General features: G+C 42.9%; 2 protein-coding genes across 3 annotated transcripts; both read right to left on the bottom strand.

The window, feature by feature from the left end:
- Positions 1–1,433: 1,433 nt before the first annotated feature.
- Positions 1,434–40,699, bottom strand: NAT10 (N-acetyltransferase 10). 2 transcript variants are annotated; one of them, XR_005724226.1, is made up of 29 exons: positions 40,524–40,653; positions 37,873–37,995; positions 37,440–37,531; positions 33,904–34,075; positions 32,430–32,552; positions 30,712–30,773; positions 29,200–29,314; positions 28,996–29,103; positions 26,081–26,214; positions 23,995–24,088; positions 23,759–23,857; positions 20,111–20,247; positions 17,576–17,700; positions 16,993–17,143; positions 16,617–16,713; positions 15,625–15,741; positions 14,667–14,768; positions 14,488–14,562; positions 13,812–13,928; positions 12,831–12,964; positions 12,631–12,679; positions 9,704–9,800; positions 9,508–9,618; positions 8,412–8,584; positions 7,778–8,131; positions 7,369–7,467; positions 6,909–6,982; positions 5,882–5,965; positions 1,434–2,270 (listed from the first exon to the last, which is right to left on the bottom strand). XR_005724226.1 is itself a non-coding variant. In XM_040258981.1 (29 exons), the coding sequence occupies exons 2-29, from the start codon at positions 37,978–37,980 to the stop codon at positions 2,159–2,161; spliced, it is 3,081 nt and encodes a 1,026-aa protein (XP_040114915.1). In that variant the 5' UTR covers positions 37,981–37,995; positions 40,524–40,699; the 3' UTR covers positions 1,434–2,158. The 2 variants fall into 2 exon arrangements, 1 of the variants encoding a protein (XP_040114915.1); XM_040258981.1 differs by having other exon boundaries at positions 7,778–7,897; positions 40,524–40,699.
- Positions 40,700–45,491: 4,792 nt separating this feature from the next.
- CAPRIN1 (cell cycle associated protein 1) lies at positions 45,492–79,989 on the bottom strand. The gene is made up of 19 exons (XM_040258983.1): positions 79,791–79,989; positions 79,016–79,225; positions 65,966–66,028; positions 65,655–65,741; positions 63,110–63,348; positions 62,948–63,030; positions 60,278–60,415; positions 59,006–59,058; positions 58,842–58,928; positions 57,627–57,782; positions 57,396–57,504; positions 55,528–55,589; positions 54,950–55,060; positions 54,601–54,750; positions 53,328–53,478; positions 49,271–49,465; positions 48,683–48,786; positions 48,233–48,296; positions 45,492–46,707 (listed from the first exon to the last, which is right to left on the bottom strand). The coding sequence occupies exons 2-19, from the start codon at positions 79,223–79,225 to the stop codon at positions 46,643–46,645; spliced, it is 2,127 nt and encodes a 708-aa protein (XP_040114917.1). The 5' UTR covers positions 79,791–79,989; the 3' UTR covers positions 45,492–46,642.
- Positions 79,990–111,467: the final 31,478 nt, after the last annotated feature.

Raw genomic sequence — 111,467 nt, 5'->3', positions numbered from 1 at the left:
GGACAGGCTTTGACACTAGAGGTGCTGAGCAAGACCAGGCCAACCTGGGTCCTGCACCTGTAAGATGATGTGGCTGGAGAGGTTTTAACACACCAGCCAGCTCAGATCATTTGGGCTGTGACTGCATTTTAGCCACTCTCTTTAAGAAAACCCTCTTTGATGGGCTTCCCTTGTAGCTCAGTGGTAAAGAATCCACCCGCCAACACTGAAGACGTGGGTTCAATCTCTGATCTGGGAAGATCCCACATGCTGCGAAGCAACTAAGCCCGTGTATCACAACTACTGAATCTGTGCTCTTCTAGAGCCCAGGAGACTAAAGCTCACATGCCTAGAGCCTGAGCTCCACACCAAGAGAAGCCACTGCAATGAGAAGCCCTTGTACCACAACTAGAGGAAAGCACTCACAGCAAAGACCCAGCACAGTCAAATAATTTAAAAAAAAATTCTAAAAGGCAGGCTCAGGCACTCACCCGAGAAAAATGGATCAAAAAAATTATTTTCGTCTCATTGAACTTTCCTGTAGACTTAATGGGGGGAAGGCGTGGTGGTCCCAGGCACAGGCGGTCAGAATCTGCTCTCCTCCCTATGGCCATCTGTCCTGGGAGCTGTACATTTAATCCTCTTTGCTCCAGAAGCTCCTCTTCCTTCCCTGTCCACAGACTAGACTTCTAGGAACCAGATAACCTACCAGGGCTAAGGAAAGGATCTATTTGGATTCACAGAAGACAGTCCTTTTAGAGTCTATGAAAAACCAAGGAAGAACAGTAACCAAGGCCACCACAGAAATTCTTTAGATAAAAATAAGAAAAAATACAGAAGCTGAAATCTGACTCAGGGAGCTTGGAAAGATCACCAGCAACTCAACATGCAGAGGCGAGGAGACAGGTAGATCAGAACCAGAGCACGACGGAGCCAGCTTCCACTCTGAACTCTCCCTGCACTTGTGACATGAATAGGGAACGACTGCACAGATCCAGCAGAGGGGAAGTTCTGTGGTGCTCCAGCGGTTAGGACTCCAAGCTTCCACTGCAGAGGGCCCGGGTTCAATCCCTGGTCAAGGATGGCAGGGTCCAGGTTTCAATAACAATGGTATCAGACTTAGGACTGGAAAATAGATACCAAACATTCCACAGAACACATGAAGCCACCACACTCCTGTCCACAAGAGACGGAGGGAACCAAACGATCTGACAGGAGTTAGGGATGAAGAGAGGCCCAGCTGGCTGGCTTCCAGGTGCCGCACCAAGTCCTATGGAATGGCCACAGGAAGCATGGGTCAGCACGGTCAATTCCCCCACGGGCTCCCAGCTTGGTAAGCCCCAGCCACCCTGAGCCTTGATGCCGGCACCCTCCCAAGTGCACCTGCAGCCAAGATCCACCAGAATGGGCAAAGTCAACTCCCATCTAGGTGCAGTCGACGAGCACACAGGCCACTGGTCTTTCTAGGATGTTATTTATTAAAAATAGATTCTCTATCTCCCCTCATCCCTGCTAGCAAAAGGGTCTTTCCCAACATTTTTTTTCCCAAATGGATGAAATAACAGGTATTGGGGACTCAGATATCATATCATTCCCTAAGTTGAGAAGTCAAGCTTTTCTGGGTCACTGCTGGGGGAGGAAAGGGTCGGAACATGGCAGCGTGGGTCCCAGGGCTTAAACGTGGCTGACACGGCCATACAGCTGGACTAGAGCTCCTGGGACTCCAGGCTTCAGGGAGCCTGGGCAAGTTCATGACGACAGGCCTTGATGCTTCCCCCGCCGCCTCCCGGGTCTCCAGACAGCCGTGTACTAGATGCTCGAAAAGAGACGAGAGCCAGCACGGCTTCAACACGTGCAAGAAGGAATGGAGAAAGCTGGGCCCAAAGCAAGATATGAACGTATGGGAAAGGCAGGCCTGGACTGGGCAGGGAGAGACGGCAATAACGGTGTGCCAACCATCGCGTTCTAAGCAGACCCCCTCGGAAGCGACACTGCCCTAAGCCATGGTCAGCTCATAGACTGAATACTGGCCTGCTTCTGGGTTTCCTGGGGATCCTGTTGCTTTTAATAGTCCAGTCAGCTGCCACTCAGTCCCGCCAGAGTCAGTCCCGCCAGAGTCAGTCCTGCAAGTCAGGGTATTTCCTTACGAGTCAGCCTCCGACGCCCAAGTGTCTCTCCACTATTTCTTCCGCTTCAGTTTCATATCTTTTTTGTTCTTCATATCTCTGTTTTTCTTCAATTTTTTGTTCTGTTTGGGTTCTTGTTTGGCCTCCAGCTTCCTTTTCTTGTCACTGGAAAAGAAAAAACAAGAGTCAAAAGAAAAACACGCTGGATCTGTTACCTCTTTCAGACTGCTCTGTCTCAAAAAGGGTTTCCGTCATCTGAAACTTGATGTAAGAATGTGCAATTACACAGACGTGTTCTCTGTAGGCCTAAGGGGCGCTGTGCTGGGGGCTGAGGACACAACGTACCAACCCCGTTCCCAACCTGACCAAGCTTCGACTGTGGAGGAAAAAAACCTACACCTCAACTCTTTAAATCTGTACATTTCCCCTCTTAAAACTTAAAAATCCAAGGCATCACAAGAAAAATTCATTTCTATCAATTACCACTGAGGATTACCCTGGAAACCAGACACATTATCCCAGTGACCATGAGGATAGTCCCCAATATAATACAAAGCATGAAATTCCCAGAAAAACCGTACAGTACTTTTTGATGTGCTGTTATCTTTCCTAAGTGAGAAGAAAACCTAAAGGAATAGGGACACACTTCAGCTGGCCACTGGTCCCTCACTGACAGATTAACAGGAGAATAGCTCAGAAACGGCCACCTTCCTTCCAGCTTACAGGTTACAAATTTCTCTCCAGTCTCATTCTGCCCTGGAAACAAACATCTCCTTAGAAGGAGATGGTGAACAATTCTGTCCAGAGACCATTAACATCACCTGAATGAAATGACTGCTAATAAAACAAAGAAAAGATGCCTCAAATGCATACATAATGACAGTCAGTGTTTTCACCTCCAAAAGCACAAGCTCTGACGTTAACACTGAACCGTGGACGCATGAATAGCCACACAGGCTAGGTAGTAATACAGGAGGCTCCTCCAGGCGGTGGCAGCAACCCAAAGGCAGGAGCGGCGGAGCGCGGGACGAGGCTGCCACACACCGTGCACTCCAAAGCCACCACGGTCAAGGCGGTGGCCACCATCAGCCCTGGGCCACGCCTGCTTTTTCGTCCAAACCAGAAATTAGAACACACTGACAGTGGGCTTTTGTGCCATGACAGAAACCATCATGAAAACAAGGCCAGGGCTGATGGGGGAAACCCCCAGGCTGCACAGTGACTTATGGAGATGGCAGAAGAGGCTGTCCTGGTTTCGGGGGTCTATGGCTCCTAGAGTCACAAGGTGTCCTCTTTTCAAATAAGCTCTTCAGGGAACCCTGTTGATGGCAATGCCAACAACTCACCCTCTCCACGAACCCCCAAGCCAACCCTGGAAGCCTCATCTCCAGAGGCCCAGGGCAGGGGAGGCCTCACTGTGTTCCCCAGGGAAACTCCAGTGAAGGTTCCGACCCATGGAACTATTGCCATCCTCAAACACGTGGCTCTGCAGAGAAGTAGCAAGGGTTTATCAAAAAGCAGTCCAAGGAGTTCTAGAGCTCCCCAAGATCCCTCCAGGTGGACCCCAAAGTCAAAACTATTTTCAAAACAATCCTAATACATAATCTGCCTTTTCCACTTTCATTCTCTCCCAACTATTCTATTTTCCAGAGGCTACAAACCATAAGATAGCATAGCAGATTGAAGGCAGAAGCAGACGAGAGAATCCAGCTGCTTTCTAGTTTCCCAAATATTAAAGAGATTTGGAAAAACATAAATGTAAAACATTCCCACTTTTCTCACTGAAATTTTTATGAAAAGGTTATTAAAAATTTTTTTTTAAACCCATGAGTCCATGACTGTTAATTTTGAATAAGAAAACTTTTTTTTTTAAACTTCTCAGTATTTCATTTCTAAAATGGGAAATACTGATAGATACAACCAACATGCACAAAAGCCATTTGGGGTCCACAACCCAAAATGTTGAGAACCACTGGCTTAGAGGAAGGAAATTACAGCAGGTAAAACTATGGGCTTTACAGTGGACAGACCTGGTCCTGATTCTGGCTCTGTCTCTTATTGGTTATATGCTTCTTGGGAAGTCACTTAACATCTGAGAGCCTTGGTTATTACTTCATCTTTAAAACACTGATATAACCATAAAACTCCTAGAAGAGAACATGGGCAAAACACTTTGACAAATATCATACCGATGTTTTCATAGGTCAGTCTCCCAAACAGAAATAAAAACAAAAATAAATAAATGGGATCTAATCACACTTACAAGCTTTCACACAGCAAAGGAAACCATAAACAAAAAGAAACCTACAGAATGGCAGAAAACATTTGCAAATGATGCAATCAACCAGGGCTTGATTTCCATTTCCAAAATATACAAACAGTTCCTACAGCTCAACAACAACAAAAAAAAGTGCAGAAGACCTAGAGACCTTTCTCCAAAGAAGACATACAAATGGCCAACAGACACATGAAAGTATGCCCAACACTGCCAAGTGTTAGAGAAATGCAAATCAAAAGCACAGAGGTACTACCTCATGCTGATCAGAAGGGCCATCACTAAAAAGTCTACAATTAACAAATGCCAGAGCGAATGTGGAGAAGAGAAAACCCTCCTACACTGTTGGGAATGTGAGTTAGTGCAATCAATATGGAAAAGAGAGGATGAGATGATTGGATGGCATCACGGACTCAATGGACATGAATCTGAGCAAACTCTGCCAGGTGATGAAAGACGGGGAAGGCTGGAGTGCTGCAGTCCATGGGGTCACAGAGAGACGGACTGAACAACAATGGAAACCAGCATGGAGGTTTCTCAGCAGATTAAGAATTACCCTATGATCCAGCAATCCCACTCCTGGGTATATATCTAGACAAAACTATAATTCAAAAATATATATGCACCCCTATGTATACAGCAGCACTGCTCACAACAGCCAAGACATGGAAGCAGCCTAAATGCTCACTGAGAGATGAATGGAGAAAGAAAATGTGGTGCGTATATACAATGAAGTAATACTCAGCCATAGAGAGAATGGAATAATGCTGTTTGCAGCAACATGGGTGCAACCAGAGATCATACTAAGTGAAATAAGCAGAAGAACGACAAATACCATATGATACCACTGATATCTGGAACCTAAAATGCGACACAAACGAACTGCTCTATGAAACCGTCACAGAAACAGAGACCAGACCAGTGGTTGCCAAAGGGGAGGGAGGCAGGAGAGGGGTGGAGTGGGAGCCTGGGATTAGCAGATGCGAACGGGTATATACAGAATGGATAAGTAAGGTCCTACTATACAGCACAGGGAACTACATTCAAGATCCTGTGACAAACCATAATGGAAAAAAATACAAAAAACTATATGTATAACTGAGTCATTTCACTGTGGTACAGCAATACTATAAGTCAATTACACTACACTGTAAGTTAATTATACTTCAATAAAAAAAAAAGCAGTGATATAAGAACAAAGCCACCTCTGTTGTTCTGAGCATGAAGGGAAAGCTGCATTAAAGCCCCCAGGAAGTGCTTAGCAGCAACTCCAAGGCTGTTCAAGCCCAGCTCCCTGACATGTCTAGGAATATGAGGGACGCAGAGATCCAAGCCTCTAACTGTTCAGTAGGAAATACGATACAAAAGGAGCAACCCTCAAAGGAGAGAACAGTGACTCCTCAAAGCACCTGCGCCAGCCTCCTTTCCCAAGTGAAAGCTACTAGGGAAGCAGAGAGAAGGCCACAAGGCCTCCCCTGCCTGGTGGATGCCGGGCCCTCACCTTTTCAGGCTGACGATCGAGGCATTCTGCCCGGCTTTGTTCAAAACTTCATTCCATTCTTCATCGTCCCCACGGATTACATATCTATAAAAATAAAAGGAAATATCAAAGCCCGCTCCAAGGAAGAGAAAACAGCTTAAAAGAAAGTAAGAGGGTGGTGACATTCCCATCACACACATCCTGCCACGAAAGCCAGGCTGAGATATGCCAGTGTCTGTACATAAGAGAGCAGGGGACGGGAACATCACGGGAGCAAGCAGGGGTCACGGGCACAGAAGGCAGCCACCCGACTTCTCCCACCCGACTCACCAACCACCCAAGAAAAGCCTCCTGTCACCCCCACCATCTCCCTGCTCGCCGCACCTCCACAGCCCACAAGCCCCTGGACCGCGCCCTGCCCCCCGCCCCCCACCTCTGAGATCTAGCAGTCCTGGCCAGTCAAGGGTCTGATGCTGCAAAGCCAAGGGCAAAGCTCAATACCCTGCTCTCGGACCTCCAGGCTGCCTCCATCTGATGTCCAACCACTATCCCTAATGACTCGGCAACAGGACTATGGGTCAAAAAGGCTCAGAGGTCACCAAATTCTGGAGCATTATTCATAATCTATGGGGCAGGCACCACCATTGTAGCTGAAGCTCGAAAAGGGCTGTAACTTCCAGGGCACAGAAGGTTGGAGAGCAAGGGAATTTTGTTGGAATGTTGGCCATAGAACCCTTTCTTCAAATTCACATCAAAAGCCAAGTATTAAAAAGTAGCCACTGAAAGTGGGTGCTTATGGATCAGCAGCCACCTCCCCTGAGGGGCCTGGGACACAATACCATTTGTAAGTCATGACTTACAAAGTGGCAGAGCAGATCTGGGGAAAACAAATCTTTCAAAATTATGCAAATAGTGAATGGGGAGGTTTTTAGCTATTAGTGCTTCTAAGAACAATCCCATGAAACACAGCTTTTGGGGCACCCAGGATGTGAATTAGAAGACATGAACAGAGTCTCTGTGCTTCCCGCGAGCCGCCGAGGGGCCTTACTGAGAGAGGTCCATGTCCTTCAGCTTCCCCACTTCTTTCCTGTGTTTCTCCTGAAACTCCTTGGCCGCTTCGTCCTGTGGTCAGAGTCAAGCAGGGGGCAAATCAGACAGAGCTGAGTGGGAGGAACACCATCACGACCACCAGCAGACCTCTCCTTCACCACGTTCACCACCTCCCACACCTGCAGAGGAAGCTCTATCCCACACCTGCAGAGGAAGCTCTTACTAAAGTGTACACGATGTTAAAACATGCCTTCTGAAAAATCTAAAAGGACAAACAAGTATTGCAACAGAAGCTGCCTGACGGCCGGCTCTCACACACACTCAGCGGGAGGCCTCGTCCAGGGCAGGGAGCACACACAAAGGCAGGGAAACTTGGGGAGTGCGCTCCTCACACCCCTAGGACCCCAGCGCTGAGGGCCCTCCCTCCAGGGCAGAGAGAAGAGGTTCGGTGTTTGTACCAGGTCGTCGCTCAGCGTCTTCATTGTGGGCTCCATAACCACATCCTTCACGGCCACCATCTGCTCCTCGATGGCCTTCTCCTGCACTTCATTGAACAGCTACAAAAGAGCAAGGCCGAGAAGCAGAAGATGAAGGAGCAGCCGAGACCCAACCACTCGTTACTCATCCATTTAGCGCACACTCCGTGTCGTTTAGGAGTCCACACACTCGTGGGGAAGCAGGAAAACAGAGTGGAGACAAGGTATACTCCAATCGGGGTGCCTCTGGGAGAGAATGTTACAGCTGAAGCCCCCCATTTCTGTGTGTGTGTGTGTGAGAGAGAGATCTGAGGCAATCAGAACCAAATGTTAACATTTCTGCATCTTTGGGCAGAAAATGGGCCAAAACCCTGCCCTCGTCTGAGGTTACCTTCACAACCTTGCGGATGATCCGGTTGAAAAGTCCCATCAATTGGCCCGAGGGCAGCTCGATCTCCTTTTCCAGCTGGTCCACGGACTTGTGCTGCAGGCCGATCCCCAAGAGAAGAGCCTGGGGGACAGGAAATCTGTTGGAGTGGCTGCCAGAACAGGCTTTTATCCGTTAAAATGGCACCGAGAACCAGAGTTACTCTCTCTCGGTCAAAACGTCGACTGGCACTACTAGGAAATCTTCCTGCTCATCCACCAGGAAGCACGCCTTCCTCCTGCAGTCCCCAGACCAACTTCTTATCCCAGCAAACAGCCGCTTTACAGCTGTGTTACAGTACAGGGTGCTCTTGGACCTCTGATAAGCAGAGAAAGAAGCGAGGCACACGGTGGGGTAGAAGAATGTGGATTCAGACAGCGGCTCTTCTGCTGTTTTGCTGGGTGCATGGCCTGACTAGAGAGCCCAAGGGTCCCCTACCTGCAAAAGGGGACCCCTACTCCCTCATCAGAACCATGAAAAAGTAAATGCTATCAGAACCACGAAGAACTAAATGCCCAAAGTTATGTCATAGCAGCCGACCAACTCCCAGCACATAAACTGCTCCACAAAGCCAGCACACGAGCAGCAGGTAACCTACCGACTGGGCCGCAGACAGGGCCAGGTCCCCCAGCTGGTTCAGGAAATACAGCCGGGAGATGGCCGGGATCATGTCCATGATGAGGTGATAGTCAACCATGTTCCGTGAATACATCTCCAGCCTCTTCAGATCGTAGGGGAGGAAGAGTGCTTCCAGCTCCTCCCGGCGTAGGGCTGGACGTGCGACAGAGCCAGACGGGTCAGAGCAGCCCGACACCCTTGCTGGAATTCCCACGTGGCACGCACAAGGGTCCCCGGGTGGCACCCAGCAGCTGTTCCTCCACCAGTCTTCAGCCAGAGCAGGGGAGGACCACCCGAAAGAGCCTGCCCACCCATACAACACCCCACCTCAGGCAGCCCTGACCTCCTCATGCAGAGGGGAGGCGGCTCGGGCTGTGTGACGGGGGTGGGTGGTGTGTGACCCTCGTGTTGGCACGGGACTCTGAGCATCAGTGCCCTGGGGTTAGAGGACCCCAGCATTTTCCCCACTTCGTCACTTCTCTTCAGGACCCAGCTTCGCAGGCAGCACACAGGCTCCCACCCCCAGCTCCAGAAACAGATTTTTCCACCCAAATATAATTGATCCCAAGAGAGAGACACATTCACATAACCACCAACAGCGGGGAAAAATCCCCACAGCTGTTAGTACTAATGATCCTTTACACCTTTTTTATATTTTAAGTATTCAAACAGAATCTGTGTGCCCAAAGCATTTCTATGTGTTGGCTACAGAAGGTTGGCAGCAGGTTCTTATTACAATTTCATGAATGAGAAAATGGAGCCTCAGAATTGAGCTAGTTGCCCTAGCTCAAGGGATTTAGAACAGGTTCCAGAACTGACTAGCTGCAGGCCTTACATATGTCTCTGAAGCCAAGTCACACACGCCTCTAGTCCTGTCGTGGGGATGATAGGCACAGTGCGTGACAGAGGCGCAGTGATGGGGCAGGGACTGCTGAGCGGAGGCGGCGGCGGGGGATATAGGCCTGCAACTGGTCCCTCCACGCCTAGTCTAGCCCGCCTCCTGGACCACACGCCCACCTCCCATACGTTCCGCACGACCGAGCCCCGCCAGCCCTCAGGCCGCCTGGCCAGCTCACCCGGCTGCACAGGTTTCCCGATGTTTCTGTTCTGGAGGATGTTCAGGGCCAGGGGAGGAGAGAAGGTGCTGAACTGGTAAGACAGCAGGGCTAGGAACCGCCTTCGGAAATCTGCGGGTCCAACCAGACGGAGTCAGAGGTCTGCAGGGCCCGGGGCCCGTCACCTGGCTGCCCCCCAGGTCCACTCCCCACTCACCTTTCCAAAAGGCGGAGAGCCAGGCGCCCTGGTCTGCCTCCTCCTCGTCCATCAGTGTCTTCAGCATGATGCACGAGTGTTCTCCAGTCAGGTCGTTCTGGGGAACACAGATCCCTGACTGGCACGAAGGCCCCTTTAGGAAGCCCCCGTCAACGTGCACGGGCAAGCACACTCTACGGACCCTTGCTTCCTCCCCAGAGGGAGGGGCGGCCTCGCCCTCATTCTCGCAGGGCCCACTGCCTACATGACAGCTTCCAGAGGCTACTCTGTCCCAGTGGCCCCCGCAATGGAGCAAAGCTGCTTGAACCTTCGGAGCACACCTTCTGCTGTGAGCCGTTGCTCACACCTTCTGCTGTGAGCCCTTGCTCACACCAGGTCAGACTATGAGCCAAGAGGCATTACAGCTTAAACACCACATGACCCAATCAACATGTTTTGGGCGCTCACAGCAAAGGCTCCATGGCCAGCAAAGAGCATGGCGAGGGCTCTCATGCTGGCAACAGGCTTACAAGGGCAGGCTCCTTTAGGTTCCAGAACAGTGACCACAGGTTTTAAGATTTTTTACTACACAACAACCACACAGCCCAACACCATAAAAATAACAGATTTCAACTGAAGGGCATTCAAGTAACAAAATGCCACCACCAAGTCACAAGCAAGCAGTGCACAGTATCAGAACACGGGGACACACCACGGTCTGTGCTGAACGCACTGGCTCCAGTGTGCTCCCTGCAGTCGATGGCCAAGGCTACACCCCAGACTCGACCAGCCTCGCTGATGAGGACCCAGCACCCCCACTGCCACCCCTGCCCCGTGGAGGCAGCCACACACCCAGTGGTCCTCACCAGTCCAGCTCTGAACTCTCAAATGGGCATCTCCCTTGGATACTGACCTTGAGCTTTCCAAAACCACACCTCCGACACTCCCTCTGAGGTGCTGCTCTCCTCTCCAGCAAAACAGAGCGATCAGGAGAACGTCACCCTCCCGGCACGACCTCCACCAGCCACCCGACACCCTCTGTGCCCACACTCTTCACCGCCCTCCAGTTGTAGGGGATGCGCTGGCCCCCTCTCCTGCCCTCCGGCCTCTTCCGGGCCTGCAGACCTGTCACCAGCCCCCCTCACCTGTGTCTGCATGAGCTCTGCAGGGCCACACACTGCAGCCAAGCAGCATGTTCTGGAATCTCCAGGCTGACGAGCCCACCCCAGCTCCAATCCCCCTCCAGCGACCTATTCCTCTGGCCCCTCTGCCTCATGTAGGAACCACCTATTCAGTCTATCTCCTCACCTCCTTCTCTTCTCCCGTCAGGGTAACCCCTCCACAGAAGCCTCCTTCACTCCAATCACCAGTGCCAGAGTCCAATGGTCAACTGTCCTCAACTTATTCATTCTCTTGAGGGCAATGACTTCCCTTCTTTAAACCACAAACCCTACCCTTCTCCTATAGATCACAGCTCTTCCTCCTCAGCCCCCTACCTTGATGTATTTTCCAACTCATTCCTCTAAATGCTGGAATGTCCAAGGACTCACCTTCTTTATTCTCAGCCCCTACTTTCAACAGCTTTAAAAACTTAAGTATTTACTGAACACACACTATACACAGCAGATGCTATTAAGTGCTGGGGTTACAGCTGTGAAGAAAACAGACACTGACCCCCTCCAAAATCCTTTACCCAGGAGTATATTCTATTAAGAACACACTGATGACTCTCAAATCTGTCTCCAGGTCCAGCCTCTTCTTTGAATTCCAGATTCCTGTGGTCAACTGCCTATTCCCTATGTCCACTTGGAGGTCTTATTAGACCCCAAAACAGTTCTCACTTCCACCTCCAAACCTGGTGCTCCCCATTGAGTCTTATCTCAACAAACAGCACTTCCAACACCCAGTCTCTCAAGCCAAAAAAAAAAAAAAAAAGCACTGCCCTCAAGCCTTCTGTTCACTCATCTTCCACAGCTCCACCTTCGACTCTACTCAGTTCCTTCCAAACACCCCTGGCATCTGGCCCCTTCTCTCCCCTCACTGCATCCCCAAGCCACGCCACCCGTCTCATCCGCTCATCTCCCCGCCTCGACTGCGGTCCACTGTCCACACGGCAGCCCCGAACCTTCCCTCTAACCCCTCCCTCCACCAGAACAGGGAGCTGCCCTACCATGAACCTCCACCCTTTTCAAGGGTCCTCCAGCCACACCGGCCTTGTATCTCCTTCAAATCACCAATGTCCTTTCCACCTCAGGTCCTCACATTTGCTGTGCCCTCTGCTTGGAAGCGCTCTTCTCTGCAGGCAGGGCTGTCACACGGCTGGCCCACTCTGACCGTTCAGGCTGCAGTGTGAAAGGTCACCCCAGAAGCCTGGCCACTCACCACACCATCGCCACCTGAGCATTTCTTGTTTGCTCACTATGTTATTTCCACTCATCAGAAAACAAGCTTTCCTGGCTTATCTTACTCACCGCCTGATTCACCACAGGCGCTAAATATTTTTTCTAATAACCTGACTCACTAGCTCTCCCACCTTCTACTTTATTCTCTACGGCTCTGTTAACCACACAATCACATCCCTCCTTCAGATACCAACTTGCCTCAAGCACTGCTAAAACCACTTTCCTTCCTGTTTTTTCAAAAAGTACTTATAAAAAGTACGTACTCGAGAAGGCCCCCAGTGACAGGATTCCAGAACCAGGGGGACAAGTCCACATGCACCTCTGCCATCTCAGTCAAGCACAAAGCCGCTCAACTGCGTGGGGCGGAGATGGGGGCAGGAACGAGTGTGACCACGTGGCCTCTCAGTGAGGCCGGCTGCCCCGGGGGCCATCAGAGCCAACCTCCTGGCAGCACAGGGACGCCTGCTCAGAGTGGAGCCAGAGGAACCAGGGCTCTGCAGGGACACTCCTGCCGCCAGCCCCTTCTTTGCCACACGCCTCACTCACCGGGGTCTGTCGCAGATAAACAGGAACAAACCCAGCTCGTTTCCAGAACCTGCAAAGACACAGAGCAGGTCGCCACGTGTGCCTTCTGGGAGCGGCTGGCATGGGCCACGGGGAGTCTCCGATGGCCATCGCCCCAAGACAGATAGACACAGCCCAGAGAACGTGAGCTCTCAGGACACCAGGGCCCAGAGGATACTTACTTGAGGAGCCTGGGGGTCAGGCCATAGGACACCCCCAGGTAGTCCAGGCGTTCAGCAGGCCTCTCATTCAGCTTGAGAAGTAAGGGAGGCAGGTCCTTCCGGGAAGTGACGACTTCTTCCAACAAGCTGACGGCCTGGTGGACGCCGGGGGAGGGCAGTTCCATCCAGCAGAGGAGGAGGAAAGTTAGTGACATGCCCAAGCACCCCAGCCACACCAGGCTCTGGACAAACACACCAAAAACTGGGGCAGGTTTCTATCTTTGTTCCCATGGTTTTAAAAATGAAAACACACCGCTAAGCCCAGTGATCATTCCCAAGAATCCCAAACCCCTACACGAGCCTGGAATCACACTCCTCAGAACCCAGAATTCAGGAAATAGCCACATGTTTAGAAACGCCAAACACGTGTACAAAGAGACAGAGGCAGGGTTCTCAAGATGGGCTGAAGATGCAGGTCTGCCACCACATGGTCCCAGGGTCTCGGGAAGTGACACAGCTCTGAGCCTGACCTTAAATATAAGCCCTCCCCACCTCCAGAACAGGCACGTTGTGAAAAATCAAATTAACCCGCGTGAAAAGCCGCCCCAGTTCCTAGTGTTATATCCAGAAAGACAAAGCTTCCCTGGGTCTGGCTTCAGTACTGAGGGGAAGAGACTGCAGAGCGAGGGCTTCAAGCTCAAAGGAGCATCAGCGTCACCTGGGAGCTTGTGAAGACACAGATTACTGGGCCCCACCCTAAAGCCTCAATTCAGGGACTGACAGACTTAACACGTCTCCAGATGAGGCTAATGATGCTGATCCAAGGGCCTCGGTTTAAGTGCTAGCTAGAGAGAGAGAAGCATCTCCAAAACCAGAGAGGAGCTCAGCTGCTGCGGCCCAGTGTAGCCCAGACCACGAGACTGCTCTTGAGGACAATCCCAAAGACCTAGAGAGAAACCTGGTCTCTGCCAGGAACTGGGAGCGCAGCCAGAAGACGCTTACCTCACTGCTGACGGTGTGAATCTCCCGCGACGTCTCCAGGACCTTCTCCTCAAGACAAGGGAACCTGCCCTCATAGTACATCTGGAGCAGCTGCAGGGCTCGGCTGCCATAGCCCATCTGTGAGCACACGAGGGAAACGGGCGAGGGGAGCAGAGATGTCCTCAGCATCTAAGCACTTCTGCACCCCTGTACCACTTCTAGAAAGCCTCACTCTGGGTCACCCTGCCCTTGGCAAAGAGAACCAATGAAATCCCCCAACAAGGTCAAAGCAGAGACCCTCAAGCCCTCATGTAGCAAGACCCTTACTCTTGCACCATCTAGCCCGGCCATCTGCCACCCGAGTGGGAGGCCGGCCAACCATGCTTCTTGGTCCATGGCTCAGCCAGCTCCAAACTGATGACTCTCCAGCTAACTCCTCAGTGGAGACTTCAAGACAGGCAGTCATGACTGTAAGATCTGGTTCCCCAGCCCCCTGTCCTCACAAAGGGAAGAGCAACCATATACAACCATCCTGACTGCCCACCCAGCCCCGGGCAAACCACCCCCAGCACCTGGGTCTACTACTCCTTGACCAGCTTCCTATTTAAACAACCAATGCACCTGGCCTAATGACGGCCAGCAACACACCTGCAACTAATGATAGCACGCCAGGTTTGAAGGCATGAGGACACGTTACCCCTTGATAGTCCGGGTGAACAGCAATGCGAACCACCCTTCCACCTGAGAGACCGCCAAAGTCTGGGTCTTGGAACTGTGAGGGAGGCACAAGCCAGTTACTTAGCAACAAAAGACAGCCTCCAACATCGCCAGCATCCCCCACCACCACCCCGAGACACCCCAAGGAAAGCACTTCACCTGTTCTGACACTGTCCATGGAATCAGGTCACCTGAAGCCTTCTTGCCCCGAGACAGGCTGTTCAAGATGGACTGGTGTGAAATCTCCCCCTCAAGGCACACCTGTGGGGAAAGCAAGACGGTGCAGAGAGAGAGGCGGCTCCAGGTAGAGCCCCCACCCACAGAACCTCACCAGCGCCCTGCCCTGGCTCTGACCAGGCCAGTTGTTTCCACTCCCGCTCACACTTAACCCTGTAACCAACTCATCTGTTTCTAAAGGAAGTTTCATTACTATGTCCCATGGGCATCCTGACACCGTCACCTAAGGAGGCAGAATACTGATATCCCCCTGGCCCAGAAAGCAAAACCACACTAGACGAGGGTCTCCACACACGGTGTACACGTGAGCTCATTGATTAAGACTCGGGTGGGTCATATGGCTCTGTACAGAACTGTGCAAATTCACAATGACTCATGGGTAAACACAGTTAAACACGGTATGTGCACGTAATGAAATACAATTGTAACCCTTAAAAATTATGAAAATTATGAATATTTGACATGTTGGAAAAAATGATTGCCAAATACTATGATCCCACGTCTGTGAATAAGAAAAATGATAAAGAAATTCATAAATACATGCCAGGCACTAAAAACATGTTTCCAATCTGCCATTTAATTTTACAAGTACCATGGACTGCTTTTGAAATAAAAAGGAAAACAAAGTTCTGTTTCAGGACCTGTAAGTCAAAATATGCAAAGCCAGTTCTGCCTTTCAGCCATCCATGAACAGTGAAGCTTTGGGTGTGTGTTAGGGTGGTGGTTTCCTTTGCACCCTAACTGCCTGTCTGGATACACCCAGTCACTTGGCTCCAGCTCAGGAATCAACAGCTTCTGCACTCCCGTTACTGAGCCACAAATCCTTGACTGCCTAAGCGGTTCCCAAATCGATGGCACAAGGACACCTCAGCTTCTGTACCTGGATGACGGCAAGCACTTCTGGAAGGGCATTCTGGGTGGGGGGCACAGGAGGCAGGAGGCAGAAGAGATGGTGAGCAGGGGCGTCAGAAAGCATCTGAAGGTCGTTGGGAGAGTTCTGTGGAGCACAAACACGGTCAATGAGAACCACTCCTCATCCCGTCCTTATTCGAGCGGCTACTCCAGAATCACGACTGGAGTACTGCCTTCCGCAAAGCCAAGTGAAGTGCTGAATCCCAGGAAAGCACGTGCCAGCATCTCGGCTGGGCAGCCTGACACTCTCCATAAGGGCCTCAGTGGGACAAGCCTCTTGTGTTCCCTGTCACCTCACCACGAACGCTGAGGCTGCAGAGCGGGGGCGGAGAACTACTTAGTTAGCACTACACACCTCACGGCTGGGAAGTGAAGCTCCTCCTGATAAGAGGCCACTATTTTAGGAAAACCTCTCAGGGCTTCTAACACCAACCCTTCAGCCTTCTATTAAAGGCTATTATTCATAAAAATGCTACCTAGACACACACAAAGTGTCCTTTCCAATGTTATCTTTTTTTAAGACTTCCAAATATTCTAAATTCTCATTCACCAATCCCTAAAAATAGCCGGGGGTGTAAAGCTGGTCCCAGGTCACAGAGCACCCCCCAGATTACAACTGCTATGTCATCTCAGCCCATCCATTCAGCCAACTGGCAAGAAATATAAGTACCCCTTTTAAAATGGGCAAAACTTACCACCCTCTCCAGCCACGACACACGGAGCTACATGCAGAAATCCCATGCTCCGTATACAAAGCTGGAGCAAAAGACAAGCCTGAACAATGGGAAATGCAACCCTGAAGTAGAACCCCTGGCCCCTGCCAACATCAGGACATTCTAGTCCCAGTGGAATGGTCACCTGAGCCACTGGGTAACAAAAGATGCAAAAAGTCAAGTAAAAAGGCACTGCCAAGAGCTGGATTTCACTGCTCAAGTCCATTTGAGGGCTGGTTTCAGTTACCTTGTAATGAGAAGCCACGTAGAGAGCCATAAGCCGTTGGAGGAAAACCTCGGAGGCCTTATGGTAGCAAAAGAGGGTATCTCTATTAACATAGTAGCTGGATTTGAGGTTAAGCAACCAAACCTATCAAAGAGAGCCCAGAACAAGACATGCTACTTCCAAGGACAACCTGGATACGTGGGTTCCCTCAGCCTGGGAAGAGCAGGCCCTGGTTCTAAGCGGAAACATATCAGGGAAGGAAGAGAAGGCAAATCGAGAACATTCCACCTTCTCTTCCCAGAGCAGCAGCCTATGAGGCAAAGGGCCAGAACCCTCAGTTTAACTCTCCCATCATCCCCTCTCCCTTTCACAGGACAAATGGAACCCAGGAGGATACAGCTCACAGGCTTCAGGCAAGGGGCAGCCAGAGACAATCCGAGTGATGTTGAGGCAATCCAGGCACAGCAGGTCGTTCAGCCACTTCTCCACGGCATCCCCAGGGGCGTATCGGATCGACTCCTGCAGGGAAACCTCATGCAGGGTTCGCACTGTTCAAAATACACGCAAGACTAAATACATTTTGTCCAGGAGATCAAGGCAAATGTTCTACTTTATCTCTGTCACATGGTACCCACATAAATATGGCTCAAGAATTTAAACTGAGTGGTTTTAAATTGTTCCGGTGGATGTTCACCTTGTCTGGACACCAATCCCCAAAGGTCTCACTACATCAAGGCAACCAATGCCCCGAGATGGTGACAAACAGGAATCCAGTCACCAGAAGGCCCAGGTCAGCCTCCCATCTGGTCACTAGTTTGTCGTTCTTCAGAGAAAAGCAACTTCATCTCCTGGGGACTCAGCCTCTCTGCCTGATCATCAGAAGGTCTGCTATCACCCATAGTGTCACGAGGGGAAGGGTCCAGGAAAAGTGTGAAGTGACTTGCTGTGCACCGCAGGCCCATCCAGAGCTCTGGGGGTACCTGATGCCAGCCTGGCCGTCGCCGTGGTCTTGTTCTCAGCAGTGGTGCTGACCTGGCTCTGGGCACTCTGTTGGCGGAGCTGCTGAATTAGCTTGAGGGACAGGGACCGGCCAGTGCCCTCATAGCTAGGAGAAAAAGCAAAGGCAGTTATGCTCGAGGTGCCAAATCACCTCTCCAGGAGGGGATCGACCTGATGAAACCCCAGACTCCTGCTTGCTGAGAACAGCCCTTCACCTCTGAACTTCCAGCAGGGCATGTGCATGCTCAAAGGAAGCTGGGCTGCATGGTGGCTCAGCTCTGAGCCATCTAGGCCTGGGCTCAAGTCCTGGCATGTCCGTTTAGTACCTCTGGGCCAGGAACTCAACTTCTCTCCCCTTTTGAGGATTAGTATACACAGCTCACAGGGCTGTACTATGAACTAAAAAACAACAACCAAAGAGATGACATGAACAAAGCCTTTAGTATAACGGAACCGGAACAAAGATGAATCGTCGATTAACGAGAAGTTGCATGGTTGAAAGATGAACTGAGAGCATTTCCAGTTTGGAAAAATCAAGATTAAACAAATCCACCATCTAAGTAATTTTTTTCATGACTACTTTCCCTTGAAAGAGGACATAAACTAGAAAATTTTTCTAGTTTTCAATTAGAAAAATGAACAGAGGACCTGAATAGATACTTCTCCAAAGAAGATATACTATGGCCAAAAAGCACATGAGAGGATGCCCCACACGGGACATGCAGATGAAGATCACTTGAGACACCATTTCTTGCTCACTAGGACGGCTATAGTCAAAAACGACATGGAAATGTTAGCAAAGACATGGAACCCTTACACACTGCTGCTGGGAATGTAAAATGGTATTGTTGCTTTGGAAAACAATCTGGCAGTTCTTCAGTTAGAAAGTTACCATTTGACCCACTAGTGTGACTTCTAGGTATACCCGCAAGAGAACAGAAAACATGTCTACACAAAAACATGAATGTTCACAGCAGCACTGGACTAGCCGAAAGAGAAATAAATGATTGTCAACAGACAAATGGAAAGACAAGATGTGCATAAACACACACCGGAGTATTATTTGGCCAAGAAAAGGAATGAAGTACTGATATATGCTACATGGAAGAACCTTGCAAACATTATGGTTAGTGAAAGAAGCCAGTCACAAAAGACCACATATTCAAAGATTCCACTTATATCAAGAGTCAGACTAGGCAAATCCATACATACAGAAAGCTGAGTAGTGATTCCCTAGAACTGAGGAAAAGGAAGGAATTGGAGGATGATAATTAAAGGGTATGGGGATTCTTTCCGGGAAAATGAAAATGTTCTAAATTGTCGTGATGGCTGCACAATTCTATGAATATAATGAGTATATTGTATAGTGGGTGAATAATATCTCAATAAAGATGTTACCAGAAAAAGTAAAATCCATCTTATTTAACTATTTTCAGTGTAAGTAAAGCAGTCAAATAATAAATCTAAAATAAGGAACTATTTCTTCAAAATGTGACTTCCATATAGAAATCAACAATGAAGGCAAGTACACATTGACCTGGGCAGATTTCACAGTATATTCTTTTTTTTTTTTTTTTTCTGGCCACACTACGTAGTTTGTGGGATCTTGGCTCCTTGACCAGGGATCAAACCCAGGCCACCAGCAGAGGAAGTTCAGATTCCTAACCACTGAACCACCAAGGAATTCCCAGTATATTTTTACATGAAAAAGCAAATGCAAAACATTATGGAAACTATGTTTATGTTCTTATTCAAAATGAAAAAATAAAATAAATATACACCAAAATTCTAACAAGCTATCTCTAGAGAGTCAGATCGCTGGATTTTTTTTTTTGCTTACCTTCCCTTTCTTACTTTTCCACAGCAAACAACTAAATATTTCAAAATTTTGAAAAAGCTCTTGAGTCTGCTTTCTTATGATAATTACACAGTTACTTTAATACTACATTTTCACATAATTCTAGGGGATAAGACATTGGTGCGTGTGTGTGGTAAGTCGCTTTGGTCATGTCCGACTCTTTGTGTCCCTATGGACTGCAGCCCACCAGGCTCCTCTGTCCATGGGATTCTCCAGACAAGAATACTAGAGTGGGTTGCCATGCCCTCCTCCAGGGAATCTTCCCAACCCAGGGATCGAACCTAAGTCTCTTATATCTCCTGCACTGGCAGGAGGGTTCTTTACCACTAGCGGCACCTGGGAAGCCCAAGACATTGGTACTGCCATTTATGTGCTCCCTAGAACCTGGTCAGACCTAGACAGGAGACATTCATCAACTGGGTAATGAAACTCCTCAGTCTGGTGTTGCCTGTTCTGGTGGACTACAGCTCACACCAGAGGGAGCTGTAGTTTACTATGAAAGGGTAAAGTAGAAGGCCAATGAGAGAGTGAAGCGGGCCCAAAGACTCAAACTTTAGGAATCAGCCCTATCCACCCAGGCCCACGTCACGTTCACTAAATCCCACCCAACTGGCTACACCCTGTAAAGGGGGCAACGGGTCCTGACCCCGGTGCTCACCCATTGATGGTGGATGCCATGAAAACAAGGTAGGGGCCCAGAAGACTCTTCACCAGGGGAAGGGGGATGGCAGCAGCTTCATCAATCACAACGAGCTCAGCCTGGCCCAGTTTCACAGCATCTGCAGGATGTATGTACTGCAGGAAGGGAAAATGCACATTGTTAGCTTGGCCGCCTGATACCATGGCTGCAATCGCTGGTGAGTCACCATAAAGGCCCTCTCCTTCCCCTCTCCCCCGTCCTCTGTCTTCTTTCTCTCATTCTTCCTTCCCTGGTAGGACAAAGCAGGGACAGCTTAGAGTCAGACGTCTGGGGCCTAACAGTTCAACCACTGACTGTGCGGCCCTTCCTCGCAAAGCCTCAGATTCCTCACCAGAAAATGGAGGAAATACTGATGGCTGCTTGAGAAAAAAATTAGGTAAATTAGGTAAAATTAAGTAAGTCTGCACCAATGCTCTGCCTAGGACCTGGCGAGTAACAGGTGATGCCTCCATTTCCTTTCTCTCCCCTTTCTCATGCTTCCCCCAGCCTCACTCTGATCTGTGGGCCAGAGGCAATTTTGGCCCCAGAGATGGCTGAAGCGGAAGACTTCAGGTTTCCCAGGCATCTCCGACACGCCGCGTACTGTGTGCCCTGCTGTGACACCATCACTACTAAGCCCCATTCTTCCTGCACTGGTGGGGACACTTCTAAGACTCACAGTCTTCCTAGTGCTCACACATTTGTATTATTAGCCTGTCACAAATTCGCCACGAACTTGGCTCCCTTACGCGCATCAACAACCTCTTTAGTTCCTACAGGGGTTCCTGCTTCTTTCAAGTTTGCAAAAGACCATGAAGAGGCATTTTACAGGAGAGGAAACCTGAAGAGCCACTTAACATCAACAACAGTATTCAACCTCACTAGTAATTAGCACAATGACACCACCTTTATGGCAGAAAGTGAAGAGGAGCTAAAAAGCCTCTTGATGAAAGTGAAAGAGGAGAGTGAAAAAGTTGGCTTAAAGCTCAACATTCAGAAAACGAAGATCATGGCATCTGGTCCCATCACTTCATGGGAAATAGATGGGGAAACAGTAGAAACAGTGTCAGACTTTATTTTTGGGGGCTCCAAAATCACTGCAGATGGTGACTGCAGCCATGAAATTAAAAGACGCTTACTCCTTGGAAGAAAAGTTATGAGCAACCTAGATAGTATATTCAAAAGCAGAGACATTACTTTGCCGACTAAGGTCCGTCTAGTCAAGGCTACGGTTTTTCCTGTGGTCATGTATGGATGTGAGAGTTGGACTGTGAAGAAGGATGGATGTGAGAGTTGGACTGTGAAGAAGGCTGAGCGCCGAAGAATTGATGCGTTTGAACTGTGGTGTTGGAGAAGACTCTTGAGGGTCCCTTGGACGGCAAGGAGATCCAACCAGTCCATTCTGAAGGAGATCAACCCTGGGATTTCTTTGGAAGGAATGATGCTAAAGCTGAAGCTCCAGTACTTTGGCCACCTCATGTGAAGAGTTGACTCATTGGAAAAGACTCTGATGCGGGGAGGAATTGGGGGCAGATGGAGAAGGGGACGACCAAGGATGAGATGACTGGATGGCATCATGGACTCGATGGACGTTGAGTCTGAGTCAACTCCGGGAGATGGTGATGGACAGGGAGGCCTGGCGTGCTGCGATTCATGGGGTTGCAGAGAGTCGGACACGACTGAGCGACTGAACTGAACTGAAGACAACAAGGAGATCCCACTTCCTATGCATGCGGACAAAATTTAATTAGCAGTAAAATACCACTGTTTGTGAGGACATGGGGAAACAAGAACTCAAGAAAGTGCTGGGGTGAAGGTAATTCCGCACAAACACTTAAAAGGAGAATTTGGCAAAATCCGAGAAAGATGGAAATCTATGCATATTCTAAAACCCAACAATTCCAATTCTAGACACATATAAACTGTAATGTACTCACACAGTGCTTAAAAATCAGATCTCAAGCTTCAATCTGGACAAACCCGAAAACAAATGTTGAGTGAAAAAAAGGCAAGCTGAAAAAGAACAAGTACGGTATGCTACCATTTATGGATACACAATTATGTAGGGAAATATAAACAATGAATTGAAAGGAGATATACAATCTCAGAGTTGTCTAAATGGAGCGACAGAAGAGCACGGATGGGGAAGGGAACAAGAGGGACTTCCACATTGAGCTTTTAGATCTTTGAAACAAAAATATAAATGGCTTTTAAGATGTGAAACAAACACAGCAAGCAGCAAAATGCCAGCATTTCTTAGGCTTGAGTGCTGGGCACCTCAGTATTATGTTACATTGGTCTCTGTGCTTTTCTGTAGTTTGAAGTATTTCATTACAAGTAAGATTTTGTAACTATTTTGCAAGAAGTTGAGGGATCAGAGGCAGAGACCCCACTCATTTCCAACAGTAGGATACACGCCCTCAATGGGGCCCCATGTCTTGGATTTTTACAGAGAAGAGCTAAACGAGCACCTCATAAAAGCAGCAGACCCTGGAGAGGCGGAGCTGACTTTAGACCTAATATTCTTCTATATCTCAATTTCCAACAAGAAGAGGCCTAAAGGGACATAACTGTAGCCTCATAAAGTCAGGTCACCTCTTCTGCACTTCAACTCCAGCCTGGAGACAAAACGACTCTGGTAATATGAGAGGATCTCTGAAGACAGACCCCAGGAGCAGCGAGGGCTGAGCCAGGCATTTCAGAGAAAGGCTTCCCTTCTTTGGTTTGTGTATTTCTCTTAAGTTTCCACAGATCTCTGTATACTCACTGCCTGCAGCCTGCCCCTCACCCCAACATTAGCCTTTCCTCCTCGAAGCTGAGAGAACCAGACCAAAGTAGGAAGAAATTACAGAAAGAACAGTCTAAAGACTCAGTAAGAAAAAAAATTACAGTCCTTGAGGGAAAAGGCATGAGCACTTAACATTATTCATAGCCTAGATCTTTGATGAAAGGTATACCTCCTTGACAGACATATACACAAAGGTCAAGGGTGTAACCTGCCACGTTTACCTGGCCCACTTCCCACCCCAGCCCAGCTCCAAAAAATACTCAATAGACCTAATCCATTAGGAGCCCATGGGGCCCCATCCCTTCTGCAAGCCTGTCGTGATTTAACAAAATTGTAGCCTTTGGACAAGTACAGACCATTCAGGCTTACAAAGCACAGGAGATTTATAGAGCTTTCGGGGAAACACTGTTTAAAAAGGAAAGTAGGCCACTGGCTAAACCACAAAGATTCAGAGTACATCTCACAAAGACCTTTTCTTCTTTCAAATGCTAAGGTTATTGTTCTAGCTATAGATGCATCATTTCAAAACCTGCTGTAACTAAGCAGAACTAGAAATGATGTCAGAGAAAATGATTCCATTTCTCTTAGTTGATTAGCATACTCAGTTTTCAAGGGACAAAACTACAACTTTTCAATCTGGCGTACATACATTTGTTAGTTTGCTTGAATGTTTTTCTTTGAGGCTGAAAATATGGAACAGGTTTACCGTAAAGCAACAACACTGTCTAAAAGATACGCAATTACACATCACATGAAACAGCTATAAAAGGAGACATCTCAGAACATTTATACACAGCAGGACGCTGGCCCCACGTGGCAGGATTTGGAACAAGCCTCACCTGAATGGTCTGCCTGTGTTCCCGGAACACGTTCACTCTAATCACTGCTTTGTTAAATTCAGGATTTAGAGACTGAATGATCTCGTAATCCAGATGCTCCTGACGGGGAAAGAGCCAAACCAATACCAAACATCAGAAACAAGCTTTCAAAACGAAAAAAAGTTTGCATTCTACAGACTTCACCTGTATTTATACTCAGCATGGAATCAAAATAAGCTCTTATCCTAACTTCCTACCTGATACTGCAGAGCATCAAATCCTTTAAACACAAATTCAAACAGAGTGTGGAGGTTATCCGGGCTCGGGGAGGTAACAAAGATATTGGAGTACCTGTTAAACAAAAGGAGGATTTTTTTTTTGCTTTGAAATAATTAGGAAATTGAAGAAATGTTAAGAGAATTTAAAAAAAGAAAATATTTTTGTTTGCCCCTGTTACACAGGTGATAACAAGAGACAGTGGTGGGGGATAAAAAAAATCAGGACACACATTTTGAGGAGGAAAAGTAAAACAGCTCCAGGCCTGAGGGTATTTTTGCTCCCAAACTAATGAAAACAAGTTGCCAATTTGAAGGGAGCATGCCCCAGCAATTAGCTACCAGAATCCATGAAAGTACACTACTGAGGGCACAAGGCTTTCAAACTGTGGTCCTAGAAAAGACTCCTGAGAGTCCCCTGGACTGCAAGGAGATCCAACCCGTCAGTCCTAAAGGAAATCAACCCTGAATATGCATGAGAGGGACTGATGCTGAAGCTCCAATATTTTGGCCACCTGATGCGAAGAGCTGACTCACTGGAAGAGACCCTGATGTTGGGAAAGATTGAAGGTGAAAGGAAAAAGAGGGTGGCAGAGGATGAGATGGTTAGAGAGAATCACCGACTCAATGCACATGAATTTGAGCAAACTCCAGGAGACAGGGGAGGACAGAGGAGTCTGGTGTGCTGCAGTCCATGAGGTGGCATACAACTTAGTGAGTCAGACACAACTTAGCGACTAAACAAGAGGGTGCTCTGGGGACCGCTCCCTCAGTGTCAGAGATGGCACACGGCTCCCCAGTCCTGTACCCCTGGCCCAGAGAGGGTTTCATTCTCATCACTAGCTATGCTGAGATGTTTTCAAATCATGAAGCCAAAGTGCTCCATTGTGAGCAGGCAAAGGCCACAGTGAGCCCCTGAGGGATCCTTGTTCGGTATAAGGGATACTAAAGGCAGAGGGCCAGGTGGTACCACTAGAGCAGCCAGAGTAACAAAGTCAGGAGCTGCGTTCAGTCCCAGCACAACCAGCACTGACTTGGGGGGACCCTGGGTGAGTCACTGAAACTCTCTGAGCCTGGGTTTATCATCTATGAAACACTAGCGTTGCTCTCAGGAGCACCAAGGAAGATCATGCATATAGGACACGGTAAATCCTACAGTCCAATATTTGTACCTGCAAAACTGTAAGCACATGCTCTCCTGGCAGCTGCATAAATCTTCTGTCCAGGACAAAAGAATGGCAAGTGATATCCCACTCAAAGGCAGCTCCTCAATGCAAACAAGATTTTCTATTGATCAAATCATTAAAATGACAAACCTGCATTTTTCTTGGTCAGCAAAGCTGGTCATACACAGGCTCATTTCTTGAGAGCTTTGAAGTTCCTCACCACCATTACTTTGCTCTTGTGTGTTTGTTCAACTCTACATAGTTATCACAAAGGCCCTGGTATCTGTGTGCCAGGACACACATACGTGTACCTTTGGGATCCGGGGATAACAGCATTGCTCTTTCTAGCTGTTGCTGTTTAGTCACTAAGTTGACGCTGGGAAGGACTGAGGGAAAGATTGAGGGCAGGAGGAGAAGGGGATGGAGACAGAGGATGAAATGGTTGGATGGCATCATCAACCCAATGGACATGAGTGTGAGCAAGCTCTGGGAGGTTGTGAAGGACAGGGAAGCCTGGCGTGCTGCAGTCCATGGGGTCGCAAAGAGCTGGACACAACGTAGCGACTGAACAAATCACTAAGTTGTGTCCAACTCTTTTGTGACCCCATGGACTGTAGCCCGCCAGGCTCCTCCGGGATTTCGCAGGCAAGAACACTAGAGTGGGTTGTCATTTCCTTCTCCAGGGGCTCTTCCCAACCCAGGGATTGAACCCGCTACTCCCGCCCTGGCAAGTGGATTCTTTACCACTGAGCTCCCAGGGACACCTGCTCTCTCTAGACAGGTGCCCAAGATCTAGAGAAATCACTCAGGAGCTCGCTTAAACCGGAAGCAGCCCCCCGACCCCTCGCCCTGCACACGGCTCCCGCAGAGCTCAGGGTGCCTGAAGCCCGGGATGCCCTTACCCGAAAGCCACCGCCCCGGCAATAGCCAGTCCCAGGGCTGCAGACTTCCCCCTTCCTCGGGCAGCCGTGAGCGCAACAGTACTCCTCAGGGTCTTTTCCGAGATCCCCTCAATGAATTTCAAGACAGCTTTGGCCTGTGGAAAGAGAAACATACTGGGTGAGCTGTGAGAAAGGCCGAGGTCCAGCCACATACTACCATCACCACAAAGCCAGGCTGATGCTGAGGCTAAACTGGAGTTGGGGGGAGCAGGGGACAGGGGCCGCTCTCACCAACCAGCACCTAGACTCCTACTCCCGTGATCATCTCCTCTCAGTCTCCAGGCTTTGAACACCAACCAGATGCTGACAACCCCCCAAGTTCACATCTCCATCCAGACCTCTTCCCCCAACACCAGACCCTTCCACACACCCAACTGCACCCTCTACGTCTACTACCCGTCTCACGCTCAACACCTAATGTCTCCCCAGTCCTCCTCCACCTACCATCTTCCCCAGCTCAGCTAGTGCCCAACTGTTCAGGCCAAAAATCGCCTCCATTTTCTCCTCATGCCCGATTCATCAACAAACCCTGTCCTTCATAACAGGAAAATTCTACATTCCGAAGCCACCACTGCGTCCTGCCACCATTTTTACAGATACAGCAGTGGGCATTATCTCCAGGATAAATTTCCAGAAGAGCTGCTGAGTTAGAGGACGTGTGCATTAAAATGGGTGTCATGCCAAGTGATAGAAGCCCCACCCATGTACGAAAGGCCTTCTTCTCTGCAGCCTTGCTGTCTTGCTGTATAATCCTGCCAACTGTCTCACTGTTCACACTGTGCACTGAACCTGCGGTAGGCAAGGCGTGAGCAGGGAAGCTGGATGAAAACTCAAGGAGTCACAGGAACTGTAGATATGTTTATTCTCTTCTGACTGGCACAGCAGCTGTAGCAGCAGACCCGCTGCGCTCTCCTCTCATGGTTGACCCAGTGGACACAGCCATAAGACAGCCATAAGACAGCCATAATGCAGACGCAACGGAGTGGCAAAGGCTTTTCAGGGGGAGCTTATGTATGCTGCTGCTGCTAAGTCGCGTCAGTCATGTCTGACTCTGTGCGACCCCATAGACAGCAGCCCACCAGGCTCCCCCGTCCCTGGGATTCTCCAGGCAAGAACACTGGAGTGGGTTGCCATTTCCTTCTCCAATGCATCAATATAAAAAGTCAGACTGAAGTCGCTCAGTCGTGTCCGGCTCTTAGCGAACCCATGGACTGTAGCCTACCAGGCTCCTCCGCCCATGGGATTTTCCAGGCAAGAGTAGTGGAGTGGGTTGCCATTGCGTTTTCCGAGCTTATGTATATTTACAGAGCAAAAGTGGCCTGTGGCCAAGCGGATACACCGTGACGCGCATGTGCAGTGCTGTGAGTGAGCTCAGCTGTTACATAACCATGTATTTACAAAACATGGGGCGAGAGCGAGAGGCTGTGGAACAAGAGGGTCTGATGACCACCATCTTGGCTAATCTGCTCTGTCCCCACACTTGCCAACACTGGGTACTGCTAAACTTGTAAGTCTTGACCAACCTGAAATGGGAACTTAGGATCATTGTTTCAATTTGTGTTACTTCAGTTATGAGAGAAAGTAGGCACCTTTTTCAAATCAATATAATTACTGGCTATATTTTGTTTGTAAATTACTGTGCTTTTTTGGACTGGTTTTTCATTTATTTTAGAATATTATTTTAGAGTACATTTTTTTAGTCCAAATTTCACACCCTTTTATTATGTTCATGGATTTTTCCATGTACATTTTATCAGAGGGTTTCACTTCTCTCCTCTAGAGCAAACAAGAAAAGGATATGATACAGGGTTCAGCAAAGGCCAGGTTAAGGTGAGTAGGACCTGGATCCGCTCTGAGTGTTTCCAGCTGGAGAGACTTGAGCTTCCTCAAGGCCCTCCCCTTCCTCCTGCCTGGGCCTAAGTGTCACTGCCCAGCCGTGAACGTAGAAGGTGCCCATGGGGAGACATGAAGAGTAGCACGGAGGGCAGGGGCGCCAGGAGGAGGGAGGGGCTCTGCCAGTCGTGGTCACTTCTGCCCTCTCTCCATCCTCTCTCTCACTCCCCCTCTCTGATGATAAAGAAGGTACCAGGAAGTAGTTGAAAAGCAACCTGGAGCCTGCAGCCTGGGCCGCAGAGAGCACTGCGTAGCTGGTGATTCTATTTCCAGAAAGAAAAGGGAAACCAGCCTGTTGGGATTTAGCCCCGAGTGGGCGGCGTCACCGCAGCTGTTTTCCATCATGAGGGAAGAGCCCAGTGCTGACAGGCCTGTGCTGCTTGTCTGCTCAGGCTGGATCAGAACTCTGAACACACCTGACAGCTTGCAGGTCTCTGGGCCACGTCTATTCAGCTCCCATCACCACCAAGAACCACTGGAGAAGCCAGGTTTACCAGCCGTGGTCACTTGCGGGAGCACAGAAATGCATCCTAGAAGCTCCCTCCCAGAGACCAGGTGGACCGGGTACCCTCATCACAGGGCCCTCCTCAGCATTCACACTGGAGCAGGGCTGAGTACTAGGTGCCTCCAGCTCTCCTCACTTAACAAGGCATAAGCAAAAACCTTATGTCATCAAAACTCAGTGAGAATGAAAGGACGCAGGTCCATCAGCCTGTGCTGGAGGACCATCTCCTCCATTAAACATAACCCATCTCCTCCCGACCCCAGCTCCCTGAACAACAGCTACAAACAAGGCGGGGGAGGCGGGGGTAATCCCAGACTTCTATGCTATGCTGCGTGTCCAAGTGTGAACAACAGAAAAGGCCCCTGCCCCACAGAGCAGCCAAGCCTCATCCTAACTTGGCTTCTGTTGTTCTCTGCTTGCTGTCTTTTTCCTCTGTGTGGATCAGACAGGGATGGGGGTGTTCCAAACACATGCTCACTTGGTCGAGGGTCTTGCAGCAGTCCACCAACACACCCACAGGCTGGGTGTCTTGCAAGCTCTCCTTCAGCTCCTTCAGCTCCAGATCAGAGGGACCGAGACTCTCATCCTATCAGAGAGGAGGAGGAGAAGGTTCACCATGGCCATCAGAGGGTCAGCCCAGGAAACACAGCCTCCCCCAGGTTCCCGGACCCTGACAGCTCACCGGCGTCTGGGGAGGCAGGGCCTCAATGCTGGCAGCATGGGAGGAGATGGGCAGGATGTTGAGCTGGTCATCGATGACGAGACACTTCTTACACGAGGCCAGAGAAAGAATAAACCTGAGGAGCAAAACCACCGTCATGAGGTGCTGGGAGCAACGTCCACATAAGGAAGGGCTTTTAGGAAAATTATCCAGCCCACGTCTCTACAGCATCATCTGTAGAACAGGGCTGGATGATTCCCGCCTCCCTTACAAGGCACCTGAATATGCTTTGCAGAGGAGACCAGTTACGGGGAGCTCTTTTAGAGACTGATTATGAGTGCTCTTTCTGTGCAGAGCCCCTCCGCTCCGGGTCCCCTGGCCCTTCCCACATCCTCGCAGGTTCACCCTTTAGTACTAGGTTTCTCCTTCAGCTGGGAACCCCAAAGCCACCCCACATATTCTCACCAACCACAGAGACAAACACACACACACGAATGGACACCCTTCTGCCATGGGGAGGGAAAAATAAAGAAAAGGGTGGAGAGGACAGCTCCCTTTAGCTATAGTGCACAAACATTTCTGCGTGTAGAAAAACATGTGTTTGGCTGTAAAATCCAAGCTTGTCCCACAGCTGCAAGAAAATGGCCTCCCGCACTACTTTCACGGGCTTCACTCGCATCCACCGGGTGACTTCCAGACCCGCACCTTCTACTGAGCAGCTTCAGAGGGATTGAAACCAGGCCCCACAATTCCCCCAGGCCAATTCCTAAACTGCAGTAGTTCTGACGCTGTGGACCAGATCATTTTTCTTAGGGGGTGGCAGTGGTGCTTTTTGGCCCCTTTTCAGCTTTTTAGCATTATCATTGACCTGTACCTTCCAATATCCCCCTCCCCGCCCCACCCAGCCAGGTCCTGACTATCCAAGTGTCTCCAGATACTGCCAAGTCTCTCCAAGGGCAAGACTGCTTAGGTTGAGAACCACTGCTCTAGGCCATGGCTTCTTCCTTCTTAAAGCTGTCAAAAGCTGCTAACTGGTATTCCCTAAACGGGGCTCTGGGTCAAATAAACTGGGGTCCCTTGTGCTGTGAGACTTTTCAGAGGCTACAACAGGCTCACATGATTCTTCAGAAAGCAAAAACTATATCAGTCACTTCCTAGACATAGTGGGCCAGAAAACCCTTCTGTTATAAGATCCCTCTTAAACACCAGTGTTCTGTGAAACACATCTGGGGAAACAGGGATCCGGATAGATTACCCCTCTGACAGCTGCGCAGGCGAAGAGCCAGAGCGGACAGTGACTTGGTGAGGACCAGAAGCAAGGCAGAATCCAGGCCCCAGCCTTCCACTCACTCTACCGCTTCCAGTGAGCTGCACGACTACCACTGTGATTGGGGACCTCAGCGTCTGGGGCTCCTGCACCACCTTCCCTCAGACAGAGCATGGCTTTCAGCTGTGTCCAAGACAAAAACGCGCCCCCCACCCCCAACCCCCGTGGCTCCCACAGGTGAGGAAGTGGAAAATGCTCGGACCGACCTCTCGTTAAATCTTCCCACCACATCCTGATGGGCCTCTGTCCTGTATCTTGAATGCACATCCTAAAAGAGACAACGTCCATTAGTAGAGGCTAATGGCACTGAGGCTCGGCGTCCAGATGTGAAGAAGTTTCAGCAAGCAGCCCTGGGATAAAAGAGGCACCAGCAATGCTGCTAGAATCGAAATCTACCCCTACCTAACCTGCTGTGCTAGCCTGGCTGAATGCGATTTGCTGGAGCTGGAATCAGATGCTAACTGCAGTGTTTCTCATCACAACAAACATCCCTTCGCTTCATCTTTAGCTTTTCCCACATTTTATCTAGCATCTCAAAATATATTCGCTTGCTCAACAAAATGCACATGCCAACACCAGACATGAGGGGTACACACTGGAGTTTGGTAAAGCATGACCCCTACTCTCATGAAGCTTATCATCAAATGGGTGGATGGAGACAAGTAGATATTTTGGCAAATGCCATGAATGAAAAACAGGGTGTAGTGACAGCTAATGGGGTGGCGTGGGAAGGGGGACTACTTGCACAGGGTAGTGAGGGAAGGCCCTCTGAGGTGGTAAGCAGGCGGCCAAGTAAGAGCAGGGGGAGAATAGAGAGACACCTTTGTTCACAGATATTTTAAGGAGGGCTTACTAAAGGCCAGGCACTCTTCCAGGAGCGAGGAATATATCAGGGAGGAAAACTGAGTCCCTGCTCCCATGAAGTCTGGAGACTAGCACAGGAAGCCAGATGATAAGCAAGTAATGTCTGACTTTAGAGGTCTGTAACATGCTTTGAAGCCAAATAAAACAGGCTGAGGAGTGATGGGAGAAACACATATTCTACAGGGGGTGAGAGAGAGGGCCACGCTGAGGAGGTGGTATCTGGGCAGGGACTGGACTGCAGTGAGGAAGTGAGCCAGCAGACGTTCCCGTGAGAAGAGCCAGTGGGAAGGCCCTCAGGTGAGAGTGTGCTGAGGGGAGAGGGCACAGCTGAGGACCTCTGAGGAGGCCAGAGGGGCTGGGGTGAGGAGAAGTGCTGGTCGGGGGAGGCGACAAGAAGCGGGCTCCAGATCTGAGGAAAGCCCATTTCACCAGCTCACGAAATCCCGAGGCCAGTCCTAACAGTTCCAGAGCAGGTGGCCGTGGACACGATTCAAAACCTGCCGCGCAGAACACAACACCCACGTGGCAGAGCCAATGAGTCACAGACCAGCTGTGCATCCTGGGGGGCATCTTCCTCACTTACAGCCAGGTCCACAACTTGGGCAGAAAATATCCCCCCCACCCCGCCCCCACCACTTGGAGTCAAGTTTCTGCCAACCCGGGAGTGGGATGGCAGTGTTCCTTCATCACCTACTAGGGAGAGCACAGGAGGACGTCAGGACATGGTCCCCTTTGCGCAGTACACAACTGCAGGCCCTGGCGTGGCTCTCTGTGGAATACTACTTCAGAAATTTAACGACAGAATAGCTGCATCCTATCTGCATCTCGCTGGTGTAGTATTTGTAAATGCCTGAGAGCAAAGGCACAATTCACTTTCCCCAGCAGGGCCAGACAGACATCTCTGCGGTCACTTTTTCCTTAGTTGCAATTAAAGAGCTCCCAGCCCAGAGATGATGCTGACTGTCCACTGGAGTTGCTCAGTAAGAATTCTTAAAAGAAAGTCGAAAAACACAGATTAACTTGAACCCCCACAATCAAGTTTAAAAAAACAGGGACTTACCATGGTCATTGTGTACAACTGCTTGAGTGAGTTCATGGTCCGCAGGAGGATAACCACCAACCCACCACCTTCCACTGTTTCTATGGTCCTGGCCAGCAAGTTTGGAGTCAAAGCTTCAAAATCCTGGAAGAAGGAGACCTTAGAACTAGCTCATGATGCAAAGAACACGGTGGGGAAGCTTAATCAGGAGGCAAAGAGAGCTTTAAAGTACAAACTCAAGATGATACCCCCTACCAACTCACCAGGACCCCCATACACACACACAGTCCTTATTTAGGACTTATTTAGAACAGGTGTATCTGGTTTTATATGTCAAAGTGTTTCCCATCATCCCTGATAAAATCTTATTTGGAAAGAAGTTCTCCAGTCCTCAGTGATTCTCACCTGAATTTCAGAAATATCTCACATTCATTTTCTGCTCTGTTCATAGGCAGAAACTGACAAAACTCTACTGTACCACATGGGGGAGCCACTGCCTAAAGGAGCCATCATCACTGCATCTGGTAACTGGTGAGCAGGAACAACTCCCTAGCAGTCAGTGATGGGGTGAGAACAGGCAAAACGCTCTCCTCAGCCTCCAAGGTGGGATGTAACCCAGCAATGCATGGACAACCCACTGGACTGCAGAAAGAAAAAACCAGAACTTCTATTCAGAATTTCCCATCCCATTTCTTAATTTATATTTTATAAGGTATGTTTTATAATATGTGTAATTATAGCAGTGCATGCATATAATAAATACATGATGAAACAGTGGGAACCTGAGCTTAAATGTGGAGATTTGTGCTTAAATGTTTTCTTTCGGGGGCAGGAGAGGGGGGTGATCGATGAAATCACAGGTGTCAAAGAATCAAAGAATAAAACAAAGACCACCAGAGCTCAAAACAAAAATGTGAAACAATCTATGAACTTGCCAGGCAAGAGAAAATACATGCCAGTGAAGAAACTCACCAGATAGTTTTCTGCCGGGGGGGGGGCGGGAGTGGAGTGAGGGGACTTTAAGAATTAGAAGGTTGATTGTGGGGGCTAGTTATTCAGTCAAGCACTTTGGACAGGATGTAAGAGTGCTCAGGTCTGTACCCAGTGAGTTAAAACAAGTCCTACTACTGTCTGGTCTTCAGTTAGTTCTAATAAAACAAAAGCCTTCAGTTGGTTCTAACAAGGTCTTGGGTTCTAGGGTCATGCAAAGTTCCGTGTTCTATCAAGCTGGTTAGACCCAGGTATGACGGAGCATCACTACCAGTCTGGGTATCTCTGGACAAGTGCTGCTTTAGATAGAAAATGTTCTTTTCGTGGTGGTGAGTTATCAAGTTCCTTGGGAAAATGGCCAAGTCTTCCACTGATAAAGTCTGGGGCAAGGGGAATACGCACACATCTTCTCTCCTCCCTGTACACCTGTTCTCGTGGGTACCCAGGCAGCCCGAGCACCCCTCAGTGCTGTGCCCCCAGCTGTGGGCTGGGGGAAGTCACCCACCTGGAGAACGCACATGCCAAACGTGTTGCCCAGGATCTTGTGGGTCTCGTTGTAGTAGCAGTAGCGAATGTTGGTGGCAGCTACGAAGAGTTCAAAGGGGTCATCTTGCTTTATGTTCAGCGTCCCATTCTTTATTTTTTTCTGCAGCTGTCGCATTCTTTTCTTCCGATGACTGTAATCACCCCATCCCACCCCCAATCCCAAGAGAGCCAGTTAACTGGAGAGGCTAGAGTTGGGAGAAGGGAATAGACTCAACAATCACCCACTTAAGACTTTCAGAGCTAGAAGGGAATTTGGAAATTGTAGGGCTAATTCCCTTGCTTTAAAGCTAGAAAAACAAAACAAAACTGGAGAAGCATTAGAAGAGAAGGGCTTCAGAGGAAGATAGTATAAGTCTGTTTGTGAACCCTGCCATTTTGATACTTCACTTAACAAGAACGGTAATGGGAGTCCCTAAACCCCACATTTAGCCAGATCTTGAAACTAAACCCTGGTGGGCTCATTATCTCAGTCTCAAGCCAGTGCTTCAATTTCATGGCACTCCTTCCCAGAGAACCTGGGAGAGGCATCATGATGGTGGGTTACTTTATTCATTTTTCCTAAATGAATTCATCCACTTCCTTCCCAGATGGTTAGATCAAGTCCTCAAGGGCAGTTCTAATCTAAGAAAACACCGACAGAGGATACACAGGTTAGAATGGAATCTGGACATCTCACAGACATCCCTGAACTTCTCTCTTCTTCTGCTGCTGCTGCTAAGTCGCTTCAGTCGTGTCTGACTCTGTGCAACCCCATAGATGGCAGCCCACCAGGCTCCCCCATCCCTGGGATTCTCCAGGCAAGAACACTGGAGTGGGTTGCCATTTCCTTCTCCAATGCATGAAAGTGAAAAGTGAAAGTGAAGTCTCTCAGTCGTGTCTGACTCTTAGCAGCCCCATGGACTGCAGCCTACCAGGCTCCTCTGTCCATGGGATTTTCCAGGCAAGAGTACAGGAGTGGGGTGCCATCACCTTCTCCGCTCTCTTGTCCTAAACATCTCTGAATACCCAAGTGCCAGTTAACTTCTTTAAGACTTTTTCTGCTGTGGACCGTTTTTAAAGTCTTTACTGAATCGGTTACAATACCGCTTCTGTTTTACATTTTGGTTTTTTTTTTGGCCTCCAGGCACATGGGATCCTAGCTCCTGGACCACAGGCTGTGAACCCACAGCCCTTGCACTAGAAGACAAAGTCTTAACCACTGGACCGCCAGGGAAGTCCCAACTCTTTCTTTCAGAGAAAACAGAGAACAAGAACACTCCAGAACCAAGGGGTACAGCAGACCAAAATTTTATCACAGTTTTCTAACTGAAGAGTAGGGCCAAGGCCTTCCCTCTGGGCCTCCAGTTCCTCTGCCTGCGACTTAGCACCAGCTTTAACCTGATGATCTGCCACATCTAGACAGGGCTGGGAGAGCTTCAGGAGGCACAGGAGGGATCTTTTTAAAAGTGAGATCAGGGGGGTTAAGGTGAAAGGCAAATCTGCCCAGAATACCCTGATTTGCCATTCTGACATTTACCAAGCGTACAGCAGTGAGAATCAGAGCACCAGAAACTTATAATTCTGCTGAGAGGCAACAGGCCTTATTCTCGATCTGTATTAAAAATGCTTACCTGCCCAATTATGAAAGAATATACCAATTATAGTTAAAAATACATACTGCATATACAGCTAAATGCTAACAATGCCTAAGTATTGAAAATATGGTGCTTTTTATTTTCACCTTTGTGATTTTTCTGTATTTTTCATATTCTTACAATAAAGCTTTTGTAATGTTTTTAAAGGCAAAATTATGTAATTCAAAATCTAGTTTCTTTTAAGCAGAATCAAGTCTCTTAAAGACCAAAGGATAAGAACTAATCAAATTTAGCCCTTGGTACTCAAGTAAAATTAAAATGTTAGGGCCTGTTAACAATACACTCAACAAATAGTAACTGAGCACCTAGTAAAACATGGGAGATCCTTTGAAAATATGAAAATATAAAGATAAGCAGGAGAGGCCTCCTCGCTAAATGAATTTACTTACCAGTGGGCAAGTGATCACATCTTGAGGGAGAGAGAAGGTAAGATGCCAAGCACTGTACAAAGAGACAAGGGCTAAAGAGGGCAGTGGGGCCACGCGCTAAGTCTGAGGGCCTTAGGAAAAGCTTCCTGCAGGCCCTGAACAAAGGGGAGCACCCGAGGGGAGCAACTCAGCAGGTGAGTACAGAGAGGTGAAGTGGCACCCCAAGTGGAGGAGGGAGCAGGGGGATTCACCGGAGCAGAGAGCAGCCGGGGCTGGAGACGCACCCTCGGAGTTCATCCCAGAGACAAATTTTACATCTGGGGACAATGGAGGGGGAAGAGGCCCAAGGACAGAACCACACAGGTGAACGGGTTGTGGGGCGAGATGAGATCAGAGAGAGGGAAGCACTTAGGACGGTGGTCGGAGTAAAAGGAGAACGTTTCTGAGGTGGCGCTATAGTGGGACATCTGCCAAGGATCAGCACCCCGCACCCCAAACTCCTCCCCACATACGGGCGTAGGTAGAGCTGCCAGGCTCCTCCCAGGTGGCCCACCCCATTGCCTCTGGCCCAGGGCTGGATATCTTTCCAGAAGAATATGGCAGAAAGATGGATTTCTGTGTTGTTGAACCCAAACCACGTAAACCTCAAGGGCGATTTCTGCAATGGGGACCACAGAAGGAGAGAGCTGTCCTGAGGTGGGAAAGAACAGCAGACACGAGGGATGACACAGAGAAGAGGGACAGAGCAAGGACCAGGGTGTCAGCACTGCGGCTGTGCACCACCCCCAAGGCAGAGCTGAAATCTCACCCCCATAGGCTTCAGGAGCTAACCCGAATGCTGCTGACCCTTGAGAAACCTGGGGGTTAACCTATGTCTAACTTAGAGTCGGCCCCTCTATAACCATAGCTCCTCTGTATCAGAGAATTCAATCAACCACAGAGTACTGTAGAGCTTACTACTGAAACACATCCACATATAAGTGGAGTCCTGCAGTTCAAACCCACACTGTTCAAGGGTCAACTGTACTTCAATAGATCCCATTTGTGCCTAAGTATGTTTGTATTAGAGGTCTCATATTTACTATAAGAAGTCTTAAGTTCAACAATTAAAAAAAAAAAGAACCAGCCAATTGTCAGACAGCACACTAGTAGAAGAGCTCTGAAAAGAAGAGAAAAGCTGCCGCATTAGGCATCAGGTGGAAGCAGCATTAGTAGATGAGCTCGATCAGCTGAGAAAACTAGGAAGAAAAATGACATGCAGAAAGCAAGGAACTGGCCTGGGAACATAAAAAAGCATGAAAAGATTTTGAAATTTATTGTCAGGAATGAAGAATGAACATCAGTTCTATTATTTTCTCTACTGGGAAGTGTCCTCAGAGACAGCACCTTTACTAACAATCCCTTAAAACCTAGGTCAAAGAATCATTTCCTGGCATTTAACTAAGAAGCAGGGATGGGAAATGGGATGGGACACTCAAAGGGGCACGACTTACCTGCTAAAGCCCAGCTCTTTCTTATAGCACCATAGCACCGAAGGCCGAGCTTTCACAGTTGCTTTGGACAACATGTGATGGAGTATGACTACCTGCCAAAGAAAAAAGCCACAGAATCTTAGGGACAAAAGAGACCTCTGGGATGGCCAGGCCCAAGACTACAAGGCAAGCAGCGCCCAGGTTGGGACTAGAAACCAGATCACATACACTTACTCTTGTGCTCAGTATCAAAAGCTGTTAACCTATCTGCTAATAACTCTAAACACTGAGTTTTCATCAATTTCAAGAAATAAAGGAATGTTCCCACTAGGCATTTCACTTAAAGAAAACCAAAGAGACCTTAATGTCATTATGTGTAAAACCCCAGATGGTCCGTAACACGCTGACTCTCTGGAACAGGACACAAAGTCAGGAAGCATTTACCAGGTCTTACCTGATCCTTCCCTCGATCTCCAACCACAACAAAAAGAGACCTTTGCCGCTCAGCTACCCCATTCTCAATGAGAATCCGGATTCGGTTATCCACTTTCTTTCGATGCATGGTGAAAAATTATCACTAAAACAGAAGGAAAGGAAACATGACTGGACATGAACATCCAGGTTCTGGGTGAAAACCATTAGCTGGCTGCCTCCTATGGGACAGGAGCTGAACTACGCACATTTATTAAGTATTATTTTTTTAACCCTCAAACAGCTCCCTAGGGAAGACATCAGCCTCATTTTTTATATGAGGAAACTTAGGCTTGTAACTGTGAACATGTAACCTGACTCTATCACAGCATGACTGAGGCTCAGAAAAAAAAGAGATGAAGGAAGAAAAATTCGGGAAACAGAACTTCTAAAAATACCTCAAGAAATGTATAGATTAAAAGAACTGTGTGACTTTGCTATGTATCCTTTGTACATTTTCATGCTTTTAATCTTAATCACAATGCTAAGGACATCTTGATAACATTGTTTTGAAATAGCTGTTTTGATAGTCTTAATAATAAGCCATTTAAGATTTAGCTTAAAAACATTACCAGATAGTTGACCCAGGGTATGTCCCCTTGGGGTTCCCTGATAGCTCATTAGGTAAAGAATCCTCCTGCAATGCAGGAGACCCCGGTTCGATTCCTGGGTCAAGAAGATCTGCTGGAGAAAGGTTAGGCTACCCACTCGAGTATTCTTGGGCTTCCCTTGTGGCTCAGCTGGTAAAGAATCCACCTGCAATGCAGGAAACTTGAGTTTGATCCCTGGGTTGGGAAGATCCCCTGGAGAAGGGAAAGGCTACCCACTCCAGTATTCTGATCTAGAGAATTCCATGGACAGTGTAGTCCATGGGGTGGCAAAGAGTTGGACACAACCAAGCAACTTTCACTTCACTTAGGCTTGAAAGGTGAAGAAAATGTTCCCATAGGCATGGAAAGCTATAATTTACACCCATCTGGAGGAGTTTTTTAAAAATCAATGAACAATGTTAGAAACAATGTTAAAAAAAAAAAAAAAGAAGAATTAAAACCTATGATATAAACATGGGAAAATAAGGAAGTTTTCAAAAATGTTTGTTCAAAATCACTTTCAAGATTTATCTAAGGATATGGATATAGATGCTTATTAGAGGATAACACAGCAAGATATGTATATCTATATACATTATATACACATTTAAAAAAACTGAAATGTAGTTATTAATGGACAGTGAGATAATGGATGATTCTTATTTTGTTCTTTTGTTTGGGGGAATTTTTTTTTTTTCTAATTCACATATATTACTAACAAGATCAGAAGAAGAAATCAATGAATATTACTATGATGGAATGTGTACAATTGCTTCCTCAAGGGAAGGAAAACTATCCCTAAGCCTGTACAAAGAGATTTCAAGTTATTGTGATTACATATGCTAGAACATTGCATCATTATCGTAACAGATACATCAAAAAACACCAGAAATATCAATTATGTTTCTACAACTAAAAATAGAAATGACATGTTACTTAGACTCTCCAGTATTAGCTGCATTCTACACACAAAGCTCATTAACTGAAACTTAACCCTGTACTGTCTTCCTAAACTCTCAATCCAAACATGGATTTTAGCAGTTCTTTCTTACTGTAAAACACTACATCACAACCAATGGCTCTTATTTTATAAAGAAAGGACCCATTATAAATACTCAAATACCACCAAGGAAGAAAAATGATGGGAGACATGATTCACATTCAGGTGCCCTCCTGATTTCAAAGTCTGAACTGTTTCCAGTTCACCAACAAGCTTGTGAGCTCAGTTGCCAACCACACAAAAAAACCCACCACATCAACCAACAGCCAATTATTGCTTTTTGTTCTAGTTACTGTGGGAGTCCCTGAAGTAGTACCAAATAAAGTCCTGGCTTCAAAGAGTTTTCATTTTCCTTAGAGAAAATATTTAAGAGAAGGAAATGAGGGATAATCTGCCTAAAAGCAGATAAAATTAGATGTAAAACTAATTGTTACAGACAGGTCAAAGTCTGAGACTACTGTGGGCTGCAGTTGCCAAGGAAGGCTTAATGGATAAGGAAGGCCTTGATGGCAGAGGAAGATAGTTATTTTTCAGTATTCATCTATCAGTCAAACAAATATCATATTATCTATGCGCCAGGCATCATTCTAGGTGCACTGGTAAACAAAATAAAGTCCTGAGTGTTCCTGCTGAATAAGGAGTATAAACGAATGAGCATAGTGATGTAGCTACCAGCTTGGGAGGATCTGGATGAAATGAGATTGTCTCTGTTCAATGCCAGGTGCTGCCATCAGGAACTGTGGACAAGCTCCGCGGAAACCGGAAGTGTTGTCACTCACCCACTCAACCTATCCCACTCCACCCCAACTAGAGCCCCTTGAGGAAAGCGATCAAGTCACGCAACCCGCAAGAGCGCTTAGAAGCAGAGGGTCCTGTCATCTAAGAGCACCCAGATGAGGCGGCAGTCCTGATGGAGCGGCAGTCGGCATGTGTCGGGCACCAGCACTAATGCAAAGCCTTCGTCCTGGAGCCAGTCTCATCGGGCCCAAAAAGGACCCCGACGCCGACCTCGGCACCCGCCCCCAGCCATCCCGTGAAGGATACCTGCGCCCCGAGCCCGGTGGACTCCAGCCAGCAGCAAAGCGGAAGCACGTGGGGACTCCGAACCTTTGCGGAAGAGGCGGGCGCAGCCTAGCGGGTGCCTGGCCCCCAGCTCTCACAGATCGCCCCTCCGCGACGCGCGTCTCGCTCGCAGGCTTGAAGGCGGGGCGTGCGCCGGCGCACTAAGGGAGCGGCGATGGCGAGAGGGGACCTTTTCAACCCGGTCGCTGAGTGATGACGTCAAAGCCCGCGAGGCGGAGCTGTAGCAACCGCGGCTGTACGGTTTAAGTCTCTGCGGGCTGTAGCAGTGATGGTGGGTGTCGTTTGCCTCCTCAGGTCAGAATTAAGATACCGCGGCTACGGAGGGCAGAATAAGTAGATGGTCGCACCCGCATGGCCTGTCACTACGTGGGGCTAGCTCGGGTCCCAGACAGGCCCAGGTTTTGAGTATTAGCCTGGTTATGCGAGATGACTGGCTCCCAAGATGTGCGCGTAATTTTGAGTCCTCTTAAATAACGTCCTAATGTGACAAATTAGGGAAACTCAATCAGCAGACCTTTCTCGTTCAGCTCACTTGACCCTCCTCATCCTCAGTCATGACCTCGTAGATTTTTGTCTGGGATTCCGTTTTCTACCCACTATTATTAGGCCTGTACCCGCTGTCAAATGCTGGAGTTCTTAGGAAAACCAGCTCTGGGGTTCTGCTGTTTGGTTACTTCCCTCTACCCCACCCCCAAGCGAACTGTCAAGCAGTTGACTTAAAAGGCCATAGTCATGAATTTGGGGGTCAGAACGTTGAATTAAACATTCTGCTCAACTTTTCTCTGATGCCTGTATCAGCCAAACTAATTTCCCTTTCTACCTTAAACTCCTTCGTCAAATCAAAATGTAATTCTGTAGTTACAAACCTAATGTAATCAGCACCACCCATGAGGTCCAACAACCATAATTTCATAATTCCCTCAACAAAATGTAAATATACTAGACAAGATAGTGATCAAAATTTTCCTATCCCTCTTGAAGTTTAACAGTCTAGATAAGAAAAAGGTGTTCAGAAAAAAGTATCCAGTGAGTAAAAACTAACGCACATAGAAGACATGGAAGGACTGTGAAATGGTGACCTGGAGCAGACCTTAATTTAAGAATGAGCCTTAACATTCTTTTTAACAGTTGAGTGGAAAGCTTTCCACACATGAAGTTTCCAGGACGGTGAAAGTCTCAGCAAAGCATTCCGTGTGGCCAGAGTACAGTAAGCAAGAGAGAAAATGGTAGGAAATTAGGCCTGACACATTAGGCACATGGGCCAGATTTAGGATTCTAGGTGTGGCATGGTTTCTAGGGAAACTACTGGAGTCTGAATAACAGAAGTGACAAAACCTGATTTGCCCTCTAAGGCTCAATCTGACTGCTATGCAAGAAAACAATACTACAGGAGAGCAAGAGTAGAAACAGAACCATCATAAGCTACTGTGCTGCTGTTACCTGTTCTGATAGTGGTGGTGGTCACAAGTGCTCACTGACTTAGGATATATTTTTAAGGTAGAATCATATGCATTTGCTTAAGGACTACAGACACAAGGTATGAAAGGAAACCAATATCAAGGTATTTGCCCTGAGCAACTGGATATACGTTCATGAACAGATAAATCTGAAATACTCAAAGCATTCAAAATCAAGACATGAAGTTTGGGTGTGTTTGAGGGAGTTTGGGACCTAGAAATACTTCTGAGTGACTAGAATGATGACTGTAGTCAGTAATGGGATTGTTTAAGATCAACTAGGGAAGAATGTTAGCTAGGGATGAAGTCTGCAACCAAGTCCTCGAAAACTCAGTAAAGGATACTGAGCAGTGGCCAGTTAGACAGAAATGTGTAGAACCCATTCACACCACCATGCACTTTATGTTGTAATCATTTGAACACGGGCTACAGCAAGTCATCTCTTGCACCGTATTTTGCTCTCAACACTGTCATTTTTGTTTTTGCCACTGGACTGCCAGGAAATCCCCTGCCTTGAGTGTTATTAAATGGCAATTTTATTAGGTGACCCACCATCCTCTCCTCCCCCAATCCCAACCGCTATACACACAGCTTAAAACTTACCAGTTTCCAACTCCCGAGACAAAACTTACCATGGAATAGAACTACAAAGCTGTTCTTAGTAGTCCTTACCTGTTGCTTCAGCCTCTCTAGCTCTATAAAACCTATACTTCACTCTAGCCAGTTTCTCAGTCACTGGAGATTGGATTTGGACATACAGTTCTCTCCTGTTCTTTACCAGTTTACTACTCATCCTTCAGGTCTTAACTATTTACATCAAAAATGTCTTTCCTGATCATTCTGACTAGGTCATATCCTATCACAGCCTTAGTATCCATCATCAACCATGTTGCTGCATCATGGCTTTTGCTGTATTTTAGTATCATCACATCTTTGATTAGACTGATGAGGGCAGGAACCAGTGATTCTGTCACCACGGAATGCTTAGTGCTTGGAATGGTGACCTGGCAAAGAGGGCCCAAATTTGCTGAATGAAGCTTTTGTGTACTGACTTAATACAGTGACTCCCTAATCTAAATACAATACTAACAGAAAGCCAGTACTAAAATAACAGTAAAAACTGCCTTCACTGAATCAGGTTATCTTTCACTACTTACATACTCAAGGAGCCAGTCTTCTGCATGAGACTGCATTAGGCTTCAGGACCGCTGTTTAATGTATTAAGATCCCAACTGAGAAGAATTGTAGTAGTCTAACAAGGTGAGGCTAACAAATTTAAGGTTTTTTCTTTTCTTCTCACAAGTAGCACTTCTTCACTTAGAGCTTTGCTCAGTGGTATAAACAACTAAAGCAAACTTCACTCAAGGACAATTAAGGTATCAGGTTTTAATATGATTTAATCTAATGTAATTTAAAACATTCACTAGTCTTTTCCAGTATTTCTGTAGAATTCAAAATGGGAAAGGGTATAGAATGAGCCTTAATAAATTATTTTCATATTCCTGAGGGTTTTCCCTCCCCCCATTAACTCTTTAGAAGGGATAATAAGTTTAAGAGCAATACTGATTTTTTTAATATAACTTACAGTCAATAAAACTTCAACAAATGGGATGAGATTCAGAAACTTAAAAGATGAAATGATGGGTTTTAACTTTGTGCTTACCTGTATCCCATTCCCCCTAAGATATATTATTGAAAATATAATGAACAATACAAATTTCCTAAGACACTTAGGAGGTGAATATTAACTACTTTCTACATTTTATGAACTGGTTGTTAACAGAACATCTGTTAACCTTCTGAGAATAAATACACATTCTCAAGTCTCTAAGTGACGTCTCCCCCATCACGGAGTCATACATGTACATAGGAGGTTAAAGAACAGCAGAAGCTAGCTGATTAAAAATACTTAATGGATTTTGTTTTAATATGAAGATAACGATGATCAGAAAACCTCTTTCAATAATATTCTTTAGAGATATTAAGATCTGAAAATAAAGTTGCCCTAGCCAAGGTAATCAATGACACTGTACCTTAAAGCTTTAAAACATAAGTCTCATTATCCATATGAGATGATTGATACTGTGCATTTAAATGAAAGTACTTTATATATGGCATGTTGCTATACCAAGCCACAGTGCCACATGTGACAACCATCTCTTTTCAACTCTGCTAGAATATGCATTTGCCCACGCAAGGCCTCCTGCAGGGAGGACAAGCATCAAGCATCCACGAATTATACAGAACACTTAGTACCAAGACTCAGATCTTAATGGGACTTTTTAAAAAGTTCTCTGCCCCATAGAGAGGCGCTCCTTTAAAAAATATAGTCTGAATTGAGGCATAAGTTTTAGATTTAGACTACAATGGTAGAATGCCCAAAAAAAGGTATAATATCTGAAAAAGAACAAACGATTCTTTTAAAAACATACATAAGAAATAATCAAACTACTAATACCTTTACACATTCATGACATCTGCACTAACGCATAGAAGTTTGAAACCTAGAAAGCATTTCTTCTCCATCCCATCTCTGAACTGATTCATAGAGATCACTGTATAAAGAACTTATTTCAATTCTGATTTTAAATGTCATGAAATTATTTTCTACACAGATAGCAAAGTTAGTTTTATATATAGAAAGATTGTAAGCACACATCATCTAGGGATTACCCAGTAAACCACAAATATTTTATCTATCCGCCTAAAATAAAGCAAACATATGGTTGTGGTACATCCCAGGCAGATGTCATTTAAAGCACACAAGGGGAGGTGCTAGCAGAAGAAATACTTATTTGCAAAAGTAAACAGATAACCCTTCCAATATGATGTACCACAACCACACATGAGAAAAGTCAAGAACTTTTATTTTAAAATAAACATTGAAGATTCCCCCCTTCCCCACCACCCTACAAAACTTTGAATGTGGAATGTTCAATAGCCTATCCATTTTAGAAGGTTACAAAACCAGCAAAAACTCCAGTTGTCTAATGATGAATGTTTGAGAATAGTTTTATGGGTTTAAGTAGCTGAGCACCTACTGGAAAAAGTCCTTAGCTAAAGGCTGAAAACTAAATTCAATTTCTGCACAGAAAATACCATTAACTTAGTAGCCTTTGCTTAGTATAAGGTGGGATTAATTCCCCATGAAGTCAAAGTGGGATACAACAAGCAGCTTTAAGTTCACAGGCACACACAACTAGTGCTCCAACTGCTGGCACAAATTTCAGCATCGCACATAAGTTACTAAACTGCCCATCGTCATCAGACGTGGGACTCTCCCCATACATCTATGGGAGGGAATCACCACTTTGAATATAAATACCTCCATGTGAAACAGATAATTCAGTTAGGGTTAGACAAAAGATAAGTGCAAGTACTGTAGAAATAGCTGCTGGAAATAACCATAAAATTTGTAACACTAAACTGCACGGGGTGAACCACATAAGCTGCTAACTGTTGAACACCAGTGTTTCAAGATACAACTTTTATAAACATGTTTTATTTTGTTTGCTTATACCATCAGAAGTGAAACTATTGACTGTCATTTCCCTAAAATAGGGAAATCAATCTAAAACACATACTGGTGCTTTTCAAAAGATAGCAATTTAAAAGGGTGGCAGCAGCAGGCATTTGATGTCTTTTTCTTTTAAAAACTTTCAGGCTGCAGGAAAAACATGTAACCAAGAGTGTTATGATTATCCATTAGATTTTCATCAGTACCTGTACCAATTTAGGTGACAATACAGCAAGATCCAAGGATTAGTGACAGACAATGTACGTCATAAGGAATGATATATACTACCAATCCTTACAAAAGTCATTGTCAAAGAAACTGTTAAGTGTTTGAAAGGTATCTAAATATTTCACATTAAGTACAGAAGCGGCCATCCAGATTATATCCCTTAATTGTTGCATATTTTTCAAAAAGTGCCAATCAAAGCCTAATTTTGCATTTTGGCTTTGTCTTATACAGTATCAGCTGTTAAAAAGCAATTTACATGTGTCTTAAACCACAGTCGTCTGGCCAGAGGATAAATAGTGCCGTGTCAAAGCCTAAGGCTGGTACCCAGCCTTGTATGTGTGATTAAGGGCCCATGCATAATTTGGTATGCATCTAAATGTTCAGTGCTCCAATTTAAGTGGAAAAGGTGTAAAATGCAGTTGTTCTGCCAAACCACACTCCACTCCTTCCATCTTCCTTTCAAGGGAAATATTTTAGTTTTGTCAGTTACCATTGAATGACTCTAGGGCTGATTTGTAGATTTTATCCAATGTCAGAAGTCAATCTTGCTTTATCCAAGCCACTTCAAATAACTATGGAGATATCACCCCATTAAAGTATATTATGTTTTACTCCTAAGCAAGGGTGAGGAATCTGAGTATCATGTGCAAGGCTCAAGATGACGCTTAGGACAGAACATGCAGAGTAAAAATAGTTTCCTTCCATATCCAGGTAATATAAAGCTGACAATTGTAATCCTGTCTTTATGGGATGAAAACAGTCCCTTTACAATAAGTTTCCTGAAAGGGAGAACAAATAGATAATAACTCTTCTGGTAACATATTATGGTACACTGGCCAGTGTGTTTTTGGCGATTAAACATAATCCTGTGAATCAGATTAATTCACTTGCTGAGTGTTCATTTGCGGCATCCCTCTGTTGGGTCTTGGGGGCCCTCCACGACCTAGAAGACAAAAATGGCATTTGGTTTTTCTTTCAAATATTATTTGTTTTGCCTTCAAGCAGATTTTCATCTGAAGTCAAGAAGCATGTGGGCAGCTTGTCACATTATTAGGTTTAAGAGGTCAATTCTTCAGTGTTCAAGTTTCACCTGTCCTGTAAGTTGCCATGCGCAAATTTGCTCATGTTCTCTAGTTAAAAGAAGAGTAGAGCTAATGGAGTATTCCACCAGTACTCATTCATTCATTCATTCAACAAGTATTTATTGAGTGCCTACTATGTGCCAGGCACTGTCATCAGGCGTTGGAAATAGATACAGCAGTGAAGACAGACAAAGTACCTGCTCTCGTGGAGCTTACATTCTAGTATACACGCTAGCTTACATTTCAGGTAACATCATACTATCAAAATTAATAAAAGCACCAGAATGAAAAACAGACCTTATTACCTAAACTGTTATAAAGAAACTACATAACATTCAAAATTGTATAATGACTTGTAACAGATAAAGTAACTTTTTACATGCTGTTGAAACAGATTTTTAGCTACCATTCAACTCAACTTTCATTGAATATGCTACAAGGTGAGAAAGAACATAACCCACATTCACATGCAAATATCCTTTGATACTTCAAGTCAGTAATTCCCAAGTGATCCATAATTTTAAAAAAAAAATGCACCTTTTTTGCTGGCCAGTTTCTACTAGCATTGAAATTAAAGAATTTTGTAATTCCTCCTTAATATACATTTGTATACATATTATGGCCAATATCTAGAGGAAATCAATTCAACTTCCCTCAAATCAGAGAACCATTTAGAACTTCAGATCACATGAAATGCTACCTCTAATTGTTACACAGATTGACTTACTACCCAAATAGGAAGTAGTTTTCCTATATTAAGAGACAAAACAAAAAACTCTTAAAACCTGTAATTTTTAAGTATAGTTCTGCAAGTTGGTTATGAATTTGGAGGCTTTGTTTAAAAGTCAGAAATAATGACATTTATAACACTAATAGTGGTCCAAAAGTCATTGAAATTTCAATTTTCTATCACTTCTAAATGGTTCTCTAAATGTCACTATGGCTTATCCGGCCATTAAAGGGTTTCTGGCCCTAAAATATAATAAGCATGTTTCAAAAATGAAAAAGGAATAATAAATTTATATAAATGTTCAATCTCATTCCAAAAATGTCTTACAAAAATGTTTCAGTAAGTACTTCCTAAAAACATTTAGCAGGTTTTAGGACCTGAAAAATAATTTGCAGTTGGAAAAACACTTTCTAAGGAGGAGAAATGTTCTAGTTTTCAAGACAGTTTATATAGTAACAGGGATAATCATTCAAAAAATTAAATTTGGGTTCAAGATAAGTTTTAGAAACAGAGCATTTCATTTAATCCCTAGCAACAACTCTGGAAATGATAAATGTATTCCTAACATGTAACCTACATGCAGACTATGAACAGCTCTTCCAAGGCCAGAACAGAAGCTCCACTTAGGAGCTAGGATCACCACCACAAAATATTACCTCGTGGGGCTCCCCGTGGTCCACTCTGCCCAGAGCCTCGCTTGAAATTCTGCTGATATCCATCCTAAAAGACAAGCTAGTTAGTACTGAGGAAAAGGTAATTTTTAATGCTTACTCTATTCTTACAGTCTTTCATAGCATACAAAATTCTTTGTTATTCTTTTAGACATTTAAACATAGCCTTGCTATAAGATATTCTGTAATAGTACTTCTCTTATTTTTAAGATCAACGAGATACACTTCTTTGCTCATAAAAATCATTGTGTTTATCAAACTCTATTATATTGAGAGCTAAGAAAAGCAAAAGTCATCATTCTCCACAAAGAAGTATCTTGTACAGAGGTTCAAAATTAGCCCCAAATTACTTACTCTAGATCGTCAAGCAACTACATTAGTCCCTTTCATTGTGGTACTTAGGTCAGGTTTATATTTTTAAACAATTTCACCTACCCTCTGATAGCCAGAGTAGTCCCGGGGAGCACTGAACTGAGATTGTGTATAACCACTGTTTGGAGTGTTAGTAGAGAATGAAGGGCGGTAACCATCATATCCTCCTAAAATTTAGGACAAGAAGAAAAAACAATTTTTGTTGTTGTTATCTTCTTAAAAGAGTTTTTACCTTCTCACTACTGACCAAGGAAGAACTGAAAAACTGTTAAGCCATGCTAGTTATTCAACCTAATTTCTAATTTCCTACCCTGATCTAATTTGTCTCTATTGCCTTCGAAGATGCAGCAGTTACCCATCCTCGCACATAAACACACAAAAAACAACAAATCTCCATAAGGTCTCGTAATTTATAGAAAGCACTATCCTTTACAGGACAGTGGTAGATATGGGTTTAATACATACAAAATACTCAGTCCCAATTCTGCCAACTTAAATAATTCTTATCAACACATACCAAAAAAAAGTTTACACTGTACATAAGAAGCTAATGCAGAGATATAATTTTTTCATAAAAAACATGACATATTTCTATATACTGTGCAAATCAGAAAAGAATATGAACTTTCTTTTGGGGGTTTTTGTCTTTACCTCTGAATCCATTAGCAGGTCCTCTGTATCCATTCATCAAGCCTCTAGCACCACGGGAACCTCCACGAGACACACCACGACTGTTGTAATAGGGCTGACTGCTACGTGGAAATCCAGTGTTCTGCTGAGGAGGCTGCTGGTGGTTACCAGTCACTTGATGGGGCTGGTCCTGAGAACCATGATAAGTGCCAACCACTATAACAGAAAGAAAAAAATACATATATACATGTATACACACACACAGCTCATTACAATTTGCCTGATTTCCTATACGCCTTCTCGCTTAAGAAATTTCTTACAGTGTCCTCAAAGTTTAATTCTGTCCTTAAATTTTCATATTAATAACAGAGAAAACTACACATTAATGAAATCCCCATCTTGCTCCTACCCCTGTACTAAGCTAAGAGAATGAAATTCTCCAACAATAATTCCAAACCTCTGAGAGCACACATTGTGTGAAAGCACACCTATCCTTCTAAATGACTTGAAAGGCTGTATTATTTACACATCTTCTGAAAGGCACCTCTATATAGCACAAATGACCTACAATAATCAAAAGACTTTATATACTGAAATACTTAGATTCTGTACCATTTAATTACTTCTTTTCATTACAATAAAGCTCCTATTGCTAGTTTTCTTATTCCTCTAAATTTCCCTTGATATTTGTTAAAACATACAAAAACATACCTTCCCCTAGCTAAGCAGCTATAGCTAGAATACTCAATTACAAAGATAAATCAGCAGAGGCCTTCAACATATACCCTGTCATACTTGAGTACATTTCAAGTATTTTCAATGCACAGCCAATTTATAAAAGAATTAAATAGTACTCATACTGGCACTTAACCCCCTGAAGTGAAGGTTCTACTATTGGAAGTATGGAAGTATTCTAATATGAAAGGTTGTCCATGCTATTATACCTTGGATCCCTCCTCCTTCCACAATGGGGAGAAGCCTAAAATCTAGAAACCTTCAAAAATAAAATAGCAAGGTACATTCCTGGTATTACCCCAATGTTCATAATTCACAGGAGAGAAAAAACAAGGCTAACAGTAACTTTGGGAGATAAGGAAGGTATAGACCAAAGGAAGGGCCATACTCAAGGAAGAAAAAGTCAGCAGCCTCCAGTCAGCCCAAATGTTGTATGTTTGGGCAGAGAAACAAGGTAGTGTGAGTCTTGAAAATTTATCTGACCTACTTTGTATCTTCAAGAAATCAATGTTTATAAGTTCTCAGAATGCTATTTTGCAATGAAAAAACTAGAGAATGCCTAGGAAGAAAAGGTTCTTTTTTGAACTATGTAATGGACCAAATACACCTAAGCACAATGTGATCTTTCAAATTATCTTTTACTACATTCTCAAAACATAGCTATAAAGCAAATATCATACCAGTAAATTTTTCTATCTATAAAGATTCACTCAGGAAATTCCCTAGCAATCCAGTGGTTAGGACACGGGTTTGATCCCTAGTAGGGGAACTAAGATCCTGCCATACCAAATGGTGTGGCCAAAAAAAAAAAAATTTTTTTTTTAAGTAAAAAGATTCATTCATATGCAAGTAGAAAATGGTCAGAAGAAGTGAATTTTCGACTTTGTCAGCAAGAACTTTATTATCCTTGGTCAAATCTCACTGCAAGAAACTCAAAGCAGAACAATTAAAGTGTGATCTTTATTTTAAAGATCCTAGTTAAATGCACATAAAGCATAAGCATGCACTTTCAGTCCATAAAAAAAAAAGTCATATATCCTTGCAAGATCTTTTTTTAATGTCACTGTTGATGAGATACTAATTCAAAACTTCTGAAATGATGGGGGACTTTCCTGGTGGTCCAGTGGCTAAAATGCCACACTCCAAATGTTGGGGGCCAGGGTTCGCCCCCTGGGAACTGGATCCAACATGTTGCCACTAAAGATCCACATGACACAGCTAAGACCTGGTGTGGCCAAATAAATATTAAAAAAAAAAAAAAAAAAAAAAAAACTTCTAAAACGATGGGATACACTGACTTAATCAACAAATATCATTTAACGCCCTCAACATGCCAAGCCAGGTCCTAGACACAAGGGATGAGAGAGTTTCTGACACACAACCCTTGCCCATAAGGAAGTTTTAACAGTAGGAAATAATAAGTGAATAAAATACACATATAAGTAAAAACATCTATATTATTTCAGGTAACAAGAGATTAAGGAAAACACCGAGTAGGGTAAGTAAATGACTAAAGTAAGCATATTATATCTGGACAAGGCGATGAAGGGAGGTCTCTGTGAGGTGGTATCTGAGCACAGGCTTAAAAGTCACAAAGCAAGCTATGCAAACAGTGGAATAAAGTTTCAGGCAAAAAGAAAACAAAGCATAAAGGACTTTTTCTTTACATTAAAGAAAGAAGAGAATTTGTGTCTGTGGCTGTTTGGGCACGTAACGAAGAAAATAGGACATACAACAGGATCAAGGTAGGGGCCTAGATCATGGATCTCGTATAAGGTAAAGACTGGGTTTCTTTTCTAAATATAATTGAAAGTCACTGGGAGGCTCTGAACAGGAAGAGAGACATCTGATTTACATTTTAAAATCACTCTAGCTACTGTGTGGAAAACAGACTGGGCTAACATAAGAGTCAAGGGAGAGAGTTGCAATATTCTAGATAAGAGTTGATGGCAGCCTAGATTGCAGTGGTAGTGTGGATGTATTTGAGCAAAGCATATGGGCTGATTTATTTTGTACTGAAAATATCTGTAACTGTTTTGAAGTTAATTTTCATTGATAACATATTGTGACAAAGTAAAAAAAGATTATCTAGCATCAATGCTTCATAGTCAATTAGTGAAGTTGAGTAGAATATAAGATAGATTGAACTCAACTGGCACAAAAGGCAAAACTAACCAAATCAAATGATAAATCAAATTGATAGATTTATCAATATGATAAATCACATATTGATAATTCTCACAATATTTCAAACTGTTTCATTATTAGATAAGTTATGGTGATCTGCAGTCAGCAATCTTTGATGTTACAACTCAAGTGAGGTCTTGGAGGATGGTTAGCATTTTGGGGCAATAAAGTATTTTTTAATTAAGGCATGTACACTGTTTTTTAGGCATGATGCTATTACTGCACACTTAATAGACTATAGTATAGTGTTAAGAGAATTTTTATATGTACTAGGAAACCAAAACATTCATATGACTCACTTTATTGAGGTATTTGCTTTATTGCAGTGGTCTGGAACCAAACCTGCAATCTCCTCAAGGAATGCCTTTACGTGACACTGAATAATTAAAGGAGCCTGAGAATGAGAAGTCCAATTTTATCATTCAGAAGCATAGACTGCATAACTGCCAAATTTCTATCAGACTATGGTTGATTCAAACTCTACTGATTAGTGATGCTAACTACCACAGGGATATGTAAGAAAAATTATTGTTGACCCAAGTCTGTCAAGAAATCAGAAGAGTCATTCACATCAGTCAGGTTTACTAGTTTGTTGTGGGATTCAAATTAAATCTCTAATTATTTGAATTAAATAAGCAAAGACCTAAAAATATATATATATTTATGTCTTACAAATATAAGAAACCTACTATTGTCAGAGATATGGTTACTGGCCAAATTATGACCTTAATTGCTGGCAAGGACTTTGTTTTACCTAGTCTACTAAATGTACCCTTACCATGCCTTTACTGCTTAACTTTGTATAACTGACTTGCTGCCAGATATCATGCTACCAGGCTTCAATTAATTAGCAATTAAAACCAAAGTTGATCCTAATTCAAATAACAAGTTTAATTCCACTAAAATCACCAATGACATAGGCTATTATGAAAACTCACTGACCAAAGGAAAATGGGCATATGGTCCCCAAAACCTGCACATAATTCACATACAGCGAATATGGACTTGATTGTACTCAGAATCAGCAGTGAAAAATTAATTTGTTTTGGACTACTACCAAAATAAAAACTCTTGGTCACTGCCACTCTAAAGTCCAAACTCGCCTAACAATGTCAATCACTGCAGTGGAAAGCAAGAAGCCGACTGGTTTTCCTACCTGTTTGAAGCTGTTCTTGCTGAAGCTCTGTTTGTTCTACTTGGTGAGACTGACTGGAAAAGCTCTGGTTATAACTGGCCTGGTACTGATTTTGCTGTTTTAAAGTTTCTGGTTCATTAACAGGAGGAACTGGGGCATTCATATTGAACACCTATAAGTAAATAAAGTAAATGATTAGTTCTTCCCTTTATGCTAATCATTTTCCTACTTTTAACATGGCAGATCTCAATGCTGGTCTTAACTGAGATGTAAACAATAAGCATCACAAAAGTCTCAAGACATTTATTTCTCTCTCTGTCTCATACACACACACACACACACACACACACGAGTTTCTCAGTTAATGCACTTCAGTGTTGGAAAATACACATACAAGTCATAGAGCACTTTTTAGCAGAGTATAAACAAGGATTAAAAATCTGAGAAGACACAGGATTAGAATCCTTGGAAATGCTATTATAAATGAGAAATCTTAAAAGATGCAAACCCCTGATATACTATCATTAGATAAATTAAATCTATGAACTTTAAGTTGAATATTTCATTTTATTTTAATTGAAAATTAGTATTTTAAGCATTTAACTATGAATTTTCCTGTGAGCACTGTTTTAGCTATATTCCATTGATCACGGTATTTTCGTTATCATTATTTTCTAGAAATCCTGTGATTTAGAGATGCTCACTGAAGAACCAAAGTGTAGTATCATAACATCTATTACTCTGGGATATAATTCAGTAAATTAAAAGATTCAGTAAATATGACAAAGTGTAAACAATTAATCTCCAGGTAATGATCTGTGTTGTGTGTATGCTCCACCGTGTCCGACTCTTTGGGACCCCATGAACTGTAGCCCACCAGGCTCCTATCCATGGGATTTTCCAAGCAAGAATACTGGAGTGATTTGCCATTTCCTTCTTCAGAGGATCTTTCTGACCCAGGGACCGAACCCACACATCTTCTGTATTGGGGGAAGATTCTTTACCACTGTGCCACAAGGGAAGACCTATGATATATATCAGTCTACTTTTTTCAAATTTAAAATTCTGTTACTTTAAAGGGTGAAACTACAAAACAAGATGTAGGCACATAACTCCAAAGATTCAAGTTTATCTCTGTGAACAGAAAAAAATGAGCTTTATGTTCAATTAAACATAATCTAAAGTTACAGTAGATACAGACTCAAGCACAAAGTTTTTGTGACTTTTTGCTGAGATTCTACCATGAAGATAGTACACACCAGGCACTTAATGTCAACTGACTTAATCTGCTTACCGTTTGCATGGATTGGAATGGAGCTGCATTTACATTGATTCCACTGCTATGTAAAGGTTTGCTTGTCCCAGCCTGGAACACTTGAGGCTGAGAAGCAGCAGGAAGGGATGATGATGCTGTAGTCTGGTCTGTATTTAAAGAGATCGTTGCCTAAACACAAAGTGAATAGATGCACTTTAGTGGTAAACTAAGACCCATACATATGTTAATGAACTCAACTATCTTATGAAACAAAAATAATACAGTGAATGAGTTAGGTCCAAAACAAAGAGATACTGTATTAACAGTTATTTGCCTCCACCAATTCAAGTGCCTCATCAAGTTTATATGACCTAGTAACACAACTTGCCTGAATCTGGTCAATCGGTTCCTTTTGTGGTCGTTGCTCAGTAGCATGAGAAGGTTGGTACAAGGGTTGAGATGCTGTATATCCCTCACTTGTGGATGAAACCAAAGGAACCTAACAAAGAAGTAAAGAAATCAAAGATTCATTCTGTTATAAACCAACTTCATTACATAAAGGGCTAAGAAACAGATATTCATGTTAAAGAGACTATAAAACCTAACAACTGGAAAAATACATATATTATTAAGGTCAAAGTTAATAAACCCAAGCCCAGTTACGAAGTTCCCTATAAATGTAGATAATATCTACACTAAATTTTAAAGTTATGAAATCTAAACTGTCATCTCAAATTCTCAGTTTGAAATTTTAACACTTCATTATAATTAAAAACCACAAGGATTAACAAATTGTTTTTATTAGTTCATTAAAGGAAAATAAAGGTAAACATGGAAATAAAAGTTGATAGCTACTCATGCCAGACTTGACAATGATCAAACTCACACCTGGTTTTCATAAGCTAGCTAAGAAAGAGACCAAAGAACTGATTAAAAACAAAAACTGCAAAAATATTTCAGTCTTACCTGTGTAGCTTCTGGCTGTACAGAAACTTGATTAGGTTGAGCAAGTCTAGATTCAGAATGAACTGTAAAATTGACCAAAAAAATACTGTCATACAAAATCAAATTTCTTCAGAGATGTATAAATATCTTTTAGTCTCTAAAGTCAATTTTCTATAGCCAAATCCTAAATAAACTATTTAGCAATTAGGAAAGTAAATGGGGAAGTACAGGAAGGATTTTAGCTTTCAAGTGAGCATTAATCAACTGCCACATGCCTTTCACTTTTTTTTGCAGTGTTTGTCAAACAATACTAACAAATAGGTGTGGAGCAGAATAAGAATCAGTCCTAGAATTATCCCTGAAAAAGAGCTTTTTAAAGCAGTTAACTACAAACGAGCACAGTCAAAACTTTGAGATAGATAATATCCAGAAATATTGTAACTATCAATTTTTGTTATAATTGCAAATGCTTCCACTGGAAAAAATAAAAAGTTATCTTTAAAAAGCCTATATTCAATTCAGTGTGCATGTTATTGTCAACTTTCATCATTCTTCCACTACTGTTCCAAATCATGGTTAAACAGATAATCAAAAATACAGTATCTTTTGTTAGTCATTTGGAAATCATCCATTTTCATTGGAGAGTCTAGTTGACTTACCATCACTTGAAAATCTAAATAGCTTTACAGGTTACATCAGTGGTGCATGTGTTGACTGGCGTAGCTAAGAAAACTATGTATTTTCTTCCTCTGGTAGAGCTCAAAAAGTGAACACTGATAACTTTGTGAGTCCCTGATCTGTTTTCTAACTCTTAGTAAAGAGATATGAGCTCCCTTTCCTTTAAAAAATCCTAACTTACCATATTAAGTATGTTTATTAAACATAGTTTAATAGTTCCTTTACCAGCAACTCCTTTTATAACATTTAAGATCAACATTAAATGTATTACTTCATATCGTTTCACGTTTATGCCCTTAATGCTGACATGTTGTAGGAAAAAAACAAGATTCAAAATTACTAATGGTCTTTAAAAGATGCTCCACTTAACCCAATACAAAAGCACCAACCCTATTTATTGTGCTGCCATTTCAAATAATGGTTTAAGACTAGTGAGAAATTGAAACTTCAGCTGTCTTCTAGTCCATCTCTTCCACTTTTCTCTTAAGTATTTCCTTACCCCTTCACTACTCCATCTCATTTGTAAGTAATAAGATGTTGAGAAATCCTAAAAAGCTGCAATCATCCTTCAGAGAAAGACACCCATCTTTTAAAAAAGTAATTTGGTCTTTCCTTTTTCCAAATATAGATAACGTTTTTTTTGTCGCGCAGCATGTGGGATCCTAGTTCCCTCACCAGGGATCAAACCCACACCCATTGTATTGGGTACATAGAGTCTTAACCACTAGACCACCAGGGAAGTCCATTCCTAGGTTAATTTTGAAATATAAAAAGCCAAGCAAAATTTCATCGTACCAAAAAAAAAAAAAAAAACCAACCAGGCATAACACATCTATAGTTGTACAAGTCAGGATGTGGCTGCTATAGGGGAAGGGAAGAGGCTGTGACTAGTGACTACAAGGGAACACAAGTAGGCTTTTGGGGTATTAGTAATGTTCCACTTCTGGGTGCTGGTGAGTTCAAGTTTGCATGTACGTTTCTGTATGTCCCTATGCCAATAAAGTTAGCAAAAAAAAAAAATCCACCACTAATAACGATGGAACTACATTTATGGTTCACATTATTGGAAAAAAGAGTTAAATTTCTTACCAAATTAAAAGATACAAGATCTGAAAGTAATCATTAAAAATAAAAAGATTAATTTTCACGAACTTTACATAACCTAAAAACACTGGTTCTGTATTTCTCACATAAACATGATCACTACCAACCTGGAGGGCAAACCAGCTGGGGTATGTCCATGTTCTGTGCTGGATTCATCGGCTGTGCAGATACAATGGCAGGATCAAGTGTCTGGTTTTCAAAATCCAGCATTGAATCCTAGGATATAATGCAATTCATATTTAGGTAGGATATAATGTATAAAGTTTAGGCAGGATACAATGTAATTAAGTTAATGTAAACACTTAACCCATCTGTCATAGTGTTTGCCTAGTACCTACCTGTATGAAATTATAGGGCCCCTGCATTTGTGCCATAAGGTCCTGTACTCGCTGTCTTCTCACGAGGGGATCGGCTTGAGCCACTGGGGTCAAAGAGTGGGGTTCTGGTACTGAAGGAGATGCAGCCTGAGGTTGCTGCTGGAGTGAATTTACCACCTAAAGCAGAAGAGGACAGGTTGGTAGAATGACAGAGCTCCATCCATCACCATCATGACTGGTCCCCAAATTACACATACCATGTACACTATAAACAGAGTAACAGATTTGAATGTAGTCAACATGACCAAATTAAGCCAAAGTTAACATTCTGATCAATGCTCTCACTTCTACAGTGTTCCCAATTCCACAGGGTTGCCACATATTAATAGCATTTCAGGTTTACCTTGTAAACAGCTTAAAAAAAAAAAAAAAATACTGTGTCTACATCCTAAAACCAAGTATTTTACTTAAACTGTTAAGCCTTCTACAGTAAGTAAACCTATACACCTATATATAAATAAATATATATCTCAGTACCTGATATATACTAAGCATTCAAGAAAATGTTAGCTATTATTATCATTAAACTTAAGTTCCTATCATTTCACTCTCCACCAGTACCATAGGATCAAGCTCTATCACACCTTGTCTAAATAGCTACAGAAGCCAAATTTCACTCTACCTATCATCTTCCTAATTAATTTCTCCTAATTATTGTTTTAAGTAATTCCCTGCTCTGCTAAGAAATCTCACTAATTGTTATCACTACAAATTTACATATTTCTCTGCCTGGCTGTTAAGCCTAGGCAAGTCACCACCTTAGTTCCTTTACTCAATACTGAGCTAACCGAACTTGGTAATCAACAGCATCAGGGTAAAGGAAGAGTCTGAGATGACACCTCAATGTATCCCCCGTCAGGTAGTTTTTCCGAAGGCTATCCATGCAGGAGACCAGATTTTCATGGCGCAACCTGATTAACAGGTGTACTTAATAGATTGAGCATGTAAACTACACAGATATTTGTATATTTTCTTATAATTGGAACAGCAAAGCGGTGATTATATTAAATATCAACAGAAACAAATCACCTTTTAAACAGTCTTATATAATGAGTTTGTTATTATAATAAATGTACTTATAATGCAAAATACTTAAAAATCTAAATTTGTTCTTAGGAGAGATAAAAAAAGTACTAATTAAAGACAAAAGACAACCTTGTAACCGACAACTCTTACCTCAACTGTTTCAACTGTCCAGTCATCTACCTGCTCCTTTTCACCACTGCTGAACTGTGTTTCTGCCATAAATTGTCTATTTACATACTGCAAAGCAAAGTAAATGTTTGAGACCTCTGTTTGAAAGACAGAAAGAAAAAGCTAGCATAAAATAAAAATCATACCTCTGTTGATTCAACTTCATTTTGTTCAGTGTATTCTTCCACTGGCTCAGGTTCTAAAAGGTTAAAAAATGATACAAAAGAGTGAAAAATATATTTTTAAAAGTTAACAATTCATTTAAATCCAGTTCCCCATCATATAGTCTGAATTTACAAAGTTATAGTTAAAAGTAAGTTTCTGTATTTTATTACTCTTACAATAGTAGAAAACATTTTTTTTAACCATGTATTCCAGGCTTATTTCAGTTTCAACAGTAATTATTCTGGATCAAATATGATGCCAATAAACCAGCATCCTAGTCTCCACACTAATCTACTTGGTAAAAGTTGGGGGGGGCGGGGGAGAGACTACTTGGGAATTTTCTGGCAGTCCAGTGGTTAGGACTCAGTGCTTTCACTGCCAGGGCCCAGGTTCAATCCCTGCTCAGGGAACCAAGATCTTGCAAGCCCCTTTCCCCACCCCACCCCCCCAAAAAAACCCCGACTTAAATCGCTTTATATGGATCTGCAACCGTAAATTCCACCAATCTGCAGTGTTCCTATCTAGTTTCAACCTAATAGCTAACACTTGTATGAAATGCTTACCATCATATACATATTACTTCCTAAATGAAGAACCTGAGGTACAGAAGTTCAATAAGTTGCCCAAGTTTTACACAGCTACGTGTTGTAGCCAAGATTTTACCCAGGCAATCTGATTCTAGAATCCATGCTTTTACTCATCACAAAACTAATACTCCTTAGATAATGCTTCCAACAGTACTCAAAATTTTATTCATCAACTTATCATAAAAGTCCTCACAGTAACTGTTTACCTACATATTAGTGATACACTAGGTGCTAGAATAGATCTCTGGTGCCTGAGAAATTTATAGTTGTAACTCTCCATCATAGAAAACAACAACAAAACCTCATACCATTCTCCTCAAATACTGGCATGGTAATAAGCCAAAATAAATGAGCACACATCAGTCAAAATCTATTTGAAAAGCCATATATACAATAGTGGCCCCCTTATCCATATTCCAACCGAGCAATAATGCAGCAAGAGAAAGACATTTCTAACAGGGATAAAGATCAATAAGATAAATAACTGATATTTAATACCTCTGGGAATTACTCTTAATGTGTTTTGTCAATATTTGGTCATGCTACAAGTTTCTCTAAAAATCTAAGTGTACAAATGTAACTAAATAAATGTCTAGCTTGAACCTGTGGAAAAGGAAAGTAAAACCAAGACTCTAAACTAAAGTTCACAGTCACCTGAGTACTCACCAGCTTCAGCTACCTGGTCTTCAACTGTAGGTGCTGAGGCTGCCTCCTCTTCCTCACATAGACCATTCTGGTGGTTGTGGGTGCTGTCAAAGTAGTTTGACTGGAAAACACGCTCAACAATTTCCTTTAGAGCTTTATCTAAAAAAACATTATAATTATAATCTTAGACTATCTGACTTAAAAGATTAAACATTCTATAAGATATAGTAGTAAAAAAAAACCCATCAACTGTTACTTAGAAAATTAAAACATTAAATTCCAAAAGAAATTTATTACAAAATAAAAGAGAACAAATTATTTGTATTAAATTTTAAGCATTTCAAATAAGTTAGTCCAAAAAAAAGTCCAAAATAAAATCATTTATTCTTTCAATAACCATATATTTAGCACCTAACTATATGCTACTCAATGTACTAGGCACTGGCACTACAGAAAGGTATGTAAAAGACACAGTATCTGCCCTCCTGATGATCATTTATTCATTCAATATTTAGCACCTAACTATATGTGGCAAAGTGTACTAGGCACTGGGGCTACAGAAAGGTATGTGAAACACGTAGTATTTGCCTTCCCTAAGATAACAGTCCAATAGAGAAGAGCTCTCAACTACTCACAAAAACAGTAAAATACCATCTGTGAAAAGAACTACACGGAAGTACATGCACTGGACCTAATCAAGCAGAAACCATGAGAGGCTTCCCTGATGTAAGGACTGCAAGAGCTGACATCTGGAAGATGAGCAGTAGAGAGGAAAAAAGTATTTCAAGGCAGAGGCAACAGCATTTATAAAGCCCTGTACAAAGAAGGGTGCCAAATACAAGTCAATTTAAGTATGCATTGAGACTGAAGCAAAGGAAATAAGGAAAAAGCACAAGGAAAGATAAGTCTGAAGACTGTTAAGGGCCAGAATTTGCAAGGTCTTACAAACTATATATATAAAAAATGCAATTAAAATAAAACCATTAAAAGATTCTAAAAAGGGATGGATGGTGAATTCAGGTGAGAGCACTACAGAAGAGAAAAAGCAGAAAAGTAGAGAAAGTAGTAGATTCAAAAGGTATTTAAAAGGCAAATATAACTGTCAGAACTTGGTACATAAAGCTGTCAGGGCAACAAGTCAGGCAGAAGGTCTATGTCAGGAGTTAATTTCTGGCCTTGTAGATGTAGATCAAGAACTATTAATAGGTAACTATACAGAAAAATGAAACTTTAGAAACATTATATCAAAGGAGTATAAAATTAATCCTATACTCCTTTGATATAAAACTATTGGAAATTTCCTGGCCATACAGTGGATAGGACTCTGTGCTCTCACTGCCAAAGGCATGGGTTCAATCCCTGGTCAGGAACTAAAATCCCACAAGATGCACAGCATGGCCAACTAAACTATTTAACAATTTTTCTAATGCTGAACAAAATACTTCATGTGTTCTCTCTCCCTCTCCTTCAGAATATCCTGCCTCAGAGCTGTTTTAAAAACTTATGAAAACTGAATGCAAAAAAACACACTAATTTGAGTAAATTACACCTTTCTATTAACTGTACAAGTATTATATTCCTAAGATGCAAGAATGAGGCTAGGCAGAAAGTAACATCAAAACAAGAGACAGGCTTAGACTTTAACCCTTATTAATCAACAGAGTTCATGAAAATTTTATCAGACATGACCAAAAGCTACTTTTGAAACTAACAAATTTATACCCATGTCAATTATTTTCTAATCAAGTGGGGAATTCAGTACATATTTGTAGCAGAACTAAATCAAGAAGTTGTGTTTTTTTTAAACCAAGAAATACAAACAACATAGGTCAACACATCAAGAAAATGGATTTCTTACATGAAAAGATACACAAGGATTGGCTCCTCGTATTTGATTTACCCATTTCCTTAAAGCAAATACACCCCAAATTATATCATACAGTTTTGCCAAAAAATCTTGTAATTTCTTTTCAATCATAATAGCTAAAAACAAGGCATACAGATACTTTTGCCTTAGTATATTCAAATATCTACTTCTGTATATCAACATTAAAAACAGCTAACAATCCAGTCCCTTTTACTAAGTGGTTAAAATCTAAAATTCCTAATTTACTGAAGTAGTATAACTTAAAAATATCTTTAAAAAAAAACTGCATATTTACAGTTAAGGAGCTCATATATAGATTGTTGGTCTAGATAATTATTAGCTTTTTCAAAATACAAAAAAAAGAATATCCGAAATTAACAGAAGTCTAAGAAAAAATAAAAAAAGACTAAGGCAATGACCATGAATAGAATGCATGGGGTGGAGTAAATGTTTTTCACAAGATTTCATTCATAAGGAAAAACAAGTCCCCATTTAACACCAAAAACAATGAAAGCCAATTTGGTGTGAATCTGTCCCCCTGAAACAGACCAAGTTAAGAACAAAACCATGTTAATTTAGGACCCATATCTTTACCGATTTTTGGTTGTTTGATGCTGATGTTTTGATTTACATATACACAAAAAAATTGCAAAAAATAAATAAAAACATACAAAAAGCAAACAAACCAAAAAAATTAAAAAGTAAACAGTGGATGAATATTACTTACATATTTCTAAAGTTTTCAATTAACATTACTTTTAAATAGGAAATTAAACTTTAAAGGTTCTTAGTCACAAGAATCAAAAGTTGTCAGTGATACTCACAAGTTGTTCCACATACAGGTTTCTCCTTTCCTTCCAGCAAGTCCCACAGGTGAATGGAGGCATGTTCATACTGCTCATTCAACCTAATAATAATAAAACATCTGGTTAATTACTTTTCAGTTGTTAACACAATATTTAGAAGTTTTTATTATACCACTATACCTCAAGCTCATGTCTCGTTCGGGGTCTGCTAATTTGTAGAACTCATCTAACAACGACAATTCCTCTTCAGACAATATTGGCACTCCATTCAAACCTTGCTTCAGGTCAGTTCTCACTTCATCATCTCCCAGTTTGTCCAAAACATACTGCAGCTCAAGTACTGTCTTTAAACGTTTCTGTTCAGCTTCCTCTCTCATAAGCTGCTCCCGACGTGCTGTCTTCTTTATTGTTTTCTGAATCTGCATAAAGACATAAACATAAGACATAGAAATACATTTTATAAAAACTCTTTTACTTCAATTTCAGGTCCCAAGTAAATAAGACACACTTCACTCACCAAGTTAGATGTGACTCGGACATACAAAAGAATGACTCCCAACTTTAAAAGTTTAATAAATAGAACTGTTTTAAGTAGTTATTTATTAGAAATTCAAAACACGTGTTTTCCTAGAAGGTATTACACTTCAGAAATGGTACCAATGAAACAAATATTTGCTTCAAAATAATCTAGCAGACAGGAAATGAGGAAGTGAGTATAGATAAAATATAATGACTCACGAAACGATACTAACTGTAGAAGATAGGTAAATGTAAGTTCATTACAGTCTTTGGTTCTTAAATTTTTCCATAATAAAAAGTATAAAAACTAAAAATTCTCATTAAGGTTCAGAGTCAATTTTAAAAAAGAAACCCTACCACAGCCACAATTAAAAAAAAAATCTATGTCTATCTTTAATAAAAAATGGTTCAAAATTCTAATTTCAATTGCCTACTACTGACTTAAAAGGAGATGTCAAACACACTACTACCCTCTTATCCCAAATAATCCACCAATTCCATTCTAGGAAGAAAGGCAGGAATGAGAAAATAAGTTGAGAAAGCAAAAGAAGTATGACAATAAAGAAAGCCACTTTGGATGAAATGAGAAGTTCAAGTAGGGAAGAATATGAAGACTAGAAAAGGTAGGCTTGAACTAGGTTAAAGAACCTCTTGAATACAAAACAAAAAACATGTTTAATAACTGGAAAATGCAACAAAGGATCAGAGTTAAAATAAAAGACTGCCAACGAAGTTAAAGGCCCAGTGAAAAGTTCCTTTTTTAACCAGTGTTAAAAAAATCAAAGGAAGATACAAGTATCTTCATTTACACTGTGACAGTAGCTTCAGAAATATATTCTCTATATTAAACTGTATATGGTAATTTTACTTCTATGACTCATTAAAAAAAAAAATCAGAAACAAAAAATTGGGCAGGGTTCTTCAAGCCTGAGGGTCCGACTTAAGCTAAATGGAACAAATCCCTACTTGGATGTAAATCAAATAACCCTTAGTCCATTTTCAGGAGTATCATCAATATTTCCCAGCTTCAATCAAATTTAATAAGTAACAATAATATTAAGTGCATGAACCATTAGTTACGCTTCAAATACTGTTCTAAGCACAACCCTATAATGAGGCAGGTACTAATTTTTTTTTTAACAGATTAGAAAACTGAAGCAATGTGACAGCCTCCTCCCTCTCCTTCTCCCTTTCCTTTCTAAACCACTGGCTCTTTCTCTGGAAAACACTGACTGATACAGGTATAGGAAAGTTAAGTAATCCTTTCTCTAAAGTCTTACAACTATTAAGTAAAAGTGGCAGAATCAGGATTCAAACCAGGGAGCTTGGTTCCAGAATCAGAACTTTTCACCTATGTACTACATTGTCTCTCATCACCTAATAAACTATTTCAACAAATCAGAGGCAACTTTATTCTTCAAAGTTGTTGCAAGCCTTTCTTCAAGGAGCCAACACTAATTCAGAAGGATATTAACTTTCTGGTCTCAACTTTCAAGAAAAGTATTTGACTTTGTTCATATTTGATTTTTATCCTGTTCCCAAAGACTTTGGTCACATCAAAAGATGTTGGGGAAAAATACACCCCCCTTCATTGGATCAAGAGCTGAAACAAGTGCAACATATCAGCCGGCCACATACCTTAAGATCCCTAATGGAGAAAGTAGTAACCAATTATATAAACAAGCCTCTTTATTTTCTGAGAGTTAACAGTATTGTAAGATAGTCCTGAGGCATAAAGGAAGACATGGAAGATAGAAGTCTACCACGTTTATACAACCATCTCTTGGTATCCAAGGGGACTCAATCCAGGACACACTACTCCACACCTCATGGATGCCAAAGTATCTATACATGTTCCAAGTACCTTACAGTACACCCTCTATATCTGTGGATTCAACCAACCTAGGATTTCAATCCCCGGATCCAGACCCCCACAGATACAGAAGGCTGACTGTATATATTTGCACAGATAATTTTTTAGACCAATGATACATGTCCGTCATATATGAAACTCAGTCCTTTTAAAGGGCATCTTCAAGGTGTTACATTAAACTTCACAGAATTGTAAAGTAACTTAGATATAATTGGATCCAATCCTCTCTGCCTTGCAGAGAACTTATCAACAGCAATGCAAAAACTAAAACTCAAAAAATCTTCTGCCTTTATTTTTAATATTTTATAAACAGATATGCCACCTTTTACTTACATCTTGGCTTAATGCCATGAAACTCCTCTGTAATTCTTTTGCAAACTCCAAGTTATTTGTGACTTCCTGGTACTTAGACACGGCATCCTAAAAATAACAAAAAGAAAATCCAACTTTTACTGGAAACACAAAATTAATCTTATTAAAATAAGTTACATAAAATCTAAATTAAATGTAACATCTTATTAAGTTACATAAAATCTAAATGAAATATAACATCTTATTAAAATAAGTTACATAAAATCTAAATAAAATATAACATCTTATTAAAATAAATTACATAAAATCTAAATAAAATATAACATCTTTACCAGCTGATCTTGATTAAGCCTTTCCCCTTTGTTCATTCGTTCCTGATAATCATCAAGCTTGCCCTATATTAAAAGAAAAAAATAATTATATTCCATACTGGAAGTATATACCAGCTTAACAATGCTAAAATAACAAATCCATATAATTCTCTAAGTTTGTCTGAAATCTTGCCCTAAACATAATTTTTACATACTTTTTAGATAAACTACAGTTTAAGTTAGTATCTAAAACAGCATTAGTTTAATTGTGAGTTTAAAAAATGAATTTAAATATCCCAGCCATGCTGATACCAAATATTGTATTTTAAGTTAATGATAAGTTACTGCTTATTTTAAAAATTATTTTAATTGGAGAGTAATTACTTTACAATGTTATGATTTTTGCCATACATCAACGTGAATCAGCCACAGGTATATCTGTCCACCCCCATCCTTGGGCTTCTCAAAAAAGATGTGCATCAGATGGCCCAAGCATGATACCCATGCACATGAGTGACAGCCACAATTCAATGAAGATTCCACTTACACTCAAGTGACCATATCAGGTACCTTATTTTACTAAGTGTTAAATTTTTGTCCCTCCCCTCCTCGCCAAAGAATTCATGTACGTTGTGTATTTGTCTTTCTCAATAAACACATGTGCATACTGTCTTTGACGTGCCCCACTCATTTCCCTTAAAAATGAACTAAATTCAAGCTATCATATCACCTACCGTCACAGTACACTAGTCAACAGCTTTGCTCTTGTTATTTTCTCACAAACCTAACTAAATGAGCAAGAGTGGGGGAAGAAAATTAAGCCTCTGGCTTAAGATCATTCTCCCATCCCTCCACTGCTCCAAAGTGGGAGGTTTCCTAGGCTACTATTCTTAAATTTAAAAAACTCCCCCACAAACATACTCAGGTAATAAGGTATAGTCAAAAATTCAGTTACTGTTTTAAGAGTCAGAGGAGAAATAAATAGAAATATAAATTAAGCAAGAAAAATTTTAAATAATCACAACAAATTACAAACATATATAGTTATTCCTTACCCTCAGTAACAGTAAAAAAAAAAAAAAAGGAAAGAAAGAAATCAAGAAAACAGATACAAACTAAGTTCTGATAAAACTCAGAGGCACAGAAACAAACTTAAAAGCAGTGTTAGAAAGTTGTTTTCAAATGTCCATTCTGTTTGTACCAGAAACAGTATTCAACTTTCATAATCATTTTACCTTGAATTTAAAAGTTGATCACACTTTAGATACACTAAAGGTAAATAAAATCAGTACAATCATTAAAACATTAATGGATGATGAAACTATTCAATCTTACTTAGGTGAACTGCTCCCTTCCCTGGTGGCTCAGAGGTTAAAGCCTTTGCCTGCAAGGCGGGAGACCCGGGTTCAATCCCTGGGTCGGGAAGATCCCCTGGAGAAGGAAATGGCAACCCACTCCAGTATTCTTGCCTGGGAAATCCCATGGACGGAGGAGCCTGGTAAGTTCCAGTCCACGGGGTCACAAAGAGTCGGAGACGACTGAGCGACTTTCTAGGTGAACTGTTTACACAACAGTAAGCCCCCAGAGCTTCCCTGGTGGCCCAGTGGTTATTAAGAATCCACCTTGCAATGCAAGGGATACCAGGTCAATCTCTGGTCCAGAAAGGTCCCACATGCCCCGGGGCAACCAGGCCTATGCACAACTACTGAATCTGCACCCTAGAGCCTATGCTCTGCAACAGGAGAAGCCTACACAAATTAGGGGCAGCCTCTGCTCTCCGCAACTAGAGAAAGCCCCTGCACAGCAATGAAGACCCAGCATAGCCAAAAATAAATACATTTATAATAACTAAAACATTAAATAAATACATACATTTAAAAAATAAGCCTCCAACTAAGTTCATATAAAATTCAAGTCTAGAATTACACTGTCAACAATTTGAGATTTTCTTTAGTGATCAGACGAAAGAAAACTTTACTAATACATGTCCATGTATTACCTAAAAAATCTGACACTTTAGGAAAATGAACCATATTATTCTGAATTTCTTCCAACCATGAGAGACTTTGTGGTACTTACTCTGTTTAAAAAGAAAGCTTAGTCTTTAAGTAAATCAATCAAGATTTTTACACTGATACGGTACACCTAACCCCATAAGAGAGAAGTTAAACTGCCTCAAACACTGAGGATGAACAAAGATAGTTCATGTTTTTAAAAGAACAGGCTACTTTAAAAAAATAAAAAACTAAACAAGTTAAAGATTTGCTTTTAATTATGATTTATGATGTAATAATAGCATTATAATCTGTATTCCAGTACTTAGAAATATACAAATAGAAGATATGCCAACAGGAATGCCTGAAATTTAGTGCCAGTACACAGCAAAAATTCTAGCAACTAGGCAAAAGAAAAACTGCTGTTAGCTTATACATTTATTATCTCCCCCTTTTAATGGCATTATACATTTTTCAAGAAAACTGTTGCTAAATCAGGACATTAGCACATAATGAATGTTCTACAAATCCACAGGGGATGGTTTCACATGCCTTATCATTAAATGTCTGGAGAACTTAAAACTCCTAAAAACCTAAAACTCCTAAAAACCGTGTGTGCGTGCGTGTGCGTGTGTGTGTGTGTCTGTGTGTGTCTGTGTGTCTGTGTCTGTGTGTGTCTGTGTGTGTGTGTGTCTGTGTGTCTGTGTGTGTGCGCGCACGTGCGTGTGTGTGTGTGTACACATAAAGACTTTTTAAGGTGTTAAGAATGGTACCTGAGTGTTAGAATTACAGGTACAATCTTTTCCTTCTGTTTTGTACACTTATTTTGCAAAGACATAACTTATATAATAGTGATAAAAAAATTAAAATCTTGTGCTACAACAAAAATGTTAAGACTGTCAGATTTCAGGATACTGTCAGGACTTTCACCTACAATAATCCTTGAGTATGCATCTATATTATCCTAGGACGAGCTATGGCAGAAAAGCTCCAATTTTCTACACAATAGGAAAGTTGCTCTTCATCCATCCCCAAGATCTACGTCAGATTACATATTCTAAAGACAACTCACGTCCTACAACGTGACCTTGGCACTTCTCATTAAAAACTAGTCTAATTCCTCTGCCATAGTACTGAGCTTCAACCAAGAGAACAGTGGAAATGATCCTATGTGACTTCCAGGGTTGAGTCATAATAACAATGCATCTCTGTCCTGCTTGCTGGTCACTAAATGTTTGGAGCCCTGAGCCATCATTTAAAAAGTCCAATAACCCTGGGATTGCCATGCTATGAGGAAGCTAAGCTACGAACAGAGGTCTCAAATAAGAATTCTGGTCAGCAATTCTAGCGTTACGTCATCCGAGCCCAGGCATCAGACATGTGAGGAAACAAGGTTGAGTCTTCCTAGCAGACCCCAGGCATCAGAGAGCAGGTCAACCCCACTGTATGCCCTGAATCCCTAACAGGCATCATCTGTGCGCATGATGAAATGAGGTAAGTGCCGGAGTAATCTGTCACACAGCAATAACTGGACGGTTAAGAGGTCAATGAAAAGAGAAAGCAGCTACTATGTGAAACTCGGCTTCATAGTACAAAAATTCTTGAAATATGTCACCCGCAAGATCTCGGTGTAGCCAAAATAAAGATCTATGCATCAAATACAAGTAGAAAAATTGCCCACTTGGGGTTAAAATTTGCAGTACAAACTAAGATCATTACATAAATAAGGATTTGCTTGTCAAACTGACGGGTCCAACATTAATTAACACCCACAAAAACAGAGGGGCAAAGATAGGAATAAAGTACTCCAGACACACACAGCTTTTCATTCCCTAAAATCGAAGACCATTTCTAACATAGTGTTACAGACAAATTTGTTAAATATTCGTATCATCCACATAAAATGAATATTAAGTTTTTCCCCCAGCAGAATGAGTTGTTTTTCTAGCATCAGATATCTTCGTCAGAAAGCCTACCACAACATTGCTATAACTGAAACCTGCCCTCTTAGATTCTATCTTGAAATATCCATCCTGAAAATTCAATTCAGGGTTCCTTTTTCAACTGAACATCCCTAATGTATTAAAAATTCATTTATAGCACCACATATGAGCAAGATGGCACAGTGGTGAAGAATTTGCCTGCCAATGCAGGAGACATAAGAGATGGAGGTTTGATCCCTGAGTCAGGAAGATCCCCTAGAATAGGAAATGGCAACCCGCTCCAGTATTCTTGCCTAGAAAATTCCATGGACAGCCCATGGGGTTGCAACAAGTTGGACACAATTGAGTGACTGAGCACAGCACACACTAGCAAGATAAAAATCGGGCCATTTTCCAGGTTACTCATAATCAGAATCTCTAAAGCAAAACCATGGAATCAGACACTACCCAGTACATGTCAAAACTAAGACTATACTGTCATGTAGTACCCAGAAACCAGTCCCACTCTTCTCTTTCTTTGTTGCCTATAACAGTTCAGAGTGTTTGTTATGACAGGCATTCAAATTGAAGCACCATTATCAATCATATTTCATTTAAATGGAAACTGAAAGGGCAATTAAATAACCTGCCTAAGGTCATATATGAGATGAGATGTTGGATGACATCACCAACTCTATGGATATGAGTTTGAGCAAGGTCCAGGAGTTGGTGATAAGACAGGGAAGTCTGGCGTGTTGCAGTCCATGGGGTCGCAAAGAGTCAGACACAACCGAGCAACTGAATTGAAATGAACTGAAGGTCACCTATCCCAGAAAAACCACTTATGCCTCAGCACTGTATTTCCACTCTATTCCAGCTATTGCTACACTTCATTTCTGCCCTCCTGCTGCTGTCTTCTTCCTTTCTCCAGAATTGCAGTACACCCAGATCTTCCATCCCCGCCCAAGATTTTTTTTTTTAATCACCAAAGCTGCTTTATCTAACCATTTTTTTAAAACTTCACTAGGTGCTACAGGGGTATGTGCTAAGTTGCTCGGTCGTGTTAGACTCTGTGTAACCCTGTGGACTGTAGCCCCCCGGCTCCTTTGTCCATGAGGATTCTCCAGGCAAGAATACTCAAGTGGGTTGCCATGCCCTCCTCCAGGGGATCTTCACAAGCCAGTAATCGAACCTGCATCTCTTTTGTCTCCTGAACTGGCAGGCAGGTTCTTTACAACTAGCGTCACCTGGGAAGCAATGAGGGCGGCATAAGATAGTCAAAATGACTGTTCTCCAGAGATTCCCTTCCTTCCTGTTGTAACCAACAAATTCCGTAAGTGAATAACTGGAAAAAAATGACAGTTAAAAAGAAATAGTAAAAAAATGAGAGACTCAAAAAACCACTAATTCTTCAACCCAGACAACTGTGGTGGTGGGGGTTTAGCCGCTAAGTCGTGTCCATTTCTTGAGACCCCACGGACTGTAGCCTGCTAGGTCCCTCTGTCCATGGGATTCTCCAGGCAAGAACATTGAAGTGGGTTGCCATTCCCTTCTCCAGGAGATCTTCCCAACCCAGAAATCAAACCCGGATCTCCTGCATTACAAGCAGATTCTTTACCAACTAGACAACTATAAACAGTCACAACAAGAAAAATTAGCAGAGACAACATCTTTAGCTTGACTATCTAGGAAACTATGTAACTCTCATTCTCAATTAAGGAAATCTTTAAACTGTGGGAGAATACTTAAAAATGAAGCTTAAAATAACAAAAATAGTAGTAACACCTAGCTATATCTCAAATTACTTTCTCTCCAGGCCAAATAAATCACTTCTGTAGTACTGAAAGAACTTGTAGAATGACAATGTAAATACAGCAAGACAAAGATTTCTTTTCCTCTCATCTTTCCATAATCTTCAGTGGCCCTTTCTAGACATTTCAAGTCCCCAACCACTGCATTCCTGTTCTTCATCTAGAAATATGAGTTCTGACTTTGCCTACATATGACTCTGGCTCCAACAAACGTTCCTCAATTCAACTGAGACTGAATTGCTAGTAAAATTCATAGCAGACAGGAAAGGCATCAAGAATCAAGTTCCTTCAACTTTTAAAAGGAGGGTATAGATAACATAGAGTACAATCAATAGATGATTCATAGCATCTCTCTTCAAATGCTAGAAGCCTTTACATGTTGCAGGAATCTGAGCTGTTACAGAAAAAAATATTTAACAGTGGTGTCAGGGATGTAACTCCAACATCATGAACTTGAGTTGTCCAAAAATGAAACAGACTTTCACCGAGAAATGAGCATTTCACCAGGCCCTAGAAGACTGACTAACACAGAAGCTCACTGAGTATCAAGACTGCAGGATTCCTGAACACTGAAGAAGAATAAAAGGATGCTAAATCAGTTGTTATCTCATGTCCCATTGTAAGATAATTTTTTAGGCAGGTAACTAACCAGGAGTTATAATTTGACAAGATTTTTGTCCAACTGGGCTTCCCTTGTGGCTCAGCTGGTAAACAATCTGCCTGCAATGCAGCAGACCTGGGTTCTATCCCTGGGATGGGAAGATCCCCTGGAGAAAGGAAAGGCTACCCACTCCAGTATTCTAGCCTAGAGAATTCCATGGACTGTATAGTCCTCTGGGTCGCAAAGAGTCGGACACGACTGAGCAACTTTCACTTTCAGTTGTTCAACTGGAGGGGGAGAAAAGACAATCCTATGAAAACTTATTCCCTGTCCATGGCAGTAATTCTGTAGGAAAGTCTGAATGAAGGAATGCACCTAACCTTAGGTAAGAAAATGAAAAAGTTCAGAGTTCCAACATCACCTACTTTGAATTATATTCTTATAAAGTCTAAAGCTTGTGAACTTGAAAAACAAATGATCCAAAAAAGAAAGAAACAACTGACCGAAGATAATCTTAACAAGTTGCCTTTTGGATTATTAGTTGCTTTAGCCAAACTACTCAGGAGAATGAGTTGGTACAACTAAATGGTTTACATACTCTGTTGGGGCTTCAATTATTGATAGATGTGAACCGTTAATTCATTTAAAATGGAGACCAAAGATTTTTTTCCCCAATGATTAGTATATTTCAGGTATGTCTATGTTTGGATAAGACTATTAAGGGGAATGCAGTGAAATTTCTAATAATCTACAATGGTTCAAATACCAAAAATCATCTGTCCTCCTTCCTAAGACTACTAACAAATCTTGTTTACACTACCTAGATTTTAAGATAGGCGTTTTCTAATTGCTTACTCATCAACTCTACTCACTTAAAAAAAATAAAATCCTTCAGGAAAAAAACCCAATTAAAAAAAAAAAAAAACAGTTCAAGTAAACAGCTCTATGCAAAAAAGCATTTTCCCCCTCATGGATTAATCCATTTTAACAGGATTTTATTGATGAAAATACAAGTATTGCTATGTAATGATTTAGCCAATCTAGCAAATATTTATTTAGCATGCGCCATGTGCAAGGCACAGTATGACAGTCTCTGCCCTCCGGCAGTTTACTACCTATTAGAAAAAATGCAGAAGGTGAGAACAGAAGACAATATAAAAACACAAAGAAAGTGTACAGACATGGGCAGCACAAGGGGTTAAAAGAAACAGACTGCACGGTCAAGAAGCACACCTTACCCTTTCCTCAGAAATAGCAATTGAGCAGAGGCGCAATAAGGTCTCTGTCATCTGTGTTTCTACACTCATACTCTATCCAACTGCAGCACTAGTATACAGCTAGTGGGAGAAATAAGATGAAAAGTCAAGCACCTTACAACTTCAACTGTGACTGACTTTCTCTTCTGCTACTCCTCTCATTCTCCTCTACCACATACATACTATTCATTTCCTCCCCCAAAGGAACAAATTATTAAAAAAAAAAAAAATCCAGAAACTTGGAATACGAGAATTAAGATGTAAATATTGACACATCTCCTACTTCTCTACTGGTAATGCTATCCCCAGATTTTCTGGCCTATGACATACCAAGTTTGAGTAGAGACTAGCAAATGTGCATCTGGGGCTTAACTAAGCATGAAGAGAAACTTTAAATGGAACTTCACCTGTACTGCTAGTCGCGGGAGGCCATTACCTAGACAGCTTACAAACACAAATTTAGCAATGAGATGTTACTATATAGGTCTACAGAAGAATAAAAAGCCTTTTTTCTTTGCTTTCACCCTTTTTAAATAGAAGAACTCTAAAATTAAAGTATGTGGGGGGACTTCTCTGGCAATCCAGTGATTTAGACTCCATGATCCCCAATCAAGGGGAAAGGGTTCGATCCCATTGGGAACTAAGATTTGGCATGTCACAGTGTGGCCAAAAAATAAATAAAAATTTAAAAAATAATAATAAAATTCAGTTATTTGAAGTAAAAGGCTTGGTTTGACAGGATCAGCTGTAACTTGAAAACTTACACTATGTCGCAAAGCATCACAAATTCTAATTACCCCTCTAAAACATTACAAGAGACCTTGGAATTCACCTATTTTAACCTGGGTCATTTCACATGAGCATCTCAATTTCTTCCTCTGTAAAATGAACTGGAATAAATTCTAAAATGGCTTTAAGCTCTTAACATATTTCAAAGATTCTACAACAGTATGATAATAAAATTAAGACCACACTGTTTTAAGTTTTAGTACTAGGTTAATGCTCGTCTAGTTCTAATTAAATTACATAAAAGTATGACAAACTGTATGCTTAATTTCTAACTCAGACAAAATTTATTCTGATATAAATATCTGATACAAATATTCTGACACAAACATAGGAATTATCCTAGAATAAAATATGGCTAGCTTAAAACAACACATTCTTATTATCATACTTAGGATTCTACTCTCATTCCAGAAAAAGGTATTTGCATCATCACGAGATAATTCACATCATTTTCTTTTCAAACTCAATTTTTAAATACTTTTCTATGTCACACACTCACAGAGCACACCCAGACAAGCAGAGGGAAACTAAGCATTATACTTTTTCTTCTGTGACAAGGTGAATGCAAAACAAAGTAATCTCGCTCTCTGCATTGCAGAGGAACAGTCCATGCAACCAATGGAAAAACTAGCACTTCAGAGATTTTAACTGTCAAGAAAAACTTCCGATGTTATCCCCAAGAAAAGGGTTTTGCTTATACAAGTTATAAACGTTTTCATTTCAAAAGACTGAGAATTCTGTACAACACCTGCACTGAAAATCCTTAAGAGAGGCACACTGCATTGCTCTGCAAAGAAATGTTATCCTACAATAAGCAATCCTTTTTCCAGAATATGAACTGCAAAGAAATACAGAGCAATAACACTTTAGGAGGTATGAAAAACAGTATACTTGTCTATCACTTCTGCTCATATTGGTTAAAAACTGCCAGGTCATTTTGCTAGATAACACTGATTAATCTTTCAGCTACCAAAGTCACTACTGTCTAAACCTATTATACTTGCAATGGAGTATAACAATTTTAAATGTCATCCATTAAAATATCCTTTATTCTATCTCAAAAATGATTACCTGTTACCATATAAAAGAGCTCCTGGTTCAGTTGGTAAAGAATCTGCCTGCAATGCAGGAGACCAGGGTTCAATCCCTGGGTCTGGAAGATCCCCTGAAGAAGGAAATGGCAATCCACTCCAGTATTCTTGCCTGGAAAATCTCATGAACAGAGGAGCCTGGCAGGCTAATAGTCCATGAGGTTGCAAGGGTTGTACACAACTTAGCGACTAAACCCACCACCTTGAGTTAAAATTAAGACTTGGATTCAAAATATCATCTTGCATACCCTAGGGCCCAGTTCTATGCCAATTGATGAACTAGACAATCACTCAGTTCATTGTTACTTGTACTGTAATCAGTTGAAAGATTGGTAAATGGAATTTGACAAGATGCTGTTTATTATAGCTGCGTTTCTCTTTGCTGAACATTCACATAGTTTAAAAGCCCAAATTTCAAAAAACCACCAGGCCATTTAGTTGCATTACATAACAGGATCATATTTCATCAAAGTATGCATTCTCACTGAACAGATGCTTAGCTTTCCTCTAAATAATTTTGTTTTTTCATTGAAGTACAATAAAATTATTTCAATTCTCTATGTTTTGTGGTATTACCTATCAAGCAATAATTTTTATTGGGATACTTAATTTCAGAATCCCTGGAAAAAGGCATTTTGTCCAGAAAGCACCTATGAAAAGGTCAAAACTAAAATACAACTCAAATATAACTTGCTCAAGAAGCTTAAGTAAAGACTGAAAACTGATTTGTAAAGTAAATCCTACTTTAGATGTATTAGAAACACTATTAAAAAATGGATCCTAGTTATATCCATTCATACAGTAATCATCTAGATATAGAAAATCTTCCATTTAAACTAGAAATTAGATGTGATTAAATTATAGAGGAAAACCCAAATGCCCTGAGTTTCTCAAAAATTAAAACGTACAGTTTTAATAGTAAGTCACAACATTGGTACTACCAACTCAACCATTTAACAAGTAGGTAGCTCAGTCTCTGAGTTACCAAAAAGCCTCAGGTAACTGAAATTTGACCTTTCTGCTACCTAGCACCCTAACACTGGGAAGACAGGGAAAAAAGACAAGAAAGGCATTTGTTGTTTGTGCAGTGTACTAAATCTCCATCGTTACAAGGGAATTTTTCACTACTTACTGCTGCTGCTGCTAAGTCGCTTCAGTCGTGTCCAACTCTGTGTGACCCCATAGACGGCAGCCCACCAGGCTCCCCCATCCCTAGGATTCTCCAGGCAAGAATACTGGAGTAGGTTACCATGTCCTTCTCCAATGCATGAAAGTGAAAAGTGAAAGTGAAGTTGCTCAGTCGTGTCTGACTCTTAGCGACCCCATAGACTGCAGCCTACCAGGCTCCTCCATCCATGGGATTTTCCAGGCAAGAGTACCAGAGTGGGGTGCCATTGCCTTCTCCTAGCCTTGTCTATAATCTCTGTAATAATAACTATATTATTCTCTCCTTTATAATTGGGGGGAAGGGGGTAGGCAATGTATAGTACTACAAACCTATACACAGGAAAGACCTGTCACAGCTCAGGCCCTCATAGGGTTCATAAAAACTAGCTTACTAATTTTTTCAGATACACTTAACACTAGAATCCAACTTACAACCAAGTTATGTGGTAATCAGTGCATGACTTTATATTATAAATGTCTTTCAAGAATCATTTTTCAGTCATTAAAACATATATTAAGATGTCTACACTTAAAATATTACATCATTAATATTGTTCTTCATTCAGGTATTAAATACAAGATTAACAGGTTACTGAATTAAGAGGTTTTTACAATGTAGCTAAGTCTCAATTTCAAATACAGTTAACAAAGATGGCAGACTCAGACGACATTGGTCTTGAGCATGCTTATCTTATTACATACTTGAATGTAGCTCCTTAACAATAAAAATGCTTTTGTTGCTTTGGTAGCACTGATAAAATCTATTATTTCAAACAGTTATAATAAATCACACTTATTTAATCAAAATAAAGGATCAGCAAAAGGTAGAAATCCACAACTAGCACATCTCTCAATTTCAAATAAAGTTCAAGTAAATTTCCAAATATAGAAGACAGTCTTTAAAACCTCTAAACATGCTTTAAAACTCCCCCCAAAAATGTAAAATGAATCATTAAACAAGCGATCAAAATAATTAAGGCCTAAATATAACCAGTTTTCAAGTTATTTCCCACAGCCCAAATTTTAGCCAAATAGTTACTATTACAGCTGGCAAAATAAACATTTTAAAGTGACTTCTTCAAAATTCAAGATGTTACAATGTTTTACTGGAGGCAGATAAACAAAAGCTACTAAATGGTTTATTGTAACTGTTTGAAAGCAAGTTATTTCCTTTTTAAGGTAAAAGGCAAAAGTTTGCATAATAGTTACAGATGTAACTACCCCATTTTTTTTTGTACTACTGATTTGTTTTCCCTTTCCACCTCCAATCTTACTGAAGGCTGAATTATTCATTCTACTAAGACGCTTTCTCTACACGTATACACAAACACACAGGCGAGCGCGCGCGCGCACACACACACACACACACGTGTCCTTCTAAACAGAGCTGGCACAGTCCTGCGCTGAAAGCATAAAACAAAAGACCAACTTGGAAGATAAACCCCACAGTGTGACCTAGGAATGGTTAAATATTCAACCCAAAATTTGTGGGTGTGGCTCGAGTTTTCTTTTTGGAGGGGGGGACCGAGGGAGGCCAGTCGGGCGACTGCCTGGTCTCTGCCCTCCCCCTTTCGCTTTGTGCTCACAATGCAGCTCCCGTACAGCGCTTCCCTCTCCCCGCAGCCGCCGCCATGTTAGACGCGCTCTCCATGTGCCCAGAGACCTAGGAGCCCCTCCGTCCAACCCGGACCCACCCCCCCGCGAGTCTCGACCCGTGCAGTCTCCCTCCCCACCCTCTTCAGTGCGTCCCCAACGGGCAAAGAGCGGCTGCAGAAAGTCTTCTCGGGGTCGGGTGAAGCGTGAGGCTCGGGGGGACACCCGGACAATTGAAACAAAGAAGGAAGGGGCGCCCGCAGAGCGGGGCGGGGGTAGCAAATCCAAGGCCTGCCTGAGAGGGGCCTGAGGGAGAAGCGACTCTCGTTTAAGAACCCCAAACACTTCCCTCCCGGGGGAGCAGAGGGGCCGCTGCGCAGGCCTCAAGTACACGGTAACGGAGCGGACAAGCCCCAAGGCTCCAGGACGCAGGCCGCCCCGACTCCACGAGGCAGTCGGTTGGGCCCTGAACGCCCCCCGCCCCGGGAGCTCTTCCTTTCCCCCCCCGACCCCCGTCACAGAAAAAGGGCTTCCGCCACCGAGAGCAGGGCATCACGGTTAAAGGCCTGGCGACGGGACAAGCCCCTACCCTCACACAGCCCAGTCGCCGAGGCCGCAGGCCTGGCCCCCGCGGGAGGACGGTAATAAAGAGGCCTGGGGGCCAGCGCCGCGTCCGCGTCAGGTGACAAGCACCTCCCCGCGGAGCCCGTTTTCTGGGCTCGAAGCTCCGCTTAACTGCGGAGGCCGGGCCTGGGCGAAGGGGAAGAGTCCGAGCCTGGGCGAGTAAAGCCTGCGGCAAGTCAGGGTCCGAGCACCAAACCCTCCCTTCCCCGCCAGCTCCTGGCACCTTTTTCTTCTCCAGGTTCCGAAGTTTCTTGTCGATCACCCCGAGAATCTGCTTCATGGCCTCGGTCTGGACAGCCCCGGTGCCGGTCGTGGGGTGTTGGGAAGCCGGCGCGGCGGCCCCGGCCCCCGCCTCATTCCCGGAGGAACCCGACGGCGGTGGCGGTCCGGACGACTTGCTGCCGCTTCCGCTGTGGCTGGTGGCCGAAGGCATCTTGAGACCGTAAGGGGAGAGAAGAAAAAGCGGGAGGAAGGACAAGAGCGGCGAGTCAGTCGGCGGACGGGGCGAGACGCGGGACAAAACGCGCAGCGGGCGGGAGCCTGCGCGAGCCGGTGGGGGTGGGGACGGGGCCGGCGCGCGCCGCCGGGGCAGGAAGGGGCCGCGGGCGCGCGCGCGACCCGCCAGCGGGGCGCCCGGACGGGCCTCGCACCGCCCCCCGCCCCGCCCCTCCCCCGCGCGAGCCGCCGGCTCGGCCTACCGGCCCCGGGGCACCAAGGCTCGCGCCGGGGGCGGGACCTCGCAGCGCCGTCCGCCAACGGCCAGAGCAACGGTCCCCACCGGGAGGGCCAGCACTCGCCTCCCTGCGAGGAAGGGAGGGAAGAGAAAGGTCGGGGCTGAGAGGCGGAGTAGGGTGAAGGGCACTGGAAATGACCGGGGGTGGGGGTGGGGAAGAGGAGACTTGAGGAGCAAGCCCCTCGCGCAGGTCCAGAAGATCCGGAGGTAAAGGACACTCGGGGCAGCGACCCGCTTCCCCTTCAGCGCCCCGGGTGGCGCTCACCGTGCGCGCGCGGAGGCCGCTGGAGATCCCGAGTGGGCAGCTGAGGGGACAAGGGTGGCAGTGCGTTCCGAGCAGTGTCGTGCGCTCCGTGGGCACAGGTTACTGCGCCCGGTCCCCGCTGCACCGAGAGCCGCTGCTAGTGAGGCGGAGAGCCGGGAGCGGGAGGGACTTAGGCAGCCAGCCCTCTGGGGCGGAGGGGGCGGGAGAAGCGGCAGGCGGGGGCCTTCGCGGCCCCTCGGGCTGCCCGGCGCGAACGCCTGCGAGGAAGGGCCCGCCTGGCCTCCCGCCCGCCCCGCCCGAGGCTCTGGCCTGAGGGACGGCCGCTCGGTATAGGTCTGCAGGGCCCCGGGGAGGCTGCCGGAGCGGTAGCTTTAGTTTGGGGCGATATCGAAGCTAGGGTCCTTCAGGCGAAGTCGCTGGACGTCCAAACTGGGACAATAGGTGTCAAGCAGCTGTGTCTGGAGCTGGCAACTGCCCCACGGAGAGCCCTTATGCGGGGGGGTTCAGGGGGGAGAAAAAGGTTTCTGCAAGTAAGGGGTGCGTGGAGTGGGTGGTGCAATCCCAGCTTCTAGAATTCCTTTATATGCAAAGCAAGCAAACCCACACCTCAAAAGGTCTAAAGAGAAGTTGCCGCTTCCCCTACAACACAATCACCTGGTAACCTAGGAGTTCTCTGTAGAACGCGCTGGAAATGAGCAAGATGGATGGTTTTAAGTTATAAAACTCTGGACTCATGTTACAAATAATCTTCAGCTATCTTAAGATAACATGTACCCAATAGGCCTGAGTATTATGAATCAGACTTTTTTCGTTTTGTCTTAGATTTACCTAAAACTTTTAAGCGATTTTTTTCCTCCAAGGGAAATATTCCAGCCTTGGAATAAGGTTGTGGACGATGAACAAAAGAAAGGCCAAATGCTGGAGGAAAATGTATTAAAAGGAATATAAGCAGTGGAAAATTTAGCAACACAACGTATGACAACAGTAAATGACCCAGTTTATTATTTAAATTCCAGGAAAAGGATTTAGGAAAGGATGCTACCAAACCCACTGTTTACTGGGAAATAAAATGAGTAATACTGGTTGGCAACATGTATCCTGAGGGAGCCTGGAGAAGCAGCAGCCTACATCCTCAAGATACTCCAGTTAGTTGCAGTCTGTTGTCTATTCATTCAAATATTTATAGGGCACCTTACTATGCTAGGAACTCTTTAACGCTAGGGATTGTAAACAATTTCTATGTGCTTGGAGCTTCATTCTAAGTTGGGAGAAGATAAGTAAATATATATCAGAGTGAAGAGGTAGAGGGGGATAAAAGCTGGTCAGGAAAAGCATTAGTGACATTTGAGCCAAGACTGAAGGAAAAAGGTCACTCACTTATCTTGGAGGAAGAATTTTCCAGGTAGAGGGAAAGCCATGTGCCAGGATCTGAGATGGGAGTGTGCTTGGTGTGTTCAAGGAACAGCAAGGAGGCCAGAGTGGCAAGAGCAGAGTAGGAGATGAGGTCTAAGATATAAAAGAGAGCCAGAAGGTAAAGCCTGATAGACCACTAAGCACTTTGGCTTTTGCTGAATGAAATAGGGAGTCACTGTGTGCATAGTCTTAAACAGGGGAGTAACCTAATCAACCTGAGTTTTAAAGAAACCCTCTTGCTGCTATATAAAGAATTTACAATAAATGTGAGAAGTGAGAGGGAGGGTGGAGCAAGAGCAGAGGCTGGGAGGCCAATTAAGAGGCTGTTGAAATAATCCAGCCCAGAGATGGTGGTGGCCAAGGTCAGGGTGTTACAGTAAAGGTGGTGACAAGTGGTTGGATGCTTTATAAATACATAGTGATAGCAGAACCAAAAGGATTTGCTAACTCATTAGGTGTGAGTGAAGTCAAAGTTGACCTGAGGTTATTCAAGACTTAAGCACAGAACTGTGCTTGGCTCTAATATAAACACTATGCTAAGGGCTAGAAAGGAAGATTAGAATCTTTTAGCTTCTTGCAGCAATTAGTGTCCTCAGCCTGACCACTATCACTATCAAAATCTCAGGCCCCACCCCAAATCTGCAGAGGTAATCTGCATTTTAACAAGCTTCTCAACCAATTTGTATGCCCAGTGAAATCTAAAAGTTTTTTGTTGCTTTATTAGAACTTGATGTCTTTAAGATCAGACATGAACTACTAGACAAATTCTTCCCAAACCTATAAAATCAAAAACTTAAGGTAAAACCCAGCCATCTGTGCTCTCTGGGTGATTCTGATACCTGCTAAAATATGAGAACCAGTGACTTGGAGACCTTTGGTGATTCAGGTTTGAGCTGAAGAGGTCTTGTAATTAGGTGTTAAGAGGGAAAGGCCTTTTCTGCCTTTCTTTGGCACGTTATGCAATAGCAGTTACTGGAACATGAAGAGACTGGTCAGTTAAATTAGGCTTCAGGAAAAGAGAAAGTGGATTGTTGAAAGAAAGGATAGATGACAACACATGATAAAGACTGTCATTTGGGGATTCATCTCGGCCACAGGATATCATGCTAGGCTGGGTTATTATGCTACAGAAACAGTCCTGAAGACGCTTCTCCTTGGAAGGAAAGTTATGACCAACCTAGATAGCATATTCAAAAGCAGAGACATTACTTTGCCAACAAAGGTCCGTCTAGTCAAGGCTATGGTTTTTCCAGTAGTCATGTATGGATGTGAGAGTTGGACTGGGAAGAAAGCTGAGCGCCGAAGAATTGATGCTTTTGAACTGTGGTGTTGGAGAAGACTCTTGAGAGTCCCTTGGACGGCAAGGAGATCCAACCAGTCCATTCTAAAGGAGATCACTCCTGGGTGTTCTTTGGAAGGACTGATGCTGAAGCTGAAACTCCAGTACTTTGGCCACCTCATGTGAAGAGTTGACTCATTGGAAAAGACCTGATGCTGGGAGGGATTGGGGGCAGGAGGAGAAGGGGACAACAGAGGATGAGAGGGCTGGATGGCATCACCGACTCAATGGACGTGCGTTTGAGTGAACTCCCAGAGTTGGTGATGGACAGGGAGGCCTGGCGTGCTGCAGTTCATGGGGTCGCAAAGAGTCGGACACGACTGAGTGACTGAACTGACTGACTGACTGACTGAACAGTCCTGAAAGCTGTGACTTAAAATAGGGATCTGCAAACTATAGTCCCTGAACCAAGTGGTCCTCTGTCTGCTTTTGTAAATAGTTTGGGGAGGTAGGGGAAACAGCCACATCCATTCTCGTACATATTTTTTTACAGCCTCTCGTGCCGCAGAACAGCAGAGTAGAGGAATAGTGATAGAGACATTATGACGTGCAAAACCTAAAATACTGTCTCATCCTTTACAGAAGAACTTTGCCAAACTCTGGCTTAAAACAAATGACCCATACCCATCATGGTTCAGCAGAGGGCTCTGCTCACAGCACTCAGATTCAAGCTGATAGAGAAACCATGTCTCAAGTACTGCTAATTACTATGCCGCAAGGAGAAAGAGCCTGAGGGTTTCTCAAGCAGTCAGATATTCCAGAGAGTAGACTTGTGTCCTGTGTGCTCACACCTCATTAGCTAAAAAGAATCACATGACCCCATCCAACCAAGAGATGCTATCCTATCAGATGCCTAAAAGGAAACCAGGTGAACCAGAAATACTTGGTAGACAGACATAGCTGTTGTGTTTTCACTTCCAACAGTGTTATCCCAGTCCCATGTCCTTGGTTTTCTGACATTCTTGTAGTGGTTTATTCAGGTCAGCAGGTGCAAAAAGACCAGCGAATTCAAGACATAACAGTATCTTTAACCTCACTCAGCCCAAAGCCACCATCCCAGCAAACCAAATTTGTCTATATCCCACCTGACAAAAAGGCAACTGAATCTACATTTATGTGAATTTTTAATACTTTCTCTTTTTTGCCTTTTCTTCTGCTGAAGAGCCACGTGGTACTTGGAGTTATAGTATCACTGAAGAAATAGGAAAATTAAAGAGTTTTCCCAGTAAGCCAGTGGGAGAGCAGAAAATGTCTATAAATGGAAAATACTTTCTCCAAAAACCCTGATATTAAAGTTATACTCAATATTAATGTTTTAAAGACACAAATCTCCCAAGTTGAAGTTCATTTGTTTAATTCATTAGACCATAGCACTCTGACATCTCCACAGTCTAGAGAAGTGAATAATTGAACCACTTATCCTGATCATTTTGGCAAAATAGGTCAGCTGCTTCAACTCACATCACCCAATAAGCTAATGTTTCAAGCTTATTTGTTGCAGAAGAGAACTTTTGCCTGAATTATTTTAACTGGTTTTCTGTGTCAAGTTGATAGAAACCTGGCCAGGTATGAACTACCCTGCTCACACAGCTAAGATTCTTATTTTTCAGTCATTTTATTACAAGTCAGCAGTAGACATTTCTATCATAATTTTTCCAGTACATTCTTATTTTATGATAATATAATTTGTCTGTGTCCCTGAACTCTGAGCTTTTCAATGGAAGAAAACATTGTTTTTCATCTCTGTATCTGCAGAAGCAATAACATGCCTGGCACAAATATTTTGTCAATAAATATTGCCTACTAGTATGTCATTGTATCACTGAACATTGCCATCACTGGTCCATACTGCTCTTTTCCCTGTTCTATTGTGATAATCTTCTTTTCCACTTACATTTTCTGATGTCCGCTTTTTCTTGATTGTAATTTTATGCTTCGAAATCCGCTTCTTATTTAACAGAGGTACAGTGTGTCCAGAATAGCTTTTTCAGATTTCACAAAATAGTGTTTCTTATTGGACACTCCTAGAAGCGATGCACTGTTTTCAACATAAAAGCAAAAATACTTTGACCACAGGCATTAAAATGTTCTGTATGGCTACTTAAGTGAATTGTACATTCTTTTAACTTGATGTTTCTATTTCAGTGGTTCTCAACTTGTGATATTACCCCCCTAAAGATGTTTGGCAATGTCTGGAGTAAAAGTTGTCACAGCTTGAGGGGGAGGTGCTACTGACATCTAGTGGGTGGAGGCCAAGGATGCGTCTAAATATCCCGCAGTATTATCAAAGTCCAAATGCCAGTAATGGGGAGGTTGGCAACTCTGTTCCATTTTATGAGACTTAAAATGCAGTCATATTTCCAGTGCTTTACAAGTAAAAATATTGAAATGACATTGGCAGAAAAAAATCCCTAGAAAGTTTGAAAGGATGTAACACTAAACTGGGAACAGATAATCAGCTTGAATCCTAGCAATTGATGCATAATCATGGTCTCTTTCAGGCTGTATTCATTTCACTCACTAATATTGATATATACGATCCACTTTGAACAATAATCTAAGAAAAAGAATTTCCTTCACAGTGACAACTGCCACACAAACTTTAGAAGGAATATAACTTTCTGTGTCTCAAAGTTACTAAGAGAATATAAGCATAGAATAAAGGTACTTTATTCAGGATAGTTTCTACAACTGGTCAGCATATGTATTATTCAAGAATAACTTTCACATCTAAAAAAACAACTGCTACATTAATGGTTTACCGTTCAGGTGTTGATAACTTTTTTTTTTTTTTTTAAATCTTGAGAGTCAAAGAACTTGACTAAAAGATTTCCTAAACATTAAGTCACTAAATTAAAGATATGAAAAAGGTCCTGAAAAGGTATAGGTCCTGTGTTACTTTTTTTTTTTAACTGTAGAATTTTCCAGTGAGTGTCAACTTTGGAAAGCGGAGAGTTCTGGAAGCCCCACCCCCACCCTAAATCTCCTGCTTTGTCGCGTGTTTCTCAAAGGGAGCAAGGCCCACCACCTTCAGAATCACCAGGGTCATTTATGAGCGTGAAGACAACTGGACTCCACCCCACATAGTACATCTACATCCCAGAATCTGAGACTTAGGGATATGTATTTTAAAAATCAAATTCCCCTTTGCACATTCAAGTTTGTGAATTGAAGTGGGGCACTCATTTTCACAAAAAAATGTTTCATAATGTTTCATAAACATTCAAACAAAAATACCTCTTTTCATGACATCCTCTTATCTTTCTTGCCAGGAAGTGCTATGAGGATCTCTTAAGTAGGGCATTGTTGGCAATCCCCAGAAACAAGGAAAAGCACCGCAAATTCTATTGAGAAAGGAGCAATCAGATTCCAAGATTGGAGAGAAAATGTTGAGGAAACATTCGCTGGAGAGAATCCAGAGTGGTGAATGGACTGCTCAGGGTTAAGGGAAAGGGAGGTGACTCAGCAAATCTATACTGCCTACTACTGTATATTATACTGAAAAGCTGCTGGCTAAAAAAGGGGGGCATGATTTAGTGGTACTACAGCATGCAATGTGCTTCAGAATCACTAGGAGGACTTCTCAACACTGGGCTCATGGGGCCCCACCCCCACAGTGTCAGAAGCCTGGTGCAGATGTGGGACAGGCCCATGATTTTGATTTCTAACAAGTCCTCTAGTGCTGCTGCTGTGGGTCTAGAAACCACATTTTGAGAAGCACAGGATTAGAGGAATTTTTTCTTTAAAGATTGGAACAAAGAAAAACTAGGGGAGAAGAAATTTTTAAAAGTCATCAATGATGACAGTAATATATTGTAATATATCAGAATATCACAGTTTCTGCTGCTGTTTGTTTTGTATTTTCCTCTTTAACAGGCCAGAAGAGAAGAAAATAGATGTTGCAGGAAAGCTAAGCTAAGTCACTTCAGTCGTGTCTGACTCTGGGACCCCATAGACAGCAGCCCACCAGGGTCCCCCATCCCTGGGATTCTCCAGGCAAGAATACTGGAGTGGGTTGCCATTTCCTTCTCCAATGCATGAAAGTGAAAAGTGAAAGTGAAGTTAAGTCGCTCAGTCGTGTCCGAGTCTTACCGACCCCATGGACTGCAGCCTACCAGGCTCCTCCATCCATGGGATTTTCCAGGCAAGAGTGCTGGAGTGAGGTGCCATTGCCTTCTCCAGGAAAAGAATCTAAAAAAGAATGGTTATGTGTATAACTGATTTGCTTTGCTATATACCTGAAACTAACACAGCATTATAAATCAACTATACTCCAATAAAATCTTTTTAAAATATTGTTTTAAAAAATTTTTAATAGATGGGGATATTGGACAGGTTAGTCAAACCCCATTAAGCCACTGTTCCAAAGGACACTGAGGGAAGGAACCAGCCCCTCCTTTGCCTAGGCTGCTCTTGTATAAACCAAATGCTGCTCGCTACTCTCTCCTACTGCAAGATCACATTCCTTAGCATTCTTCTGGGACAGAGCTGGTGACACTTCATGAATGCAGTATTAACATCCACCTAAAGAAAAAAGATACCAGGACTTCCCTGGTGGTACAGTGAATAAGAATCCACCTGCTGATGCAGGGGACACGGGTTCAATCCCTGTTCTGGGAAGATTCCACATGCCTCAAAGCAGCTGAAGCCCAGCACCTCAACTTCTGGAGCCTGTGCATTGTAGGGCCCATGAGCCACAACTGCTAAAGCCCACGGAGCCTGTCTCTGCAACAAGGAGTAGCCACCGCAATGAGAAGCCCAAGTACTGCAACAAAGACCCAGCACAACCAAAAATTAATTAGTTAATTAAAAACATAACCACCAGCGAAAGAAAGGCACCAGTGCTTTAGGATTCTAGGCTGGGTTGATGAGAGAAAAAGGAGAGGTGTTAATGTGACAGTATGTTTCTGCAACATCTTCACAAGAGGAAAAATACAAATCATAAATATATTTTTAAACTTGTTTTTAAATTACATAAGTTTATACAAATAATTCAAATAAGTAAAATATGCAAAAAATTTAATGTGTTGTATAATAGCTTTATTGAGGTGTAATTAAAACACCATAAAATTCACCCTGTTAAATCATACAGTTCAGTAGTTTTTTGTGTATTCACAGAGTAATGCAATCATCATCATTATCCAATTTTAACATGCTCGTATCACTCTAAAGGTAGCATGTACTCATAAGTGATCATTCCCCATTTTCCCTTCCTCCAGCCCCTGGCTACTAATTTCTGTTTGTATGGATTTGCCTTTTGGGATATTCTATATAGATGGCACCATACAATATTGGTGGGGCTTCGCGGGTGTCGCTGGGCTTCCCTGATTGCTCAGCTGGTAAAGAATCCGCCTATAAGAATCCGCAGGAGACCTGGGTTCGATCCCAGGGTTGGGAAGATCCTCTGGAGAAGGGAAAGGCTACCCACTCCAGTATTCTGGCCTGGAGAAGTCCATGGACTGTATAGCCCACGGGGTCACAGAGTAGGACATGACTGAGCGACTTTCACTTTCCCAGGTGGTGCTAGTAGTAAAGAACCTGCCTGCCAATATAGGAGAACTAAGAGATGCTGGTTTGATCCCTGGGTTGGGAAGATCCCCTGGAGAAGGAAATGGCAACCCACTCCAGTATTCTTGCCTGGGAAACCCCATGGACAGAGAAGTCTGGTAGGCTACAATCCATGGGGTTGCAAGGAGTCGGACATGACTAAAGTGACTTAGCACGCATACAATATGCAGCCTTGAGTCTCATTTATTTCACTTAGCACAATATTTTCAAGATTGATTCATGTTGTAGCATGTATTTCATTCCTTTTAATGGCTGAATGATTTTCCATTGTATGTACATATAATAATTTGTTTAATCACTCATTAGCTGATGCACATTTGGCTTATTTCCACTCTTTGGTTATTATGAATAATGCTGCTGTGAACATTCACATACAAGTTTTTATGTGAACATACTTTAAATTCTCTAGGTATATACGTAGAGTACAATTTCTGGGTCTTCTGATAACTCTACCTTTAACTTTCTGAGCAATTACCAAACTGATTTCCAAAGCAGCCACACTATTTTACACTCTTACCAGTCTGGTATGAAATTTCCAATTTCTCCAATCCTCGCTAATATTTGCTATCATCCATCTTTTATATTATAGTCATCCTAGTGAATGTGTCTCAATGAGAAGTGGTATTTCACTGTGGGTTTGATTTGCTTCATTGGGTATCTTTAAACAAGAATAGCTTCTTTCCTGTTTTGGTTAGCTCAGATTTTGCCAGAAAGCAGGGAAAATACAATTGTATTTCAAGCTCTCTTAACTCTGTGTTTAGAACTGTCACAGTTCTGGTATTTACATTCCTGGCCAATGCTATAAAGTACCTAGCTAGGGAATCCTTGAGAAAGTACCAGAAGAATAGTACTGGCAGTGGATGGACACTCAAACATGTATGATGATTAGCACTTGACTTAAAACTTAGGCAGTGTAGATGGATGGTTACCTAAAAACTTGATTTTGGCATTTGAAAGTCTTCTCAGATCCTTATTACTTCTCAGAAAACAGTGTAGTCACTCAGGAAACACTTCCTTAGTACTTTGTGTGTGCCGGAAACCATCCACGTTAACACACAATGCTGAATGAGACACAGTCTCATGGCCTCAAGGAAAGTAGGATTGAAAAGGATAGACAGAAAAAAAGGGGGGATGGGTGGGTAGACATATAAAGAAATAAAAGTGTAATATATCTCATGGTACTACTATACTTTCACTAAAGTGGCTAAAATTTGGAAACTGAAATGGATGAATAATGGTGAGAATGTAGAGAAACTGGAACACTTATACAATATTAACAGGAGTATACATTGACCTCACCATTTTAGAACAGTATTTGGCAGTGTCTCCTAATGCTGCATATTCACATACCCTTTAATGGAGAAATTTCACTTTTTGACATACACCTAATAGAAATGCATATATATGGTAACTGAAAGACATGATCAAGAATGTTCAGAGCAACATTGGTCTTACTAACTAAAAATGGAAATGATTCAAATGTCCATCAATAATGAAAAAGGATATATAAGTGGTATATTCATACAAAGAAATGCTATACAGCCCTGAAAATCAACAAGCCACCTCCATTAGAAACAACATGGACCAGTCTAATATCCAGAATTTTGAATCAAGGAAACTAGATACAAGAGTATGAGACTTTTTAAAATGGGCACGCTAATTTGTGATGAAAAGAAATCAGATCAGTGGTTATTTTGGGGTTAGGTAATGACTAGGATCGGAGAAGGCAATGGCACCCCACTCAGGTACTCTTACCTGGAGAATCGTATGGATGGAGGAGCCTGGTAGGCTGCAGTCCATGGGGTTGCGAAGAGTCGGACACAAATGAACGACTTCACTTTTCACTTTCATGCATTGGAGAAGGAAATGGCAACCTACTCCAGTGTTCTTGCCTGGAGAATCCCAGGGAGGGCAGAACCTGGTGGGCTGCCATCTATGGGGTTGCACAGAGTTGGACACTGCTGAAGCGACTTAGTAGCAGCAGCAGCAATGACTAGGATGAAGCAAAAGAGGGGCTTTGGGGGTCCTGGAAATGTTCTATTTCTTGATCATAGGTGTAGTTACGCAGGTAAAATTCACTTTGTAAAAATTACTGAGCTGCTACATGTTTATAGTTTGATCACTTCTGTAGATATGTTATATAGCATAAAAAATGTCTCCTTAAAATATTTCCATTTTTTACGATCAAAAATACAGGCAAAACTGGACACCTGTATATGAAAGAGAGGTGGCTCATTAACTGGGATTGGTTAACTCTTTGTAGGACTGAACCAGGGAAGGCTGTCTGGAGATGTTGCCAGAGCTGGATTTTGAAAGATAAATTTTACAAGCAGACAAAAGGTGATAAAGGAAAGAGGAAAGACGTTGCAAAGAGATCGACATGCTTAAAAGCATAGGTCAGTTCAGTTGCTCAGTCATGTCCGACTCTTTGCAACCCCATGGACTGCAGCACACTAGGCCTCCCTGTCCATCACCAACTCCCAGAGTCCACCCAAACTCATGTCCATTGAGTCAGTGATGCCATCCAGCCATCTCATCCTCGGTTGTCCCCTTCTTCTCCTGCCCCAATCCCTCCCAGCATCAAAGTCTTTTCCAATGAGTCAACTCTTCGCATGAGGTGGCCAAAGTACTGGAGCTTCAGCTTTAGCATCATTCCTTCCAAAGAAATCCCAGGGCTGATCTCCTTCAGAATGGACTGGTTGGATCTCCTTGCAGTCCAAGGGACTATCAGGTCTTTTCAAATGAGTCAGCTGTTTGCATCAGGTGGACAAAGTATTAGAGTTTCAGCTTCAACATCAGTCCTTCCAATGAACACTCAGGACTGATCTCCTTTTGCATGGACTGGTTGGATCTCCTTGCAGTCCAAGGGACTCTCAAGAGTCCTCTCCAACACCGCAGTTCAAAAGCATCAATTCTTCAGCGCTCAGCCTTCTTCACAGCCCAACTCTTACATCCATACATGACTACTGGAAAAACCATAGCCTTGACTAGATGGACCTTTGCTCAAAAGCACATGGAGGCATAAAGTCATATAGCCCGTTTTAGGAGTCATAGCAGTTCTATATCATTGGAGTAGAACTGGGGAGAGATGGCAGGAGGGAGATACAGATGGTAAGACTGGCCAGGTCATGAAAAAACTTTTTCATCTCAGCTAAACAACTTGAGCTCAAACTGTAGGTCTTAGCTTTTCTACGGAAATATATTCCCCTGAAGTTCTGATTAAAATGGGCCATCTTATTGGGAAAATGCACACATAAAATATGTATATAATCCACAGTTCCTCTGATGCCTGTTCATCTGGACTTAATTCATGCTTCTCAGATTAAGAATTCTATCCTTGCAATAGGCTGCTGCTGCTGCTAAGTCACTTCAGTCGTGTCTGACTCTGTGCAACCGCATAGACGGCAGCCCGCCAGGCTCCTCTGTCCCTGGGATTCTCCAGGCAAGAACACTGGAGTGGGTTTCCATTTCCTTCTCCAATGCATGAAAGTGAAAAGTGAAAGTGAAGTCGTTCAGTTGTATCCAACTTAGTGACCCCATGGACTGCAGCCTACCAGGCTCCTCCGTCCATGGGATTTTCCAGGCAAGAGTACTGGAGTGGGGTGCCATTGCCTTCTCCTTGCAATAGGCACTGGGTGTTAATTAAAAGTTTTAAAGAGAACAGAGGTGGGACCATTCATATTTCAGAAAGATCAGTGACTGCAGCATGCAGGCTGGATTGGAAGTTGAGACAATGTGACCTGTAGGAACTGATTAGAAGGGAAGAGAATAGATAAAGGCTTGAACTAAACAATGTCAGAGCTGAATTCTAAGGATACTCATAGATAGAATCATCAAGGACGGATTAGTGACTGATTAGATGTGAGGAGATAGGAAGTGATAGCTTCTGGGATTCTCCTGTGAGTTAGTCATCAGAAAGCCTACCAAAGACAGGAACTAGAAGGTGACAGGAACATTTTGGTTAAAAATGAGTTTCTTGATGATCACTTTGAAAGGCATAGAAATATCGAATCACTGGTGGCTCAGACGGTAAAGCGTCTGTCTACAATGTGAGAGACTCAGGTTCCATCCCTGGGCTGGGAAGATTCCCTGGAGAAGGAAATGGCAACCCACTCCAGTACTCTTGCCTTGAAAATCCCATGGACGGAGGAGCTTGGTGCAGGCTACTATTCATGGGGTCGCAAAGAGTCAGGCACGACTGAGTGACTTCACTCCACTTCACATGTTGTATACAAGAATTAGTATGGTGTTGTAGGTCAACTATATTTCAAAAACAAACTTGTAGAAAAAAACTTAAAGGGACTTCCCTGATGGTCCAGTGGTTAAGACTCCATGCTCCCAATACAGGGGACATGAGTTCAATCCCTGGTTACGGAAGTAAGATCCCACATGCCTCACAGCATGGCCGAAAAAAAGGAAAAGAAAAAGTCATCAAATTTGTGGTTATCAGAGGCAGAGAGTTGAGGGGAGGGGGAATTATTTGAAGGTAGTCGGAAGGTACAAATTTACAGTTATAAGTACTAGGAATGTAATGTACAATATGATAAATATAATTAACACTTCTGTATGTTATCCACAAAAGAGAGTAAATCCTAAGAATCTTCATCACAAGGAAAGAAATTTGTCTTCTATTTCTTTAATTTTGTGCCTAAATGAGATGATGGTTATTCACTAAAATCATCATTTCATTATGTATGTAAGCCAACTCATTAAGCTGTACACTTTAAACTTATATAGTACTTCTCAGAAATAAGTGGACCCTTAAACTAACTCCTTAGCTTCAAGTGCATCCTGATTAGCACTGGACGTCACACTGCCAGCCTCTGGTGACACCCTTTGCATTTAGGCCTTAAATGTTACAGGAGTAAACTTGGGCAGGAACAAATCAATTTGCATATACTAATTCATAAATCACAATAAACTGTGGAAAATTCTGAAAGAGATGGGAATATCAGACCACCTGACCTGCCTTTTGAGAAATCTGTATGCAGGTCAGAAAGCAACGGTTAGAACTGGACATGGAACAACAGACTGGTTCCAAATAGGAAAAGGAGTACATCAAGGGTGTATATCGTCACTCTGTTTATTTAACTTACATGCAGAGTACATCATGAGAAATGCTGGGCTAGATGAAGCACAAGCTGGAATCAAGATTGCTGGGGGAAATATCAATAACCTCAGATATGCAGATGACACCACCCTTATGGAAGAAAGTGAAGAGGAACTAAAAAGCCTCTTGATGAAAGTGAAAGAGGAGAATGAAAAAGTTGCCTTAAAGCTCAACATTCAGAAAACTAAGATCATGGCATCTGATCCCATCACTTCATGGCAAATAGATAGGGAAACAGTGGAAACAGTGACAGACTTTATTTTTTGGGGCTCCAAAATCACTGCAGATGGTGACTGCAGCCATGAAATTAAAGATGCTTACTCCTTGTAAGGAAAGTTATGACCAACCTGGATAGCATATTCAAAAGCAGAGAAATTATTTTGCCAACAAAGGTCCATTTAGTCAAGGCTATGGTTTTTCCAGTAGTCATGTATGGATGTGAGAGTTGGACTGTAAAGAAAGCTGAGCACCAAAGAATTGATGCTTTTGAACTGCATTGCTGAAGAAGACTCTTGAGAGTCCCTTGGACTGCAAGGAGATCCAACCAGTCCATCCAAAAGGAGATCAGTCCTGAGTGTTCATTGGAAGAACTGACGTTGAAGCTGAAACTCCAGTACTTTGGCCACCTCATACGAAGAATTGACTCATTTGAAAAGACTCTGATGCTGGGAAAGATTGAGGGCAGGCTGAGAAGGGGACAACAGAAGATGAGATGGTTCGATGACATCACTGACTCAATGGACATGAGTTTGGGAGGACTCCAGGAGTTGGTGACGGACAGGGAGGCCTGGTGTGCTGCAGTCCATGGCGTAGCCAAGAGTCAGACACGACTGAGTGACTAAACTGAACTGAACTGAATTCATAAAGGCATTAACGTTTTGCCCCAGGGAAATGTAAGCAATTTTTGACACCTACCAGCACTCCTAACCCATGTTTGTGAACAAAATGAGCTGTGTGAGGGAAGAGCTTGAACACTTGCGTCCCAGACCCACCATGGCATTGTGCTGTTACAGATGAACATAACACTTGGAAAGAAAGACGCTGCTGCTGCTGCTGCTATATCTCTTCGTCATGTCTGACTCTGTGTGATCCCATAGACAGCAGCCCACCAGGCTCCCCCATCCCTGGGATTCTCAAGGCAAGAATACTGGAGTGGGTTGCCATTTCCTTCTCCAATGCATGAAAGTGAAGTCGCTCAGTCGTCTCCGACTCTTAGCGACCCCATGGACTGCAGCCCACCAGGCTCCTGCATCCACGGGATTTTCCAAGCAAGAGTACTGGAGTGGGGTGCCGTTGCCTTCTCCGGGAAAGAAAGATATTTTCCCCTATTTCCAGAACTGAAATACTGTTGAACTTAGATCATCAAAATACTCTCCTTTCCTGAATAAGGCTTACCTTGGGCGATCTGGTAGACATTCGTGCCTGTCACTGCAGATCATGCAGCAACAGGTAAGGACTAACAAGGAGAGAGGACCAGTGGAGTCTGGTGTTTTACTGACAGTCACAGCAGTAAAAAAGAATATGAGCAGGGCTTTCCTGATGGCTGAGTGGTAAAGAACCCACCTGCCAATGCCGGAGGCATGAGTTTGATCCCTGGTCCAGGATGATCCCACATGCCACAGAGCAACTAAACCTGTGTAACACGACCGTGCCTGTGCTCTAGAGCCTTGAGAGCCAGAAGTACTGAACCCATACACCACAACTACTGAAGCCCACATGCCCTAGACCCCCATGGGTCCTCAACAAGAGAAGCCACCGCAATGAGAAGCCTAAGCACTGCAACTAGAGAAATGCCCGCGCACAGCATCAAAGATCCAGCGCAGCCATAAATAAATAAATAAAATGTGAAAAAAGAATATGATCTGGTTTTCCAGTTCCATTTATTAAGACAATCTGAACCTTTGGAATGTGAAGTTATCACACAAGAGAGACAAGTTAAAGGCTCCCAGTCACCTGATTTGAACATGAAGAGGAATGTGACCTTATTTTGAACCCCAGGGGAGTGAAACAGGATATATAGGTTTAATCAGATTTGCATTTTTTAAAGATCACTCTGGCCATTTTATAGAAAATGGATTTGGAGGGAGGCAAATATGGATGTAGGGATACAAGAGTCTACTTTAATCACTGAGGCAAGAGGTGATCATGGCTTGAACCAGAGACTGGTAGTGGATAAAGGGGGAATGGATTTAATAAATATTCCATGTATCTTAGAGGGTGAACAAATAGAATGTGGTAAATGATGGAATATGAGGGGGTGGTAAGGGAGAGAGAGAAGTCACAGATGACTCCTAGGTTTCTGCTTTGTGCAACTAGGTGGACATAGAACCATCTCTGCAGCAGGACCAGATGAGAAACCAGAAGACAGAAAGTTCAAGTTCATACATTTCATTTGTAGGTCTTATGAGACCCCGAATGACTTGCTAAGCACATATTTAAGTTAGGTCAGGAGCTTGGAGGAGAGCTTAGTTAAATGTTTAATGTGGGGTTCATTCATGTACAGATATTAATTGAAGTTCTGAGGTAAGAATAAGTGAGATCTATAGAGAAAGAAAAGAAAACCCAGGACAATACCAACATTTAAAGATGATGTCTCGTGGCTAAAGAATACAATCTATGCTCTTTCCCACCAGAAATACTATAAACCTGTAGAAGTAAGACAAAGTCAATATTATTCTTCTATTCTTTAAAGCTTGATGACTCCACAACCTGCCACTGCATAAGAGAAAAGGAAGGTTAAACCGCTGTGAAATTGCCCATTCATGTGGATATTATCATTAGAATCAAGGAGGCCTGAATGATCAGAATGACAAACATATCTCTGAGAAATTTTAATCAGTCAGGATGGCCATCATCAAAATTCTACAAACAGTACATGCTGGAGAGAGTGTGGAGAAAAGGGAACTCTTTTACACTGTGGGTGGGAATGTAAATTGATACAGCCAATATGGAGAACAGTATTGAAGTTTTTCTGAAAACTAAAAACTGAACTACCATGTGACCCAGCAATCCCACTCCTGGGCATATACCTGGAGAAAACCATAATTCAAAAAGATTCATGCCCTCCAATGCTCATTGCAGCACTAGTTACAATTGCCAGGACATGAAAGCAACTAAATTTCTATCAACAGAGAAATGGATAAAGAAGTTGTGGTACACATATACAGTGGAATATTACTCAGCCATAAAAAGGAACAAAACTGTGTCATTTGCAGAGATGCGGATAGACCTGGAGATTGTTATACAGAATGAAGTGAGTCAGAAAGAAAAAAACAAATATTAAATGTTAATGCATATATGTGGAATCTAGAAAAATGGTATAGATGATCTTATTTGCAAAGCAGAAATAGAGACACATATGTAGAGAAAAAACATATGGACACCAAAGGGGACGGGGGAGGGGATGACTTGGGAGATTGGGGTTGACATATGTACACTACTATGTATAAAATAAATAATGAGAACCTACTGTATCACACAGGGGACTCTACTCAGTGCTCTATGGTGACCTAAAGGGGAAGAAAGTCCCCCAAAGAGGGGATACATACATACATATGGGCCTCCCTGGTGGCTCGGACAGTAAAGAATCTGCCTACAATGCAGGAGACCTGTGTTCAATCCCTGGGTCAGAAAGATTCCCTAGAGAAGGGAATGGCTACCCACTCCAATATTCTTGCCTGGAGAATTCCATGGACAGAGGAGAATGGTGGGCTACAGTCCATGGGGTTGAAAAGAGTTGGTCAGACACGATTGAATGACTAACATATATATATCACATGGCTCATTCACTTTGCCATACAGCAGAAACTGACTCAGCACTGTAACTGTACTCCAATAAAAATAAATAAATAAAGGTGATGTCAACAAGGGAAGTCAAAATAGGAAACTGAGAGGCACAGGAAGAAGACCAGGAGAATGCAGCATCACAGAAATCAAAGGAAGAGGTTGTTTTAAACAGTTGATTGTGCTAAATAGTTCTAAACAGTGAAGATGGAGTCTGGAAAACGTGTGGATTTTAACTTGGATGAGGTTTTTTTTTTTTTTTAATGTTTAACAACTGGTGTGGCTGGGCACAAACCAAGGAGAATGGATATTAGCCTGACACAGGAGTTGGGTAAAGAGACCCTTTCTGGTCCTGGCATTAACCTCTTAGTTATTCAGTTCAGTTCAGTTCAGTCACTCAGTCATGTCCGACTCTTTGCGACCCCATGAATAGCAGCACACCAGGCCTCCCTGTCCATCACCAACTCCCGGAGTTCACTCAGACTCACGTCCATCGAGTCCATGATGCCATCCAGCCATCTCATCCTCTGTCATCCCCTTCTCCTCCTGCCCCCAATCCTTCCCAGCATCAGAGTCTTTTCCAATGAGTCAACTCTTCGCATGAGGTGGCCAAAGTACTGGAGTTTCAGCTTTAGCATCATTCCTTCCAAAGAAATCCCAGGGCTGATCTCCTTCAGAATGGACTGGTTGGATCTCCTTGCTGTCCAAGGGACTCTCAAGAGTCTTCTTAGATGATGATAACTAAGGGCAAGGGGCTGAGTGAGAAGAGTGGAGGTATTGGGTGGAGTTGGGGTGGCAGCTCTTTATAAAACTGATACAAAATTATTCCAATAATTTAATCTGGAGTACAGGCATACTTGTGGGACAAGGCTGAATGCTCTCTATTGTTTTAGCAGCAAGCAATCATTGGGGACCCTGGTGAGAGATCTTTCAGAAGAATGGTGGGAATCAAAGCCAGGTTCAAGCAGGTTAGGAAGGTAAGGTGCACTCCAATTAGAAGCCCATGCACTAGACAGTAGTCCCCACTTGCTGCACCTAAGAGAAAGCCCGTGTCAGCAATGAAGACCCAGTGCAGACAAAAATAAATAAATAAAATTATTTTTTAAAGTTTTAAAAAAAGAAAGTAAAGTGATTGTAGGATTAACAGAGTACATGTTCTAAGATATTTGGCTTTGAGATAGACTAGTGGCTAGTGGTCGAAGTGGGGGAAATTATTTACTTTTAACATTCTGGCAGACAAGGCTTCATGAATGCCATTCACAGGTAGAAGGAAAGGCTACAGTTAGAAGGAGGGATACCTATTTAGTATGAATAGAAGGAAATAATTTTATAGATATGGTAGCCACAAATTGGGAGAAGTCAATGGCAACCTACTCCAGTACTCTTGCCTGGAAAATCACATGGATGGGGGAGCCTGGTAGGCTGAAGTCCATGGGGTCGCTAAGGGTTGGACATGACTGAGTGACTTTCACTTTCACTTTTCACTTTCATGCGTTGGAGAAGGAAATGGAAACCCACTCCAGTGTTCTTGCCTGGAGAATCCCAGGGATGGGGGAGCCTGGTGGGCTGCCGTCTATGGGGTCACACAGAGTCGGACACGACTGAAGTGACTTAGCGGCAGCAGCAGCAGCAGCAGCCACAAATTGAAGGAATTTTTGCATGATAGATTCTTTTATCATACCCTCTCCCTGCCATGAAGCAGAAAGTGAGGGCTAATTGCTGAGAATGAAGGGAAAGGTAAGAGATCTGAAATTTAATAAATGTAGGAAAATGAGTTGGGGGTGCTTTAGGAATTTGCTTTCTAAATTTCCAGGGGATATGGATGATGCTAGTTCAGGGTCTGCACTTTCAGAGAGAAGTACAGAGAAAGCACATACTGTTGAGTACTGCCCCAGGCCACAGATGCGAGGCCTTGAACCAAGAAGAGAAATCCAGAACCAAGGACACCTCCAAAGCTGACTGAACTCCTTTGTAACTGTTGCCAAAAGCCCTCTAATAATCACTAACAAGCTTCCTGACTCCCAATTAGGCAAAGATGCCCACTCCAGTAAACACCCTAGAGTGCCCCAACCAATCACCTAATGCCAGCCTTGAAGCAGGAATTTCCTTTGTCTTGAGGCTATAAAAATTGACTATTAACTCACAAAGATGGTTGACTCTCCCTGGTCTGTCAGGAGGTTGGCCCACTGCACTTGCAGTGCCCACATTATCTCTGCTCTTTGTTCTTAATTAACTCACTCCCTTCTGAAATGCCCTGTGTCTGGTAATTCTTTTCCAACCCACGCTGGGACTGCCTCAATAGTTACCTCCACAGTTGAATACCTTTATCTCCCAATTGGGGTTGGACCACAGTGGCATTCCCATCACTATGTCCCAGCTACATCCATGCTTTCCCCACAGTATATTTTCTACACAGTATTTTTTTTTTTTTTCAAAGAAAAGTCAGACCATTTTGATCAGCTGCTTAAAACTTTTCAGTGGCTTCTTTGGACAAACCAAGTCCCAAGTCCTCATCTGGGTCTGTTATGCCTTCATGATGTGGGCTCTGGATGTCTTTCCAACCTCATCTTCTACTCTTCTCTGCATTCCAGGCAACCTGTCCTCTTGGCTCTTCTTACAGGCAAAGCACACTCCCACTGCAAGGTCTTTGCACCTGGTGTTGAGAATGTCTTCCCATGCCATGGTTCTCACCTCACTACAATTCTCTGCTCAAAAGCCACTTCTTTGGTGGTTCTTGCCATGATCTGTCTTGTTCATTTTGCATCTTCAGTGTCTATAAAAGCACCTGTCACAAAGTGGATGCTCATTCAATATGTGATGTATTGATGGTTGATGTCAACCATGTTGGGTTTGACCAGAGTAGTGATAAAAGATCAGAAAAACAAAGCAAATGAAAGTAATTGCAAGAAACTGATTGCAGTGACAGACCATCTGATCAAAGTTGGGTAAGGAACGAAGGAGTTGACAATGTAAAGAAAGTTAAAGGGGAGCTTTTGGGCCAAGGTATCCCAAAGAGGTTGGAGACTGATCATAATGGAAACACCTGACTGAGCAAACTGTAATGCAAGAATCTGTGGTTGGGGAACGGGATGCTTATATTTGTGATTTGAGAGGGAAAGCAATTTCAAAGTGCAAAGGTTCTCAATGTAACTGTGGAAGTCAATAGTATAGGACAAAGGAGAAGGTCATTGGAGATAAGATGGTCAAGAAATTGAGGGGCTTGGGTGTTAGCCATCACTATGGACTTTGAAGTGGCCCAGGATGAACCTGGTACAAAAGACTTGAATGATGAGGAGGGGAAGGGTGGATTAACCACAGGGCATGAGCCTCAAAGGAATAGGAGATTCTACAAGAGGATGGGGTAGAAGTAATGGCCTAGAGATGGTGATGGGGAGAAGGACAAGGGCCTGTCCCAGGGTAAACAGATATGAGTTTGATCCACCATCACAGAGGGCTGCTCTAGAAGGGAGCAGATTTCAACTGATGCCAGGACATATGGAGAACATTCCTGGAACCTGTAGTAGCTACAGGGGGATTTTCTGATCATAGGGCAGGTGCTCCAGAGGGCACACTGAAGAGTTGGGGTGGGGAGGTGTGTATTAGAACAATGGGAAACCAATACAGGAACAAGGAAACAGGGAGGATTATGGGGGTGACGGCATATTGCAGCCATTCTCAAACTTTCCAGTGCATCAGAATCGGGGGAGGGCTTGTTAAAACACAGATTGCCAGGCTCCACTCCCACAGTTTCTGATTGAGTAGCTGAGAATTCGCACTACAAGTTCCCAGCTGGTGTGGCTATTTTGATCCAAGGACCACACTTGCAGACTATGGATGTAATGGAAGGCCAGTCACTAATGTGGCAGTGAAAACAAGGCTGAAAGTGCAGAGTAGATTAGTCCCAGCCACCACCCAGAGGGTGTCAGGTTCTGATTGAATGCACAAAGGGCTTGGTGCCACTCACTCTAGATGGTATCAGCTTGATGCCAGTGACCTTAATACATTCAGCATGGGGGCAGTATGAGGATCTGGTCTTAATTCAAATGATGTCAGCTTAGTTCCAGAGAATATACCATGGAGCCCAGAAACATATTTTGGAGCAACTGCCTCAGGAGCCTAGCACAGAGGAGTGCTACCTAATGAATTAAAGATTTGTACTGCATCCAGTAGAATTAGAGGTGGCCTAAAGCTGCATCCCAGTGGAATTGTTGGGCTTTGATTGTGAAGTCTCAGCAGTGATTGAATCAGGCATCTGGCTCCACTAAGAAGCACTGAGCAACCAAGAACTACTGATAACTCTGAGGTCTCAGACTTCACAAGCTGAATTATATAAGTGGAGTCACAATTAAACCAATAACTGTTATCTTGATGCTCTAAGACCTTACCTAATTGATTGGCAGGGACCCAAATAGTTTCTAATGTTTTCCCTGAAACTATCAGAAGGATTGGAGAAGTGACATTTGGAATATTCATATAAGAGTAACCTCATTGACACTTGAATTCTAGCAACACCTTTGAACCTAAACTCCAGAATCTCCAAGCTCCAAACCCTAACTTATTAATAGTTGATATGAAGATGGTATGGTATGTCTCAGATTTCCCTCTCTCTAACGCTTGTGAAGTTCCCAGGGAAAAATCACACATGTCTGTGAATCACTCCTGGCCATCATTTGCTGCTAGGTAGAGGGAAAAGTCATGTGAGTTTTTCAGACGGAAACACTGGAGTGTGAGTCAAACTAATGCTGGAAGTTCAGCCTGAGCACAGAGCAGGAAGTACAGTAGAGAAAGGAGTGGCGTTTTAAGTCAGAGCCCAGCCAATTCTCTGGGGATGGAGGGTAGACTCCCCCACTTCTGACACCAGTGTTCTAAAGGGGAACAAAAATCTCCATGGGGTCTTTAGAGGAGACTGATGACCCAAAGTTACACTAATTTAGCCTGTTTGTCTCCATGAAAAGAGAAAAAAATAAGCTCACTTGTGTAACTTCTCCAGACAAGACTGGATTTATATTGGGCCCTCCCTTCCCTTTGATTGGCTGTGGGAAAGAAAGGGGACACTCCTGAATACCTTTGTTTGCTCTGGCTCCAGGCAAGGGCAGGACAAGCCCTTGCAGAGGCAAGGACCTACCAGGAAGTAAAATATCTGTTTGGTGAGTCTTTTTTTTTTTCTCCCTGTCTGATACTCTTTAAAATGTCTGAAGTGTGCCGTGTACCCTCTGGGCATGATAAAGTTAACTGGAAATGAGGGCAACTAAGCACAACTTGGCAACAGAATTTGACTTTGCTCCCAGAGGATCTCCACGGTGGAGTCTAGGGGATTGGAAATCCATTCATTCAAATTAATATTTATGAGCACACATCACAATCACCAGGAGTATTTTTTCCGCAAAATCACACATCTTAATGAGTTTGCTTTGCATAGTCCTTCAGAGGCTACTTTTTCCTGTTTATTGTTGTTCAGTCGCTAAGTCTTGTCTGACTTTTTGTGATTCCATGGACTGCAACACACCAGGCTTCCCTGATCTTCACTATCTTCGAGACTTTGCTCAAACTCAGGTCCACTGAGTTGATGATGCCATTCAACCATCTCATCCTCTGTCACCCTCTGTTTATACACTATACCTGAAATTTAGGTAACATAAAAAAGGTGTGATGGTACCTGTATAGGACTACATGTCAAACTGGGTTTTTTTTCCCAAGTCCCAGTTTCAGTTCAGTTCAGTTCAGTTCAGTTCAGTCGCTCAGTCGTGTCCGACTCTTTGCGACCCCATGAACCGCAGCACGCCAGGCCTCCCTGTCCATCACCAACTCCTGGAGTTCACTCAGACTCGCGTTCATCGAGTCAGTGATGCCATCCAGCCATCTCATCCTCTGTCGTCCCCTTCTCCTCCTGCCCCCAATCCCTCCCAGCATCAGAGTCTTTTCCAATTAGTCAACTCTTCACATGAGGTGGCCAAAGTACTGGAGTTTCAGCTTTAGCATCATTCCTTCCAAAGAAATCCCAGGGCTGATCTCCTTCAGAATGGACTGGTTGGATCTCCTTGCAGTCCAAGGGACTCTCAAGAGTCCTCTCCAACACCACAGTTCAAAAGCATCAATTCTTCGGCGCTCAGCCTTCTTTACAGTCCAACTCTCACATCCATACAGGACCACTGGAAAAACCATAGCCTTGACTAGATGGACCTTAGTCTGCAAAGTAATGTCTCTGCTTTTGAATATGCTATCTAGGTTGCTCATAACTTTTCTTCCAAAGAGTAAGCGTCTTTTAATTTCATGGCTGCAATTACCATCTGCAGTGATTTTGGAGCCCCCAAAAATAAAGTCTGACACTGTTTCCACTGTTTATCCATCTATTTCCCATGAAGTGATGGGACCGGATGCCATGATCTTCATTTTCTGAATGTTGAGCTTTAAGCCAACTCTTTCACTCTCCTCTTTCACTTTCATCAAGAGGCTTTTTAGTTTCTCTTCACTTTCTGCCATAAGGGTGGTGTCATCTGCATATCTGAGGTTATTGATATTTCTCCCAGCAATCTTGATTCCAGCTTGTGTTTCTTCCAGTCCAGTGTTTCTCATGATGTACTCTGCATATAAGTTAAATAAGCAGGGTGACAATATACAGCCTTGATGTACTCCTTTTCCTATTTGGAACCAGTCTGTTTTTCCATGCCCAGTTCTAACTGTTGCTTCCTGGCCTGCATACAGATTCTCTCTTTAAGATTTTTGATGTGAACCATTTTCAAAGCCTTAATTAAATTTGCTACAATATTGCTTCTGTTTTCTGTTTTGGTTTATTTTGCTACAAGGACATGAGATCCTAGCTCCCAGAGAAGGGATCAAACCCGCACCCCCTTCATTGGAAGCCAAAGTCTCAACCACTGGACAGCCAGGGAAGTCCTTAATCAAGATTTCTTAATAAATTTTCTTTAGAAATCATTAATGAAGCAATTATAAATATTAAGGAAATAATTTAAAAATAAGCCCTGAGTAATATCCAGTACTTTCTTTGACTTAAAAAAGAAATGTAGTATGAAGTACTGCTCTAATTCTGATTGAAAAGCCTAAGTAGAAATAGTGATGGTTACCAATTATTGGCCACTGAACAATGCCCAAATAACCTCAGATATGCAGATGACACCACCCTTATGGCAGAAAGTGAAGAGGAACTAAAAAGCCTCTTGATGAAAGTGAAAGAGGAGAGTGAAAGAGTTGGCTTAAAGCTCAACATTCAGAAAACGAAGATCATGGCATCTGGTCCCATCACTTCATGGGAAATAGGTGGGGAAACAGTGGAAACAGTGTCAGACTTTATTTTTGGGGGCTCCAAAATCACTGCAGATGGTGATTGCAGCCATGAAATTAAAAGACACTTACTCCTTGGAAGAAAAGTTATGAGCAACCTAGATAGCATATTCAAAAGCAGAGACATTACTTTGCCGACTAAGGTCCGTCTAGTCAAGGCTATGGTTTTTCCAGTGGTCCTGTATGGATGTGAGAGTTGGGCTGTGAAGAAGGCTGAGCGCCGAAGAATTGATGCTTTTGAACTGTGGTGTTGGAGAAAACTCTTGAGGTCCCTTGGACTGCAAGGAGATCCAACCAGTCCATTCTGAAGGAGATCAGCCCTGGGATTTCTTTGGAAGGAATGATGCTAAAGCTGAAACTCCAGTACTTTGGCCACCTCATGTGAAGAGTTGACTAATTGGAAAAGACTCTGATGCTGGGAGGGATTGGAGGCAGGAGGAGAAGGGGACGACAGAGGATGAGATGGCTGGATGGCATCACTGACTCGATGGACGTGAGTCTAAGTGAACTCCAGGAGTTGGTGATGGACAGGGAGGCCTGGCGTGCTGTGATTCATGGGGTCGCAAAGAGTCGGACACATCTGAGCGACTGAACTGAACTGAACATTGCCCAAACACTTCATATGTGTTTTCACTTAATCTTCACAATAATTCAGTGAGGTGGGTGTTCTTTTACCAATATGAGAAAATGAAGAATCGGAGAGTTTAATGACTTATCTAAGATCTACAGTTAGGCTTCCCAGGTGGCTCAGTGGTAAAGAATCTGCCTGCCAGTGCGGGAGGCAAAGGAGACCAAGTTCAATCCCTGAGTTGGGAAGATCCCTGGAGGAGGAAATGACAACCCACTCCAGTATTCTTGCCTGGAGGACCCCGTGGACAGAGGAGCCTGGCAGGCTACAGTCCATGGCGTCACACAGAATCAGACATGACAGCACTCACGTGAGATCTAGAGCTATAATTTAGGTCAGAGTAACTGAGGCTTTGTCCAATGTTGGGCCTAAAATTCAGAGAGCAAGAAAACAGTTCTTTTAAAAGACTATATATTTTAAAGTACTTCTTTCTTTAAAAAACATTATATTTCTGTACTTCTGGCTTTGGTAGCAAGCTCCCCTGTAGGCTGGGACATTGCCATTTGGCAACCTACCAAGATTTATCTATGGATTTGTCTTCATTCCCATTCTACTAACAGTGAATGTCCTCAGGACTTCCCTGGTGGTCCAGTGGCTAAGAAAGACTCCATGCTCCCAATGTAGGTGGCCTGGGTTTGATCCCTGGTCAGGGAACTAGATCCCACATTCTGCAACTAAGACCAGGTGCAGCCAAATAAATAAATAATTTTTTAAAAATGTTTTAAAAAAGTGAATATCTTGTCCTTTGCCCTGGTGCTAGATTTCAATCCCAACTTCATGTTGGTCTTAAAGACCAAGTTTTTCCTCCTTATCTTTCTTTCTCTTTCCTCCTCCCTTCTTCCTTCTCAGAGTCAAACTTCTGCTATATCTCTAGAAAAAGAATCTCACCTGACACAAAAACTTTACTCAGAGCCAAAAACCTTCAGGCTTTGGGTCATTAGCATAGCTTGGCTTCTGAAGCTTTGCAGCTGAAAGTCAGACTGACCCGCTGGAGTCTCAAGTTTTCTACATTTGCTCCTGGTTGCTATCTGCTCACTCAGTTAAAACTGAAACTGTGGGGCCCCTGAGCACAGAAACCTTTCTATCTTTCTTGTTTGTAGGGAACAGACTTCAGCCTCCGTGACCTTCCCTGCGTTCCAAAGGGCAGATTGGAACAGTTGCTAGTTGGGGAAGGGAGGGGATACTGAGCAGCTAAGAAACCACCTGAGGCGAGACTAATGGAACCAGAGAAGAGCATTAAGATTAGGAGAACCTGAGGCTAGAGGAAAGGTGTGCAGGCCCTTATCAGCAACCCCACCCTTGAACCTTGAATCCCACCTTGAAAACTCATCAAATCCTCCCAGGTTGGGACACACAGTTTTTGAGGGCACCAGCGTGCTGTGTACCCCTCTGCCTGGCAAAGCAGTAAAGCTATTATTTTCTACTTCACCCCAAACTCTGCCTCCAAGAATCGATCTAGCACCAGTGCACAAAGCCAAGTTTTCGGCATCAAAACTGGCCCTATGTGTGGAGAAGTTTTTGCTCAACAGTGTTGCCATGGGGCTAGGCCTGCTGAAACCCTGGCAGGGCAGAGGCAGGCTGCTGGTCTTTATCCCCAAGGTGCTCTAGGCCAAAATCACCCTGCATTCCTGATGCCACACCCACTCAGCATCATCCACACCATCATTCTCTTAAAGACTGCTTCTTTAGGAGGGTGAGTCGGGGCCTTCTCATGGACCCAGTATGAGAAGGTAAGTCATTTTCCTTTGCATGACACAGAAGCAAGTCCACAGTTCAGGGTCTTTCTTTCCTCATGGAAATTTTATTACTGCAATTTTTTTTTTTTTTTAATTTCCTATCACAAGAACCCAAGGATTACCTAAGTACACCCTGGTAGATTTTTTTTTTTTTTAAACCATCTGGTAGATTTTAATGACTTCCAATGTCAGACTCAAAGAATTGAGGATTTGAACTTTTTCCAGAAGATTGAAAATTCAGTAAGGTATATTGAGATGAGATAAGCTCCATGGTGCTGTTGAATTATCAACAACCAGTTCTCTGGAGGAAAGTGTGTGATTGCATGTGCGTATGTTATATACATACATATATATTCTTTATTGCTATTTTTAAGGCTATGAAAGGCTAGAACATAACCTGTAAATAAGATATAATACTTATTTTAAATTCTATATAACAATGGATTGTCACAAAATGCTCTGGATTTTTACCTAAATCTTACAGCCACAGCCAACCAGTGGTTGCTGCTGACAAGTACAATTTCAACATGAATGTTGGTAAATATTTTCCTTCACATGAACTGGTAAGATGAAAAAAAAAAACAAAAAAGATGTGTGTCAGAACTTCTCTTATTAATCGTGTCGATAACATGATTAACATCTTTACTGAATGAGATAATGGTTTTAAAACACTGGAAGAATATTTCTTCAATTTTTTTTTGTGCTAGTCACAGTGTAATGGTTACAGACATCATACACTTTGAAATTTAAACTGTGTTACTAACATTTGTTCCCTCACTACCTTAAGTCTAGATAATTGACAAAACAATAAATCAAACCCTGATTTATAGTGTTTGCTGATTTCCATGGTGTATATACTCCTACCGTGGTTAATTATAATCTAATGAGACGTTACTGAGTGCAGAGTTGGAAAAGGATATACCATAAAACATCAAAATTATAAATTATTTCTACCATTACAGATACAATAGATGGAAATAACCTCAAGAAAAGAGATAACATTAAAATATATAAATAATTTGAAAATAAAGTGTTTTGAGTATTTATGATTTCTATTTTAAATATATTTATTTAATGGTAAGTTTAAATAATTTAATTTAAAAAAATAATTTTTAATAGTGATTGTTTAACTATAGGTTTGCAAATTTCCTGTAAATTTTACAGTCAGCTGTAAAAGTGGGTACAAGTTGGTTTCTCCAACAGACCACTGGCTGAGTCAAATCAGTAACAACACCTTTAGTATTGTGGCTTTTAGTCATTAGGATCACATGTACATTTCCTGTTTAGAGTATCTATGACTACTGATGCTGTCCTTATGAAGTGTTTCTAGCTCTCCACTTCAGAGCAGAGAAATATGGTATAGATTGTACTTTCTTGCCTTTTTGGAATTCGGGGTGGCCCAGTAACTTGTTTAGCAAAGCAAATGTGAGCAGAAATAACATGCGTCACGTTGGTGTGACAGCTTTAAGAACTAGGACACAATTTGCCACTTTCTCTCACTCTCCCTCCAGCAACACTCCATTTAGTGACTTCTCCATCAGCCCATGTCCAAGAGTGAGGAGGGCCTGCCCCAGACCCCTCCGTCAACACAAAGTGAACAGGACATATGAGTGAAAAGTCAAATTCTCATTCTAAGTCACTAAGATTTTTGGAATTGTTTCCTACTGAGCAATAACATCTGACTGATACAGTGCCTAATACAGTGAGAGAATCTGGCATATCAGAGAATCAGACAGCTATTTTTTCTGAAATATATGACTTATTTTAGACTTGTTATTTCAAGCTGAAGGATATGATAATTATTAACAGAATTACTCTTTGCAAGAGAAACTGATTTACTACATTAAAGCATTTTATTTATTGCATTTGTAAGAAGTGCTTAAGTGCTTAAAAAGATTTTGCAAATAAGGTTGTAAGTCTTACCTATAAATCATTTGAAGTGCTCGGGGGGATATTATGCAAATTCTACTTAAGGTATTTATTACATGTGTAAATTTGAGGTGCTTCCCCAGTGGCTCAGATAGTAAAGAATCTGCCTGCATTAGGGAGGTTCGATCTCTGGGTCAGGAAGATTCCTGGAGAAGGGCATGGCAACCCACTGCAGTATTTCTTGCCTGGAGAATTCCATGGATAGTGGAGCCTGGTGGGCTACAGTCCATGGGGTGGCAAAGAGTTGGACACAACTAAGTGACTGCTGCTGCTGCTGCTGCTGCTAAGTTGCGTCATTCGTGCCCGACTCTGTGTGACCCCATGGACTGTATCCCACCAGGCTCCCCCGTCCCTGGGATTCTCCAGGCAAGAACACTGGAGTGGGGTGCCATTTCCTTCTCCAATGCATGAAAGTGAAAAGGGAAAGTGAAGTCGCTCAGTCATGTCCGACTCTTAGCGACCCCATGGACTGTAGCCTACCAGGCCCCTCCGTCCATGGGATTCTCCAGGCAAGAGTACTGGAGTGAGGTGCCATTGTCTTCTCCCAACTAAGTGACTGCTGCTGCTGCTAAGTCGCTTTAGTCGTGTCCGACTCTGTGTGACCCCATAGACGGCAGCCCACTAGGCTCCCCCGTCCCAGGGATTCTCCAGGCAAGAACACTGGAGTGGGTTGCCATTTCCTTCTCCAATGCATGAAACTGAAAAGTGAAAGTGAAGTCGCTCAGTTGTGTCTGACTCTTTGCGACCCCAAGGACTGCAGCCCACCAGGCTCCTCCATCCATGGGATTCTCCAGGCAAGAGTACTGGAGTGGGTCACCAATGCCTTATCCAAACTAAGTGACTAACACATGGTAAATTTGAAACTAGTTATTTGGGAGAATTAAACCTGCTAAACTTTAAGTAATTGAGTGTCAAAAATATTACTAGATTTGTAACTAAAATAACACTTATAAGGTAAAATTTTAAAAAATCTAAGATAATTGTTTTTGATGTATTATTTTAATAAGTTGAATATTAATTTAAAGCCCAAATAACTGCGAATTGTCCTTTTCAAGCAAAATTACCCTCCTTGATCATTTTTAAAAGCTCACACAGTGTGAGTTAATGACCATTCTTCGCACTTCAGGGTTTAGAAAGAACATTCAACTAAAACTTGAAACCAGAATTCTATTTCTGGCCTAGCCAGCAAGTAATTAGTGCCTTCAAGAAGCTTCTGTTTATCTATCTACCTGTTTATTTTTTACCTCAAGACACACATGTTTTTTCCATTTATTCTTTTTCTTCCAGCAACATCCTGCATTGTATAATTTGGAAGTGTCCAGATAATGATGTGACAGCTGGTAAGTCCTGCTGGTGCAGCGTCCCAACACCTCCGTGCCATCCACACAGCCATGGTCATGCCCTCTCCCGCAAGATCTGGATCTCAACCTTGGTGGCCATGGGGATTCTTCCTTCAGTGCTCTAACTCAATCCTAAGGGTGAGGGCTATTAGATATTATAAAACAGACATGCTGTTATACATTAAATCTACTGTTTCCATATTCTTTAGAGCCAATCCTCATGACTCCAAACTCCTGTTATAGTTAATAATTCTTTATATTAGACTTTCCCTACTAATTACTATATGGTTGATCTCCCTTGATTATACCCAGACTGCTTTACCTTGGTACAAATCATAACTTATACCCTGCTATCTTACCTCTCTGCCAACTCAAAAAGGATGAACACATGCACTGCATTTTAATACCTGTTTGATTTCTGAATTGTGCTTGAGTTTTACTTCCTTCATACTACCCACTTCCCCCAGCAAATCCTTCTTGATATAACCTATGCTCCAGTATTACAAGCTCTGATGTTGATCTATAGACAGACTGTGTTCTGCCACACCCCTGCAGACCCCAATTCCTCTCTGCCTCGAATCTCTCCTTCCAGTAATGTCCTTGAGGGCTTCCCTCGTGGCTCAGTGGTAAAGAATCCATCTGCTAATGCAGAGACATGGGTTCAATCCCTGGGCTGGGAAGATCCCCTGGAGAAGGAAATGGCAACCCACTCACATATTCTTACCTGGAGAATCCCATGGACAGAGGAGCCTGGCAAGCTATGGTCCATGGGGTCGCCAAGAGTCAGGTACAACTTAGCGACTAAACAACAACAATGTTCTTGAAACATTTCTGCTTATTCTTTAAGGCCCAGTTCTAGCATTACCTTTTTGAAGTTTCTGCGGCAGAGTTATTCAAATATCTCTATCGTAGCACTTGGCACATAGTATTTTATTTTCTACAATATTTACTTTCTTCAATAGGCCATAAACTTGAAAACAGAGCCTGAATCCTGTTAATCTTTACACCCCCAGCTCCTAGGACAATGTACAGCACAGAGTAGGACATCAGGGCATCTTTGTTGAATGAATCAATACACCTACATATGATGCAAGAGATGGAAAATTTCAAAGCACTATAATTTATAATTGGCTATGATACAGCTCAGCAATTTCTTTTTGGTCAAATTATGAAAGTTACGACTACCCAAAAAATCAATTCTGCTTTTGCAATTATCGGGACCTCCAGAGTTTGACTTATTCTCATTAACTGAAAACCACAGCCAAGCTTTCATCCCCAGACCAATAGCCAAGATGCTCTTCCTAATCCCAAGGCCTCATCTCAGTTCCTTACCGAGGGAGACTATGTCTAGGATCAGGTGTCTGTAGCTAGACAGACGGGGCATCTTGGTAAGTTAACTGAGTTAACTTGGTGAGTTAAATGGATTTCTAAATTACACTTTCCTTATCCATACCTGGAGAAGGCAATGGCACCCCACTCCAGTATTCTTGCCTGGAAAATCCCATGGATGGAGGAGCCTGGTAGGCTGCAGT

This window comes from Oryx dammah, unplaced genomic scaffold (genome assembly GCF_014754425.2).
Source record: "Oryx dammah isolate SB20612 unplaced genomic scaffold, SCBI_Odam_1.1 HiC_scaffold_17, whole genome shotgun sequence".
Taxonomy (NCBI): Eukaryota; Metazoa; Chordata; class Mammalia; order Artiodactyla; family Bovidae; genus Oryx; species Oryx dammah.
Note: the sequence above shows the minus strand (reverse complement) of the source record. Positions and strands in the feature narration are given on the sequence as shown.

Excerpts from the sequence above, each read along its gene's own strand:
- NAT10 (XM_040258981.1), bottom strand. The coding sequence starts at position 37,980 with ATGCATCGAAAGAAAGTGGATAACCGAATCCGGATTCTCATTGAGAAT. Across the intron at positions 26,215-28,995 it reads GCTGCAAGACCCTCGACCAA|GCCAAAGCTGTCTTGAAATT; the intron begins GTGAGCATGTGT and ends CTCTTTCCACAG. Across the intron at positions 7,898-8,411 it reads CCCTGTCTGCGGCCCAGTCG|GCTCTTCTCTTGGGGATCGG; the intron begins GTAGGTTACCTG and ends CCTGTCCCCCAG.
- CAPRIN1 (XM_040258983.1), bottom strand. The coding sequence starts at position 79,225 with ATGCCTTCGGCCACCAGCCACAGCGGAAGCGGCAGCAAGTCGTCCGGA. Across the intron at positions 63,031-63,109 it reads GAACGAGACATGAGCTTGAG|GTTGAATGAGCAGTATGAAC; the intron begins GTATAGTGGTAT and ends TATTATTATTAG. Across the intron at positions 48,787-49,270 it reads ACCTGCTAATGGATTCAGAG|GAGGATATGATGGTTACCGC; the intron begins GTAAAGACAAAA and ends CCTAAATTTTAG.